At 46.5% G+C, this 144179-nt stretch overlaps 2 protein-coding genes across 6 annotated transcripts; one reads left to right on the forward strand and one right to left on the reverse strand.

Annotated features, from left to right (window-relative positions):
• Positions 1 to 58930: 58930 nt before the first annotated feature.
• LOC144143352 (transmembrane protein 45B-like) lies at positions 58931 to 64038 on the forward strand. Its single transcript, XM_077675120.1, has 3 exons — positions 58931 to 59122; positions 60935 to 61276; positions 63763 to 64038. Exons 1-3 carry the CDS (start codon positions 58931 to 58933, stop codon positions 64036 to 64038), a joined length of 810 nt encoding a protein of 269 aa, XP_077531246.1.
• Positions 64039 to 64791: 753 nt separating this feature from the next.
• On the reverse strand, positions 64792 to 109617 carry LOC144141246 (ATP-binding cassette sub-family G member 4-like). Of its 5 annotated transcripts, none has more exons than XM_077672805.1 (13): positions 109245 to 109617; positions 92539 to 92670; positions 89636 to 89756; positions 88714 to 88900; positions 84731 to 84876; positions 83952 to 84075; positions 83285 to 83399; positions 80173 to 80312; positions 77444 to 77545; positions 74643 to 74811; positions 70901 to 71001; positions 68683 to 68838; positions 64792 to 65153 (listed from the first exon to the last, which is right to left on the reverse strand). In XM_077672805.1, the coding sequence occupies exons 1-13, from the start codon at positions 109351 to 109353 to the stop codon at positions 64809 to 64811; spliced, it is 1947 nt and encodes a 648-aa protein (XP_077528931.1). In that variant the 5' UTR covers positions 109354 to 109617; the 3' UTR covers positions 64792 to 64808. The 5 variants fall into 5 exon arrangements, with proteins under 5 accessions (XP_077528931.1, XP_077528932.1, XP_077528935.1 ...); XM_077672806.1 differs by having other exon boundaries at positions 89636 to 89753; positions 109245 to 109616; XM_077672809.1 differs by having other exon boundaries at positions 88714 to 88812; positions 89636 to 89753; positions 109245 to 109363.
• Between the last annotated feature and the right edge of the window lie 34562 nt (positions 109618 to 144179).

The following is a 144179-nucleotide window of genomic DNA, read 5'->3' on the forward strand; positions in this document are numbered from 1 at the left end:
TCCCTCATAGTTGTGAACTTCTGAGATTTCTTGTGGTGGACCATATGCCGTTTTTTGTCCATCATTGGGTGCTTGTTTTGGCGCTTTTTGCCCCATCCTGACGGTCTCTCTGCTCCCCAGCGACACAAAACCTTAAGTGACCATGTTCACAGGCTGCTGTAGAAGTTGGCTGCTATCTATTATCGCCGTGAAAACTGCGCCTATCCAGTTTAAAAGACAAATGTCTTGTAAAAATGTGCCATAACGTTGTCCCTGATTTGGCGCTACCTGGATAGTTACCAGCTCGCGCCCTTTTTTCCATTATCTGGTAATAGAGCTCACAGGCTTTACCAATGTCCCTTGTTAGCTGTGGATAATGGTATATTTATTTATTTTTAACTTATCCAGATCGTCACTTCTGAGGTTGTGGTGGAGGAGTATATACATGAAAAACACAGTGCAATAAACTAAGGAGCCGAGGTTAACAATCAAAAATCTGCACTAACGCCGGGGCGCACATATTTTTCAAAAGCTTTCACAAACACTTTGTTATTGTCAACGTTCTTGCATGAGCCGGCTAGGTCGTGCAATTCACAAATACTCATGGAAAAAGAGACAACTCTAACAAATGTGTTCTGGCCCGTATTTCATTGTGAGCGAGTCACTGTGGTATGCAGTGTGCTGAATGTAAATTACGGTAAAAGTACATATGCATAAACACTATGCAATGGTAAATGTACAATACTTGTCGCGGGGTATCCTAACCTAACTGCAATAAATATTTTGAAATAACTTTAGCCGCAATGTTTTCTTGTTATTTCGGGCGATTCCCACACCCAGGACTGTTCTTTCCGGCATACTTAAGTCTCGTGCAATTTCCCAACGAATAACGACGCGCTAATGTCTGTAGTTATTTCAGTTTCGTGTTATTCCTTGATGTTGTTGGATCCCGCACATTGCATGCATATTTCATTACTGAATTCACCTACGTTTTATATATTGGCCTTCGTAAACTCTGTAGAAATTATGGGTTTTCCACAGAGGAACACCAAACTACGGCAGGGTTTCGAAGTTATAAATTCTACATGTAGATGCTGGCGCATTGTCGGTGTGCGGAGCACCCCTAGATAATTCAATTCACTAACAGTTTGGAACGTGTAAACACAATATTGTGAGCACTGTTCTAAGCATTATATTTCTTCGTAAAAGAAATTTGTACAGGTTTTTTTATTGATTCGATGACATGCCCGCTTTTCAAACCACAGCTCAAGGTTGTCCCATTCGTGTTGAACGTGCGGCTGTTGTAGAAAGCTTTCACTTCTCAATAAACTACAGAAACTTGTGTGAGAAAACGCATCCAGGGGCTAGTGTTTCCGTTATATATATATATATATATTTATATATATATATATATATATATATATATATATATATATATATATATATATATATATATATATATATATATATATATATATATATATATATATATATATATATATATATATATATATATATATATATATATATATATATATATATATATATATATATATATATATATATATATATATATATATATATATATATATATATATATATCGTCGCGAAGCGGAGATCTCTTGATGTTTTCTGGTTGTTTTTTAAGTTCTGCCCACAGCCAGGGCTCTTCCTCCAAAATGTTGTGTGCGAAAGCGCTTCGGACGCGGCTGGGCGGTGGCCCCCTATTTTTCTGAGAAGCGGCTCCGGCGCGTGTGTCTGCCCGTCGGCCGACCGAGAAACGACGGCTGTTGGGGGAAGCGAACCCTCGCCTCGGCTTGTATTACCGCGGCCGCGGCGTTCCATTCCCCCTGTGGCGTGTGCGCTGCTCGCCTTCGGGCTCCGTGTTCTTCAGACGACCTTCCCTTTTCCCCTGTTTACTTTAGTGTGTTTTGTCTAACTACTTGCTCTACGCCCGTAAATTCTCCAAGCGCGCGTTTTCGAGTCGAAACCTTGTGTCTGTGTTTTTGGTCCTTTTCACTTTGGCGGGGACATGTCTGATTGGAGCTTAGAAGCGTCTTCCTGATTGGCTGCGGGTGTGCCTTAGCCTTTTCCCACCCGGTCCGCACACGCTAGGATGCGCTTTTTCCCCCAATGCGTCCCCCCAAAGCAAATATAACGCGGCCCCTCTGGCGAGCGGAGAGGGCGAGCAACACCAGGAGAACCGCTTGCTGCCGATCGTCGGGGCCAGACCCCGGGAGCCCTTCGTCCGCCAGCTATGTCCCGCTAAGTACTCTGAATCTATTGACTGTCTTTTCATCTATGTAATAAGTGTAATTGTTTCAACTTTGTATGTGCTAAATGTTACCAATGTCATCCGTAAAATAAACAAGTTAACCTTAAAACTTCTTCGACGTCTCGACTTTTTCCTTCCGATCTTCATGCTACAGTAGCGGCAGTAGGTAACCAAAATACTACGTTACAAAAATGGTGATAGGTGCGGGGTATCGACCACCCCGCTCTGCCATCATGGGCTCCCCCTTCTCATCGCTCAGCTTCCTGCTGCTCATCTTCGAGTTCTCCTTCTTCTTGACCGGGCAAGAATCTTCAGTTTTCACATCATCCGTCCGCACTCCGTGGGCGGCAAGAAGCGACGACATGCGCGACAGTGGCAAAGACTTTCCTACTCCACGGCCATCACCGCGCTACCAGCCCGGCGCAGGCTGGGCCCGCCATCGCCTCCGGCGAAGAGGAGCCTCCCGCCCCGACGCGGACCGAACACCGCCGCGACTGCCTTCCTTCATCTCGGCCGCCTAATTTCAACGCACGCAGTAAGGTGAGAGATTTTTGCCTCTCGGCTCACCGCATGACTGTGGGCCTGTGGGCTTTTCTTCTCCGTGTATCCGGGGCGCCCACTGATTGGTTGTCTTTGGTTCGCTTGCTTTGCCAGCACCAGCCTGCTTATGTAACTAGCCGCTGTGGATGCTGAGGCAAAAATTTATGAGCGTGCAGCCGTTTTTTCGTGGGGTATGTGGGCTCTTCGCGCGGGAGTTGGACAGCTTTGTAGTCAGAATCTTAACGGCACAGGCGTTCGGCTCTCCCGGCGAAGGAGCCCCGAAGAATAAGCCCCCACGCGCCTATGCAAAGGCTGATTTTTACGCAGATCTCGCTATATTAGAGACTGCTGATATCCGTTTCCTCGGCTCCTTTCCACCGGAGTTAGGTTATGTCTTGAAGCAAATACGGCAGCCACTTCGGGGTTGGGGGCCTGAGCGAAGCGAGGAGTTCAGAAGAGATGTTTACGCTGCACGATGCTACTTGAAGTACAAACAAAGACACCAGCAGGGGTGCCCGGGATGCCGCGGACGGGGGGAGCCCGCGGGCGTGCAGTTCTGCGAATGCGTCGTGTGGGCGAAGGTTTCTCACCACTGCTGATATTCGGCAGTCTCTGTTCTTATTTTGTTAGCATGTAGGGTAGCCGATACGTATACTTTTAAAGTCTTGTGTGCAAATATTTCATCATGTGTTATCTTTATCATTTCTACCGCTCCTGTTCATGAAAAAGTGTGTATCAATGTTCTTTTTTTGTTTATTTTATTGTTTGTATCGGAGCATTGAGCGGTTAGGAGCGTCTGGAAGGTTTCGTCAGGCGCCAATGTTTATTTTGTATCATACTTCATACGCGCGACCATCAAGTTTTTGTGCCTCGTAGGTTTCATGTTTACAGAGTTGCAGTTTCGTTGTGTTAGTTTGTAGTGTTGGAACGACCGTGTGGTGCATTTTGTCATAGTTGACGAGTTCGGATGTTTGGAACGAGTTGGGTTGAATGCAGAAGTGTTGTGTCGAGTAAAGTGCCCAACAGTGGCTGAAGTGCGTGGTTTGCACTTGTGCGTGAGTTCAATACAGCGAGCCCTTGTACATAATTTTTTTCTGTTTTATAGTGCCTTTTTATGAAAGGTTTGTAATTCTATCCCGTAAGGCACTGTGTATTTCGTGGCGATCGCTGAGTGGCGACCGCTGAGACTGCGTTTCTGTTTTCTTATTCGCTGATTACTTTTAGTTGGCCAGCGAGTTACTTTGCGTCATGTCTATGCGATCTCTTATCAAGGACAGATTATTGCTTTCGCGCCATAATCCCCAGAACTCAGTACATGGGCTGGCTAGCGGAACTGCTTTTACGATGTCGATTTCTTGAAGATGTAACTTTTACCGTGTGTATGCTTATTCCTGTGTTATTCACAGCGCCCGTGTTGTTATTTTCTTGTTCTATAAGTAAATGAAACGTTTTCTCCTGTGTTGGATAAGAGACTGTGCGCGCGTGAAGTGAGAACGGGACTCCACCAAGTGACCGCGTGTGCATTGACTGATTCAGCGGAGATAGTTTGTCGACTCCTGTGTTTGAGTCTGTGTTTTGTCTTCTTGAGTCCGCATACCATGCCGTTTCGTTATCGCTGTCGGGTTGTGAAAATGTTTTCTTATGTTTTAAATTTTGTGCAAGAGTGAGGGCACTCTTTTTTCCGTCGGGGAAGGTGTCGCGAAGCGGAGATCTCTTGATGTTTTCTGGTTGTTTTTTAAGTTCTGCCCACAGCCAGGGCTCTTTCTCCAAAATGTTGTGTGCGAAAGCGCTTCGGACGCGGCTGGGCGGTGGCCCCCTATTTTTCTGAGAAGCGGCTCCGGCGCGTGTGTCTGCCCGTCGGCCGACCGGGAGACGACGGCTGTTGGGGGAAGCGAACCCTCGCCTCGGCTTGTATTACCGCGGCCGCGGCGTTCCATTCCCCCTGTGGCGTGTGCGCTGCTCGCCTTCGGGCTCCGTGTTCTTCAGACGACCTTCCCTTTTCCCCTGTTTACTTTAGTGTGTTTTGTCTAACTACTTGCTCTACGCCCGTAAATTCTCCAAGCGCGCGTTTTCGAGTCGAAACCTTGTGTCTGTGTTTTTGGTCCTTTTCACTTTGGCGGGGACATGTCTGATTGGAGCTTAGAAGCGTCTTCCTGATTGGCTGCGGGTGTGCCTTAGCCGTTTCCCACCCGGTCCGCACACGCTAGGATGCACTTTTTCCCCCAATGCGTCCCCCCAAAGCAAATATAACGCGGCCCCTCTGGCGAGCGGAGAGGGCGAGCAACACCAGGAGAACCGCTTGCTGCCGATCGTCGGGGCCAGACCCCGGGAGCCCTTCGTCCGCCAGCTATGTCCCGCTAAGTACTCTGAATCTATTGACTGTCTTTTCATCTATGTAGTAAGTGTAATTGTTTCAACTTTGTATGTGCTAAATGTTACCAATGTCATCCGTAAAGTAAACAAGTTAACCTTAAAACTTCTTCGACGTCTCGACTTTTTCCTTCCGATCTTCATGCTACAGTAGCGGCAGTAGGTAACCAAAATACTACGTTACAATATATATATATATATATATATATATATATATATATATATATATATATATATATATATATATATACATATATATATATATATATATATATTTATATATATATATACATATATTTATATAAATATTTATATATATTTATAGGAAATAAAACTTTGAACAAAGCAGCAAGGCATCACTCTTGATGCCTTTAGAAATTGTAAGGAACACGAATTGTGCAAGAAACAGAGCTAAATGTGAACGTGACTAGCTCCTTTTGCGTGGACACACATTGCACCATTGAATTTCATGTTCTAAATCATATGGCTTTCCCCGTAGACACATGAGGATCTGCAACGATGAAAATTTTCCCTTCCCTCTACTCATCAAAATGGAGAAGCCAGCTCCCACAGTAAGAGTAACAGAAAAATGACACCTATTTCCGAACAAAATGTACTATCCAGCTTTCCCGTCATGTGTGACAGCCACGTTATAGATATTTAAGAAACATTATGCACAACCAAAAAATTATCCTAGAACGACGCCTCACTTTCTGTCGTACCAACGCCCACGTGAATGCATACGAGGCACCCAAGCATCTCACGAAATTTTCCCGCAGGATGAGCCTAAAGAATTTTTTTCCAGTAAGCAGGACAATAGTTACATCAAAAACCCCGCACTCCATGCACCAAGCACTTCGACGGCAGATGCAAGGAATCTCCAGATCTAAATTTGTATATATAGTCAGTATCAAAAGAAATATAACGACAACGAAGAAATCAAATAAATGCAAAAACTTGACCCCCAAACAAGAAGTCACTTTAAATAAGCTATCAGCCAAAACGGACATAATCATTAAACCTGCAGACAAACGAAGTAGCATTGTCACTTTCCAATGTAAATATATCAAGATTAGTGTTTTAGACAGCCTAACCACCATGGCCACAACCAGCCTTTAGATCACGATCCCAGCAAAGAATACCGCCAAACGATTCTTCGCACTCTCGCAAATCAGCTGGCCAGAGAATTAATCACTACAACAGAACTAAACTTCATGAGACCGACGAACTAGCAAGCAGGATGTTTGTACCTCCTCCCCAATACCATAAAGTCCCCACAGAAGCATTCTTCTCAGCTGAAATTCCGAGCAGACCTGTAGTTTCTGACAACACCCCTATGGAAGCATTGTTCGTGTTTCTGAATCTCCATTTGGCAGACATCCCGACTTCTCTTCCTTCATTTGTTCAGGACACCCCAATTCCTCGGCATAATAGAAGCAATAAACGATGGTGGGCAAATACACAATGACACCCTTCTGGTCACACTCGAAGTCTCCGCCCTCTATATGAACATTCCCATAACCGAAGCAATAGAAGCTACGTCAAAGACCTTAGCGGAAAATCGGCACCAACTTGAGTTGGAAGTCTACATTAATTCACCAAAAATTGGTTCTACCTCTCAAATATTTCGAGTTCTACTCATCTTACTACTTGCGAGTTTTCGGAACCAGCCTGGGAACTCTTTTCGCGCCCAACTACGCCAACATTTGAATGAGACAACTTGAAGCTTCCCTCTTAAACTCTTTCCCCCACAAATCCAACGATTACCTTCGACACATAGATGACATCTTCGTATTTTACGAGCATGGCCGCACAGCCCTAGAGAGTATCATTTCGTATCTTAATTCTTTGCACCGACCATTAGACCTCATGCCAGTGGTCGGATAAACAAGTAAACTTCCTATACACTACGGTTGTTCTTGACAATAACAGTACCTAGACTACACTAGTCATCACTCACGATACTGCAAGCAAGGTGTATTCGAAGGACAGGGTACCAGACTACGGAGAGTATGCAGTGATAACACAGAGAATATAAACACCCTAATGAACTAAATTCCACCCTCACAAGCAGGAACGACCCGGTCAGCTAGCGTGATATGGGTTACGAAGGAGCATCCAAGCTAGAAAGGGACGAAGTGCTCAAGCAACAACGTCGAAGCGAAGTCGCCCGGCCACTGCACTTATTAACAGAATTCACAAACGCGCTCGCTAACATAAACAACATCCTGCAGAAATACTACCCCATTCGAGCTAGTAACAACCGACTTAAAAAGACGTTCCCGGAACCCCAAAAGTTACCTACAGAAGAAAAATGAACCTAAAATTTATTTCAGTGCATGCCAAAATTTGCGCTTCCACGAAACAAGTCACCAGCCTTTGCCTCCGTCCCAGATGCAAGACCTGCAAACATCTGCAGACGGATTGCATTTTCAATAGAACTGCCAGCAAATACGTTCACAAGAATAATTCAAGCTTCACTTGCAATTCTTCTAACATTGTGTATATGCTACGATGCTCGTTATGTCAAAAGCAGTGTTTTGGAGAAACGAGTCAACCTATGAACTTACGCCTGAATGGACACCGGGCCGACACTCACAACAGGGCCTACATAGTCGTCGCGCAACACTTCAACCAGCCGAAATATACTATCGAATATCTCAAGCTCTGTATTCTGCAGTAAAACTTTGTCTCCAAGCGACAGAAAATAGAGAGAATCGTACTTAATTCATAAATTCAATTCCCTTGAGCCATCTGGAATCAATACTTCGAAAGGCAGCTTAGAAACCTTACGGTATCTGAATCAAACAGAATAATATTGCTCTTACAAAAAGTGGGCATCTCGATTCGCTACAATTCCGCCTGCCCGTCCCCAAAGCTGTTCCTTGAATATAATTTATTTCGTTATTTTTCTTTTTCTCCTGTCTTGGTCCTAGCCCATTTCGCCATAGCACACGCACTCGGCTCTCCCGATCTTCGGCATTTCGTCTTACTATCTGCTTTACAAACACACGCAAAGAGGAAAAAGGAAAAAAAGAAGGAAAACAGAAAAGAAGTCTGAATGTACCGCAAAGATCCCAGTGGATTGTACCTGCAGATACCCCTTCTATTCCTCTACGAACACTGGCCTCCCACCAGAAATTCTTTGGGCAATACTGCCTGTTGTTGTTTACGAGTTCTCTCTCTTACACGCAGTTCAGTGACCTTGAAATCGCACCCAAAAGACGCCCCGCTTGGCCCAAAACTTCCTGGAAGCCTCCTTTGAGGTCACCCGTCACCACCGCAGCACTGCCTACACCATTCCTCCCTGTTTCCCAGACCCTCTTGTATTCTTCCCTTTTTCTCTCTTTTGCGGGGTGCTGTCACAATACCCACACTTCTGTTTCTCGCTCACTATTTCGCTCCTTTTAACCGACCGTTGACCCACTCTGCTTTCTTCCTTCCAGCCTGGCTCTAAACAAGCTCTCCGCTCTCTCTCCAACTCAACATCGATCTATAAAACAGTGTGCCAGAGATGCACCCTGGTGCCTTGAAAAAGACAAGTGCCCTTGTCGAAACGTTGGCAGAGGTCTGAGGGCGCTACCTTCTCCAAATTGTAAATTCTATAAACATATATATATATAGCGAATCAGAAAAGGAAAATTAGGGGCTCGGTGGATTAAGACAGAATAAGAGTTGGCAGTGAAGAAAACCTCGGAAACCAAAGGGGGGGAATGCGGAAGGTCATAAAAAGTTATTAACAATATTTTGAGTCGGAAAGAAAGTGGTGAAAAAATGCCCCCCAGGGTGGGATCCTAACCCACGACCTTTAGAATACCGGTCTGGTGCGATAACCACTACGCTACCAGTGGGGCTGTTTCCCTACCACTTTCTTGGGTATTTATGTTAAGGTATTTTTGTTTCCTGCCCTTGGTGGTGGTAGCCAGCGCCACTCACTGTACTGGGGGTGAAGGGGACCTTCTTTTTAACCACCGGGCCATGACTCCAGTGTCTACGACATGTAGAGAGTGGTCGGCCAGCGTTGAACCCTCTTAAGCTACCTTTGGCACCAACACTGCCAGAACAGAGGCCCTCGCTATGCATGTAGCGAATCAGAAAAGGGAAATGAGGGCTCGGTGGATTAAGACAGAATAATGGTTGGCAGTCAAGAAAACCTTGGAAACCAAAGGGGGGAATGCGGTAGGTCATAGAACGATAGAAGAATTTTTTGAGTCAGAAAGAAAGTGGTGAAAAAATGCCCGCCGGGTGGGATACAAACCCACGACTTCCAGAATACGGTCTGGTGCAATAACCACTACCACCACCACGCTGGCTACCAGGACAAATTTTTTCACCACTTTCTTTCTGACTCAAAAAATTCTTCATATCTTTCTATGACCTACCGCCTCCCCCCCTTTGGTTTCCGAGTTTTCCTTGACTGCCAACCCTTATTCTGTCTTAATCCATCGAGCCCCTCATTTCCTATTTCCGATTCTCTTCATGCATACCGAGAGCCTCTGTTCTGGCAGTCTTGGTGCCAAAGGTAGCTTAAGAGGGTTCAACACTGGTCGACTACTCTCGACAGGTCGTATGCACTCGAGTCACGCCCGGGGGTTAAAAAGAAGGTCCCCTTCACCCCAAGTAGTCTGAGTGGCGCTGGCTACCACCCCCAAGTGCAGGAAACAAAAAATATCTTAACATAAATACCTAAGAAAGTGGTGGGGAAACAGCCCCGCCGGTAGCGTAGTGGTTGTCGCACCAGACGGGTATTCTGGAGGTCGTGTGTTGGAATCCCACCCAGCGGGAATTTTTTCACCACTTTCTTTCTGACTCAAAAAAAGTCTTCATATCTTTCTATAACCTACCACATTCTTCTCTTTGGTTTCCGAGGTTATCTTGAATGTCAACCCTATAAATACATATATATATATATATATATATATATATATATATATATATATATATATATATATATATATATATATATATATTGTAACCAAGAGTATGAGCGGACGCCTCAGAGCAAGTAGAACTAACGCAGCACTATCTGCCTATGCGGGAATGCGGTGCATCGGTGTAAGAAGACGAAGAAGCAGAAGAACGCTCGGCGTCTGGCCTTGCGGAACCCTGCTCTCGGCTCTTGCGGGTGGCGTCTCGACTGTGAATAAACCCCTCTCTAAGCGACTACCCAGATATATATATATATATATATATATATATATATATATATATATATATATATATATATATTTATATATATATATTAGTTAAATCAAGAGCACCAGAGGCATTTTGCAACTGGCCTCGTCGCTACTTCTGTTATCATGTCCGAATCACCTAAGGACTCCAGCGTACATGCTGCTCTCACCTGTTTTCAAGTTGAAGACCAATGTGCCTACATTTACTGAGGTTCATTCGGTTAGATCACATAGCGGTGGGGGCCTTGTCACGCGCCCTCTACCCGATGCTTCCCCCCTGATTCATATCCTATCCGCTCCTAACTGTACCTTTATTTCTTTTCTAGTCACTCATCTGGCGTTGCTTTGAACAGCGTCGTTGAGTAGATTTGTGCTCATGCAAGCATCTTCAGCCCGTTTTTTTCTCTTGCGAATTCGCCCATTTTCGTTGACATATCTAACCCAGAAACGATGAATGCAAGATTTATACGTCAACGAGGGCTTTCCAGTACCTGAAAAATTTCAAAGCAGCATCTATTTTCTTTCCGCCTCCCAGTAGTTCAGATCCAACTGTCACAACTTTTTTGAGGCGAAGGATTTACGAAAATGTTAGAGGCTTATTTAGAAAGGAACAGTGTGGTCCCAACAGCTCCCTCTTATTTTGCAGATTCACAGTGGAACACCTTTTACCCTCACTACCTGCCTGGGTAGAGAAGATTGTAGCCGTGGACAGCCGGGACGAAACGCTGCGCTTTGCTCGGACGAGCAACGCCCATTCAAAGATCGAGTACAGGAGCCTGAGTATAGAAAGTGACGACGATGTTACTCGATTTGTCAAAGAGCATGGCCGGTTTCCTTTGGTGACCTCGATCGGCATGCTGCATTGGATAAAAGATCAGCATCACACTGTGCGCAATATTGGAAAACTGGTTGCTCCAAAAGGCGAATGCTTTATTGTGTTCGGTCGAACTCTTCTCGTGTTCGACATTTGTAACGATTTGAAGCAGTCACCACGCTGGCAGAAGTACTTTGAGGTAAGTCGTGAATCCTCAGCATCTAGGTTTTATGCGTGATTTCTCAGTACCACAGCACGTCCAAAACCAACGTCAATTTTGGATGCCGCTAAGCCCTGAAGTACCCTGAAGAATAGAAACGCTGTAGGTGAAACTAACATTTTTATATGCTTATCGATCTTCTGCTTTGGACATGCAGCAGAAGCATTGCTTTTTCCGCGGCATAACGGACCTGGATGAAGCCCGCCACGTGCTATTGGGAATTACATTTTTTCTGCTACTTGCGATTGAGATGCAGTCAGAAGCGGTTGTAGTAAAAAAAACTAAGCGCATTTTTGCAGGCCTTGAAGTCGGCTACGGAGATCACAAGAAGCTGCCTAAAATATGTGAGCTTTATGGTGCAAGTGAAAGCCAGCAGGCCGATAGAAAATATCGAAAAAAATAGGGAAAGGCGAAAGAAGTAACGATGTTTGCACGGTGGTCTTTTCTTGGATCTGTTATTGGCCTTGACTTGTCCTATTATCCAAAGATAGACATCTTTGCTTACTAAACATAGCTCCTATATCTTTGTCAATCTAAACAGTGTGGGTGTTAAGTTACGTCGCCAGGAAAACAGCGTTTGTGCTCTAATATGTTCAAAGCTACAGCGGCCGTTTCAGAGCAGTTCGGTGGTGAATAAATAAAAAAAATATGTTTTTCTGGGTCAAGTATGCATAAAAACAGCCCAGCTTCTGTGTCCGCGAAACACAACGAATCTGTAGTTTTCTGGAGACACGTCAAATTGTTTGGACGGAGCTTTCCAACAACATACGGAAATGTCGCGCTACACAACAAATCTAGTTTTTTGGAGACATGTCACATTGTTATAACGGAACTTTCCCATAATATATGGGATTGTGAATTTGATTGCTGAAACGGCATACACTCGAAATAAATAACTAACCAGGGTTAGCATGGGTAGCCTGTTTTTGTGCTGTACCAATTGTATATACTCACACGACCGTTACAGACTAGTATCTGATGACAATCGTTCTGATGGCGTGGTTATTTTGAAAGAAATCTACAAATAAATTAGTCCGTTGTTGCTGTTACGAGATGCGTGATAATTGATTTACGGTCAATAACTGAGGGAAAGGTTAGCTGCAGGCTTTGAACCAGATAAGTCGGGATATACATAAAGACCGCCTTTTCCTTGAAGGGTCTTCTTTATTTTTAAACAAATATCTTGATACAGACTATTGAAGTGTAACTGAAACCAATAAATTATAGTTACGCTGTTTTTTTCCTAATAGAAGCTCGAAAGTTTGATTCCTCCAACTCAAGAAATGGATTGTCTGGCCCTTCGCTCCTATGCCAGAAGCCTTGTACAGGAGGCGGATTTGAATGCTCTGGCTTGCGAAGTGTTCGATATGTCTGTGGACGTAGTACAGTCTACTGAAGACCTCACTGGTACGTACCGGTCTCACAATGTGCCAAGTATACATTACCAATTGAGGCCTTTACAGCGTCTATTAGAATATCTGCATCAACTGAAGCGGCTATTTATTTACAAAAGGCGTTACAAAGAACGACGGCTTAGAACCTGCACTTCTAACAAAACAAATTAGGAGTTGCACTACTTATCACAGATTTGCGAGTTAGCGCCCTGGCAATGGTGGTACTTAATAAATATAGCAAACAAGAAAAGCTGGAGCGTACAACAATTTAGCGCGTACTAAGCAGGTCGAGGAGTTCTCCAACGCATTGTATTCAACAATGGTCTTTCGGTAATTTCAAAGCAGTAGTTTCTTATTTCAAAGCAATAATTTGATTATTCCACAAAAACACATCCGGCAAAATGCACACTTTTTATTATAAGCCAATATTGCTTTAGATTTCAAGTGGTCTGTTTTATTTGCCTTCTCAGTGCTACTTTGAGATCTTCCTGTGCAGTCAAGAACTGCTCTCGTCGCCATGATTTTATAGGCCAATGAAAAAGCATGGTGCTCGTAGCTGCTCAAAACTGCTCTATCCAGGTAAATCAAACTACAGGTTTTTTCAGTACAGCACGCAAATGCTATAGCAAAAAAGTGTTTAGGGGTTATAAAAGTCGCGGTAGAAGCAGATATTGAAACTTCCTTCACTCATTTATTGCCGCTAGAGTAGCAATGATTTGCTTAGAACTATTTTGTACAGCAATGAGCTACTGAATTACTTTGGGCTTCTCGCATGCGTAAAAACACGTTCGATGTCATGTGAAATTAATGAGACAAACTCCTGGCTGTACACATTACCTATTCGTTATGGGAGCACTTGGGGTGTTGTCCCTGCTGAAACATTACTTCTAGAGCAGTGAGGTTGGAGCCGCTGATTAAACCATTCTTAAACCTCAAAAGGCCACTGGAACGGGGATCTAGTTTCTGGTGTAAGAGGGGCTAGACGAGTCTTGATGACACTCCCACCTATCCCCCATTTGTACGCTTTTGCGCTCTTTATGTAAATCTGATAGCTGCATCCCAGAGGGAGAACTGGCGCTGCTCTTTTTTTTAAGGGTATGTGGTCCTCATCTTCACAACATCTGTACGCTGTCTTTGCGAATCCTTCATCAAACCAGCAGTGTCGCCACGTCCCGGGTAGCTTTTTGAAATGCACGTTACGAAAGAGTTGTAACATTTTTTAGTAGAGGCGGCTTTTTTTTGTTACTTATTAGGTAAATATCTTTAACTATGCTGAATACGTAAGCGTAGAAATTCAATTTGGTTTTCAGAAAATTAGTAGTGCGGATCCAGATGGGATGTCCCCACTAGCAGGCTGGTGAATTTAAACAAGGCGCTGCAAGCTTTATCAAGAGGCAAGTTTATTCTCAAAGCAATTTTTGTAAATATTTAAAAATGCTATCGTAACATATTGTGCACCACTATGTACAACACATTATTACTAGCATTTGGTGCATTTTAACGAATTCCAACGAGATTCACCACATTACAAGGGTATTAGTAATTGCCAATTACCGCACCTCATCAGGAGCACGCTAAGCACAGAAGAATGTTTGTCGTGTAGTTTTTAAAAGGGTAGACCAAAATGTTGACAGGCTATTGTTTAAGGTCAAGATAAAACGTTCGCAAATACTCTAAGGCCATTTGTTACCATAAATTACCCTTGCGTTTTCTGGGAACCCTTGCTCTAAGATGCCGTCGGTGATATGCCCATTGCGAGCAATGTTCTATAAAGTGATTGCAAAATTATGTGCCTTGAGGATAAGTTGATCGTATTCCAACATACCGGAATGTATGTTTTTCTGAGTTTCGAGACTGGCCTTTGCGTGACCGTTTGTTGCACCGTGTTCTTCTTAGGAGGACGAACCAGCAGAAAATTCGAACTGCGATAATATATTACAACTAAATGCTTCCAAAATATAATACCGGTTTGTGGATTAATGTTTAGGAACCAAATAAGGTAAAGACGGAAACAGATTCGCTAATGGAAAAATATGAAGTTTAAAACTAAATGGAAGCGCCGTTTTTATTTTTACCCCTGTACAAAAGACATCCGTAAGAATAACGAGAGCTATACCTATGCGAAATCAAACAAAGACGAAGGATAGTTATTAGCAAGGACAAGCGATGTAGTGGGATGCAAAAAAAAACACAGTCATGCAGAAATAAAAAATACAAAACTAACCAAATTTTCAACTCAAAGATGAGCAAGATTACCAGTAATTCCAGCTGTCGCCGTATACAGTCTAAAGTGTGCAATCGGAAGCGATAATCCAGTCATGCCGGGAAACCGCGGCGCATGCAAGATCACGAGCACCTGAAAACGTGCTAAGTCCACAAGCCATGTTATTCATCACCAAAAACCGAAAGCGAAAAATTGTATATACAAGAAGATTTTTAGAAAATCCTGAAAGATTTAACAATTGGGTGCCAAATTGGCGAAGGATGCTTACAACGGGAACTACACGGGAACAACCAACAAAATATATCTGGAGAATATGGTGTGGCAGAACAAAATATATAGGCTATAGAGCGCACGGGGAACTAACTGCGTCTCATCAAAAAACCTTTGGAAAGATAATTTGTAAATATGGATAAGAGCAAATAAAGAAATCTCGCTTTACCCAAACTCAACCACAGCGTTCACCAAAAAAGGAAACTGGCTCACCCGCTCGCACTTTCAAATATAACACCCATCATTCATGTTCACTCTAGGGAGGGGGATGGTAAGAACACTTTTAATAAAAATTAGTTACAGCATCTCGAAGATCAAAGAATGGTAAAACCTTTATTGATAAGGTGCGGAAGCAAGGCCCTCCACTCATGACGCTTTACTTGGACTCTAATAATATAAACACAATCACCGCTATCTTGAGAGACTCAAAGTGATATTGATCAGTTGCCTGACAAATTGATTCCGCCGGCAATACCCTCACCGTACGCTAAGTGAACTATGCAACACAAACTGTAGTCGGGCAATGTATGTGAGAAACTTCCTCCAAGACAGGCAACACATTTCTGACGTTGAAGACCATTCAAAAGGTGCCTTCGCCTATCCACAAAAATGCCTACCCAAAAATTTTCTTCTTTCATCAACGCTATTCAGTATTGCCATGTTCCGGGCAATGAGATAAATATGCACAATTAGAGGAGCGAATTCTCTTAATACGCGAAATATGTAGGCTTTCACTTACAAAAGTGAAACCAAGGCTACATTCAAGGCACCCTGGACCTTTCATTGAAGGCTGTAGGAGGAGCAGCACAAAAAAATTCATCCAGTATACGTTTAGAAAAAAGAAACGGTTAGTAGAGTATTCTCCCTGGTGGAAACCTTTCTTACCTTTCTCATAACCTAAATAAATTGTCTTGGCCACAAGAATTCGGCATAAAGTACCCGATTCCCAAAACGATGTGACCACGGCGAACGGAGCCGTGCAAGAAATCATTCTCCGCTGCGCGGATGTCTTAAACTTATTAAGATTCCCCGCGAGAAAAAAAAGGTTCAATAAACAGATTAACTTCACTTGAGAGAAGTTCTGGTGGCCAAGCCATGCGCTATTACGAGTGTAGATAAACTTCACCAAATAACTATGAAGTAGAGTGGGCAATACCCCGCAAGAACAGTGACGCTTTCTTAGCATCAGCTAAGGAATAGCATCAGCTAATGATACTTCTAACCGGCAGGTGAACCCACACCACGAGAAAACGTTTGGCAGGCAAACACCAAAGCCAATTACTGGTGCTAACGGGCACAAACTCGTGACAAACAATTGTACCAGATCTCGGCTAGACAAATACACTCCGTCCTGCTCATGCAAAGATGCCATCCTTGAAAAGAGATCCTGAACCTCATACGTGGGGGAACGCTAGTACGCATGGCCAAAAAGAAATTCAGTTGAGCGACCACGTAGCGCACTTTGAAAGTGAATATAATAAAAAAAGATAACAACCAAACACTTTTTTAATGCAGCACAGAGCGACCCAATGTGCGCAATAACGCATACCAACCTAAAGATGTGAGTACTCCTTGCTCGGGAAAGAGCCAAAGCGTATTGCGAGTACTAGAAATATCACTTCCAATATGCTAAAAAGTAGGCACCACCTAGCTATTAGATATCAAGACCGGCTCTAAGAAGGCACCGAAACGTTTTTTAAGCGCACTCTCTTTGCTCCGGCTCAGCCAACACAAGCCACCCTCAATGGTGAGGCTGGAATTTATTCCGTTTCAGGGCATATGGAATTGGTTAAGAATAAAGGGGCAGAAAAATAAAGCCGGTTCTACGGCTGCGTAATGTACTTAAGCAGCGGAACTGGTTCCCCCGCAAGTCGCCGCGGTAATAGCGCACTGAAAGTTGACCCACGGATGTCCTGTATGTCATCGGTGAATACAGGTGGCGTGGTAGTATGCCACGTTGCTTGGTTCATGATCCCAAGCAGCGCTTTGGACGCCATTAGCATCGTCTAGGGCAACTATTTGGGGCGCGTTAAGCATCCCAAAAGGTGTGGCGGCGGTACGGGTGTACGGTCGATGCAGTACGATCCCTAACGATGGCATAGAAAAACTTTTTGTTTGACTGCGGTGTTCGTATTTGGTGACTCTCGCACGCTAGTGACCACATTCCACAGGGACCGAGTCGCTTAAAACGCCTCTGCTGTCAATATGTACGTCTTCGAGGCTTACCAACAGAGGTCTGACAGTGTATGGGTGCATATGTAGAAGGTGGGAGTCCACCACTCGCCGAGAACTCGCCCTGGACGGCTGTTGAGGCAGGGGCGCCATCTGTCGGTCCAGCGGAGCGCTTTTGCCTAGGCTGACTTACCAAATTTTGTCGATGTAAAGATGGAGAAAAACATGGAAGAATCACCGGTGGAACCCTTTGTCCAGGGCTCAAGTGGCATCTGCTCCCGTCTTCGCCTGGTTTATTCGGTTCATCTGGATGTGTATGTCGGGGCTGACGAGGGCGGCGTCCCATGATTCACGTGAAGTCTACGGCAGATCCTTGTGATGTTTGGCCTCTACACAATGATGTGGGCAGGGTAACGCGGCATCGAAGAGGGTAGCAGTCTCTGCACCTACACCGGAGTCTTCTGTTTATTCGTGGTGCCGTTGTTGAAAATTGTTCGCCCAGATTTAGTACAAAGGTATTCGTTTGAATATTACGTAGCATCTGACTTCAGTTGCCTTTCCGGGATTTGATAAGTAGCCCGCTCTTTTCTGGCAGTTTGTAGGTACTCACAGTACGCAGTGTGGCTAGGGTACCGTAAGCTGTCGGTCACAGGTGAGGTGTGAGTAAAGTCAAACGCTCGCCTGTTGGCTGCCTCATTACCCGGAAGTCCTCGTGTCCGGGGGTTAACGTAATGTGGTGAACTTTCGTAAGGGATTCCGGAAGTACGCTTCGAAATGTAAGTGATGTTCTTCACGCAGCTAGCATTCTCATGGCCTCTTGGGAATCGCTGATGATATTGTGGCCAAGGCATTTCTTTGCCCCCAGTGAATCACGAGGAGGGCTATGGTCTCCGCGTGTTTTTTGGTGGTGTTTCGCATGGTGGTGCAGTCGATGATGTCCTCTATACGGGTGGTCACCACTAATGCCGCCGTTTCTTCATCATACTTTCCTGCACCCACGTACACCATATTTTCGTGATGTTCGAATTTCGTTTCCAGGAAAATGACATTGGCCTTTCTTCTTTCTGCGCGGATGTGCGGATGTATGTTTTTGGGACGGGGCAGTACGTTGATGTAGGATCGTGGGGAAGGTTTAGGTCTGCTTACCATTCTTGGTGCCTGCATCAATCTGCTGATTTAGAAGGAGTGCAACACGGTCGAAGCTATATTCATGGACTTCCGGTGCTTTTAAAAAGCCAAAAGCCATGGTATCACGACTTCCGCACGGCTTCCGAATACCACGGCTACTTCAACCTGCCAAGCAGCATTTTTGGCGTTGCTACAACCCGGCCACGTGCAGCATGGATACGGGCCATCGAAAAATGCGGTGTCCAGGATTGTAAGCCGCGAACTTGAAGCCATGGTTCCCGCGCCCCTTCCAACACACACGACGGACACCAACATTCTAGCCATTTCCCTCATTCAAGCGGTTCTTCAGGAGAAATTTGCAAACATGGTCTTCCATCCAGTCTGTTCGGTGAGCCACCAACCGGTGCGACAATTGCCTCCACGAGCCGTTTTCCGCAGCCACTATGTTTCTTCCGGGTATCGCCATCCGGGACCTTGCCGGGACCTTGCACAGGAGTAAGCCCGTAATCTTCGTGGCCTGCTGGTTTCTTGCTCCGACATTTGTGACTTCCCCTATCGTCCTTTGGGACGAATGATGGCTTTAAAGCACCGTATCGACACTGGTGACTCTATTCCCAATCACCGACGACCGTTTGCGTGTCACATGCCGAGCACCCCATCATCCAAAGCGAAGTTGATAATATATTGAAAAGGACATCATTGACGATCCTGCAGTTCATAGGCCTCACCAGTGATGTTAGTGAAGAAAAAAAGGCGGCATTAGGCGTTTTTATGTCGACTACCGCCACCACAAAAAAATCACGAACAAGGATGTAAATACCCTGTCCCGAATCAATGATACTCTTGACTGTCTACATGGTGTCCAATACTTTTCTTTCATTGACCTCCGTTCCGGTTATTGGCAGACCTCTGTAGATGACCTGGACAAAGAAAAAAACGCTTTTGTCACCCCTTCATGAGCTGTACCAGTTCAAGGTAATGCCTTTTGGTTAATGCAAGGAACCTGCAACATTTCAAGGCACGATAGACTCTCTTCTTCGAGGATTGAAATGGTCCACACGTTTACACTACCTGGACTACGTTACAGTCTTTCCGCCCTCATTTTCTTCCCATCTTACCAACCTGACTCATATACTCACGATTTCCCACCAAGCCGGCCTTCAACTGAACTCCGCCATATGCCACTTCGGCCAGTGCCGCCTAAACATTCTCGGCCAACTTGATGACTTGCAATGAGTTCAGCCGGACCCAGATAAAATCAAAGCCGTTAAGCAGTTTCTTGTGCCTCGCTCTACGGCCGAAGTTCGCACCTTTGTCGGCCTTTGTTCCTACTTCCGAGGAATCATAAAATTCTTTGCTAACATCACCAAACCTCTCACTAATCTTCTGAAGAAGGACGCCATGTTTTTGTGGGCTTGTGAGCAGGCTGAGGCATTTGACCTCCCGGCTGACATCTGCCCCTGTGGTAGCTTAGTTGGACGTCACCCCTCGCACCGAGGTTCACACTGACGCCAGTGGTTATGACATTGGCGCCATTCTCAGCCAAGGACAAGTCGGATGCGACCGCGTCGTGGCATACGCGAGTCGCCTTCTTTCAGCATCTCAACGCAATTACTCCATCACTGAGAGAGAAAGCCTTGCAGCTTGGGCCGTGGCTAAGTTTCCACCATACTTGTATGGCCACAGCTTGTCGGTAATTGCTGACCACCACGCTCTCTGATACTTGTCGTAACTCGAAACCCACCGGGGCACCTGGTTAGCGTGCCTTTGCTGCTTCAGGAGTTCCCATATTCGGTCATCTTCATGTCTGACCGCCTGCATCAGGATGCTGACTCCTTGTCAGGGTACAGGGTACACCCACCTGACCAAGGTCCTTATGCTAAGCTGGGCATAATGTCTCTTTTGACCATCATCAACATCGGCGACGAACAACGACGTGATCGTCGTCGGTGCTCCATTATCGATTGCCTTATTTCTACACCTTCGGCGCCTTAAGCTGTCATATTCGAACTGAAAGATCGAATTCTATATCGTCGAAACCTTCGTCCTGACGGCCCGGAAATATTACTTGCTATCCCTGAGCTCCTTCGTGTGGACGATCTCCAACAACTTCACGGTCTCCCAACTGCTGGTCAACCCGGCAGTTTCAACACCTAGGATCGCATGAGACACCGCTTCTTCTAGCCTGGCCTTTACCGATCTCTCCGGCAGCATGTGAGCTCCTGTGACCTCTGCCAACGACAGAAAACACCCAATACACCTCCAGCTGGGCTTCTTCAACCATTGGAGATACCAAGCGAAACATTCTTCTTCGTTGGGTTAGACTTGCATCTTAGTCGGTGCATCTCCCCTGTCCACATCCGGCAATAAATGGACAGCCGTTGCCACCTACTATGCCACGCGTTTTGCAAAAACACAGGTTCTTCCTACGAGCGGCACTACTGACATTGCCGATTTCTTTCTTCGTGATGTTATACTTCTTCACAGGGCCCCTCGACAGCTCCTTCTATCGGAACTTATTGAAGACATTCTTCGCTCCTGTTCCACCCATCACAACCTCACCACTGCTTATCATCCTCAAACTAATGTTCTGACGCAAAAACGTAACTGAAAAATCACCGACATGCTGTCCATGTACGTCTCCACAGACTACCGCGACTGGGACGGGCTTTTGTCCTACATTAATTTTGCCTACAATTCCTCGCGCCACGACACTGCTCGCTACTCTCCCTTCTATCTATTCTGCGGCCGCGGACCAGCATTGCCACTGCACACGGTCTTGCAGTCTCATGTACACACTTCCGACTATGCCCGCACCACCATAGCTCGTGCTGATCAGGCCAGTCAAGTGTCCGTACCCGCCTCTGCTCATCCTAACCATCCCAAAAGGCACATTATTACAGCCGGTTCCAAGATCGCCACTTTACACCTTGTGCAAGTTTTACTTTGGTCGCCCTCATGCCGTGTGGGCCTTTGTCAAAAACTCTTTTCCCTGTATTCTGGGCCGGATCGTATACTCCGCGAAGTGACACCCGTAAAATGCGAAATAGCCATTGTTCAACCTGACACGTCACGCCACATTCTTACGGACGTTGTGCATGTCTCCCGCTTCAAGCCCTATCGCCAAACTTCCGGACCAGGCCAATGAGCACCGATGTGGTGCTTCTACTGGTGGGGGTTTTGTCACGGAATGAGTATGCACCCTCTTGAAGGCATATAGACACCGAGTGATTGGCTCCAGCACGAACAGCTCTTGTGGTGGACGGTTGAGTGACGAAGAAGATGAGGACGAACCATCTCGCGCTCCGGCTGCACCCATCGAGACTCTGTGGTGCTGTCTTCCTCACAGAGGGACATTTTTAATTACCTGCAATATACCGTTTTCCCCGTAACAATATAGCATGTTACCGTCGGAGGTTACTCACAATGGAGTCCTGCCCATAGGTTTTGTGCTTTCATTCAAGAAGTGCGCAAAATTGGTAAGACACGGAAGTACCTAAAAGGGAAGTACCTAAAACACATAATGACTAGACCCTGTTTACACTAGTCACATGAATAAAAATACATAAAACCACAGTCAAGTGTCTTGCTGCGCATACAATAAAGAACGACAACATTACGTTTAAGCGAGAGAACTATTTCAGGTTAGACACTCAAGCAAACATTAAAAGTGCGCATCAGAAAAAAGACATACATCGGACGGGATAAATATCTGCAACTCGAATAAAGCTGACAATGAGATTTGCCATCTAAGCCGAAGCTTTTGGTCATAATCGAGTGTCACATATCTTTAACGCTAGTACGGAGTTGTTTTGTTCGGCAGCTTCAGCTGTACTGCCGATATGCGCTTTTTTATTACCAAAACCCCCCATTCTCCTTTGACAAAAGCTGTTCTTTTCTATTGAACATATCATGCCGGTGTGAAAACAATTTTTATTTAGTCATGAAGTTAACAACAGATTTGCGTCGCTTTTTTCAGATTTCTACATGGTTCTAAACCCTTTCAGCCGGATGATTTCCGAGGACGAAAAGGCAGAGCTTCGCAAGTTTACTTACAATTTCATTGACGAGTTGAAGAAAACCAGCGATCCGCGCCTTAACAGACAACAAGTGGTGGTTATCCACGCCTGCAATGTAGAAAAATAAAATGAAGCCCTCTGTTTGTCTTGTATAAGGGTAAATTTATCCATATATTTCCATATACAGAGGCTTTCCGCGCCGCTTTATGGAGTCTTATAAATAATTGACGACCGTAAATTAAACTTCCCTTCCCGCAGGAGCAGCGTTATGGCTAGTTGGAACAGTTATATGTTCTAATTGCCACCCATATATTGTTAAAGGACACAGCGCAAGCTCTACTTTGGCTGAAAGGCTTTTTTAGATGATAAAATAAGCAAATCTTGCACGGAACTAATTTCTGAAGGTATTAATGTTACCGGCGATGCTTCATATTTTCTTTGCGTAAAAAGCTATTTAAATCGAATTTTATCTTTAAAATGAGCTGAAAAGGTTATTTTATGTAAAACTAGTGCAGCTTTAGTATTGCAGCCTTTAGCAAGCTAACACGCAACATTTAGCAGGGCACAATGCGGCCTTTAGTAGGGTATTTCGGTTTTTGAGCTTTCTGTACTCTCTCGTGAGCGAAAAACTAGTGTGGTTCCCACATAACTTAAGTCTCAGCTGTAATTAAAATTTTCGAGGTGCGTGTTGAATGATAGCGAACTTCTACAAAAGTAGCGGGCAAACATTGGAACAGACAAAAACAATTTGCCGTGAAAATTCCACTCACAGTAGCGGTGGCAGCCCTTTAATGAAAAAGACCAACGAAAGCACGGTTTTTCCAATAGCTATGATGCCACAATGCATCGGTGCACCCTTAGCTTATGCAAAAGCCAGCCTAATGTCCCCGGCGTCCCCGAATAATACAAAGACAAAAAGGGGCTCTAAGCTGTGGTTTCGAATGCTTTAATTACTTTTCCAAAATAGCACACGAAAATTGTGAAAATGATCTGTTCCTTTAGAGGACGTTTTCGGGTAGCTCGGAGTCGTACATTCGCCAGGACAGAAAGGTAAAGATCGGAGGTTACGTTTCAGTATACTGCTAGCCAGAATCGAGCACATACGCGAGTTCATTTACTCCTATTTGGCGATAGCCAAGGCATCCCCGCCACCATATTTATAATCACGTAGACGCTGACAGTGTAATTGAGGGTGACCAGAACCGACCACAACAACCTTGGTTCCCTACAAAAAAGAAACAATGAAACTGTACACGCTAAAAAACTGAAAAATATACACCATGCCGAATCGTCAGGCAGCAAAAAATTTCATTTTTTCGTCTCTTGCAAGTGATGCAATCGGTGTAGGCGAACATATACTCCTTGCTATAACAGGTAAAATTTTCAATCTGCCCAACCTAAGTAGCCTTCAGAAAATATCATGATGTGATTAGAAAAATCATGAAATCTGTGCAAAACGCCTCGTCGTATTTCGGACACCCGGGTAATAAGCACAGGAGTGTTCACACTCATGCCACAAAACATCGTACAACCGACGTACGATTTTCAAGCGTTAAGGCGAAAAGCGTTGCTCGCTAACCGGGTGCTGGTACGTGGAGCCTGCAGCTTTGCCCTGCAAGTATTTTTCAATATGCCTGCTTGGAACAAGGCCAGCTAGCACTGAATGAAATGTGAACTAAGGTACGGCACCCAGTGCTCCTCGATATAGTTCGCAATTCATTCTTACTGTCTATAACGATAGTTTCACACCCTTAGCGATGGTAAGGGGTGAGCTGCTGATATAAAAAACGTCCTTTTTTCATGCAAGCTTTACACACGGTGAACAAGTGCATCGCTTGATTGATAACATCAATCATAAAGCCGCCTTCACTGTCACGACCAACTATCCTCTTAACTGCGTCACCCTAGATGAAACGACTACTTTGTTGGACTAATCCAACCGCTTATCCGTGTTGTCAGCATCACAAATCATATTTTCTTGAGTCACATCCAAGGCGGGTCTGTACGTCTGGTCTTAAAATAATTTTCCTCTGGTTTTCTTTTTGGAATGTAGTTGCAGTTGCTGAAGCCTCCATATATATACCTGCTTTTCACGTTTTGTTAAATGGCTAATGGTCATCGTCAACAGGATATTAGGATCGGGAAAACTAAATCCAATATTGTCTTCCATCTTCTATTACCAGTAACAATCTCAAAGCCTCAGCAGAGAGTGAAGAATATGGGAGTGATATGTTAGTCATCGTATCACGACTATTTTAGGTCAAGAATAACAGTTACACCCGTCGTGTTGACATTAGCCACGTAAAAAAAACAGCCCGTACAGTTGTCTCCGTATATAAACAGGCTGAGTGAGACAATGATAACGCAATATTCAGAAGGGAGCAAAATACGCCGCTAACAACAGATTGCTTTGAACGGTGCAGCTTGTACCAGACTGATTCAGTTCCAACTAAAATAGGCAACACTGAAAACTTTAGTAAGATCGCAATAGAAAAACTATACCACCGCTTTTCTCACTGCAGCAATAAAACCTAAATGCTATCAATCCTTTCGGTGTGAATCCCAAAATATTATCTCGTAATGTAACCATGTCTTGGAAAGTGTTGTTACATATGAAGAATGTAAACAGACAAGGGAAAGATGGACAAGAAATTTATTACTGATGCTTCTACCGTTCACCAGAAGTACTGTGGGGTTTTTCCGGTAGTTTACATTTACGTATAGCAGACAACGATTGATTGGGCTTAACGGTTACAAACAGGGGTAGGGGGCGATTCAGTTGACCACAACTGCTTACGGGCACATTAAGGTTAGCGTCTCAATCATAACGGGTGTCGTCAATGTAAACGTGATCAAACCGCATTTGGACTTCAGAAACACTTCTACAATCACAAGAGGTTGCTTCTCCTATTTTTTTCGTAACGAATTTATCCCGGCAGAGTAATCGTTAACAACGCGGAAATCTGAAGATTTACGGGAGACGCACCACAGCTGCTTGGGCTGTCCGCGTCTAATGCGGTCACTGGTCTAAAACACTGCGACACTCGTTTTCCAACTCCTACACCAGAACGTAATACGTACTAAACGAACACACCGGGAGACCTGTTTTCTAACGCGCCGCGGTAGGACGTTTTACGTCCATGGGCAAAATCCTGTGCTAAAAAAACAAACCTGGACACGCATTTTACAATGCCTTGCGATAGAATAGTTTAAGCTTAAAAGAACCAGGACTTTTACAGCCAAGCTGTGTAGCTCCACCCCCAAACAATTTCACCTCCGTATTCGAAAAGGCCACAGCGTCAAGGCATAAGACGCCGAGTGCTCAGCATTGAAACCATGTTTACAAATCATGATAATTTCGAAACGGCACCATACATGGCAAATACATGATCGAAACTGCATTATACACTTCCTCATAACTTCGAAACGGCGTCATACAGCCGACCCACATCATCGAAATCACATCATACGCTTATGCACTGGATACTTCGCCCCTCCCCATGCTTCATGTTAGGGAAGACGCCGGGTTTTTTGTTTTGGAGTAATACTCAAGACAAATATTTTGTCTCTGAAGTTGAACAGTATACGTATGACGAGACGAGGCTGCCCGTTGCGTACTGTGCCGATTCCATGCTCTAACATCTTTCAGCATTGGCTGGTCATTGAAACCGGGCCGTAGATACCAGGCAAAAGCCCGCAGCCCTTCTTATGTACCGGAACTAAACGTGTATTACGCAAGTCATCTGGAATATCACCGCAGCGTAGCTATATAACTGCGTTAAAAACCAAGAAAGTTGCTCGGCGTATCGCCTCAAAAACTGGTTTGGGAGGCCGTCTGGCCCAGCGGCTTTCCGACTATCAATGCCTAAATTAATCGCCAAGGCACCTTCTCGCGTTATCAGAATGACTTGTGGGATATCTGATGCGCTGGCTCGGGGCTCATATTCTTCATGTTTCGAAAAAATACTGTGAAAGTACCGATTAAAGTTTTCCGCTATGCTAAAAGCATCAATCGAACCCATACCCTCAACATTCAATTTGGACATATCAGTTTTACTGATACCTAAGTAGCGCCAGAATTTCGATGGATCGTTTTTTTATAAACTCTGCAAGAGTGCCGTTGAAAATTTTATTTCTTGCTTCTCTAACCTTTGTTAGCAAAGCACCCTGAAGGATTCTAAGCTGCTCCGATTCCGTTTTACGTTTATTCCTTAACCTGTTAATTTTCCGTTTAGTTTGGATTATTTCTCTGGTAATCCACTCCTTTTGACTACGCGGCCGGAACGTGTTTGTTGGCACAAAGCTTTCAATGCAATGCTGAATAACATTATAAAAAGCTGCCATCCCTTCGTAACATCTACGGCTGGCAAATGTTAGCGAACAGGTAGTCTATTATTGCAACATCATCCGCTCGAGCATATTCTTTGATAAATTTTATTGCAGAAGTATTTTTAATTTCAACAGTACTGCTATTCAATAAGTAAAAAACAACTTATGATCTGAAATACCCTTCTAAACTAAAAGTTCCACTTCCAAAAAATTTACCTAGAATAAGAACATCTAGAGCCGATTTTTTCTTGGGTTTACTGTCACTACTTTTTCTAGGTTCAGAGAAAGCATTGTGTCCAGTATTGTATCTCCGTGGATGGAAAAGTCATACCTAAGTTTCGGCCAATAGATAAAGGGCAAAGTAAAGTCACCGGTTATATTAGATTCTTTTGCTGACATTTCAGTGCGTGATCGTACAATTGGTTCAAGTACGAGGAATCGGACTCGGGAGGGTGATAAACTGCGCCAAGAACGAACGTAATACAAAAAAGTGCAACTCTCAAGAACAAGCTTTCATGGTTATCAATTTGGTCAAGAAATTGTACGTCAACACCTTTTTCGTTCCACGACGGCTTTGCCACTGCCACGGGAGCCTCTGTCCCGTCTGTGCAACTAATATTCCGGCAAAACGATTTCTTCATCACCAAAAAACTTGTTCAGCAGAGCTTCTGCGAGGACGCAAACATATGGGTAATATAGCAGCAACACGGGCTCAAGCGCTCAACACCACCCTCTGTGGGTATCATGCAGTTATCTACACTGACGGTTCCCAATATGAGAGGGCAGCAGTACGCCATCATCGTGGCTACCTCGAAAACCAACCTCCTTGCTTCGGCCTCACTCAAGACCGAAGATATTGCGGCAGCAGTAAGGGAGCCATTACCTTGGCTCTCACTCAACCCAGAGTTCGGAAGGTAGTCACCAATTCCCAATAAGGCAAGAGAAATTACCAGTCGGGTTTGGTGTGCCGACCTGCTCAGCGTGTAATAAAAAACCAATGTCCACATGGTTCCGTTCAGCTCATTTGGCACCCGCTACCGCTTCCATGGAGGGCAACGAATACGCCCACCAAGCCTGCACTTTTACCCTCCGTGCTATGGAGCTGCACTAGGACAGTCACCCGCTCGTCTCGTTCATGGACATAACCCAGCATTATCACCTTCTGATACAGACCCTACCTTCGCCTTACCCTGACCTTTCCACAGAACAACAAACTACCGTACGGCTCATAAAAACCGGCTCTTACCGGCACGTGATGCGTCTTCACTTAATGCCCCCAAATCACTACGACGCTTAATGTAAATTTCGCTGGGAAGTAGGAACACTCAGCCACATAATCGGGGTGTGCGACTTTATCCCTGAGCACCGTCCTCTCTTTCCGTCAACTACCGACCAAGAGCAATTGGAGATGCTGCTGTTCAGCCCCTCTCTGTCTTCCCGGCTTCAGCTGGTGGACAGGACAGAGCACAAGCGGTGCGGACTGAATATGGGCTGCAGTGAGGAAGGAAACACTCCCCTGGGCCGCACTCTGGGCCGTTGAGAAATCTTAATAGAAGTACTTCGTCCTCCTTTCCATCTTGCTTAATCTCCTACTCCTCTATCGCTGCATCTCCCACCGATCTCGTCACCTCCGCCCGCAACGGCAGAGACGGAGAAGTGAAATAGTCTAAAACCGGGTTTGGGCTTCCTTTAATTTTATAAAAAAAGAGTTTCCACTCATGCGCTACACCAATACAACTCCACCAACCATAGTTCATGAATTATGCATTAATTTACTTAACAAGAATAACTCTTTGAAGTATTGGAGGGTGCGGTTAAGTGCATTTCGCTTCTCTGTGGCTTCACTATTTGTAGAGCGACGTGAGTGACTAATTGACGTCGCATGGGTACTGGTTGTGGGTGCCGTTTAGAGTTTTGCTTTCCAACCACATTCAAAGGGTGAATTGGCGGAATTTTTTATTGATCTTAGCTTTTTAAGGGGCGTCGCGAGAAGGCTACGTTGGCGGTGCATCAACTTCCATCAATCGTTGGCTTTTCACTGCACCATGACAAGTGACTGTCCTTGGCTCTCGGAATTTCTGGGAACGTAAAGCCGCCAGAAAGACAACTGCATATATTTGTGCTCAAATGCACTACCGAAGAATTAGGTTTGTGGCTGATGGTGGGTGACCAGTTTCGATGAGCAAACCAAAAGCCCTTAGCAACTGTTACGCTCCCGCAACGCGCTATCAAAATTAACAATGCATGTTAGCCAGCAGTCTCGTAAACGTTGCAGCAAGATTGAACATTTTCGGAGAAAAACAAGAGTATGTTAGGTGCAAGCTGCAAAATTATCTTGGTCCAATATCTTGATTAGTGAGGCTTCGCTTGATCCGAACTTCAAATATCGAAGCATTTTAGATGGAGAGCACCGTAACGCAGCATAGCTAACGCAATAAACCATTCATCGAGTCAAGTTCTTTTGTGCGGAGACGTTTATTGGGGATCCTTATTGGGGAGGTCTTTATTGGGGAGATCTTTATTGCGTGTTTTGGCGGCACCTGCTTTCAGAAGAGGTGTAATATTTGGTATACGTTGTCGTGAAGGGCTATTCGAGCGATTCCGGGATGGAAATGGCGACCTTCGGAAGCCTCTGTAGGGCCTCTTTAAAGCATGCACGGCCGGGTTCTTTTTATGTTGCCGCCTCTATATCCTTAGACAAGAATTATCTCGATAGAAGGCTCAAACATTTACTTTTTGTTTATTTTCATAATTGTTTAAAAAATTATTTTACTAGGAAAATTTTATATGCAAGCTATATAAACGTCTGCGCATCATACTAGGACTGCGAGTCATACACGTGGCAAGCTAATTACAATCGTATGTGTTTTCCCTTCATATTGCCGCAGTAATTACAGTTGATTCAAAAAACAGATTCGAACCCAAAGTTAATCTTCTTTAAATTGCCTGTTTATGTGAAATTTACTCACTCTTATAGCCCCTCTGATCAGCGAACAATCCAACTTGTCCACACATTGCACCATTGTTTGAAATGAACCACATGAATTGGGCTGTTTTATATTTCAGCTTCCCCATAGACGTTTCACATACCTCGACCGCCAAAGTAAGAGCAGCATCATATTCTAACACATATATAAAACAAATTGCATACCTTAAAGACCTAACCCAGGTGTTACCGGTCACGGTAAAAAATGGTCCCAGAACAAATGGTCCTAACTTCAAAGTAGGAAAAAATGGTGGCACCACAACTGAACCTTTGCATAAGCTCCTGTATGAGGGAAGGAGGGAGGCGGTTAGTGTATTTATATTTATACGTTTGTATTTGTGCACAGGGTGCTTTGCCTCTGTGTATATAAAATATATTTGCTAAGGCTGAATTTACGTGAGTTAAATGCCGCATACAAATTTTTCATCGTACGTCTATGTTGTACCGTGCTTACTTTGCTTGGGTTCTCTTGTATAGTAACGCTTGAGAAGCGAGTCCCACTTGAACCTGGGCGGTGTGCCTATTTACAGTGCCAGTATTATCTAGGTTATGTGAGTACCGAAAACGTTAAGGGGCCGGTACCGCTGTATGTCAGACAACATATAGCAGTAATAGTGCAGCACGCTCGTCGATTTATCGCTATTTCAAAAAATAACTTTACCCGATTAATGGTTTATTGCGTTAGCTATGCTGTGTTACGGTGCTCTCCATCCAAAATTCTTCAATATTTGCAGTCCGCTTCAAGCAAAGCGACCCTAATCAAGATATTGAACCGCGAAAATTTTACAGCTTGCAGCTAACATACTTTTGTTTTCCTCCGAAAATGTGCAATCTTGATGCAACATTTACGAGACTGCTGGCTAACATGCTTTGTTAATTTTGCCGGTGCGTTGCGGGAGCGTACCCAAGCACCACAGGACTGCTCGGCCTAACTCAAGCCGGTGTACTTTGGCCGGTGATTTGCTACCCGGCCTACAGCGAATAAAACTAAGTATTTCATTGGTAGAGCTTCAGTGCGTAAGGCTCTCAACCCTTCGGAGACGATCTTGCGGCCACGAAGGTATTTATTTTTTTATTAATTTATTTATTTATTTATTTTTTATACCTGCCTCACCTTTTCATGCATTACATCACGGAAATACATAACACTAAGCATCAAATTTGAGACCAAATAACAAAATAATTCTACAAAGCGCGGTGAAAATCGTCATTATAAACAGTGGATACCATCATACGTGGAAGATAATTACACTCTTGCATTTATCTAAGATAAAATTAATCGCGCAAGGCGTCACCTTTAAACGAAAGTTAATAATTTGCTTGAAGATTGCGGTCCCACTTTGGGATATGTACAATGGCGCGTGGGTATACTTCTCCCATTCGAATATGGTTTTTGAATGATAGATATTGGGGAAAAAATTCAACCTGAGGTTTCGTTTGTGATCTTTCACGTCTTACTTTTTAAGTTTACTTTTCCTTTCCCCCATGCTAAGTTGACAGTGCCAATTACCTAATACGAATAGCACTGCCCTACTTTCCGTATGTTTTCGAGCGTATGTGTTAGATCTTGGGAGTACGGATTCCAGCAAACACATGCGTACAACAACATTGAGCGCACATGTGTGAAATACGGTTGTTGTTTTTCAGTTCACGATGCCGCGGGTTCGATTCCCGTCCGCGGCGATAGCTTTCCTGGTGGATGCGAAAAGCAAAACCGCTCGTGTGTTCTAGATTTCGCCGCACGTTAAAGATCCCCAGGTGGTCAAAATTAATCCGGAGCCCTCCCCTACGGCGCATCTCGTCGCCTGCGTTGCGTCGGCGCGTTAAACCCTACAATCAATCAATCTGTTCTTTTATGTGAGACAAAGGTTCGCTGAAATTGTGTCTCACAAAACCAAAAACACGTACGCCGTAAATTTTATGTCGTAAACGTGCCTATTTAACATTTAACCAATCGTAAATAAACTCCTTGTTATTTATATTCCGCGGCCGTTCCTAAAGCAGCCTAATTTATGGTATACGTGTTCAATGGGAATGAAGGTTTTCTTGAAAAATGGCGTTAACAAATTTTTAACATTCAATGTCTTTGTTGAATCAGCACACCAGGGTGTAAATAAATTCGAATCATGTTACAGGTATTCGGAATCACGTTCACTTGCTACAGTCCTGTAAACTACACAGTCATTTGCGAACATTTTGAACAAATATTTGACGCCAATAGTAACATCATTTATATATAACATAAAAAAAGAGGTCCCGCAACTGAGCCTTGCGAAGATCCCGACGTCAGGGGAACATATCCGGAGGAAGAACCATCGACAGCGACCAACTGCTGTCTGATAGGGAGATACTAGGGTATTAATGCACTAACCGAAATTTTCAGTTTATAGCCCGCAATGTACCAACAAGAAGTTCATATGGAACACCGTCGAATGCTTTTTTGCAGCCCAAGGAAATACAGTCAACTACTTTAAGCTTATCTATTGCTAGAGCCAAATCCGGCGTGAACTCCACATAGCTGCGTTGGGCAAGAAAGACCTGATGAGGTGCGTGTTTGCTAGGATGCTGGCGATGTTTCACCAAATGAGTCGTATCCCAAACGTCCGCCTGGGGCCCCTTTAGGGTCCCTTTAAGTGCCCTGCTTGTGCCACTTGGCACGCAAACACCCGTAAGCCAATGCAAGTCTGTGGACGTCGCCACGATCATACATGCTCTCGCCAACGCCATGCAGCCGATGTTGCAGGTTGCGCGATCACCCGGTCACACGATACAGCAACGGGTGCCAACGTAAATCGGTTACGCCGATCAGACGACCGTTATCGCTTTTCTGTTGGCTCCGAGCCGTTACCAGCAGGCGACCGGCATTACCCAAAGCTAAGTGCGGCGCAGAGTCCTGGCTACGCCCTAAGCGACCATACCCCCCAGTGTTACTGAATGATAGCCACACAGCACGCACGATGGGCGACTTCCGAACGATTCACAGGGAGGAGAAATCCCTGCCGTTTTACTGTTAACTACGGAGGCGGCGGGAGTTGGACGTACGAACCGAATCCCCACGTGGAACGCTGCCAAGCACGTCCAAACAATGCAGGAGTTTTAGGAGTATGCCTACCAACATGGCCGGAGTGCGCAGAGGGTCGAACGCGTCGTCAGGGGATGCCGCACCACTTTTGCCTTGCTCTTCAGGAACTGCAGCAACACGGATCTCGACGCGATGGCGGCTGAAGCCCGCCGTGTGCAAGCATCAGCAATGTCTGCAGAGGCGTAGCGGCCACTGCCTCATCCCGTGGAAAGACTAGAAGAAACTTGTGCTTGACGCGGCGTTACAGACAGCTGAATCGCCGGGACGTGCTCTACGTTACTATCTATCCAGCGAGAAACACTTGATCTCAGGGATAGATCCCTAGGTCGTATTCTACCGGTTTCGCAATGCTATTGGCGATGAGATATTTGAGTTGCGCCCGCTGGCTCTGACGTCGGCTTAGAGACTCGCGCCGCTGTCGTCTGCTACACTCCGCTTGTAAGAGGCAGCAGTGCCAGTGCTAGAAATCACCCGCTTTTATGCTTTAGTGAATTGGAAAGCGTATTTCCAGTAATTCACGCTTCTGATACCTTTGATTAATTTCAAGCTGTATCCCGCACATGTTTGGAATGCACGAGGAGAGCAAAAAAATCTTTCTTCAGAGCATCGGTCATCGCTTCATCGTGTTTAACTCGTCTTTTCAAACCTATTTGCGAGATTCAGTGCTCAGAGCTCCTCGATGAGTATCAAAATGCATAGGCTTCCCTAAAGTATTTTTGAGATGCTCTTATGAAGATTCAACGGTCTAATGCTACACACCAAGCAGCGGTCCCTTACACGCACATCGCACAGAGGGAAATAAAACGGCTGTATTTTATTTCATTTGTTCTTGTTGACTTGCATCACATGAATGTTTTTTTTTGTGCCCGATGAATTAATTTTTCTGCACCGCCATAAACGTCTTATTTGGAAATTTGGGTGTGTTTCTGAGGATCACAGCGTTTGTGTGGATATTTTCTTCGTCTATAAGGCATACAAAATTTTCTTCATAAATTGGCTTTTGTTACGGCTGCCTGCAAGATGGTGCATATCTGAAGCGTGCGTTGTTTATTCACATGCAAATGCAATGAAAATGCTTCGGCTACGCCTCTGCGAAACGGCGCCGACAACGTTGTCCAGAGTACTCGAAGGTGGCTTTTGTGCCCCGAATCTCTATCGTAACCGTCGTTATCATTGTCATGATTGTTGGGCCGGACCGCGTGCAGAGCAATGAGCCGGACTACTATTTCTAAGCCAACACACGCGTTAAATTCACAAGGCAATCCACACGGGCAGGTAAGACAGGGGGAAGACAATAATTACAAGGTTGGCGGGGAACTGGACCACTACAGTACGCAGGGGCTGGCACGTGGATGGAGCGGGGACGAGCCCGTCACCTCGGTGGGTCGACGCGAGGTGGCAGTGTGTCCGCAGAGTGGACGAGACGTGTGTGCCGAGATGCCTCAACTGGGCGTTATTTTCAACGTTCAACCCGGCGAAGAACGTGGCGGTGTCCAGGGCTGTGGTCGGACCTACACAGCGACGGATGGAAACTTCAAAGGAAGCGCCGGCGACGGACCTCGGGCCTACAACGCGAGGGCGCCGCCCTGCTATCGTCTTGCCCGACCGCTTCCGAGCTCCTTCCGTTTCTTCTCCCCTGCTGGCCCGTTGCCTTCGGACAGCGCTACACCACTGGTTCGGCAGATTGGCCACCACACTGCACTGGCCCTTCACTACAATCAAAACGAACTGACTCTCAGCCCGCACAATAATGACGTGATTTCTGTGTTGAAGGTTTGATATACTCGTTAACGAACGCAATAAATATTATACCAGCATAGATTACACGAATCGAAACCAATGAGTATGTCCAAGCAGCTCTTTATTGTTTTCAAACCCTGCAAGGCGTAAAGAATAAATCCTCACCTATATATGGGGTGGTGTTCTATGAATTGAATAAAATTACTCTTACTCTTTTGTCCTGGGCTGAGGACACCACCCAGTAACCGGTTCTATTTCACTGTTAAAAGGAGTTTTCTCCTTCGCTTCCTCCTACTACTACTCCGTTCGTGTACAGCTCTACGGTAACGCATTTCTGAATATTGTGAAGATATGGCAGTGGGAAATGTACCGAAGAATGCCTCCAGGTGTGAACAAACTTTTTTAAGGTATTTTTCTGTACACGTCACTGATTTTGCTCACTAAGGCTCCGTACTAGTTGGAAGCCTGGTATTAAATCAGCACGCGCCTACACACAAGTACGTTATTTTAAACTCGACCTATATTATGTTTTGCCGCCCTTCGTGCATGTTGGCATACTTTCCCAATATAACAATGTTAAGTGATGTGATACAATACTTTCGAGCATTCGGCAAGGTTGCAAAAACTGTTTTACCTTACATACGATGACCGGGAATCGTGATGCCGTCTGCCAAACTGACAGTCCCGAATACCTGGGAATTTGTTGTGGTCTTGCATTCTTGCTGTGGTCGGTTATTAACACCTGACTGTTCCTTTTGTTCGAAATATTGCTGGATAGAGGAGCCGACGCCTAGCTCCGAGTCTTCGCGCTTCGCGCAGATCCGGCTTCGCAATAATGGGGTGACGCCGGCACTCTGTCTTCCGGAGAAGTATAAAAAAAAAAGTCAAGCATTTCCCAAGTAAGAGGGAAGATGGCAAAGTACGAATGCCCGAGTTTGCCCGAAGTTACCCGAAGTTACCCGATTTGATCCAGAGGGGCGCTATGTTAAAGTCTTTGGCATTCGCACGTTACGTACCTCTCACTTGGGAAATGCTTGGGAAAGCGCCCTCGAGCGTCGGAATGTGGAGCCGACGAGCGAGCGCCGTCACGCGGACGGAACGCGAAGCGAACCGGCACAGCGGCGCGCCGCCCGCAGCTAAGCCGAGCAGGAGACCGTTGCTACGCCGAGACCGTTGCTACGCACGCTCTCTCTCCTCCTCCGCGCCGTTGCTAGGGGAGAGGGGGAGCGCGGACGGCGGGAAAGACGCGCGCGAAGGCGCAGTACCGGCGAGGGGGAGATGTCACGCGAGGGGGAGAGGCACGCGCCGAGGATGAGTGCAAACCTAGCGGGGGGAGAGGCGCGCCAGCTGCAGAGCACGTGATGTTAGGGCGCGAGGGGGAGGGGGGAGCAGACGGCAAAGGCGCCAGCGCGCGGTCACGTGGAGTGTGACGTCACGGCGCGAGGAGCGGTGCGGAGCCGGTGCGGGGCGCGCTCAGCCACGGCGCGGGAGGGCGGAGCGCGCGCAGTCACGTGGGGTGTGACGTCGCTGCGCCGTTGCTACAGACGCTCCCCTCCGCTCCTCGCGCCGTTGCTAGGGGAGAAGAGGAGGCGTACTGCGGACGGCGGAAGGTTCGGGGTCGCTTATAAAGTACATTCGTACTTAAAAGTCGCCCGCCCGCATCTTCCCACGGGGGAACTCGAGTAAATGCGTCGCATAGGGGTGGTTGTATTGCGTGAAAGTTGCGTAAATTGGTAGTTTGTGGTTACCGTTTGGATGTGGGGAGGCTTTGGAATGCTTAATTTCAACGAGTAGAGTGACGCTGCTGTTGCATTGTGTCGCAGTACTTGTTGACGGTACTGTTGCTTCCATCGCTTATACTTCATCTGGAGCCAAACGAAAGGCAAGCAAAGACGCACTTTACTGAAGTTCGAACGCGCGCTCCGCCGCTTATATACACTGCGCGCGGTGTCGAGGGAGAGGAGAATGGGGGAGAGACGCGCATGCGCGCACTTCCGTACACAAGCACGCGACCTTTCCACGCCCCCCACCACGCTGTTATCATGAAGCTGTCACGCTGCTAGCACGCCGCTATCACGTGTACACCTGCCGCTGTTGCTGCTGAGCGCGACGGAGCGCACCGGGTAACTACTGCGCATGGGCGCGCAGACGCGTTTCCCCCGCACCGCCGCAGCTGTTGTTGAGAGCAACGAGGCGCACGGGGCAGCTACGGCACATGCGCGCGCAGACGCGCTCCTGAGGCACCGCCGCAGCTGTTGTTGAGAGCGAGAAGCGTACGGGGGAGAGGCACGCACCTGCGCCTCGACGTGACGTCATGAGCTGCGGACGCCTACGGACGGAAGAGTTGGCGAGCCTAAGAAATGCTCCGCATTTAAAACGGCACTTTAAATCACGCCCTGACCTAGTGTACGCGATTTTAAGTCTTTTATTATGATAAAAACTTACGCGCAAACACAATTTCGTGCGGACAACCATGAAAAGTCACCGCGCCGCGCGCAAAGAAATTACAAGGAGAGTGAGCCCGAGTGAAGCAGACGACAAATGCGAGAGACCCTAAGCCGATGTCACAGAGGCGCGCTTCGCAGCGCCTCTTGTTGTCGCGCTCACCGCCAATATACGCTGCGACCCCGCTGGCCCCGCTTGTAGTGAACAAAAAAACCGGTCGGGTGATAGGTCGGCCAACACTCGCCCGGACGGGTTTATCTGCACGGGATAGGTTTCCTGCCCCTTCTCACAAGACAATTTCGTAGCATCGTAGGCCGCCAGTTCAGTTGTAACCAATACCACCCTGTATTTACATCCGCGCTTGACAGACGCCGACGTGAGAAAGGTGTTAGTCCATGTATTTCTACAAGTCTCTTGCTTCATTCCTAATTCTTTAAATCGTGAGATGAGCGACCGTGGATATTTGCTTCGTTAAAGAGCTTCATTTCTGGTAAAAATACATATCAATAAAGGTACGGATAATGTAGCCCTACACTTCTATGCCACGAGCCGTGTGGGCGGAACAAACGTTACTCGATTGGGTTGGGAAGTCTTCAGTTCGGCAATGGATATGTCAATGACAGGAATTCGCTGGGACGGACGTAAAACCCCGTCTTTTGGTATCACATAATCAAACGCAGCTTGTGTCGCCGATCACTACAATCTGCGCAGGCAAACGGAACAGCCTGTTTTTCAGCGAAAGTTTTATTACTCCACGTAGGAACCCACAAAACGTCTCAGTTTTCGAAGCGTGCGTTGGACGTTAAAGCGAAGGCAAACTCGAGACTTGAGGCATTCCCCGGTTGCGGAGGCAACCCGCCTAATCGTTGATTCGCTCCATAGAGAGGGGTGAAGATAAGATGATCGGGGTAAAATTAAGGAAGTGTGGAATCAGAATTTATTTTAAGAAGCGCTGACGGCCCGCATGCCCCGTGCGGCTACGCGCCTACAGCGCTGACTTCGCCCAGCACCGTCTGTGTATTTGTTTGTCGGCAGTTGTGCGGCCATTCACTGCGTGCTCTCGCCGCGAACATCGAGCTATCGCTCGACAAAGTCCGTTCAACGGTGCTCAAACAACGGAATTCTTTTCGCAGCTGCATTTCGCAATGGTAAATGCTACAGGGTCGTTGCCCTATGCGAACGATCATTTCGGGTCACTAGATCTTTCCTTAATTGAAGTGGAACAGTATGAGTTGCTGTTATTGTTGTTTCTTCGCACACATTAATTTCTCAATGGATGCGTCCTACAGGCTAACCCGTGCAATTTAAAACACTATAAAATCAGGTTATTCTGTGCTGTAACAATCGTGAAGTGAAGCAGTCTGGTAGCACACGATACACTTTGAACAATCCCCTGCGTCCAGCGCCAGTCAACAAATTGTCTGCGTGTTGCCCGGAAGCATGTTTTCCAATTATAAGGGTTTTTTTACAAGTGAACACAAGTAAGAGGCTTCGCATTCTAGCAGCACGACGCTGACCACGACCACTATTTCCTCGTTTTCACCGCTGGAGTTGCACATGGCAGAAGACTAACTAGAGTGTACATGCACCAACTAGAGCCAGAGAGAATACTCCGCGTCCTTGTAGTTAACGGCTATGGCGTTGCGCTTGTACGCATGAAGTGTGGGAGTCATTTCATCGCCACGGCGACTGTTGTACTATTGATTCAAAAACAAAAAAAAATGCTTTGTGTACAACACATCACCACACCAAAAATGTCAATTTCGTAAATACTAAACTGTACATCCCCAAGAAGGCAAGAACATTGCTTTACCCTGAGTTTTTAAAACAAAAGATCAGAAAGGTCTTTACTTTTGCATACTTTTCTGCGCTTCCAGCTGAACAAGTGCAGGGTTGTTCAGCATATTCCGCGTGTAACGTCGGGTAGAAAACATCACAAAATTCGTTCAAGTATTCAGTATTTGGCAACGTTACTGCGGTTTAGAGCCTCTTGCTTCGGCAATGTGTTACGGAAAATGAGCTTTTCGTCGTCATCTCAGCCACTGCAATTATAAAGTCCTACCTAATTTTAAAAATGTGTTCCTGCCCCCACCCCCACCCCGATGATTGTATAATTTATAGGCAGATCACTACCACCGATGACGTAGCTATTTTACAAAGTGATTTAAATACCCTCGCAGAATGGTGCCACGTGTGGAAAATGGAAATTAATACCGAGAAAACTAAGGTAATGACATTTTCTTCGAAGCTAAATACTCCATTTCATCAATACACGTTATGCAGTTCAATAATTGAACGAACCCATTCTTTCAAGTATCTAGGTGTGATATTTACTCCTGATTTAAACTGGACCATGCATATTGAGCACATAACAAACAAGGCACTAAAAAAACTTGGCTTTCTAAAGCGCCGTTTATATCTTGCAAACCATGTCACCAGACTTCGAGCATACATTTCCCTCATCCGTACAACCCTGGACTATGCTTCTATTATATGGAACCCTCACACAGCTATTCTGTCCGACTGTATCGAGTCCATTCAAAATAAGGCTGCCCGGTTCATTCTGCGCTCGTACTCGCCATACCAAAGTGTATCGGCATTAAAACCGATTCTTAATCTTCCAGACCTTAGCACTCGTCGTAAATTCTTCCGTTTGACCTTTTTTCACTCTCTTTATCATGGTGTTACATCTTTTTCGTGTGCTCATATTTTTCCAGCCCATTATGTGTCCAATCGCACTGACCACGATCGTAAAGTCTCGCCCATATTCGCAAGAACCAAAAAGTACCAAAATTCCCCTTTTGTGCTATCCGTAAGCGAGTGGAACGAGCTACCCCGCGAGATTGTAGCGGTGGATGACCCGTCTAACTTCCAATCTGCTCTGCGCAAATTTCTGAATGTGGAAAGTTCCGAGTGATACTTCTTGTGTGCCCTGTTGTATCTTGTGTGCCAGTGCAGCGTTGATGTTCGGCTGCCATGTGTACTTCTTGGCATTGGAATGTACTGCGGGTATGAGATGCGCTGTGTGGTAACTCCGTGTCGCTTCTTGTTCTTCTTCTTTTTTTTCCTTCCTTTTTTTTACGAATGTTTCTTTCGCCCAGTTGTCTGTTCTCTCAGTGCGGTCTTTTTTATGCGTGTTGACGTATGCATTGTATGGATAGTATCCCCCCCTATGTAATGCCTCTCGGGGCCTTTAGGGTATTCAAATAAATAAAAAGCATCCGTTCCGCTGGTCATAAATATCGCTACGTTGCGGCAGAACAGATGAGACGATTCATGGTTAATCGTGAAGTGGTGTTCACAAAGAACCGCGATCGACATTTTTACGCTATGCACAGGGGCTCAAACATTCAAATGCAGCACGAGAGCGGTGGCAAAACCGGGCTAAACTACATGCCAGCGCAATCTGTGAGTAGATGCGGCGCTGGTAGCCACAGTGCGTGGGCGCATGGTCCCTAGAAATATTTTGCTAGCCTGCCGTCCCCGCTCCTTCTCTATGGGCAAGCCTGTCCGTGCCGCTGATGCACGCACAGCGCTGCGCAGAGGGCGCTGCGAGCAATCAGAGCGCTGGAGCGGTCGGAGAGAGAGCGGCCGCCGGCCGGCTAAGCCGGCCTGTGCCGCGCGCTACTGCCGCGGAGGGCCGGGACGCATCGGTGTTTGTCGGCCAGTTAGAGCGGTGAAATCCGACGGCTCGGTGTACGTCCGTTCATAATTGAAGTTGCGATAGAACTACTATTACTCCAGTTAATTTCGTGGCACGAATGTTTATGCGAATAGGGCTATGGAGCCTATTTGCGTCCTCTGACTTTCGCGAGTGAGACCGAAGGATGAAACCGCAGCAAAAAGAGTAGCTGTTCCGCCACCCCCACTGGATCCATTATTTCGCGCAATGTTGAGACCGTGAGATCATGTTCAAAAAGAGTAGAGTGGCGCCAGACTCAGTGTTCATTCTAATTATTGTGAAAACTACTGGGTTATCCTGCAACGTCATGTATTGACAGTGGTTGGCATGCGGCCAGGCTAGCTTGAGAAAAAGGGGGAAAAAGCTCTAGTGAACCCCTTTTCTAAAAAAACAAAAACATGTTCCTAAATACTTCGGGAGGCACGGGGGGGGGGGGGGATAAAGCAAGGCATATAAGCATCAAGAACTTTTCGTGGTAATTTCAAACAGCTGCAACAAAAATGATTTGCCATAACGCATATTCTCCCTTGTTGATTTCCCCGCGTGCATCTCACGATTCACTCCGAATATGCGAGCGATAAAAAAATAAAATAAAAGCCCTCTGCCGTGCAGAATGCAAGCGCATCTGTTTGGCAGCCTGATTTTATTTAAAATAAGTTTCCCGGGACCCTTAAATTAAGGAATTTTCCAAATCGTGGAATTCACAAAAAATACCAGCCCGCAAAATAAAAGGTTTAATGAACCACTCTAGTGAACCCCTTTTCTAAAAAAACAAAAACATGTTCCTAAATACTTCGGGAGGCACGGGGGGTGGGGGGTGGGGATAAAGCAAGGCATATAAGCATCAAGAACTTTTCGTGATAATTTCAAACAGCTGCAACAAAAATGATTTGCCATAACGCATATTCTCCCTTGTTGATTTCCCCGCGTGCATTTCACGATTCACTCCGAATATGCGAGCGATAAAAAAATAAAATAAAAGCCCTCTGCCGTGCAGAATGCAAGCGCATCTGTTTGGCAGCCTGATTTTATTTAAAATAAGTTTCCCGGGACTCTTAAATTAAGGAATTTTCCAAATCGTGGAATTCACAAAAAATACCAGCCCGCCAAATAAAAGGTTTCAGAGTACCCCAGTTTCTACCTGTTCAACAAAAGTTCCAAAAAACATCCTATGCATGCGTACACACGTAATATTTTTACTCGGCATTTATATTAAACAGATATTACCAACTGAGGATGAATGCGTGTGATGGGCCGAATTAATGAACGGCGTCAATTGGTCAGACAATGTGCAAGCATTTATTCGACTCGCAAGCAGAAAAAAGGCTGGATGGTCCAAGGGGCCACAAAAGAATAAGCGGAGCGCCCACACACCATACAACTATTTTTACGCGTTTACATATATCCATGGCAGTGTACGACGTCGGGGGGGTACACACAAAAACGCTTCTTTGTGAGATAAGAAGTCGAAATTCCGCGTAAAGTGCCCTAGTTAGCACAATATACCATGCCGACTGTGTTTCCAATGCCCCCGAGTATGTGTGGAAGCATTTTTCCCGAAAGAGGATACAGAGGATAGAACGCAGCGACACGATTCCGTCGTTTGGCTCGACCATCATAATACACGAAAACATACTCCCATCAATTCATGTTTTGGTAAACAAAAAGAAAGGAAAACTGTTTGTATTTGTAGGGACCAATCTGTTTTGTAGACAGAAATGAGGAGAGGACGACCACGCACACTTCTTCCTCCATGCTTAAAATCGGCTGAAACCACCCAGACCTACGAAGGCAGCACAGCGGAGCGCCGTCCATCGCACTGCTCCCCGCGCTGGCGTTGGCTGGCTCCGCTCCGACTGCCTGCAGTGCCGCGACTGCATGCATCACGGAAGAGCCCCCTAAGCGGTCGCCAGACGGCAGACGTAAATCTTTCTAGGGACCATAGTGGGCGGAACCCGTTGACCCATCTGTTAGAACTGTGCGCAGACCTTCCGTCCAGTCGTGGAGAGAGAGAACAGAGGGGCTACAGAACGGCCGGCCGTCAAAAAGAAAAAGCCATTAAGAGGCGCCTCTGGCCGTAACGGGACACCACGACTGGAGGGAGGGGGCCGCTCGCAGAATTCGGGGCAACGAGGGCGCGGCCCGGCTCTTGGTGACCGCGAAATCGGAAAGCAACCAGAACGACTCGGAGGGGCCCACGGACGAGCATCGTTTCGGCGACTGCTCGAATTGGCTCCAACGAGAAGTGCGAATAAACAGTTTAACGAATGAAATATTCAAGTGCTTCTTCTGGGTTAATTCAAAAACCTGCAACGACAGGAGAAGTATTCTTACACCATCTGGATGTTGTGACGCCCGTTTTATCGCACGCTCAAGCGGAACCGCGCTGCTACCATTCCTGCTCGCCTGAGGCGCTTCCAATGCTTTATGCATGAATCGGTCTGCGCTTCGGGAAGAAAACTAATTACGGCTACGGCAGCTGATATAGCCCTTGGTAAGCGAGAATTGCGTCAGTAGCACCAGTTTGTCCCCTGGTGCTTGTTAGGACAAACAGTCAAAACAAAAAAAAAACAAGAAATGACATCATCTTCCCGTAGGGGAACCCTGAATAGTATGCAAAGCAGCCACGGGGTCGATTCAAGTGCGCATTAGTTTCCAGTTTGTCGTTTCCGTTAGGTTGAGGTACGTAGCTACCGTTTTTTACAGTTTGGTTTCCATCGTAACTACCACACTTTTCACTTACCGGAACTACGAAATGGGAAATTACGTTGAGCCAATGGCAGTTTCGCATACTGCTCAGGGTTTCCCTACGGGAAGATAGTGTAATTTTATTAGATGCGACGCGGCATGTCCCTCCCTCGTCGTTGTTGCGCCGTCCACACCCCCACTGCGCATGCTCGAGTGTCTTACTCTTTAATGGCTCTTGGAGCGACAGTGCTACCGGTGTCTTCCTGGCCCTGACCGAGATGAGCCGAGAATGCTCAGTTGGGGTGTGGATGGCGCAACAACAAGGGAGGTACATAGACCCGACCATGAGATGCTGGAGCGACAGCGTTGCCGGTGTCTTCCTGGGCCGGTGGATGGACGGACGACGGGCGACGGACGACGGAGCCGAGAGCAAGAGATGCTTTGCATCTAAAACCATTGATGGTGCTATGGCAACGCTTTAGTTGATTCGCGAGGGTGAAATGCCATGCCGCTAGTCGTCTGCTATGGGCTCAACGAGCGCGATTGTCTTTGTGTGCCGCAAGCGGGAACCAACACCTCCTGCATTTTTCTTTCTAGAGTGTGTTGCTGCTTTACAACATGTTTTCGAGAGATTTCAGTGGCTAATTTTCTTAGACTCTCAGCTCGTGCACAAGGAAATTGTTTGGAAATCTTTCTCTATTTAAAGGGGCCCTGAAAGGCATTTTGAGCACACTAAATGAACTAGCGCAACCGTTAGATTGGGTTGTCAACGTCCGCTGTGTCAAGTATTACTCTTTTACGCGCAGCGGAAAGCTCACACTTTTGTTGCAAGGTTTGTCGTTTTTTTCTCACCCTTCCCTTCGTGTTTTTGGACGCCGCCATCTTCACAAGTCTACATCATCGATTCCCAGATGTTCGTCATGAGCTAGACATCCTGCTATTGGGCGGCTTTTTCACGCACTTCCGGCAAAGAGATGAGTCGTCTGCTCAGCGTCGGCTCGCCGGCTGATCTGCCAGCAGAGTGCCGGAGTGCTTGGGCATTTTACGACAAACGAAACAAGTGTAAAACAAACGCTTAACCATTTGTATTGAATGCAACACGGCCATAACAGCAAATCGATATTCTCTTACCTGAGTACGTTCCAAAAAAAAGGCGTTCAAGCCCCGTGGCACATCTTTCGTGCAATCGCAGAGAACGCCCTGAGCCGAATGCCCGGGTTTGACGCATACATTTTATTCAACTTCAAAACAATCCAGCGATGCGTTTCGAACGAACACAACGTCACAACATGCGTTGCAAGTCTGAACCGCGATTGACAGACGATGAGTTGCCTCCTCCTGCCCGTCGTAAATTCGGCACTCACCTCGCGTGCGGTATGCGGGGACGAACAGCAAGTCACTTAACTCTGGCGCACAAGCCGATGGCTTTTAGCCACGCACACTGCACATACCCCATGCGAGGTTGAGTCATACGTCGCTCGAGAAAGATAATCCAGACCATGGGAAGCACTATCCACCCGCAGAAGCACTACGTCGCATTTCATCGCGAAACAAAGGCGTCCACAACACACACACCATCGCCTCCTGTAATGCCAAACGCATCTCACACTTACTAATGAGAGTGAGTGGTACGCCTGCAGTGCCCACATGCCGCGAAGTGGGGCCCCAAGCTGAACCGGGATCACGCAACCGTAACTGACTTCTGGAGCGGTTTGTGCGTTGTTGCCAAGGCAACCGATGTTTGAGATTGTCAAAGAAATGGCGCTCGCTCCAGCGCTAGAAAGCTCAGAGCCGCGGCGGAGCATGTTTTGCCAACGTTACCACTCTCCACCACGCGTCGCCCCAAGCTGAACTGGTCACATGATTGAAGCGCTTTGTGCACGGGTTCTGTATCGGTTTAATATGACTTTTTCACATGCCGCCGGCAGGAATTACCACCGCCGCAAAATAAGGCCCGGCACCAGCGGGGCCACATCTGATACGGCGCTTTTTGGATAAACAGTGCGCGGTGCATCAAGGGAACGAGCGCACGACCCTCCCCGTGCGCCTGCGAGTTCGCCGCCGATAAAAATCATGTGCCGCCAGCAGGCTACAACCGCGAAAGGGCAAGGCCAGGCCGCCGCATACATGCGGCCAGATTTTTCGTTCGCTTTTCCAAGCCTTGAGCGGCGTGCGAGATTCATGGTGTCAAGAAAGCTTGCCCGTAGCAGACGACAGTCTGAGCAGCGCAATCGCGGAAGTACGTCACCGCTGCGGAGCGCAGCATCATGGGAGGCAAGGCTCGCGCGCCGTCAACAGCGGAGAGTAAGTCGAAAGGAGGAGGAAACGCGGAGCGACGATAATGCGCGGTTTTTTATTTACGATTTCTCAGCTAATACTCACCGCTTTAACAAAATTCTTGCGGGAGGAGATTGCAAATACATTGCTTTATTTGGGTACGTGTACATCTATGCATCGGCGGAAGGTATTTCAGGACCCCTTTAATACCAGCGAGCAAGCACACCCTAAGTGTGAGAATTTTGTTTGCGAGAAAAAAGAAGTAGGCGGGAATTTTATTTGATTCATTCACTTTATTAGCAAAGTAACCCAAACAAAGAAATTCAATACATGCCCCAATAGCATATGTTCGCATGCTGCGTTGGTTACACAAACATGAGACAACTTGGGACAATTCATCGTATACAGAAAGTTTCTGCAGAGGTCACCGTGTTCATTCGCTGTACACAAAACAATTCTTCAGAAACGATGTTTCATAAGAACATATGTTCGTGAGTAATAAAATTATTAGGAGGTCCACATGAGCAGCATATTTCGCACACCATTAGAAACCTCTACTTTTTCCTATTCTTGTAAACTTGCTAGCCCAAAAATATTCTATTGCAAGCGAATTTTCTGCGTAATTTAGTCATACGTCACACCTAGAAAAGGGGCGCAATAACGCTATGGGTATCCATAAACAACATGTAAAAGCGAAACAAATATTGAGAGTGCAAAGAAGGTGAAAGTGTGTCCCAGCACAGGTTGAAATCCGAAGCGCCGCTCGGCCGTCATGCAAGTTACTCCAACTTCTCGTAACACGGCATGCAAGCGATCACTTACTACGTAAATTATTTTGGGGTTTCTTTCGTGTTACTAAATATTCAAAGTAGTATTGTCACTATAAGAAACTGGTCGTAGGAACGCTCCAGAGCCAAACCAGTTCGCAATAGAAGCATTTAAGCACATTCGGCAAACACAATTTGCAAGCTTTCCTCTAGCGGAAAAAATATGAAGAGCAACCGTTCACCAAACCGATACCGAAGCGAAATTTCCGTCTGCGCGTACGCTGGCATCAGTCCGCTCATGAGAAACAGTTGACAACTAGCTTCACATGCTTGGAATATAACTGAAAAATGCGTATTACCAAACAAAGAAATCCACTGAAGAGCAACAGCGGATGATTCTTGGGTTTGCCCTGCAGCTTTTTTTTATAAAGATAGCGCTTGCTTCTTCATAACTGCGATTAAATAAGAAGTGTCCTCACATGCCATCCGCTGGGAAGCAGGAAAATTCCGGTGGGCTTTTTCTCCCCAAGTTGTGGCACCGCACAACAGCGCAGCACGCCCTGAGTCATTTTCTATGTTTTGCTGACATACTGAGCCACTTCGAACTCCGAGACACTAAAATTTTGAGGGTATGTGTATCTCGCAAAATAAAGTCGATTTATGTCACAGTAACTAGTCTCCCACACGCTGACCTCCTATTTTTTGGCCGTCCATTTGTATAATAAACGGAATGCAGTCAGTACGTAAAGAGTTTTTTTCGTTCATTTTTATGCATTTCCTCTGGCGAAGATTGATTCTGTTCGTAGCCGCTTGAAGCAAACTCAGAGGTGAGGAAATCGGGAACCACGGAAGGCACCCATTCTAAAATGGGTGGCATTCTGTACCAGGGAGCACACCACCTTAAAGACATAGGTATGTTCCGGACACGGACAAACATATTATTGCATAAATCATTGGAAGCGCCCAAGCAAGCAGGAATAGCAGCACCATGGCTTCCCTTGCGCCGGAAAGAACGCGAGTTTCAGAACATTGAGAAGGGCCAGCCGGATGTGCCAACCCACTCTCGCTACCTTCGGAGCAACTATTCCTAGACCGCTTGGGCCTGGAGTGGTCCTGGTCCTGGAACTCTTCTTTCATTGGCTCTGGCCAGTGCTCTCGTGCTCCGTTTACCATTCGAAGCCCCTGTACAAGATGGTAATCACGGACACCACGCTTGCTGCGATTTGTTGAAGTTTGCGTGTAAAAGTAATGCTCTATATGACACGACGAAAGCTGAATTTGGCGATTCTGTGTACGAAGAAAACTCAACGGGCGCGGCTCCATGTATATCCGCACAGAAACCGCGTTCGAGTGGTGTTACACATGGGGGCCAATTTTCGCCGGTTTTCTAGTTGACATAGCTACATTAGAGAACCTCAGACTTGACGAGGTATTAGGTTTCCCTATTTGTTTACCCCCCCCCCCTTCCAACTGTTTAGCCGCATATACCGAGAGACATATACCAACCAATGTGTAAGATGCAAGGTTGATAAAGTCACACTCACACATAATCTGGGCTTGCCCGAAGGCACAACCAACTCACATTAGAAGTCATCACGACTGGGAGGCAGCTGTGCACAGCAGAGGCCCGTAGATCCAACCGCGGCTGGTCCGTCTGGCGCTGGACTCGCCGGCACCGGTGGCCCGCACTCACGAGGGCGTCGGGGTGGTCGCGGCGTACGGGGCTGGCGGGACTTCGCTGTTCTTGCACGGGTCGCTGAGGTGAGGAAGCTTGGCAACATACGCATTGGTTGAGGCCCACTCCTAAGACTCCAACGCCTTCGCTGCCAGGCCTCCCGCGAGGGGCTTACAGAGTAAAAGTTCTCTCTCTCTCTCTCTCTCTCTCTCTCTCTCTCTCTCTATCTCTCTCTCTAGCTTTACCTCTTGTTACCAACAGACCATACCCCATCCCAACTATTCAAACAACGCCTTTAAAAATGGGCTCCAATCCACACTGTGAAGGTCATTGGAAAGCAAATCTTTACCCACAACTATTTCCTAGTTTACACCCACAGCTATCGCCCAAGTGACGTCACTTGAATTAACACACGTGGCTCTAAAAATAGTGAAAGCTGAGATTCACGCAGCCGTTACCTGGAATTCACGGGGCCGACGCAGCTGCGTCGGGAACAGCCAGGCTAGAGCGGCTGACGCCGCCGCTGCAACCCCGTCATGCTTCGGCAAAAAGAAAACACAGAGCAGCGTCTTTTGAAGTGTTATGCGGAACCTAGCCATTCTGATGTGCTAGCTCGGGGCTATACCACCGCGGAACACAAGCGCGCCCACCGAAACAATTTGGCATCTGAGCTTAGTTCATACGGATTATAGTTTATGCAATTTATACCCATTTAAACTAGTTCGTTTGCTAAGTTTGAGAATTGCGAGACATCTGAGAGAACTTTTATAATTGCTGTTTATCATATTTAGTTGCTCATTTCGCATTTTTTAATACATTTTAAAACACAACCGAATTGCTATTCACCAATTTAGAAAACGGAGCCCCATTCGCGGCAACAGTGCGCAATAGGTAACGTTTCTCTAGCGGCCAGATGTCTGTATGGGGTTTGTACATTTTGTTTACCGCCCTGCAACCCAGTCTTTAAGGTATGTTTGCCGTACGACCGTTTAATTTCGTCGAGTTATGGTTACCCTGGAGGTGCTTTCGAACAAGTTACTCAAGCCGTGCGAAGGCACCGCGCAATAGAGCGAAGCTTCACAGAAACGGGGCCGAAACAACTGTGGCTAAAACAGACGACAAAGCCGTTCCACCGACCCGCCCGCCGGTGGGAGCAGTGACCTGCGTGCGGGGAACGCTTTGTAATAGCGCTCTATTGCCGCGCCATATACGATGTGCTCCATGAGTAACAAGCGCCCTGCCCATCCCCAGCCGCGTTGGGAGCTTCTTGTCCCTCACGCTACGAAAGAACCGTTGGCATGTAGAGGTAGAAAGCTGGGCTTTAAAACGCAAGGTGATCAATTCATCCGCTCTGAATACGAAGAAAAGGCTTTGATGGGGTTGCTATTCCAAATTTTCCTCTATAAAAGAGAAGGTGACCTTAGATTCCGCCGTTCAAAATGGTTTTTCCGGACAGCTGGATACAGTGGCCAGCTACTCATTTCGGTGGCAGTCCTGCTGCGATCTCGGTTCCGTATTTAGGGAAGTCCTCATTGCGGGGCACATAAAAAAATATCAGATCTTGGGACTGTTTCAACTTGCCTATCAGGTAAGTCATAGTTTGGTTCATTAGGGTGGTGAGCAACGAAATCAATTGCGGTGACGTAACATAACAGGGAGGATGTTAGTGTAAAAATCCAATGTTTTAATCGTTCCACGTAAATCATTTTAGTAGCCCCAAGGGAAACAGAGAAGTGCCATTGAGAAAAAGGTCTTCGAGAATGCTCTGCCTACTTGGCATGATAAGCTAAGAGCAAAATACCCCATCATAGCGGCTCAAGGTAAGCTATTAAACTTATTTTGTTGAAAGAATTGTGTAGCCGAACGAAGAAGGGCTAGGCTCCAACGTGTACTGGCGTTCCTGGAGCGAATATCTTTACACTGAAGAAAGCTTGCGTGCCTAGTCACTTTCGTCTTAGGAGAAACAGCCAGATCAGTGATAATAAATGCATTTCCAAGAGTTTGAAAAGTTCGCCGTCATAATTTGCCCAAAGAAGTGTTTGTGTTTATCTTTGGAGCATAATACACACACGTGACCACATCAGGATCTAGATCACACATGAGCGAATAATGGAGCGTGATATCCCAAGACAAGATACCTTTTTTGCTTTTATATATGCGAATGGAGCAAGAGGTTTTGTGTTCGCGCTAGTTGCCCGAACCCCAAAAACCAAGAACCGACCAGGAGACACGAACCCTCACAAAATGTTTTTTTTGTATTTATATGAGACCTCTAAACATAAAAGCAGAACGGCTATGCCGCTCTGACCTTAAATTTGTAATCATGCAAACAACGCGTATTGCCCACGTGTTGTGTATATTTCTACATTTCCACAACCTTTCCACAACTATTAATTGAAAATTTTCATCGTTCTGGTGCGTTGTGCTAGCACATTATGTATCTTCAGGAGTTGCATGCAATTCGTTTTAGTGGAGTATTTGTTTTTTTATTCCTACATGTACCTCTTTTACTGTCTGTGCAAGTTTTGGTATCACTAAGGCGTACAATCTATGTTGCGAATGCACGTAACACTGTCTCTTGCGTGTGTCACCACCTAACTTTATGCATTTTCTGTCACGGGACTGCCCGGCGACGCGAATGTTGTTGCGTGCGAGATGCTGGACCCCAAATCTAGAAAAGCGATGCAACATCAAAATGTATCGGTTCGATCAGGGAGATAATTGCTACGACGAAGACAAACTACTCACTGTATCACTCAGTTAAGAAAATCTGGTGGCGGAGGACGGATCAGAAGATCGCACGGAGGGGACAGCATTTGAAGGCTAATGAAAATTGCTTCCGTCATTTAGTATTGGTGACCGGAACGATAATTATTTGAATAATGCACTCTTTGGTGATTCCCGGTATTCAAGTACCTTTGGGTATCAAAAGTGGAAGAGCTCTACGAAAATCACTGAGTTGGCTTAGCTGTACAGGGAAACGTTCGAAAAATTCATTCGTATTGTAGGCGGGCCCAGCTGCCCTCCATGTTTGCACAGCAGGCGCAGGAAAAGGGCTCATCCTCCGCATGACGACGCTATGAGTGATATTCGGCAGTCGCCCAAACACAAATGCCCTGGAACCCTTAAACGTGAAGACGAAACGTCACCTGTGGAGCCAAATATCAGGTACGAAGGCTCCTTTAAACCAGTGTTAAAATATTTTATTATCGATTCTTCTACGCCGTTAGTTGTAAACAGCTTGGGTCAGAAAGAAGTTGGCTCTTTTAATCATTTTAGCACCAGCACATAGTCGCCGTGCCTAGAATATTCAGCCACATATACGCTTCTGCGGATCGCGAATCTATCATAAAAGACATCTGTAAATCCGGAATACCACTTTATACTCTTGTTATCACATGGTGTATTCTTGTGTTCTCTTTTAGTGGTCAATTCTAGCTCGTACACAACCCTTCCCACCTCTGGACAGACAGTTTTACAAAATAATGTTTAAAAATTTAGGAAAATCACGTGATACTGAGAACACAATGAAGGAAAATTGGGTAGATTTTTTTAATGTGGTGGAAAATTTGCCGTATCAGAAATATTTTATGTACCGTATTAGATATTCGGTAGGCATGGTATGCAATCTAGAAATTATACGAGGTTTGGCTTGTCTTTGAAACACCGTAAGCTAACACCAGGAAGACAAAAACGTTACGAACATATTTTGTTCTACTGAAACAACTACCCTGGAGCGCCATCTTCTCCACGACAGATTCTCACAATCAACGTAATAATAATTCACAGTGTATTCTTCTGAAACAACAATGAAACAGATCTTTGTCATGACCTATACGTTTTCAGTAAGACCCTAATGAACGACAATAAATCGATTTGTGTGATTTATCATGACATTTTCTGGATACTTCTAAACTATAAACCCGAATTTGTCATGTCTGGTACCTAACTAGGGCCAATTATTATTTTTGCCATTTTTTGTCGAAGGAAACCGCATGTGCTGCTGTGCTCCTACTGATTATCATTTCAAACGTACAAATATTTCTCTCTTAGTCTAAGAAAATGCCTGAAACGTTCCACCACATTCCAATTGCATCAGGCGAGGTTTATTTCCCAACGGTGCTATAAAAGAGAACCAAGATGTAACATTTCTCTGACGGGATACTTTAGAAATGCCTGTGCACTTTTCGGCAAAGAAGTAATAAAATTCTGCTCTTCTATTTATTGCGGGGGAGGGAGAGAGAGATAATGAAACTTTATGATGACTGCAAGTGCTAATGTCAGGGCACTTTCTGGGTGCAGAGAATTCCTTTTGTGGGATACCCAGGCGGCGAGTTACCCTTCAGGCCCTCTTTACGAAGTCTGGTTTGTGTCCAAGTGCGGATCCGCCACACATGTCATTGAGTGCTCATAAGAGAGGGTTGGTATAGGAGGTAGGTTTGTAGTTTCTTGGCACTCCATACCTTTTGGTAGGGGTGTGGGGTGAGTGAGAGAATTTGCAAAGGCAGGGATATTGACTGGAGCAGATACCTTGGAAGAGGGTGTTTGGGGGATAAGTATTTATTTGAAATCGCACAAATGTGGTAGATTCTTGTCTGGGTAACCAAGTATGAGGTGGCGGTATTGTTCTTCTACTAATTCTATAATGTCCCAAGACGTCGGAATACCAGAGACGTGGGTCGATTTTTATGGCAGTGGTGATCGTTCCGCCTTGGGTATGTATGCAGTCGCGGGCAGCGCCGTGTGCCGTCTGATTACCGTGGACAGATTCATGGCCGGGAACCAATCTCATGTGTATTTACGAAGTCCTGCGATGGTTTGGAGAATTTTCAGCGCTGGTGCAGCGATGCGGCCTGCTGATAACTTCTGCATGGCACTTGCGAGTCAGTTAGTATTCAAACGAAGTCTTTTCTGAACGCGGATACCAGAGAAAGGCTATCGGACTACCTCTCCGATAGGTATGTGCACATGCCTACCGACATGGGCGACTTATCGCTACAGCCGGTGACCAGAGGTGTTCCCCAGGGTGGGGTGCTGAGCCCTACACTCTTCAACATTGCCATAGTTGGCCTGGAGAAATGCGTGCCAAAGTCAGTAGAAATCTCTCTGTAGATCTGGTAGCAATAGGCGAGTGGTACAGTCAAGACTGCAGCAAGCAATTGACTCTATTGTGGCATTTCTGGCAACTAGAGGATTAGTGATTTCAGGGAATAAGTGTGCTGCGATAGCCTTCACAAAGCGTGACCTTACGCGCTACGGCCTCACTGTTGGAGGGACCGCAATACCATACGTCCCGACCCACAAGTTCTAAGGAGTGACATTTGATAGTAATCTCACCTGGTCGCCACATGTTCGCCACCTCAAAGACAAGATTACTTCGTTCGCCCGCATATTCCGCATGCTCTCCACCAACACTGGCGGTTGTTAAGTCAAGTCTCTTCTACGGGTATACAAAGCGCTTTGCGTTGGCCTGATGAGTTACAGCATCCCTGCTTTGGTCACTCTATCAAAAGGAACTGTCAAAGCGCTAGGGTGCATGCAAGCATAAGTCCTGCGGGTCTGCATTGGCTTTCCAAAGACAACCTGTACCATCGGAACGCTGACAGAATACAAGCAGCTCTCACCACTCACTCTAAGCACGCAGGAGTTGCTTCGTGCGCGACTGCGGATTGTGGCAACACAGCGGGGCCATCCTGTAGTGACAAGCTGGGCCAGAGAAGTGCGTGAATTTCTGACGAACGTGCATCAAGAGCCTTCTCCTCCTGAGCACCCGCCCTGGATTTTGCTGCCCATACCAGTCACCACTACTGTGCCCGGTATTACGAGGAAGGAGTATATTTAGGCTCCCGCACTAAAGTTCCTCGCCCTGGACTACATTTCGCGGATATACAGAGACCACACTCATGTGTACACTGATGAGTCGGCGTCATCAACATCATCCGCTATCGGGGTGTGGATACCGTCATCCCGTACTACCATCAGTGCCATGCTCAGTCAGAGAACGTCAACTACGTCTACCGAACTTGCAGCTGTGAGGGCGGCTTTCACTCATATCTTTAAGCAACCCGCTCGAGAGTGGGCCATCTTCACAGACTCAAGGGCGGCCCTTAAATGTCTAGCATCTTTTCCAAAAGACCAGCTTGTGTGTGACATACACGCTTTACATCTCCAAGTTCTACAAGCGCATCATCACATTGCACTTCAGTGGATTCCAGCCCATTGTGGGATAACTGGCAATGTGAAGGTGGACATTGCTGCATCCGTTGCGCATAAGCATCGTGCATCGGCAATAGCTGTACCATTCTCCAGGAAAGATGCATCTATACTTGCATCCAGTGTTGCATGGAACATACAGCCTGGAGCCTGGATGACGTATCACGTCATAACGCGCCGTTATCTTTCATCGATCCCAACTGCAAATTTAAAGTGCCACCAGGACTCTCCAAGCCGGTAGACGAAATTCTACATCGGATGCGGTTGAATGTCGCATACACGCGCAACTTCCTCTTTAAGATAAACAAGGATACGTCACCACTCCGCCAACACTGCGATGTGCGAGAATCCCTGCAGCACCTGCTCTGTGAATGTGCTCGTTTCAGTGCTCAAAGAGTATCCCTCGAAGTGACTTTGGGACTGCCGCTTTCCGTGGACATGCAGCTAAAGGACGTTTCAGGACCATGGGCTTGTCCCAAACATGCTTTACGGGCAAGCGAAGGTCTGATACAAAACGTGCAACACACAGGTCTAGACCAGTCGCTGTGTATAACTCGCCGTATCATTACGCATCAACTTCTTGGGCATCATCGCCACCATCTTCATCACGTCATCAACTGGCGTAACAAGTTAGGCATTTTAGCCCAGCTAACATCGCCAGACTTCATTAAAGATCTCTATCTCTCTCTCTCTCTCTTGCTGCAACTTCCTCTCTACTTCTGCAGAGGTTGTGCATAGAGTCATAGCTGTCATTTCGTGACATGGCAGGTTAACAAAGCAGCACCATACGTGTGCCTGTTGATTTGGATATGCGGCTGTGTCGTTTCACCTTCTGGTTAAGTTATTTCCAAACTTTAAATTCGTTGCAGAGGCAATAGAAGAAACTGTTAGTAACAAACCGCCTGATTAGAAACTGCGCTTCCTAATCTCCATGCGTACATACGTTCGTTCTTGGTATATAATTTTGTTCAGGTCCTGTTCTTTTCCCCAAAACGAGAAAAACTGTGCTCCCCAAAGAATCTCCTGGCAAGCCAGTCCTCAATTGTTCTGAGCTTAAACTTTTCGAGGCACTGCAGTTCTGCTTTGTGGAAGTTTCTTTGCGTGCCGTGCATACGTAGTCGCTGTGGCAGTAAGGCAAGTCGCTTTCGAGCAATATTCTAAGCGACCACGTGTGTTCCCGTGCCTCCTGACGAATCGTCTTTTGCAACAACAGCAACTATGAAATAATGTGCTGTACCTGCGATTACCGGTAACCTCAGGACTTAAGGAGCCAAAGGCTTATACACGTACAGACAAACACGCTTCCGCCCAAGGCGTAGCTAGCCATAATTCATCCACAACAATAAAGTAACACTTCACTTACTGGGCAAAGCCTTCTAGCCTTTATAACGCTCCTTCGGGTTTCAATCAGATATCCCCATCTGCGGACGACATCAATCTGTGCTTTTGAGGGACCTCTCGTTGTCTCCACTCCAAGGATCTAGAGGTGCCTGCCTTTTAGTGCCGCCATGATAGCGAATAAGAGTGGAGCCTTAGACGAAGAGAAGCGCCCATAGTTACACATGAATCTCAGCTGACTCCTAAATAAATCTCTCTCTCTCTCTCTCTCTCTCTCTCTCTCTCTCTCTCTCTCTCTCTCTCTCTCTCTCTCTCTCTCTCTCTCTCCAAAAAAGCACCACTTCAAGCGGATTTTATAATTATAAGGAATGTGAACGGACTTTGACGGTCGAACAAGTCCTGACAGAATACTCCAAGGTAAAGCAAGTTTATCAGAAAGACTTTGGCTTTGGGTAGGGGATATACCAATCCAAGTTCCTTGCTCCGTCAGAGGGTGTAAGGAACAATGCAATGGGCAAGAGAGAGAGACAGAACAACGTTATTGAAACGCCTGCAGATCGGTTAGGCTACCTCAACAGTACAACGCAATTGAGAAAACAATCATTGTTCCCGTGTAGTGAGAAAGTGCGCTTTCATTACAAACGGCACTGGAGCGCATGTGGCTATATCTATTTTACAGCAACTTGCTGGTGCAAAGTTCGTATTTATTTAATTATCTGCAAGTTCATACAAAACTTGAAATGACTTTTGCAAGGGTAACTACCTTAGGTCTACAGTATTTTTTGCAATAATTGGTCCGAGATGCACTAACCAATCGTCGGATCACCTGTTATACTTCTGTGGGAGTTCAGAGACCAACGAAGACGTTGTGCCTGTCGCAATCGTCTCAGGGAGTACACGCCGCCCAAGTCTAAAAAATCTTGGCTGTGTTTTCTTAATTCCCCACCACGCTTTGCATTTCGCACCTGTTCCTTACTTGAACACATCATCATTTCTTATTACACACTACCCGATGTATAGCTGTGACAATGCTGCATCCTTTCCAGAAAAATTTATTCCTGCAGACTGCACAAGCACGTAGCAGTGATCAGCCTACCTGTAATGTTTCCGCCACAAAATCCAAGAGTCAGCTGCGTTGAATGTTTCCCGTAATATATTATGAGACAGAACACTCTTGCCTGCAACCATATTTCTTTTGAGCAAGTGATGTACTTCGAACACTCCTCACGCAAGCTTTCCCAACAACTGGCGTTCTGAAGGGCGGATAGCCTAAAAATTCCACTTAAATTCAGAAAATAATGGAAGTCATATTAAAGTGAACTGAACTCTGAACCGCGCGGGAAAGTTAAATGAATAAATTACTGCACAAGCCTTACGCCCTGTCAGTCTTCGCTTTCAAGGTACACTCAAGTTTGCCTAACTGTTTTCAACACGAATGCTGGCTTCCGCTGAGGATACTTTGCTGGCACTGCAGGCATGTTTCGAAAACTTGTCATGATACATGTTCGTACAATCTCAGTAGGGAGCTCAAAATGGTCTTCGCAAAGCTGGCATCAAGCAAAGCTGAAAAGCTGGCGTCAAGCAAAGCTGAAAAGCTGGCGTCAAACAAGCAGCAAAAATCGAAACCAGAGTTTTCCGGTTCCTATGGCATGACTTAACCCTTTTCTGTCGTCTACATCACACAGAACACGGCCTACAACGTAAACGTAAGTGTACTTACGTGCTTCAAATAAGACAGCAACGTGCGTTTCTTTGACCATACCTTAGAGTTACACCACGATTGCGTAATGCTGGTTGTACCAGGCTACAGGAATGCCGAATCAGAGCCTCCCAATAGGGAGTTCTGATTTGTCTTCAAACGAGTCATATGCCCAATCGGAGGATTCTCCAGTGGCAATAGCAGTTTTCGTCAAAGTTTGCTTGGCGCTTCTCCAGCTTCGGTATCTAACTGTCGTCTGATGACACTGTACACATTAAAATAGATACGTTCGGCTATTCGGCTATCATCTATTATTGCAATGACGCAAATCGGAGTCTACTGCGCTCTCTTTCCAAACTTTTAGATCTCCTATTAGGAGTTTGTGGACGCCACTTTGCGCACATGATAACATGGTGTTTCTCCCTTGGGTGAGCTACACAATCACATTCGACTGACAGCATTGGGGGCACATCTTTAGTTTCGCTTATTACGGCAAGTTCAACTAAGTTCGAATCAGTTCAAAAGAAGGCAATTAAGCTTATATTTCGTCACTACAGCCGCAACTTTGCCCTCACTTTCGACGCTGAGCAACTGTCACTTCGGCCCTGATCTCCCCCGCTTGAGTGTGACAGGATTGCTTTGATTCACAAGATTGTACAAGGCCCCACTTGTTTAGCTGCACCAATTTCTTTCGTACATTGATCGCGGCGCGCAAGATACCGCACTGATCCCTTAATTATACTGTCTTCTTTTGAGCGCACTTGGATTCATCCAAGTGCTGCTTTTTTTCAAACAATCGAACGATGGAACAATCGAGAGCCAGCCTTCTGACGTTTGCCCGCTGAACGGTTTCTGAAAGACTTGCCTGAACATGCTCCGTAACATTATGAATTTTATGTGTTTTTTTACGTGTATATGTTTGGTGTAACATTTTATTAGATGTGTACATTTTTTCACTCTTTATAACAGGTTTTTGTCGTGTATATGTATTTTATGTAATTCTTCCACTCGTGATATGTCTCTCGTTAAGACCACAGTATTTGTAAAAAATAATATTAACTATCCACGATACATCATTCTAGAATGTTCCATAGTCTAAGACAGTGGAGAGAACTCTTACTGCGTATTAGTTAATTTAACCTTAACCTGTTGATGTCACTTTTGAGAGGTATAGTTATGGTGCTACCTTTATTTTGCAGCTCGTGAATAAACGTATCACTTAAAAATTTCTAACAGCTTCTCTAGCATATTTGTTGTCTAAAAACTGTTTTTATAGGTAGAGCCTATAAAGATTTTCAATACTTCTATTAGAAAGCTCAGTGGACTACAATGGCCAGTCCGAAATATTGTTTGCTGGCTCAGTAACTTTCTAAGTAATCTTTTTATTTCATGTGCTTCGCCTTGCCTATTTTTATTCACAGGAAAGCATGGGAACGTTCTACGGTCACGTGCTTCCGGGTGTTATCTTGTTTACACTAGGAACATGGTGGACGTACTTGGTGTGGCGTCGCCACATCGTGTGCCAGAGAAGTGGAACGCCATTTACCACCAGGGCATCTTCAGGTGCCATTGAAGGCACAGCGAAGATTTTGGCAGCTGGAATGGGTTTTGGCTCCGAGGTGAATATGCCACGCCCTTTTTTAAGCACTGAAGGTGTTGTTTTCTCTGCTTAGCTTACAGTGCACTTTTGACATGTCCACAATAGCTGTGAAGCCGGAAGGATATTTTTTTTTCAATCTGATGCAGATCTTGTGCAGTGCAATGGTCCTCCCCTATAAAAAGTTGAATCAAGCTTCTAGAAAGACTTCATTTACAGTCATCGTTAGATACTCATAAGGATTTAAAAGAGAGCTCGCCATATATTTTACGACATATACAAATATTTTGAATAACTCATGCCTCAAGAGCAATGTTGTTATGCGTTCCTGGGCGAATCATGTCGGGCCAAAGCCAAGATACTGTTTCGGCACACTTTCTTGCAGAATACCCGTGGTGTTCCTTTTCCTGGATATTTAGTCGTTCTAAGATTGCCATAAAACTTTTATTCTCACTTTTATTTTGCGGAGATAGTAAAGTTGCAAAAATGACTTTCTAAGTAAGATTGGCCAAATACGGTATGCTCAGTACTTGGGCTTCCAAATTGTACAAAAAATAGCAACAAGAGACCACTCATACAATAAAATATTTCGCACAACATGAGGCACGAAGAAAAAAAAATCCCCCCACCTCCCCGAAGGGGATCGTGCGGAAAAGCGAATGCATTGGGTGCACCGAATTCTTCTTTGCGGTATCGTTGCCGCGAGGGATTCGACTTCACCGACTTCCATCGCTATCAAGGCGCCAGTCGGCAAGCAGTCACGGAGAGAGGCGCGCGCTCCCTGCATTTATATGCCTAGCGAGCGGAGAGGAGAGAGAGACCCGCGCCAGCCCGCGCGCGAGCTCTCTCTCCGCCCCGAGCTCCGCGATGCGAGCGCCCTCACACACCGAGCGCGCTCCTCCTCTCTCCTTGCCCTCCACTACTCCGCACGTGCTCCGGTTGCTAGGCGCGCGCCACAGCTGTTGCTAGGCGCACGCTGCTCAAGGACGCAAGACAACCCGCGGCTAAGAAATGCATTCGCATTTAAAAGGAGGCACTGAACAAATTACCAAACAGGTGATCCGTGTTATCCTCCCAAGAAAATCATGCTGTACAGGACTAAGATGATCAACACCTAATCAAATACCTTATAATAGTTACACAAAGGCCCACCTTCACACCAGTTTGTCAGTTATCTTTATTAATTGGTCGTTCGAAATCACAATTTACAATGACGCTCGACGCATACCGATGCACAGAGGCCGGCGGACTCAAGTCCACTCACTCTGACTTATTTCGGCTCAAAATCATGAGTGAGTTTGAGCGGACGCTCACGCTCGCTCACTCAAGAGTGAGTGAGCGTGGAACTAGTGGGACGTCGTGAGTCGGAGCCCCACTGAGCTTTGACCCTAGTGAGCCCGAAACACTTTCACACCGAGTGAGTTTGTGTACACCTCAGCCCGAGTGAGTTTGAGCCTGATTGATCCCGAGGTTAGTTTGAGCTTAACTGAGTTTAAGTGTGCCTGAGTCCGAGTGAGTTTTCAGCCCAAGTGACCCTGAATGCGCTTGAGTACTCCTGAACCCTACGGGGTTTGAGCCTAAGTGGTCCCAAGTACACTTGAGTGCGGTTGATCCTGGGTCCAGCAGGGACTGCATACGACCGTACGTCCGAGCGCGTATGTCGCTTCACTCGACTCGAATTACAATTAAAGTACCAATATTGAGGTTCGTTTTAGAGCAAACAAAATTTCTAAGATATGTTGCCAATAGCACTTCAAATTTCAAATAACGACAAATGCAACCCCACTGCGCACGTATTGCCCGTAACATTTTTTATGTTGAACGTGTTTTTCAGATTATTAAATGCATCTGGAAGGGTAGATGGGAACCCCATAATTGGCACCACATGTGCACATACATGTTCTGTGGGCTGAGCGGACCCGTGGACATCCTTCTCGCCACTGGAAGGGCGCCCCTGACGCCAAGAGACGCCGACTACGCCGCCCTGCTCATATCGTTCGTCGGGGAAGGCCTCGTGCTTCACGTGCACACGCAAGGTCGGCCGCGACTTGACGTGCTCGTCCACGAGCTACTGGTGTACGTCATCGTGGCGCAGGCAGCGTGCCTCTGTGCTGAGATGGTTCACCGGTCAAGCGTGGTGGCAGCCTTGACGCGTGGGTACTGCGCCATTCTGCAGGTACGGCGAAAAATATTCATTCATATTATTTACAGCGGACATGACGACAATATATAATTCTCTGGTTTTTTGTTGGTGTAGGAGTTCTGCTTACGTAAGTATTCATGTTCCTATATTGTGCAAATAGAGTGCCAACCGAAACACAATCCTGGTTTCGTGAGTTGAATCAAAGAAAGAGGTATACAATCACAACTTACATAACGACAATTCCCCGGTGCTGCTTTACAGTCACTGTGGTTGAATTTAGCAGCGTCGGGATGGGAAGCTGCTTGATAAGATGAGACATAAGCGCTCAAAGGCCAAGACAGATGCGCTGATTATTTCTATTAAACTTCGGTAATGCAGATACGAATTGTAGGTAACGTAAGTATAGAGTAAAAGTAATATGCGGATCTCTGGGCTGGAATTAGTAAGGAAAACTTTCTCTCTAAAATGAAACTTTTATAGGATCAGGGCAGGTGATAAAAGTTTCTATAAACTGGCCACCAACTTACGTCAATAATATTCACCTTTGGTGGAAATATGTGGTCTTCGAATGCTGCATGCAGTGCGGTGAGAACATAGCGGAGTATCCTTCAAAAAAAATTAGGAAAAGACCCAAAGGGACTGAGGAAGAGTTTTCAAAAATTACACCATCTTCCCGTGGGGAACCCTGATGAAGATGCGAAGCCTCATGGGGGTTCCGCGTGGTTCCATTGTGTGGCCGTTATGTTGAGTGATCTGGTGTTGAGTAACGCCAGAGGGAATTCCACGTCCGGGTCCACATCGGTGGCAAAGGCACGCAAGTACCGTTGTGTTATGGTGAGTAGGCTGTGGTTATCGAGGAGCCGAAACTCGTCCATCATATTCTTGTCAAACTTCTCGTCTCTATGGTAGAATCGGTAGTCTCCGTCAGCGTTGGTGAGGTAAAGGTTGTTGACGTTGGTGCACCGGCTGAGAGCGACGCACACGCCCTCCTCTTCCAATCTTTGTGTTCTTCTCCTTCTTGTTCTTCAGAGGTTTCCCTACGGGAAAATGGCGACGGTGATTGAACGCGAACCTATCTCGTGATGGATTCTTTAGTTGGCCAATCTCTAGGGGTATCCTGCCACAATCATCATCAGGGGCGCTGCGGACTGGGCACGGACCCAGGACATCCCCCCGAGCAAGAGATGCTTCGCATCTAAAAAAGGCAGCGGGGAAGACGCTGAAGCTACTTCATCCGAACCTGTAGGGTCTGACGAGCGTCGGCGGTGGTGATATTAAGCTACACCGGTATCTATGACTGTGCAAATGCACATAAAGCAGTCGTCAGTGCAAGTACGACGGACCCGAAGTCAAAGTTCTCAGTGTTTGTTTGGTTCTTTCTTCGTTCTGGTGTGAAAAAGTGAGTACGAAGAGCAACGGAACCAAACGCCCGTCGAAGCGCGCAGAAGGTATACGACGTTCATTAGGCATATTTTTAACCAGGAATCTCACATATTGAGAAAGAGCTAGATCAGGCATTTTGAACTGTAGATATGCTCTTTCTCTGCAACATCTTTTTGACGAACAATGTTTATGTCGCGATTTTCACAAGGACTTTGCTTTCAAAACCATCGTGTTGAATGAAAGTGCATTACGGAAATTGCATGCTCCTTTTTATGAAAGCGGATAAAAATATGACACAAACCACTTTTTTTATTTTTCATGTATCACCTGGAAATTTGACGTATACGCCCATCTGCGGAGACAAAAACGCAATTCTCGGCGGAACGTCGTATAGGCGGTTGAGTTTAACTCTAGGTATAAAATTTCTGATGGAAAACCCTCGACTGCTTGATGTGCTTACATACAACAGGAAAATGTTTAGGCAAGCAACCGGAAGCCTGAAAGTCTGAAGGTGCACCCGCACATAATCGGGTGGATTCGTTTCCAAACCACCAAATGCAGTGAACGAGGCGTATCTGGGCAGCGTAGGCCCTTTGTCGCATCCGCGTTTGATTGCTGAATGTGCGCCATAGTGTACCATCAGAAACTAGCGAATGTGAATTCACAAAGACAGTGAGACAGCCGTGTTTACAAGGGTGCCGCACTCGCTTAGCTTCCGCAGGGGAAGAACTTAAGGTAAGTACATGAACTATAAGTTTAAACTCATGCCCGTCGTCGCAAGCAGCTACAACGCTCAACTGAAGGTTTTATACGCCGATCGGGACTGTGACTCACGGAAATAATGTGCACAAAATATCTCCCATTTTCCTTTCATCCCGAGACGCTTGCTGCGCCAAAAATGTGCACAATTTATAGGAAATTGCAGATACCGCAATTACTCTTTGTAAATACAAAATGTGAAAGAATTCTTGAAAATTTTGGGTCTCAGAATAGACTCTCTTCTTAGTTTTAACAATACTGTTCAATATTTGAATTATTCCATCACAGCAATAATAAAAATATTTTTCTTCTGAATGGAAAATTCTTACACTTACGCAGGAACTCGAGCTCCGAAAAATTTCATCTTTGCTTTTCAGAGCACCTGGCTAACACAGATCGCCTTCATCTTGTTCGATCCGCGAGAGCACAAGCGCTGGGACCTGAACAGCCACCACGACTCAATGATGGCCGCCGCCCTGTTTCCCGTACACATGGTGGCTGCTCTGATGTACGTTGCTGTAATCGGAGCCTTGCTTTGTCGTCGAGGCGGTATCGCTTACTCACCGCTACCGCCGCCAGAGTTGGGTGAAAAGCCCCATCCACCTTCTCAACTTTCTGCACAATGTAGCCATCGAGTCGCACAACTTCAGTGACTTCGTTCTACAATAGGACTGCAAACAGCATCGTAAATAAATTGAAACAATTGAATCTGCCTTTTAAATTGAAGCTTCCTTTCCCAAGGCATGTCGACACAGTCGGGCGTCCAGGTACACTGACGTTACATCGACGTCGACAGGTCGGGCGTTGAGTACACTGACGGTACATGTTATTTCGGACCAATGCTGTTGTAGCTCTCCCGCTATAAACTGAAGAGTTAAGCCGCTCCACTTATCAGCATGACCTTATGAACGAACTATCAGACAGAAACCGCCACTGAAGCTAGTTCACATTTTGCCAAATTTTTACTCAATAGGGCATTCTGGGTGGCGGTGCCACGACATGGCGCTGCCTATACCGAAATTAGCCATTTTAGCAAATATATTGTTGTGTACAGTCCCGTACTTGTAATAACTATTAACTCATTTAGCGATTTTTTCTAGAAACTTTGCATGTTTGAATCTAGCGACCGGACACAAGAGTTTGCCATGAAAGATGTCATACACGCAACTACCCCACCATGCAATGTTGTAAGCGTTTTGAGGAAATCAGAATCAAATGCTAACATTAAACGAATAAATAGTTTAAATTTTCATCTTGTCAGTCTGCCATACAGAACTCACTTGGTTGTGTGCATTTTATATACATCTTAAACACATTTAGAAAGGCGAACAGGTATCCTTCCTTTATTTTCTTATGTTGGCTAAGCGCAGATTTGGTGGATAAAACCGAAAATTCAAAGACAGTGCGGTGAGATAGGTGTCTTTTATTCTTTTTTGGTGAGTCTATATTTGAGTAAGCCGTAGGCGAGCACGCGAAAGAAAAGTTCAAAGCCGAGAAGTGCCAGTGACAGCTCGTGAATCTTCCACCCAGCCGTGCCTGTGAACTCCAGGAACTCAGCCGGATCTTGGTACAGGCAGATGAACTCAGCACACCTGAGTGGCGCGCGGTCGTAGCCGTACACCGTCAACAGCAGGCCACTGTACCCGTAGAAGATGTAGGAGGTATCCGTGATCCATGCAACGTAGGGGCTTAGTAGATGGGCTGGCACGAAGTATCCACAGAAGTAAAAGAATGGCGACACAGCCGGTATTGCAGTGAAGACCGCTGTCTGATAGGAAACAAAAAAAACAACGTAAAATTAAATCCTAAACAAATAATCGCAAAATATATATATATACAGCCGAAACTAGTCTTGCTGTGTCAACAGATAGCTTTTTAAGTTAAAGCAAATGTAAGAGCACCACACCAAAAAAAGGATGAACGAAACTTCACAGACTGATGTTTATTGGTATGAGCCGTCATATTTTTGGTAGCGTAATAGCGCGGGCAAGTCACATAAAAACGCCACCATCGGAAATTCTGAGTTACCAAACCCACCAATACCGTGGAACAATTTCCATTTCATTTCTTGCGAGCATAATACTAAATACTAATATTGCCCAGAACGGAAGCTAAGCTCCACAAGAGACCGTAGGTTACAGTAGTAAATCCACAGTACAAACTTTAGTGTGTTTTTATAAGATGTGTCTTAAACCGTTTTGGACTATGTGTTTTTCTTTTGCCTTTCGTCTGCTGTATTGCTTCTCTACTGTGTCATATTTGTGGGAATTTATATTACACGAAAAATAAGAATGGCAGCGACGTTTTAACCATGTTGTAAAACATTTGGTAGCTTAGTAGGGTATCTTTTTCAGTAGTAAGGAGATACGCCACTCAACATAACACGAAATAAGCACTTCCCGGAACTTTGCGGACAACATATTCTACCATACCCATGATTTTTTTAACTAGCAATCTGATTTTTTTAATTGCCGTTTTTAAAATTCTTATCAGAGGTACAATTTTTACACGTCTCATTTCATATCACACATAATCACCACCCAGCCCTTAAAACCGACTATTGCTAGCATTATCATCCGACTTTTATTTATCGCGTCCATTTTGTTCTGGAGACAAGTAGCCTTTGCTATAATTATCTGTGGCCCTCTTTGTCCTCAAATGGCCATGCGCCATTAAACACAAACCATCATCCGCGTCATCACGGCTTTAAAAGATCTTAAAAACTTTCTTCCGCCTACCGGAATGGCATGCAATAGCTGGCCTGTAATAGCAAATGGTTTTCCATTGAAGAAAACAAGAAAGCAAGAAAGCAGTTGCAGATAAACTAGCCTGCTCTAAAACAGTTCCGATGCCATTTTTATGCACACATCAAGTTCCAGCATTCAATTGAGCTAATCGCGCATAGAATTACCGACAAAAAGAAAACGCGAAACGGAAGAGGAAAACAGAAAACGCCAGCCGCTTAGGGCTGTAGAATAAATTGTGCCGCTAAGGCATGGAGGAAACAAAACTCCGGAGAGGCCCTGGCCTCATTCTGTGGAGTAGCTCTATTTGTGTAAGCGCGTCAGCGGCAGCTTCTACTATTTCCCATTTTTCTCTGTCTTCCTCAGTCGTTCAAATTCTTCTGTTCAAATAGCAGATGATCGGGCATGCCATCGCACGCTAACACTAAACAAATCTTTGGATGGCGCAAGATCTGATCTAAATCACCCACGCGTGAAATCTCGGCGGCTACTTTTGTTGAACCACTTATACTTCCGGCAGAATATGGCCATATTTAACCGTCCCAGCAGTAAAAATGTAGCAACACTGAAAATGGGCCTTCTTGAACTGACGTCACCATCGCCACAAGATGTGCAGTGTGTTTAGAATGCCTGGGTCATCCCCTGAGTGAGCTTTCCTGAATGTGGTAGGGTCTTTCTCTCGCTACGTTATAACTGGCATCTCGCATGGCGAATGTCTTTTAGATGGCTTTATATTCTACTGCTCGTGCATCAAATTGACTGTATCGCCTGTAGCGGAAGGGCCAACTGGTCCGCCCATACCAATGTTGAACAGTGCACTCACTAATTTCGTGTACAGCCTATGTGACGTCGGTCAAAAGGGGCGTTTGTTCACATTTCAATGTCGTATAAAAGTAAGTACGGGAAAAACCGGTGGGATGAAAAAATGGCTGAGCTTGCACTTGTGGTGCAAGGCTAAAGAAACAAAACAGCTGGTGGTCCCTAGCCACCACCAGGTGTTTTGTTTTTACAGCCTTGTCTCTCTTTCTCGGATTCTTGTTTCTCTCTCTCTTGTTTCTCTCTCTCCGTCAAAGAGAGAGCTCTCTCTTTGTCGGAGACCCGGCTGTTGCATCGCACATTTATTTCCGTACTTTCCACTAAACGTTCTCCACTAATGGCGGGCACGGATCGCTTCGTATGCCCGCTTGAACGTGTCGCCCAAAATGGACCGCGTTAGAATATGCTAGAACCCGCAACCAAGTCCAACCAAGGCCAACGCCCGCCCTACGAACACAACGGATATGTGTGGAGCGGAAATGCTATCATATCTCAATTGGAGAGGCGCCATTTTCGCCACGCCAGGGTCCCACGTTCAATTCCGACAACAGGAAGTGTTGTTTGTTTTGGTTTTCATTTGGCTGCACATGTTACTGTTCCCCGCCGCTGCCAAGCGCGTACCTCTCGCGTCTTTAGGGTGTTCCAGTGGTTACGTTTCCACTTCGATTCCCGAGAGGTCCCGGGTTCGATTGCCGGTACCTCTCAAACTACTTTTTCGAGGCGGTCACTCCAAACATCTATTTTATGTCCTCCCATAAAAACTTCACAGGTTCCCCTTAGCTTCCAAGATAGGGGCTATATAGGACGCGTGGTGTTCTGTACCACGCGCTTTAACTTCGAATAGCTTTTTTTCTTGAGAACTTCTGAAGCTTCACATGTTTTCCAAGAAAGAGATAATATAGAACGGGATGCGTTCCGCAGCACGTGTTTTAAATTCCAATAGCTTATTTCAAGCCATTCAAAAGTGTAAGGCCGAAGTAGTTCGCTAAGCGAAGTGTATCAAACGGGCCGAGAATGAAGCCCTTCGAGAACGCGGGGCGGAACAAGAGAGCTTGAAATGATGAACTCTGCATTAAGGTTTTCGCATGTAGGTTTATAATGAAGTGCTTCACTGTCCTCGGCCTTCCCTAGTAACGTGGGTTGCTTGCGATGAAACCACCTCGGTGGTTGTAGCCGGTTATTTTATGTTGATGCGCCTCAACCGACGAATGAGTCATTTACGCGTTTGCGACGCCACCTCAATTCTGACCAACATAGCCCTCAGCAAAGGTTGGGCATCCATTTGACATTTAGTAGAATACGCATGCATTGTTACGTAACGCCAGCAGTGGAAATCAGAGCGGCAGCAAAGCTTTTGTGACCATCAACAATAATTACGCGGCAATGACTTTACGTTTTCCGTGATCATCTACATTCGCAGGCAAAACAGTATTAGAGTTTTTTTTGGGATATTAATTACCCTTACGTAGACGCCTATTGCGCCAACCTTTTATAAATTCCGAAAATCTTCTTTGACGTCGATTTTTACAAAAACAACAATGTAATGTTTGCTCGTGCATTTGCACTTGCCAATAAACTGCCTACAGCAACTGGTCGCCAACATATGATTTCTCCTTCAGCTTGCTATAGCGGAAGACACACCGTGGCGCCAATGGTTTTCCGGAGCAACAAATAGCGCTCCACGGCAAAAATAACCTCTTGACTTTGTTCCAACTTCCTCAAGCTTAGGTTACTCACCTGCACGGTTGTGACTGCCGACACGACAAGACCAATGGACTGAGACACCGAGCACAGCTGGACGGCAAAGAGAACCACAGCAGCGACTCGCCACAGTTCGAGAGGTTGGCCAGTCGGGTAGTATGTGATGCCCATGTACAGCAGTATAGGCACCACCTGCAAACAGAAGTACGAGAGTGTTCCTATGTCTTCAACTTTGTGTCGATGTTTACTTCTTTCCTGTAGAATCCCGAAAGTATGACCTGTGTAGCATTTTCGCAGCTCTATATTCAGTATCAACGTACTAGGTTATTTTGATAAGGCAGCGCTCATGCAGAAGTCCCAGAGCAGAATGCCTGAAAAGTACTGTGAGCACTTTGCGTACCCAGTAGTGCGTTCTACGTGATCAATAGCAAAAGAGGAGAATATCGTTTAATATTAACGCACGAATACCAAAAGGAACGACAGGCGGCGATGCATCCAACACAAAATAAGTGAAGCGTAAAACGTCATGCGATAAAAAAGCAAGAACAGATATATTACATCAACCATAAACGACATGAATACGATTAACAAAAACTGCCAAAGAAAGAATAAAAATGCATATTTAAAGTACCTACAAAGAACTTACCAGGGGTACGTGGGTACTCTCTGAACGAGCTTTGGCGGAATTTAAACCAATTTATGGGTGATGCAGAAGCATCTGCCACAGTTTCTCCGCTTGGAAACACGTCCAGAGCCAGAGCCTGTCCCGGTCTAAGACAGTTATCGAACTTCACGACTTGTTCCTTCTTTGTATGTTTATTATTTTATTCAGAGCAGCCTTTGTTTGGCGTTAAAAGTGAAATAAACGTGTTCGTGCTCACCATTCGTGGTGGCGATCAGATAAACACTTCAAGTTTAACCTCTACGTTCGCCGACTACAATGTTGGGCGGGTAGTGGGCCGATGGAAATTCACGTTGGCATTTCTGCAATGCTCGATATCACTAAGCTGTAAAACTGAAGTGTTAACCACATTTAATAATATATTCTAAAACGCTTTGGCGGAAACGAAGAAAGAGAGGAACATTGATAGATCGATCACGATTATTACGTTAAGGAAAACTGGGGATACTACCTAAGCTTTTTTTTAAGTTTCGAGCAAAGAGTACACAAATGAATCGCACATAGCTGCTTCATCCCATGCTCAGACAAGACTAGGTGGAGGTGCCTATCTGGCCATTGTTATGATCTATAACACAAAATTTTCATCGCCCCAGGAATGCGTGCACCGCCCTGACCAGTCTCTAGATGTCGCTCTCACCCAAAAGCTCTTAGCAAACGCCTTTTGTCTGCTAGAGAAGACAGACGCATGCCCTACATTATACTTACCCACGAATATAATAGATGGCCCCGCCATCAGTTTCAAAATTACGATAATAAATGTATGCAGAGCGCGGTTTTTCACTTGTCAGCCCAATCTTTCAGAACTCAAACACCAGGAGCATCGCCACTACCCCCTGGCTTTTCCTGTCTAGCCTGGCTAAATATATTTATTTTACACTTTACATTTTGGCACTCCACCTAAAACTGACTTAAAGAAAGTTAGTTTCCATTCATTCTCTATCGTCGCTTTATACATTTTGTTCCTAATTGAGAGCACTGAAGGCCAAGAGAATATGTTTCAAAAAAGATTTGTAGGTATAAAGCCGTCGGCAAGATCGGAAACAGAGAGAGGGAAAAAGTATTTTATTAAGCATTTGCTTGGGTCTGAGGGTACCCGCGGCCCCATGCTTGAGCCCGGCGTCAACGTCCCGAGCTCGGGGGACCAGGGTGGTGTGCACGCCAGAATATGGGCTACGCAGTGCATCCTCCCACTGCTCCTCGGATGTGAGTAGGGGAAGTTATTTTGAAGGCACGAGCATACGATGTGAAGTAGATTGGCTACGGCTCTGCATACAAGCATTCTAATGACAGTAGGGCGAATGTGTGTTAGTCTTTCGAGGTTTTGAAAGCGGTTTGTTTTCAGGACGCACGAAATGTTGTGCTTCCTCGTTGGTCATTGTTGTCTGTCCCTTGCACATGAGGCTCTGTGGTTTGGAGGCGACCAATAGCGGAAATATACTTGTAGATTGGAGTTTTGAGGACCAAAAGGCAGAAATTATGTTAGTTCATAAGGACAACCTATGTTGTAAGGACAAAGTATTTTGTCTTTAAGGCACCCGTTGGTGAGTCCTCCCGAGAGCAATGCGTACTTACTAGGAAAGGTATTTCAGCCACGTAGTTTGCCAGGTAGTAGATATTGAGGCTGTACCAGCAGTTCCTTTGTTCTCGCATCAGCACTGCCAACTGAACTGGGACTGGAACGCAGAATATGGGAAGGTGCATTTATTTACCCTGAAAACAAAAATGTGCCTTCTTTACTCAACTAAAGTGACACGAAGTATGCTTCAAACACTGCTTGCATGAATGTTTTGACAGTGAATATTTGTGTCTATTCTTTTTCGAAAGAAACAATGACACTGTTACTGAGCATTATTGAGCGATCGAAAAATGACTTCGAAGTTTCTGTTTACCAGAGCCAACGAAATGGAGAAAGGGAGATGGTAGAAATATTAGCAACGTAGTGCCACGTGTACAGGTTGCAAAACACGCTGCCTGCAAAGCCGGAGTTTGGACTATCTTACAACAAAGTTCCGGAAAATAGTGCTGCGTTCTACATTGGTGAGAACGCGGCAGTGCTGTTTTTCCTTCGTTTTATTATGACTGCAATTTGACATCAGCGTGCAAGTCTTACAACGGAGTAGAGCTGCATTCAAGACGGAGAGTATAGTTTACTAGGGGCTTTTACGTTATCGTTCCGTTGCTGCTTCAGTCACTTAACAACGACGCTACACTTTTTCTTGTGGGTTTTGTCTCATTTAAATAGTTTTAGTTTCCTGTGGTGGGCGCAGTAAGTACTTGTTGAAATTGTGTAACCTCAACACAACTCAAGGTCTCATTTAACCCAGACACTAGAAAATTACTCCGGTCTTCTAATCTATAATGCATACACAAGGCGAATTACTGCCATCAAAACGGTTAAATCAGTTAATCACGACCCCCAGCATAGGTTTTGGCCCAGAAATTGCGTTATCTGCTGTGACGTCACGCAACACAGACACGACAATTTTCATTGAGCCATGTCACAACTCGGATAGGATTGTCGAGCCAAATCATGTGTCGACCCTAACTCTTTGGCAGATTTTTCATTCACAATCTTTTACCTGCAATCTAATATTCGGGTACGCTTTAGCAAAGACGATGGAGAAAATTTCAAATACAATAGTTTTTGTTATGAGTGAAACTTAAGCGCAAACAGGCCCAGGGACGAGAAAGGGACAGTCAAAGATGCGTACGGTGGTACATGAGGACATCCTCCTCCTTTGCTTCCCTTCTTTTTATTTACTTCATTCTCCACCCCTCTCCTTATAAAGAAGTTGCACTTCTTTATCTAGAATACTCAGTGACGGGTGAATAATCCGAACCCCTAATCCGGATATAGAAGGCTTCAACAATTTCCCTGGTAGCACGGTCTCTGTGTTTAAAAAGCACTTTCGTGTCTCTGAAGCATGGCTTACAACCGTAGTCTGGCCAGTGCAGCGCCAGGTGTATATAGGGCCTTCCTTTCAACAAGGAATGATGCTCGCTCGAGCGTACATTGAGACAGTGGCCGGTCTGGCCGGCGTTCACCCGGCCACAGGAGATAGAAATGCAGTACACAACATTGGTTATAGTACACCGAAAAAACTGCAGTCTGTGTTTACCCAAACAACCACGTGTGGAAACTCTGTATCCGAATCAAGAGCTGTTGCTCACCGCGCTGCATAATCTACCTAACTTAATCCTGGTCGAGAAAACCACCTTAACCCGGAATCTGTCCGCCGTCTTCTTAAGGCGATGCGACAGCGCATGTACGCTGTCGCATAGCTGGTAAGCGCTGGTGTCGTTTCCCTTTCTCGTCCCTGTGTTTGTTTGCGCTTAAGTTTTACTCGTGGATGTTCACCAACTAGCTCGTCTCTCCATTTTGCTGCAGTCATTGTTAGGCTACTTAAAGGCAAACATTTCATTCTGCTTTTCTGGGTGTATCTCTGTCTCTCCGTTCATCCAGCCTCCCTAAAAAAGTGATAGTGAATTTTTTATCAAAAATTTTAAATTGGCCAAACTTTCCAAACAACTAAATTTGGAAGCACACTTCATAGTGGGCAACATTGTTAAGCAAGAAGAACACATTAAGCTGATTTGACGCAAAACATCAATACAAAAGTGGTATTTGCAACTGTAATTTCTTTGAAAACATCTGATGGCTTGAGTTTTGCGATAGCCAATTAAGATTAGGCTAAGAGAACAATGTTTGAATAATCAATACACAGACCACTTACACCCGACGCTAGACCTCGTGGCGGATTTCAAAAAAATTCAAAAGTAACGAATAGTTTATCTATACGCAGCGCAAGAAGTGGAACGCAGAAAACTGAATAGACTTCAGCAAACCTCCCCCGTGTTTATCGTCGAAGGAGCCAGATGAAAAGGGAAGAGTGTGTGGAGTGGGCGGAGAGGCATATATGCGGAAGGGGTGGCAGAACCTCATTATCTTTCTACGACATCTGTATTGAAGTGAGCAGACCGCGCCCGCTTTTACGTAGTGCACTTAGCAAAAATTTCCTACGTAAATTTGGGTACCCTTAGAAAAGCTAGGCTGAGCGTCGTATATGGCAAGGCAATCACAATCATCAAACTAGTACGATATTTTTGACTGTACTGCTGTTTTCATTATGCAATGTTTGTGCTGAGGCACGAGTTTGTTTTGCAAGCAAACATTCAGTTCCTCAATTCTTATTGTTTTTAATTAGGCTAGCTTGCCACGAAAGCTTCTGCCGTGAACGTTATAAACATATTTGATACGGTTGTGTGCACCACAGTTTTTCAATATCCGTAAATGGCGTATTTTCGCCTGCATATTCTGCACCAAAAATGCGAAAATTTTAGTGGTAAAGTACCGGTGCGGATAATACCCGGGGTTTTTTCCCCCGTAAGTGCAGCTTCACGGCAATGCGCGTTGGTCCTTGAAGCTCCTACGCACTAAGACACTAGCCTCCTATGGCAGCGCTGCGAAGAGATAGCTCTAGGGAGGGAAGTGACAATGCGTGAATTGTGATTTTCGCCTTGCAATACTTGTATTCTACTAGCTAAATATCCGTTTTTTTTTGCCTGTATAGTGTGTGATGTGTTGATTGAGCAGTAGCACTGGTGCAGCCCTTTCTGAATGAATTGTGCGGGTAATACGCCAGGAGTCTGTTTTCTTTTCCGGTGGGCTGATTGTGGGGTAGCGGATTATATGTAGGCGCGGGTTATACGCGCAAAAACACGGTATTATTGCGACTCCCTATCAGTTCTCGCAAGCAATTGGTTTCTTTATTAGTCGGACAAAGTGAAAATTTAATAAGAGCAAACGGTGATATCATATTCTTTATTTTTGATAGGCTGTCGCATAAAATTATAGACAGAATAAAAAGCACATAGCCTCAGGGAAACGCGAATGCGTGTTGGATTTGCATAAAATTTAAATTCACGGTACGTTTATTCCAGCAAGGTTTATAGCGGCTTTCTTTAACGATACTGTTCAATAGCTGCCCACGTATTGAGAGAATATGGAAATTCCGTAACCTTTACATCTTACCTTTGAGCTAAGGAAATTCTAACGAGTAAATAAATCTCCGAATAATAATATGGTCGTGTTAGTGGCGAATGTTTGGGTAACTCTTTTTGGAAAAAGTTCCCCAGAGATAAAATACGAGGGATAGCCATTGTTAGAAAGAATTCAGGATAAAGTTTGCTTTAATGCAATGCTCTTGCTTTGAGGGTAAAAAAAACCCTCGCCACAACAGTCGTTAAAATCTTTACGTAAAAATCTGACAATTTCACTTTTTGCTGAAAATGTTCGGGCGGGAGGTGCACTCACACACGATCACTGCCGGAAGGATAGACTGGAAGACGCAGACGCAGCACATGGAAAAAAACAAGGTAACGTTGTTGGTCACCGTGCTGGCGTCGGTTCCGATGTCGTAGAAGAGCAGCACCATGGTCAGAGAAAACACGACGTATGCGAGCAACCGAAGTGGCGTGGCAATCTACAAGGAGAGCGTGTACACAAAATATTGAATCTTTCAAATCTGAGGTTTGACGAAATGTCGTCTGGTCGGGTGAAACATACATAGTTGAAGAAACTGGTTATCGCCGACCAAAGGTTCAGTAAAAATGGTAAAAAGACGTTTCGGCTTCACATGCGGAAGCCCCGTTCACTGCGCGGAAAGGCGCGAAGCTCGAAGAAGTGCGTCGAAGTAATCACCCCAGGCATCTTGCATACGTAGGCGGGAGATTGCGGGAGATTGTAGGCAATCTCCCACCTACGTATCCAAGATTCCTGGGGCCATTGCTTCGACGCACTTCTTAAAAGCTTCGAGCTTCGCGCCTATCCGCGCAGTGAACAAGGCTTCCGTATGGAAGCCAAAACGTCTTTTTAGCCTTTTAAATGCGAATGCATTTCTTAGTCGAGCCATGTCAGGCGCCGTGCGGCGTCCACGCGCCCGCAGGTGTTATCTCTCCGCTCTCACCCCCTCTCCCATAGCAACAGCTGCGAGCGCGCGCGCTCCTTCTCTCCCCTAGCAATCGGAGCAGGTGGTGCGGGCGGATCAGCGGCGAGCGAGTGGAGAGGACGAGCGCGCTCTGGCGTGTAAGGGCGCTTGCATCGCGAGAGCTCGCCGGAGCTCCCGCATGTGTGGGAGAGTGTAGGCGAGGGTACGCGCGGTGCTTCCGTGCTTCTCCTCTCAACGCTCGCCCCACTCTCCCACGCCCGCATGCTTCTCAAAGACCCTTTGCCTGTGCACTTTACCGACCACAAGGCAGTGATCGTGGCCGTCAAGTACAACGACAACACAAACAGGTGTTAAATAAATGGTTACGCTACTAATAACCGTCTCCTCAATAATTATAAATTCCGCGCACTCTCGCGCAAAAGAAATGCATTCGCCTTTCCCCACGATTCCCTTCGGGGAAGTGGGGTGAATTTTTTAACTAAACCTTTGGTCGCCGATAACCAGTTTTTTCAACAATGAATATTGAATCTTTGTAGTAGCGAAGCACCACCTTCATTATTTTGAGTTTAAAACTAGAAGGTTAATTATGTTTACCACGTCGTTTCAATACTCGTTTTAATGGGAATGACAAAGTCGCCCTCCTACTGGCTTGTTTCGCTACAAAGGATGGATTTTCGCCACCATTGGTCATTTAATTGTTGTTGCATGCCCTACCATGCACAGCCGCGTTCGAGTCATCCTCATCGTCGATTTGATGCAAGTGATGACTGTCACATGCAGACCAGTTGCTAAGGCGCCAAAAAATCATTCATGGCGCTTTGCGTTATGTACCATTGCGCTCACCTGGCTATCAACGACTCCCTAAATTCCTTGCCATACGGCCTCAGCATTTTTGTTCTACGTCTTAAGCTTTGAAACTTTTTTACAGGCGGTGTGCCTGCCATACTAATACCAGAACACAATTTGATGCAGGCAAACAACTGTTCCAAATATAATGAATGCCTCATTGTACTCAATGTTCACCTTTACCATATTTACTCGCATGATAATCGCACTCGCGTAATGATCGCACCCTCGATGTTTGTCCTCAAAATCCGATTTTTTTTCCCGCGCAATGAACGCCCCCTGAAATTGCCGCAGAAGTATGTCGCATGTGAGCCAAGTCTAGATGATGATGATCGTGCTTACCTCTGTTTCCTTCTCTTTCAAACGAAACGTGGCTACGGTATTGCCGCAGACTTGCTGATATTAGCGATATCGGCAAGCATGCGTTCGATATTGATGAGAAAGAAACTCTCACTAAATGCACACAATGTACTCACAAGAGAAATAAAAATGAGCTCTGTTTGCTGCGTCGGTCCCCGTGTCTGTTTTTATGTCCCGCACTGTGACAGCGGCAGCCACTTATTGGTTTCCCCGTTTTCACCTCGCAGCAAACGCCTTCCGGCGCATTGCGTAACTCACGCAAACACTGCAGTTTGCGTCACTTCGCAAGGCGGCTGGCGGCAGTTTCCGGAGTTTTTATGTTTTTATTATTTTTATTATGTTCATGCGACCTATCGTAAAAACTGAGACCAGCAACTTGCTGGCATTTTGTGTGCTCAAAAGTTTTTCGCGAAAAATTTACCCGGCCTAACGAACGTGCACCTAAATTTGCAGCAATTTTTTTCAAAAAAAAAGGCGGGAATAAAGACGCGTGTAAATACAGTAAATTATTGGTTTCTATTCTACAATGCACCCTCAAATTATTTTTGTGCGATCCTGTTCGGCTCATTAAATGAGTTATATTACTTAAATATGGGTTAAAAACAAGGCTCGTCTGCATGAGGGTATAATTTCATGAAAAGGCCTTTGTGGTTGCGAGAAAGCCGACTCTATTTTTCTTTCACTTTCACATGTCTTCTGTTTCTACCCGGCATTCGGTTAAAACTAATTGATATGTATTCTCCAATAGTCCTCCAGTTTTTTCCGCCTGCTAGGAAATAGGATGTCCTGACATTCCCTGTTACAGATTTTTGCCTAAATCCCCAGTTCCAAACCACCAAACGAACGTAAAAATGTCACCGCGCTAAAACGAATGTAAGTTTGCATTTTATGCATGCGAGTGAGCGAGTTCTTGTTTTTACTAGAGACCGCATAAAAGCCCAAAAGTGGTTTCGCTACTTACCATGTTTCGTATATTCGAGAGCCAACACCTCTTTAAAAGAATTAGAAACTGGTGCCACTGGTTGACTTTGAAGTTGTAGTTTTTGTTGGCATTCACTTTTTCCTAAAACAAGAAAAGCTCCGTTAAATAAATCTTTCAGATATTTCTTTATCTGTTTATTGTTTATTACAAGGTAATTCAACACTATGCACAGGCCTCTTTAGTAGCAGGTTTAAAATGCTCTTGATAGACACTTGAAAGAGGCAACTGAAGTAACTTTGGCACAAAAAGGTCAACTGCTCTTTTTTTAACCACAGAGAGATTTCATGGGGCAATCTCACGAAGCACGCCATCAGATAAAAGTGCTGTGGATATACGGTAAACAATCTAATGTCGAAATATCGGCAATCAGGGCTGGTATAGATTTGTGTAACCGATTATTTTATTTCTAAATTATCCACGCACACTTGCACTCCCGCGCAAGACTTCAATGCTGAAGCTTTGGTAGGTGATAATTCAGGAACACAAGGCTGAGTTTATCGACCAGATTTAGGGGAAAATCCCCAAGGTGGAGTAAGTTTCTGTGAAGGAAAGTTTGACATCCACCTAAATGCAGCCATACGGCTGCATTTAGGTGGTATTTTGTATTTGGTATTTCGTATTTTGGTATTTGTATTTGGTATATATTTTGGTATTTTTAACTGCGGACAGCATGCACAAATGATTTGTTTACCAGACACGCGTACTTGTAGCACACGGAAACTTGAGTATAAATGGTACGTAGCCATCCGTTCCTTTCCCGTGCTTTTAGGAAGTTGCAATGCACCGCGAGGCATACACTACCCATGCAAGACTAGCACTAACATGGCGACGACAACCACAAACACTAAAAGCTCATTATTTCGAACCGCTAGGGGACGCCACCTCAGTTCGAATTAGTGAAAGTTCGAACAAAATAAAGTGAACAATAACGACATTACATTTCCCTATAGACGCAATGAACATATCAACAATTTACTCTTTGAAATGCCTGTGATGACGGACGGCGTTTTGTCCCTAAAGGTTACAGTTAGAACGTTCTGCTTTAACAAACGAATTAAGCGGAAAACCTTAACTTCGCCCTCTTAAAAACTCAAGAAGATAGAAGCAGCATTCCTTTCTACCATGTCTTCGGCGTGGACGGCGGCAGTATGCCTCCCCCTTGTGCCCGTTTTCTTTATTGGGAAAGGAAGGTTCTGCGTTTCTGGCTTAAGGTGTGATATCCCCATCTGTCAGCGCACTACAACCACACACCACTAAGTCCTCATCGACGTAGTTTGCAACGCATGCGTGTTCTATAGCGTCCTGTATGTAAGATCAATTTGGCTCTACCCCGTTTTGCCTTTCCCGTTCTACACAGCATTGTGTATAGGCACAGGGTGGGTTTTCTTGGCCGTCCACAAATCCCAAAAGGGCCCGCGCGGTGGCCCAGAGTTTAAATTATCAGTGGCGGAACCTACTCGAGTTCGACTTAACGGGCTTCTTTATACACAGGTTTCTATGAAGACTTGGCCAAACCAAATTGTACTGTTCAAATTATAAAGTAATTGGAAATAATCAAATTTGAATTCAGGAACCTTCACTGTACAAGTTAGATTTTTACTAAAATACTGCTTTGTCCCACATAATATTACCATTTTTATGGCGAGCTTTTAACATATAGTGGAGGTAATACTCAATACACACGGAGCAGTGGTGACTCTAAGGCCACTTTCCGGACATTTCTCCATGACGCAGCAGACGTTTGCTGGTACGATTGGAGGCAGACTACGTACTAGGAAAAGAAGCAAAAGAAGGGCCAAATAGAACCAACAAATCGCTTGGAACCCTGGCTTGTCTTCTTTTAGTCGACTGCTGTACGAGTTGCGCTGTTCGGCCTTAGTAGGTCAACGGTATTTCACCAGCTATGATGCGAACGGCCTGGGTTGAATTCCCACCAGTGGTTTTTTGTTCAAACACAAGTAATTTCTTCACTTATACTGTTCACTTAGCTGAATTCTACGCAATATTCCTGTAAATACGGGTAGTTCGGTATCTGTTAGTTAGGTTTGGGGAAAGGGCGCGGCATATTAACGTGTTTTCAAGGCGTTTTGCACGCCGCCGGAAGTGGCCGGCTCATACCTATTTCGGAAGAAAATATCGCCTTCTCTTCCGCTATTCAACCCCCCGACCCATGGGTATCTGCCGGCGTGCTCGGACGCCCATTCTGAGAGCGCCTTGGTCGACAGGGATCGGGCGCACAGGACTGCCTTTCGGCTGCTCAACCATGCCTAGGCGTAGCAAGAATAAAAAGTTTTTCACCATCTCTTTCTATATTACCGTTTGATGGCCAGTCAGCGCCAAGTCCCAACCTCCCTAACAAGTGACATAACCCTAACTCTATATTTAAGGGGGCTTCAAAAAACTTGGATTTACTAATTTTGGAGTAGAACACCTTACACAGATGTCGCTCGAAACGTTATCATTAACTTCATGTAACCCGTATTTTTAAGCATTCCTTCAACCCCAGGGACTGTAAATTTTGTTTTGGAATTCAACATTACCAACGAGCATTTGTTAATTGATAAACGTAACAGAAGCATATTCTAAAATTATTCTCCTCAGATCTTATCTCAACTACTTAAAACAGACCTTGCCGCAAAAAAGCACACTATTGTTACAAAGAAAACCAGCTAAAGAATGTATTATTAAGAAACTGGAAGCCAACTTACCTGACTAGTCATAATTTTCCCCCCATATATCGTGACCTCAAGGTTCTTTGAGGATTCTATGTGCTCAGGAACCGGTACGGTGAATTCCTCTGAAAGCGCACTCCAGCACTCGCCGTGTTCCCCCGAGGCAATTTCTGATACTGTAATTAAAAAGGCACGTTGACGGTTGTTTTATTTTTGGCATTATCTCGATGTGCTTCTTTGTAAGTTTTAAGAGGGTACTTGAAAAGAAACGTGGGAAAACAACTATTGTAGGATTGTTCTCGCTCGTAATGTCTTTCCGCCAGGCATCTCATTTATTTACTGTTAATTCTTAGTGGAAACCTAAGCGCCGACTGCTCTGTGCTATGACGTTCCTGTTTAAAACTTTTTCAGGACGACAATGTTTTACGTAGAACAGTAGACATTGGGAATCCACAAAATTATATTTACATCGTTTGCAAACGCCTTACAAACTGTCTTCTTACTTCCTGAGGAATTAGGTTTTGAACAAACCAAACGCGCTTGTACACCTACAGCAAATCTGCATTGCATTGTCGCAAACTTTACGGCTCTTTTGAGGTGATTGCTTCACAAGCAAAAAAAAACAAAAACAGGCACGAATGGTGGAAACCAATGTTTTCGAGCAAACGTTTCAACAGCCTATTTTGAAAGAAGTGTGGTTTTGCCACGCACAATGACACAGTACTAACAAGGCGTGTAAATGTAAGGAATACTAATTTATATGTAGAAATATATCAGATAGTGAGGAAACATTGCTTCTAGTACTGTTTCTGACTGAATACTGAGATATACTGCTCCGAAAAGTACTCCTCTGCCGGTAATACTGAGGCGGATACTTGGTTTGTGTCCTTAAGTGTAAATATTCACTGCAACACCAGTAACATAAAAGCCAAGGGCATCGGTATAAGGGCACTAAGCTTTGACTAAAAACTAGACAATTTTGTTAGATATTTTTTTGAGCACTATCGATGTCTTGTTATACAACGACTAAATAATCTGGTATGTGTGGCGCGACTCTCCTGAAATACGTTTTCTAGGTTGAAAATTTGTCTACCAACCGATGAAGCTGTTTGACTAACTTTTACATATTCTCTTGTCAAAAAAGCCACTAAAATTTTGGCAAAGCTTCCAAAGAGTATCGTATCATTCGCATCAGCTAAAAGTGTTATTGGTTACTGTGAGGTAAGTTATCATTTCCTCGAACAACGGCCTAGTATGAGCAGTCGTCAACAAACATTTACAGACAGAGAGGTTAATTTAGGTAAGCGTGGTAAGCGCATTGTAAGCGTGGCAATTCAAATACGAGTTTGAGGGCTATTACGTGCGTCGTGAACGCGTATGTAGACATAGATGCTTTATACGTATTTTGTGAATATTTGCCAGTGAACTGCCAAATGAGTTCAAAATATCCCCAGTCTACATCTTTTCCACTTCTATTTCAGTAAATCCCTCAGTCACTCTCCCAGAATACTTTGCATGATAGAGTATGAAGTTATGCCTAAACAACGACACATTAAGTAGTTCCTTACGAGTTGGTACAATTTTCCTTCAGCCGTTTATTGCTAGATCTGTTCACGGGTGCGAAATAGCATGTGCTATGAGACAAGACAGTCGCACCTTAAAATATAATTTGCTGTACCATAGCGGCGTGTAGCTAATATAAAACAATGTCAAAAGATGCCACGGTGCTTTTGCAAACCTAGTCTATCATGCCAATGGTGTTTCCCACATCGTGTTTATTGATGTAAAAACTTATTTTTGCCCATTCCCTTCGTTATCTTTTCGTATTTGGACAACTGCCAACTGCACTGTACCCTCGTTGACCTCCCTATCTTTCATGTGCATGCTTTTTCCTTCCTTTCTTTCAACAGACAAGTTCGTTTGCATTCTTGGTCAGATTCTGGTCCCGTGTCATTCATTTCTTGAAGCGCGTGTTGCTAAGCGCAGCTACCGAATGCACATTTTTAGAATAAAAAAGCTGAGCTAAGTTTTTCTTATATGTACATGTCGCAACGTAAAAAATTCCCCCGCATTTCCCCGAGGGGGAGAATGTGAAAGTGCGAATGCACGGTTGTCGGCCCGCTTGCGGCGCTTGCGCTCGGCCCCCGCAGCCCACCGCCTCGCCGCCTTCTCTTCCATCTCTTCCATCGGGTTTGTAGTATCACGTGTACACCACGCAGTTATCAAGCCGCTATAACGCCGCTAAGTCGCCAACGCACGCCGCTGACGACGTAGTTTGAATGCGTTAAAGATTTAAGGCGCGTCACTAACACTGATATCAGCGTCGCGACCGTGGCTTGGTCGGTAGAGCGTCGCGCTGCGGCCGCAAAGTCCTCGGATCGAAACCTGGCGCCGGATGCTGTTACTTTTTTAAATATAGAGGAGCACTGTGGACGCCGCCGCCGCCGCCGGCGGTGGATGGTTTGGGGTCGCTTATAAAGTGCATTCGCACTTAAAACTCGTACACCAATACAGTTGCAACTCAGTGGTTCCGCTATTCTTCATTTGGTCATTTATAGTTTACTATAGCTCTGTACTTTTTTTATAAATATTAACATAAGGTGCCGCTTTATCACGTTCATTTTTTTACCCTCCATAACCTGGTAGGAGCTACAAACACCAGGAGTTGGTCGGTAGCCATTTTTCTCCTAGCGAATACCAACTAGAGCACATGTTTTACGGGACCAGTTTGTGTGGCTCCTTCGTAAATACGTAGAAAGGCAACCTCAAAAAGAGGTATCCGAAAGAAGATATGTTGATTTTTTGTTTTAATGTCTTATCGTGACCCAGATTTTGCTCGTCTGCTTGTTTTGTAGTTCTGTTTCGAGGGCAGTAGTTTTATGTATTGCGCCTAACAGACGTTTTTCCCACTTAGTTTTTTTTCATCTCAAACTAGCATTTACTTTCATTACGTACATAAATGATAAAAAGGAGAAAACTGTTGGTTATTAAGATGGCCTACCGAATAATATTTAAAGGAAAACCATTACGTTTTTGTTAAATCGGATTGTCGCGCAACAATACCCATTTCTTCAAATACAGGCATGCAGTGCTGACTTCTGCTTTTAAAAAGTGATTGTGAGGTTCTCAAAGCAAAACGGCGACTTACTGTAGTCGGCAGGGTTTTGAAACTTTGGACAGTGCAAGTCACGCTGGGAGAGAAAATGTAGGAGACCTTCTACTTGGCCGTTGTATATACAGCGCCCTTGGGACAACATGTAAAGCTGTAGCGAGAAACATAACAAAAATTATAAGGCAGCGAGAAATTTTGTTGCATTTTTCATCTAGTGTGCTGGGGAAATAAGCAATTAACATATGTAACAACCAGCTAAAGTATTTGATCTTTATTGTATACATTAAAATTTACTATTTTTATTGGGTTACTATTTCTTCTCTGTTCAGTATTTTCCACCACTGACAGACACTAAAACACACTTTGTATAATGAATTCTCGCTACGCGTTCAATGAAGAAAACTGTAGTATCGTCGTAATTATTTAACAATACCCAAAACTGTGAACAGTGCTCGCAAGGCTCACCTCGGTATTGCAACAGAATGAGTTAGTAGACTGCACTGCCATACAAAAAGCTCAAATAAGAACTGGGTGCTGGTACATGATAGCAGTGATCGATGTAAACGTTTTTTGTTTGTTCAGTAAAAATAAGCATTCGGCTTGATGTTTGATGTGTCATTACGTACCTTGGTACTATCACAAAATAAACGAGCTAACAAGAATACGCAAATGTCTGACTTCAAAGGTAATATTCCGCACGTACCGTATCAAAGTAGGAAAATATAGTGGCACTTGGTACATGAACCGAGCATATAACTGTGTGTCCACGGGCCGCCAGCCTCTTGAGAACTCCAACGCACATTCGTGAGGTTGATGTATCTAGGCCACTGTTGGAGACAGGGACACGAACAAAATATCGTCAATTGATTTTCGTACACTGGAAAGAGTGGCCACGCCTAAAGGATCTAAGTATACTGGCTGAATTACAGAAAAGCACAAACTCCAACGAGGTTACTTTGCACTGGTAAGACAGCATAACGCACAAGTAGGATTTTCACTGTAGCTGTGCCCATGAGCACATAACATGTGAAACACATTCAAGCGGCGAATCGACAAAAAATCGCACGGGAACTAAGTTTCGCGAAAAAAATATTGATAACGGGCAAATTTGTTTGTGCCCACTTAAGCCAAATACATGTCACTCCTGGACTGTTGTTGAGGTCCCTGCCCTTAAACCAGACAGTACATGAACACGAAAATCCACAGGCCATAACCAAACATCATACGCCCTTCAGAGGCACCCTGTGTCATAAGGCTGTGAGATTAGGATGACAGCGGAAGTTAAATGTTTCCTGAAACGTCGTAATATAGTAATCATAAAGCGCGAGAACAACTTCTAAGCGAGAGTATCATACATGTGTGCATTTCGCGCGTCGGTCATGGAACATGGCCATCATATCCTTCCAATTATTGCTTTTGCATGGTAGAGTTTATAACGGAAACTTTCACATCGGCAACAAAACAAATGGCAGCATTTCTAACCTAGTTGGTTCATCCAAAAAGAGAACCGGTGGATTGTTGACAAGTTCTTGTGCGATGGCGAGCCGGCGACGTTCGCCGCCCGACAGAGCCTCCGTGCGGGTTTTGCGGCAGTCGGTTAGTCCCCACTCCTGGATCGATTCTTCGACCTTCAAATAAGGGGCGCAGGGAAAAAATGACAGATTCATGCACATCAGAGCAAGAGAAATGAATCGAGCACAATGGTTCACAAGCTTTAAAAAGTGTGTGAAAACTGATTCAGTAGAGAACTCCCCACTTGAACTTCGCATATTGAGTGTAATGGTTCATTAAGGCGAAAACGTTAGGCATCCCTTTCTGCGAAACAACGCTTTTGTTTTTTTAGCACGCGTTGCAGTTGCCCTGTCAAATAAACGGTCGTTGCAGTAACGACTAAAAACATATTTGTGTGACCAATGTATTTGCACCGGGATCTCCGCTGTAACAGCCCCGTGCTCTGCGGACTGTGCTGTCTACTCTCGTTGCCAGCGTAGCAAAAAAGTTGTCATTGTTGGTCCTTTATGAGCGGAACATCCACACTTGGAGCATTCGCCAAGAATCACAAGCAGTGAAGGCTGATGTGCTCGCTTCAAACACATTCCCGAAGCATTGAGTTTCAATTGTAAGGGTTGCGTAACATGCCGTGCCGGGGTCACATACAGGCGATAGCACGTAATCAAAGAAGATACGCAACATGCGCGGAAACGGTGATTGTAGGGAGGCTGTGGCGTGTGCCAGTCTGTTAGGTTACGTAATGCCCCGCCGCAAGTTCATGGAAGGAAAGCGAAGAAAGATACGCGTACATGGCATAGCACAGAAAAGGGCGTTTGAAGTAATTCGCGTCAAAAGCAAAGACACTCAAGCGAAGAAAACGATGCAAGGGTGACGTTACAGCCAAGAAGTTGTCAATAAGTATTGTCATGCTTGTGCCTTCCATTACGTTAGGAGGCTTATATCTTCCGAGGAATTCTATTTACTTATAAGGAGCGTCAGCATTATTCTTCGTGGACTCTTTATTTGCTGCGCTGCATGAGTCGACGTACAAAGTCCGAAAAATAACGCCACTACGGACAGACACTCCGACGCTGGCTATTTCGGTAGATACACAATTTAATGTTTTACAAGTAAAATATTTGTAGGTAAATTATGTGTGGCGGGCAAAACGTTTTGTAGAGCTACCCTATTTGAGCATTTTAACTTGCTGGTGTCACCTGAGGTTACAAAGTATGCGAGTGCTTCCATAACAGATGCCGCAACCATTACTTTAGTTATTCGTGTATTCACTAAAGCATGTCTGAATAGTGATCGGTATGAATTGTTCCTTCATTTGCAGGTTTCATAAACGATAGTCTTTCGAAGGCTACCCAAAGGAAACGTTTTCGTATGTCTTCCTATTGGTCCCTCGATGCAGAGTTACGGTGAGAAGCACAAACAAGACGTCAAAAAGGCACAACCTTTACAGACTGCTCATTCAGCTGCCTTAAGCAATACATGTCCCCATGATTTAGCGCAAAGGAATTGTATGTAACCTCAGCCACATTTGATCCAAAAAAGTAAACCACATAACCGGGCATTCTCGCCCCATACACATTTGGTTGGCTTTTACGATAGCATGTAAAAACGAATGCCTTAACAACGGCGCTGAAAGGCTACAGATCCTGCGATATAACAGCAAGAACAAAACAAACAAAACTCCCCGCTCGTGGTGTTCTGTTCAGAAAAAGAAACAAAAGTGAAGAGAAATATCAACGAAACAGTGTGATTGCGGGGAAAATTCAATCGCATTAAAAAAATCCCTAATTTGATCAAGAGAGGATCCGAAGGGAAGGCGAAGAGCGTGGGGCTCGGAGCGGTGAGCGGAGGAGTAACGCGGACGTGGCAGACGAACACTGTCATTTTTCTGTGACATTTGCATCCGCTTTATAATGCAGGCTCCTGAAAAGCAATTTTTCTACCCACGTAAGCCAAAATTTAGCCTTTTCGAGCAGAAGAGATTTGTGAAAAACCGATCAATGGCAATGGGTATTGTTATTCTGATGTGCCTAAATCACTGAACCCTCTTTGTTCGTTTTAGCCGAATTCCATTTAATAATAACTGAATGATACAGAGGGTAGGTTTTATGTTGGATGCGTTGCTTTTGAAAGCATTTCTCGCTTTTTGTGACAATATTATGATTAATGAAGATATTTCCCACAGACGCGGTTGCAAGATCTATGGCATATTTATCGCTCAGATACCGCATAAGGCCTGCACCGTGAGCGTGAGTGCATGTACCGAAATTATTTTGATAAAAACAGAAAGAAACGATGTGAGGAGTTCAAAAACTTTTCCTTGCGTACTAGGTACAATGAGTGAGTTCGCTTCCTTCTACAGGCCCTTTTTTTGAAAGCGAAGACATAGTTCGAAATGAATCTGCTTTGGGACTGGATTCAGATCGCGCAAAAGCAGGCCTCACCACTACTATCTTACCACTACTATCTTACCACTACTATCTTACCACCTGTGTCCAAATATTCAATAATGGACGGAGAGAGGACAGCATGACGATGGTTAGAATTCACACTTCCCATTCTGGAAGACCTGCCCAGGTCACGACCGGAGCTACTCATGTGTCTTGCCTTGGTAATATGAAATATTTAGCAAGAGAAGCAGCTATTTTTATTGAAACAAAACACCCCTTACCGTTTTTAAAATCACTATAGAGTGGGTCTTCACGAATAGTAAATGTCCTCAGATTTTACAGAGGATTGTAAACAAATCGCACAACCTCAAAGAAATCAGGCTAGTGTTGGCTCTATGAACGTCGGTTACTAGGGAGTCATGCCAACATTGCTTAGAAGGGTCATTGCGCAGAAAACGTCGTCCTTTCTATTAGTACTGCCTGCATCCGCATTCTATCACTAAGACCGAACCGCAACAGCCAGCCAATTTTTTGAGGAACTCTAAAAGTAATCATGAATATTCCCTATCCACTACCACATCGCGATTTAGAAACACGTGGCACAGAAGAAATGTCGTCACAGGACAGGTTGACAATGACCCATTGCGCTATGGCCCGCCATCTACGACAACGAGAGATTGGCTGGCGTGTAGCCTTCACGGACTCGGTCATGGCTGCCTAGTATATTTGTAACTAGATTGATTACATCAGTTATAATTCGTCTCATTCGTTCTGCCGCCCCGTAACATATTTGGTGTGCTTCGAGTCATCCCCATCCAGTCTCCAGCTTCACACTGCATCGGCGTCGACGAAGTCGTCGAGAATACGGCTGCAGCTTGGGGTAGCCCCAGCCCAGCCTCAACCGGTACTCAATTATCGAGGACCATGGTGAGTCGATTGTGGACCACGCCGCTATCAGGCATTGCCCACTCGCTTCGTGACAGTGCGTTACAAACACCCCTAACTCGTTTGAGATCGCAGCTCGCTGTTCAGTTCGGATCCTGAGGACCAGCAACAGTTGGTGGACCGGGCACGCAGGAGCGCACCCGCCGCAGGGGCCCTGGACTGGGGGCTTCTCCCGCTTCAAGCGCGAATCTCTTTCGCTTGAATAAATGTTTCTCCACCACCATCGCAGCTGTCTAGCGGCTCGCAATGTACGTCCATGCTGCCCGTCACGCCCAGCGTCGATACACCGCCGTCCAGTGGACGATCGTGGCTCGCTCACAAGGAGGTGGTAGAGGAGTAGGGGAGGAAAAGGGTATGTAAGACAGCGCGCTGCCATCAGACTGCCTTTCCTGTCATAGGCGCCCCACGGTTGGAAGGTCCCAGGGGCTCGCCAGTGAACGCCAGCCCGTAGGCGCTACGGAAACAGCGGTCGGAGAAAGAGTAAAACGTCAGCGCGCTCGGATGTGAACGCCAACAATAGCTCCGCGGTTACATTACATTTCACGAGCGTGAAACTGACTTTAGTTTTCTATGCTTTCTGCCACGCTCTGCTTTCCACATAGTTTCAAGATTGGCAGTCACCTTTTTTGTTTTGTCCTGCGCCTGTACGCAGGGCATTCTCAGCTCCACACTCATGGCAATGGCCTCGTGGACTGTGAGGGCTGGCAGTAGTCGGTCCTCCTGCATGACGTAGCAGCTCTGCTTGTTCAACAGCGCCTGGTCGCGAACGAAGCCGTTGACCTGAACCTCGCCCTCGTAACCTTTGTCACTGGGTATGCAAAATTTGGGCGTAGATTTCAGGCGGGTACAATGTAGTACCACAAATGTAAAAATTGAGACAACTGCAACGCAAGAGTTAGGCGTAAAAAGGTCCGCGTCGAAACTGCGCAATAAGGATATCGCCTTCGGAACCTCTATGTTTCGGCGACAGAAAACATTCGCCTCCCTTTCAAGTAAACCCCGACAGTATATTGGACGCATGGATGAATATGATTACTTCTTTAGTATACATCACTCTAAAAGGGTATCAAAATGCAGAACACAGTTCATCTGAGTGAAATGACAAGATAGGGACAAACGCCTCCACATAGAAAGGTTCCCGAAAGAGCGCACGTTACCCCTGCGTAATTTTCTTTCCCAAATGAAGGAGCTTCAAATGCAAGTCCGAGAAGAGTGGCTTTATTGAGTGGGCGATAATGCACCTTTATACTCAGACATATATCGGTAGCTCGCATAATTTGCTTCCCATTGCTGTAATAATTATAGTCGGACATTGTATGGTTTATTTAAAGGACGTCTCACAGGTTTAAAAAAAACACAATAAAAACTATTTTAAGGCATCAAATCTAGTCATGCTGATTGAATCAAAGCCAGCCAGTTTTCCTCGGTATGAGCAGCATAGCTACCACAGCTCGACATGTTCGGGTTGCCATATAGGCTCCCAGTGTAAAAAGAGAAAAAAGTATTCGAAATAGGCCCGATATTGAAACACTCTCATACTCACTAGAATCCCGTCAACAAGTTCAGGAGAGTCGTCTTTCCCGCCCCGGATGGTCCCATGATGGCCATAAACCTTCCGGAGCCAGCTTCGCCACTCACGTTCTGCAGGAGTGTCCTGGAACCTGCTGTCAGAGAGGCATCCATGAATCATATTTGAGGGGACTCCGAAAACAAAATACCACTTCACTTGTTTTGAAACAAGAATACTTTAGTAAATTACACAGCTAGACTACAGCCTCCAAATTCGTTTTTTGTTTCAGAAACAATTAGGGTATATTTTTTTTTTAATTTCCCGCGGTAGACACGTACAACGGATAGTCGTAACGTTTATAGGACAGGACAAAGGTGTAGTTACTAGTTGGTCAAGCGAGCGTTAGCGTTCAAGTGACACAATGTAAACGAACCAGGGGCCCTACTAGAATAATCCAGTCTTGTTTTTTGCACTGGATTACGTGGGAGGCTACTAATCGCACATACAAGATTTTGTGACCTAATTGGAAAATAGATTTATGTTTTTTTTTCCCGAGATCTCCAACAGTTTTTCACCGTTAGCGATAAAGTTCGTGTAGTTGTTACCAGACTAAGGCCCTCTTTCTAATGAACCAATCTTGCATGTGTTTTCATTGAACAATTAAATGGCATAATAGTCGTGAAGAAGCGGAGTGCCGTAAAGTACAAATATTGCACGAGACATCGCCGCTATCTATTTCCTGGCAACTTTTCAACTATTGATTTCGACAGAACGTTGTTAACTTTTCAACAGAACGTTATTATGTAGCGATGTGGCCGTCTGGTTATTTCATCCAGTGGTTGTGCGCAAGCATGTCAACCGGAATTATTTCCTCTCCGAACGAATAGGTAAATCGATATCTCGAGGATGCATCTCGACCCTCGCTATGGCTCCGCCACCTGCCGCTGCTTCTCAGCGGCGATTACGTAATGAGCGCTGCGTGGCTGATAGGCACTCATGCGCTGTTTGGTTCTCTTTCGCTTCTTTTTGCCTTTTCGCGCACTACAAATCTTGTTGTAGTGACCTCTCTAAGCAAATAGTACGTTTAGGGCGCTGCAAAAGAACATGGTTCTTGCCAGAGTGTTGGAACGCCATCAACTGATATGAGGGGACGCGGTTCTGCACGCTTTTTGGATGTTCTTTCGAATCGGCGAAGGCAGCAGCATATCGCCTTGCCACCACTGTCACCCCGAATACATCGCGCACAAGTGAATTGTATTGTCGCCTCGTTTAGACACGATACTGGCACAGAGAGAGGTTGGTTCTGTTTTGCGGCGCGGACGACGAATGCGGCTTCGTCTCGAATATATACGTCGTAGAAAAATATGTTTCGTGGATTTAAATTCAGCACCTGACGATAACGTGTGCCTTCTATGAAAATATAAGCCACGCGATAATGTTAAGTATATTCCAATGCACTGCGTCGTTAAATATGCGCCCAGTGACACCTTATAGCAAGAACCAAAGAAATTGAACGAAACCACGCAAAAATAAATTGTCTGAAATTCTGGAAGAAACAATACCTTGTACAGGAAGGAAAAAAACCCAGTACAGCTTAGAAATCCTAAGACGTTCGTCTAAACTTAATCCAGATGGTGCTCACCAGTCCAACTAGTCTGAAATTCTGGAAGAAACAATACCTTGTACAGGAAGGAAGAAAACCCAGTACAGCTTAGAAATCCTAAGACGTTCGTCTAAACTTAATCCAGGTGGTGGTCACCAGTCCAACTAGATGTGCAATGCGCTGCACTTTCACAGGACATGAAGATAGGGAGGGGGACATGAACCTAGCAATAGGTGTGTCCCAATGCGGTACGAAATGAACGAATGAAGGTTTTAGCAATCGCACGCAGAAGCTGCACGTTGACGTTTCTTTATGTTTCTCAACTTCAATGAACAGCTGCTTTCTCGGCAGACGCACTTTTTGAAGCATACATGGTAGGTTCACAAGCGATAAAAAGGGTTGTTGGATGACTGTGGTATCTGGTACGGCCCTCTGATTTCAGTTGGTGCTAGATAATGCAGTCTCCCTGGGTAATATTATGATGTTTCGAGGAAGCATTTCGTAGCGGCCACGCATCACTCTATATGTCCGTCGCCCCGCTGGTCGCGGATGAAATATGTATCAGATAAAATTTTGCGTGCACTCACCTCACGACAAGGCTAGCAAACATTAAAGTTTTTGTCGTGTGCTGATCACCAAGTACAATTTTGCATCATCCGCCATACTTGTTTTGTATATTGTTCGTGAAATTTACGCCACATTGGCTTGCTTATGGTAATGATTAATATTGTAGGTATGACATTTGCAAGCGTAACTGGCATGCTTTCAGGTGAGGCCACAAAACCGATTTACATCATAGTGTATAGCCGCAGTATGACCATCTTAGGAAATACTACTTAAGGAGGCCCTGTTAGTACATTTTACAGCAATGGAATGACAATCAGCTCCATGTGTATGCCGGTGTCACGTGCCGGCCCGTGACCCACGCCTTGCGCTTATACAGACGAAATTTACCACACTAAGACCGCTTCAGAAACACTTACACTCTTGTAAACACACAACATTTGCGAGCAGAGCGACTGCTGCACATAAATAAGTATTTCCAACGCATAGCAACGGCAAATCTCAGTGATGAACGTGCCGAGGAGGCAGCTGAGATAATGGGGAACAGGCCGGAGCGTGCCGTGGCTGCGTTGAAAACAGGGCGCTAGGGGGATTCCTGAAGCTCCCCTACCAGCCGCGCTCGCGGCGTATACGACGCTCTCAACAATAGCGTACGTAGAACCGTTACTGGCAAAATTATCGACGCATAGTCATTCAAGATTTCAATTTAATGACGGCTAAATCTTTCGCCTCACTAAAATAATAAACACTCCAAGCTGGCGTTACTCACGCTTCCCGTTCTTGACGCAGTAGGTGAGGTTCTTCCATGTAATCTTGACGCTTTCGAAATTGCGAAGACCATTTTGGACCCTGTGGTTGGTCGCCAAGTCTGGCGTTTTGGGATCACTTCCCCGCATTCGAGCTGGAAAGAGATAACAGATTTCTGTAAGAAGCAGCATTTCTGGTAGGGTCCACAATGTGTAATTACAATTTAGGAAAATATGTCGAAGTTTAGGATTCTCCTTATTGATCTGCCACCACGTAACAATGTATAGCGAAGCTACCAGGGTTTGCACTTAAGCCAAACCGTTTTTCGGACAAAAAGATCATAGCGCTCTGGGAACGCGACTGGGTATAGACGTTTTACTAGGTTGTATATGTATCTGTATCACATCAATGCGGCTGGAACTGTTTCTGAGTCTTTGCGATAACAAAACAGCGGCGTGCTTGGTTGACGCTAGCAACAACGTTTCATTTTAAACATGAGGGGAAAATGGCGCCTGCCGGTCCCCAATAACATAATGTCGAGTATTACAAAGTTGGGCAGACTCCAATATTTATTCGGTTTGTTTTCATAATGCGTGAAGAATTAGAAATACTGGTCATGCAAATTGGAGCTTACTATGATAACTGTACTATAGGGAAAATGGTTGTGGCATATCGGAAAGTTCTTTGTATTTGCGGAAGTACCGATGCTTTTCCCTCTTGGAGTTACATGCGTAAGATACAGGCTCCATCGATCGTCGTGTAGAGCCATGCAGCAAGTGAGACCTCTTATCATGCCTCGTTTCAGTTCTGGTTTCCCACCTGTCTGCCCGATTTTGAACTCGTTTGTATCAATATTGACCGTTAGTAATATGGGCGACTTTAACGGACCTGGCTCTGGCACACCGACAAGCGGTCACGCTGTCGATCTGCCACCGACATCCCGGCCCTCTTGTGCTCGCCCGCACCTGAAAACCGTTTCCTGAGCGCGCAAGCTTCTTTCTGTCATATCTGCTCCTATCACGGCAAACAGCTTACCATATAGCTACTGATTGCAGTAAAGTGTCTGGTGACTTGCATTTGTCAGAAATCAACGCCACCAGAACACAATCCCTTAGCCCCCCACAGAAAGGTAGTTCCTGAAGCGTTGGGCTGTGTTGAACCTAGCGTCGCTAAATAAAGGTTTTTAGAGTATCGGCACTCTTTTCTCTCATTGTTATGTGCCGCCGAGAGTTCCATTGGTCTGTCGGCACCACGTGATGATTGTTTACATATGGGCGCAGCCATTTTGTTTTTGGGCGCCTCTCCTCTCTCTCTCCTCGGCTGCGCGGGCGCTAGAGCGGCCGGTCGCACTCTGCCCGTCACAACCGGCGGCGGTTTCGTTTGGAGAGATGGCAACACTGCAAGCTAGAAACAAAATGGCCCCCAGACGCCTCCGGGTTGCGAAGTGGTGGTACTCTTAAGCGTAGCTTATTTAGTGACGCTAGTTGAACCACGTCATTTTTAGATGCGAAGCATCTCATGCTCGGGTCTGTGTCCCTCCCTCCCTCGTTGTCGTTGTCGTTGTCCGCCGTGCGCACTCTACTGCGCATGCGCGTCTCTTCAGTCCCGTCAGCGTTCGGGCTGACGTCAGCGATGTCCACTATAAAAAGAAATAGTTAGGCGGCGCCCGGTTTCGGTCCCACGACTCTCTGGCCGCAGCGGAAGTTATGCGGCGCTCTTCCCACTGCGCTACAAACCGAGACGGGAGCATGTGCTACGAACGCATCTTATGTCCTTCACTCATTCAAACTACGTGGAGAAGCTACTGATACAACGAAGGCACACGAAGCTGAACGTCAACGGAAACGACGAAGTGAAAACTAATGGAAACTTCAGTCGACCCCATGGCGGCTTCGCATACTACTCGGGGTTCCCCTGGGAAAGATGGTGTAATTTGTTTTTGGTTGTTATGTTGCCCAGCGTGGTATCTATCATCATCATCATCATCATCACCAGCCTATCTACGCCCATTGCAGGGCAAAGGCCTCTCCCATTATTCTCCAATTACCTAGGTCCTGTGCCAACTGTGACCAATTTATCCCCGTAAACTTCTTGATCTCATCTGCCCATCTTGGTATGGTGATAGATACCATCTCATCGGCTGGTATCTATCACCATCCGATAAATAGTAGGAGAGGCAAAACCGCCTCAGAAGCGAATGAGTACCATATTTTCGGGTAATGACAACATCCCAAGAAAAGAGCCTCCCTTAGAACTCGCCGGTGAGAAGGAGAGGTAGATGTTGTTGGTGTTTACATAAATAATGCCAGACCTTACAATACTAACGAAATCAGGCGTACAAGTTTCATCGCTATAAACGCAAAGCTTAGTTATATCTGTAATAAATTGTATATTTACGATAAATTATATATGATTCATAAGGAACGACATCCCAAGGACTTCAAGAATTACAGCCTTTTAAACCTACTCTTCGTTGTTTACATGCTGTTTACCAAAGTTATAGTTAGCCGCATACTTGACAGCCTGGATTCCGATCAACCCTGAGAGGCGGCTGGGTTTAGGAAAGGGTACTCAACCTTGGATCACATTCATGAACTAAGTGAGAGAAAAATCGGCAGGAATACGCTAAGCCAAATTACATAGCACTCATAGACTATTAGAAAGCGTTTTATTCCGTAGTCACCACAGCAATGCAAGAAGCAGTAAAAGACAAGGAAATAGACGAAACCTACATGAGACTTCTAGAAGAAATATATAATAAATGCACTGACACAAAAACCCTTCGCAAGCAAAGCGATAAATTCTCGATCCGAAAGGGAGCGGGACCGGGAAACACTCTTTATACGTAATTATTCACAGTATGTCTGGAGGGGATATTTAAAAAGCTTGACTGGGAAAACATGCGATTAAGGATAAACGGGAATTGTGAGCCATTTGAGGTTTGCGGAGGACAAAGTCTTGCTGATTGAGACTGCAGAACACAAGCTGTTGTGCCAGAGTGCCCACCCCAAATTCGCTGCACTGGGCGAGGAGACGACAGCGGGGCCGCTTCGCGCGTCGGCCTAATCGCCCGCTCACGATGTGCCCGAACTTGCGGCGCCGCAGAGTCCCCTTTCCGTTTCCCTTCTCAACGGCTAAGCCGAATCATGCCTCGGACGAACGGCCCGCGGCAGACACGCAGCTACATGCCTAGAGGCGGCAGCTTCGGCTGACGCAATCGCTTCGCCTCCATTCGTCGGATTTAAATTTCCGGCAGCGAGAGTCATGATTGGAGCGATATAAAGTGGTCGCGGCTGCAACGGACTCCCGAGGGTGATAACACCCGCCCGGAAGCATAAAGAGAGCGGCACCTTCTGATGCAACGAGTTCAGACGAGCTGTCGCCTTTGTGCGAGCCATGTAACGCTTTTGTTACCCTTGTACATACAGTATATAAATGTTGATTCAACTGTTCGTCGGCGCGAGAACTTCATCGCTCTGCTCTCAGCCGCGTCGATAGCGGACGGAGCAAGGCCAGGTCGCTACACCGGTGACTGGGTTCCGATGGCAAGTCGCAACAGGGGTGGCTACGGTAAGATGGCCGAGTCCTAAGAGTGCAAACAATTCGTCAGGAACTACAAACAGAACGCTCGGCCGTTGGGCTAAAACTAAATATGGATAAATTGAAAGTAATCATAAATCACTATGCTGAAAATGTCTTCTGCAGCTAAGGAAACGAAACTCTAGAAGAAGTAACAGTATATAATAACCTCGGATAGATGGTTAGTGTTGACCCCAACCAGGAGATGGAAATCCGGCGCAGAATAGCGGTAGGATGGGGAGCCCTCGGCAAGCAGCCCCAAATAGTGAAAAGCTACATCTGTCACTCAAACGAAAAATCTTCAACCAGTGCATACTGCCACTTATGACATACGGAGCTGAAATTTGGTGCTGTACTAAAAAACTAGAAAGCAAACCTAGGTCAGATCAACGGGCTATGAAACGAATAACTTTCGGAGTAACACTCAGCTACAGGAAACGAGGAACCTGGGTCAGAGAACAAACTAGGGTTAACGATATCGTAGTTCAAATAATCAAAGAAAAAGAAATGAACTTTGACTGGCAATGTAGTGAGACGGGCCGACAACTCGTGGACAATTAGAGTAACAGAGTGGATACCAAGAGATGAGAATAGAAGAAGGGAAAGCCATTAATACCATTAATGGAGGAAACAAGTAAATTCGGGGGTAAACTTTGGACTCGGGAAGCGCAGGACAGGAGCGGTAGGCATTTAAAAGAAGAGGCCTACGTCCTGCAGTGGAACTGAGTAGGCTGATGATGGTGATAGTGATGATGCAGAGTACCGCACGAGGATTAACTTTTTCCCACGCCATGCCAGCTGTTTTGAGGTGCATCAGCTAAGAAGTGAAAATCAAATGACCTGTGTGTTCATTACCACAAAGCGGCAATTTTCGCGTAAATCAAAAATGTCATTAAATCGCAAAAGCCGAATGGCATTTGGAGTGACTATAGCGTGCATTCAGATCAAGATCTTCTGGTAGCACGTGCTCTGTAAGCGTAAGTACTTTACCTCTCCTTAAGAAAATACTGAAACAATGTTTTAGAGCATAATGATTCACTCTGTTTTTTTTTCTGTTAATAAAGGAACACTAAAGGATGAGTGATATTTTGAATTTATCTGAAGGCTCATACGTTTCATAGCTCTCTCGGTTTTTGTTCGACCACAAATCATGCGTTATTTGCTAGGGAATAGGCCAATACCACTGTAATTTCTCTCCGCACTTTCCATTTCCTTTTCTCGTGACTCGCTGTAAACAGAAGAGCACAAGGTCGGATCGGTCAGCTAACCACCCGCTGTATGTACCTTTCGCGGGCGATAATCTTCGAACCGGGCGCGGGCACACTTTACCAACGGCATATGCAAGCGGAGGACGGGATATTAGGAGCTTATGGCTGGTCGCGTAGGCATCTGTACTGCATCATTTTCTTTTTCCAGCTCCTAATGAAGGGACTTTAGCCGCTTGCTTTCGGAGATATTGCTTTCATAAACTTGGGTGTTCACAGTAATATGTGTTTGGTTCCGCAAATTGCGCACCAGCTTTAACAAAACAAGACTGAAAACTTGATGGCTGACTGAATAACGAGGTTTGCAGCCTGCCTCACTATGTATACAAGCAGTAGTCTGCGTTTTTTAAACCAGATAAGATCACGGAAAGTTTTGACTTACGTTTATTTCACGCTGCAGGCACTTAGGAATTGTTCATTTTAGGAAAATATCCATACATGTTTTTCCAATTCGCTCTCGCCAGTCAACACTTTTGTGACGTCACAAACCACAGTACACAAAAGAGTACTGAACTTCGACACCTGTTTTTACGTTTTTGGCACTTTCTGTTTAATTAAACAACAGCTAGTTGCGCGAATAGTTTGTTTAAATTCTCTACGCCATAATCTACGAATACACGCTAACTTCTTTCCACCCTCTAAAGTTTCTTTAAAGACATACGTGCTATCTATACCTTAATAAGTGCAAATTAAATAGCTATGAAACGAACCCAACAAACCATCAAGGTGAAGCCGCGTCATCTTCCTCATAGGACACATTTGAAATACTGCGTTATTCTAACAAACATAGAGAGTAATGTAGACTGGCTCCTTTGAATATCAATAAGCCGTTCTTTGCTTCAAAGCAACGCTTCAGTTCGGCGTTAACGGCGAGTAGGGGAGATGCCTTGAAGGATATCTAGCGCAAACGTATATTAGCTCAAACTGTCCTGCGAAGAGGGATGGCGGGAAACACGCGTCATAGACTTGGAAACATTCCTGTAGACGGTATCTTGACTAGTGATACGAGAAAGGAGAACAGCGAAAATGGACATGCGAAACTGAAAAGGTGAACCCAAAAAGTAACGTAAAGGCCACAAAAAAATTCATGAGAATTGTAGACAGGCAGTGCACCCAGTCGCATTTTATGATCACGAAAAATCTCTGCAAACTTGAACTCTGGCGAAAATGAATAGGAAGTGCTCGAACACAATGGCCATGACAACCTTCCTGCAATTGAGGGTATTAAGTGATGGTATTGACGACACGCATAATACAATTGTGGTGATGCTAATGGTGAATATTATGTGACTAACAGAAGCAAATTGATTAGCAGTAATACAACTAGCTCATGCGCAGGCAATATATCTGTTGACATACCATTTGAAGAACAACTCTGCCCAGCATCCGCCTGGCCTCAACTTCGATCTTCATGAAGGTACCAATGCGTCCTCAAAAAATAACCCTACATTCAGCCGACTAGTACGCATCTAACAGAAGTGTTAGTCTTGGCACTTAGCTATGCGTAAACACAAGGGACTGAAATCTGGTAACTTGTAAATTTCGGCGGAATTCGCTCAAACAGGTCAATATCCGCCTCTACCTAAACAACCAACAAGTGAGTTTTGACAACTACCAACGGCAACCTGTCCCAAGTTTCCCGATCCAGCTCACCAACGTAGCTGAGGACACTACGAGAGGGCGGCAGTTCTTTTCCCAAATACCCTTCAGTTCTACTGAATGCACGCATCTACGCGGGTTAGACAACCCTATAGTAGTTACTAGTGGTGCTCCAGAGGACAGCAAAAGCAAGCGCCTCCAAACACGAACAAAGCTTTTGGCCTGTCCATCCACCTGTCTGTCGGTCTGTCTGTCTGTCTGTCTATCTGTCTGTCCATCTGTCTGTCTATGCATCCGTCCGTCCGTCCGTCCGTCCATCCGTCCGTCTGTCTGTCTGTCTGTCTGTCTGTCTGTCTGTCTGTCTGTCTGTCGGTCTGTCTGTCTCTCTGTTTGTCTGTCTGTCTGTCTGTCTGTCTGTTTGTCTGTGCGTCCGTCCGTCCGTCCATCCGTCCGTCCGCTCGTCCGTCCGTCCGTCTGTCCGTCTGTCTGTCTGTCTGTCTGTCTGTATGTATCTGTCTGTGCATCCGTCCATCCGTCCGTTCGTCCGTCTGTCTGTCTGTCTGTCTCTCTGTCTGTCTGTCTGTCTGTCTGTGCGCCCGTCCATCCGTCCGTCCGTCCGTCCGTCCGTCCGTCCGTCAGTCTGTCTATCTATCTGTCTGTCGGTCTGTCTGTCTGTCTGTCTGTAACGTGATTTTTGCAATTTTGCGAGCTCTGCCGAGATGTCCGGAAGACGGGTCATCGTGGCACGCTTTCAAAATTTGGTAAGGAAGATCTGCCGGGATGGCAACAAGGTAATTCTTCTCGTCCTTGGCGTGGAATTCTTCTTCACGAGGACGGTGCTTTTCAGGCTGAATGCCCCGAACCATGCATTGGGTTTGTTTTTTTTTATTATTTTTTTTACTGCCCAGCCGCGCCCGGTATTATTATCAGTGTCCCAAGCTCAGTGCGTGTTTCATTCTTTATTTTGATGACGCACGGATTATCTCATTCTGATACGGAGAGCGTTTCGCCCTAACATCACTGTTCGAGAATAATCTTCTTTGACCTACAATGTTCTGTATGTAAATCGAAGGTTCGAGAAACGCCCGCGCCGAAAGATAAAAGCCCGTAGAGCAGATGGCGTGGTATGCGACTCGCCGGCGCTCTCTTGCACAAGTCGCTTTGCTAACTGCAGCTTCGCCGCCTGTGTGATCTTTGAGTTGTTACGAGAGCACAAGTTCACTCCAATAAACATGTTTTCCTTGAAGACAACTGCGTCGTCTTTAGCTTCATGAGCTGGTTAGCTCGAAATCGCATATCTCTAATAATCTGTAGGGTGAAAAATGTTTCTCGGCGTGCTCGAAACGGTTCTTTGGAAGACCATGAATAGTGAGGATACAAATCAACGACCGCCAGAGGCAGCTGATTGAAACTGATTTCACAAGCTGGTTCAGTTGGAGCGGAACTGCCTCCTTCCCGTGGAAGCATTTTGTCCCTTTATATACACTTAATGGCTCAGGTACGTTGGGGCACTGAACCCGAGGACGCCATTCGATCCCGCGTGCGGTCGCGGCGTTTTAGGAGCGATGATGTTTAGCAGTTTGTTGATCCCGGCGTGTCACAAAACACAGTACAGAAAAGAAATCACCGCCACCGGCAGAATACGATCCTGTGTCTGTTAGATCAACGGAATTACCGCCAGTCGTCTTACTTACTCAGATACTACAGTGAGTCAGTACCCTAAAGTCAAACGGCTAACTTACTAGGCTCTGACGGTGGGGAGAGGAATCACGCCACATGCTCGACGCAGAATACGTGATAGGGTACACGTTGCACCTTCGGGCGTCTATTTCAAGTCTGCGCGAACGTTCATGTGTTTTGCTTCTTCGATTTGCTTCTTCTTCCCCGTTATAGTAACAAAGATAGAGTACAGGATGTTAAGGGAGCAAAAAAGAAGCAAACGGGCGGTAATGATGGATTTAAACCGACAGGATGGTCGTAAAGATTGCGTACCGTTTCGCTACCTTCAAGTCCTAGGCGTTGTATGGAGTTTCCTTCATTTTTATTTGAAGCAGGTGAAAAGCTAGAACGCCAGTTGCTTATGGTATCCGCCTGCGGTAAATATTCCCAGGGGCTCAAACTAATTCCTGAGCCCTGCACTACGGCGCGCCTCATAACGCAGGTGTAGCTTCCGCGCGTTAAACCTGACAATCAATCTATTCCATCTATACAAACATCCTCAAGTAGAAGGCGGTAACCCATAAAAACATGAGACCATATATATTCTACGGTTATCTAGGCCCCGGAGGAAAATTGCACGAAGACATCAACAAGCCAGATCTATCGTTTTTCCAAAGACGTAGACGAAGGTTACTGGAAGTACATGAGCAGGCGTGAGAGTTTTCTTAAGTAAGGTAGGTTGCCACAGACGTTAACACTTTGCCGCTAACTTCAGCTGCAAGAAACGACGCACAGCGCCTTGACAATCCTGTCAGCGGTCTTTAGGCTGGTATCAAAGAAGCCTTTGTTGTCAAGCGAGTTGAGGGAAATCCCACACGAAGTGTTCAGTGATAATTTCGCAGTAAATTTCAAACAGGAGTTGACGAAAGCAAAGCTTCTCGAAAGTGGCGACGGGGTGTTTACAGCGGCATTCGTAATATGTAGTGTAACAATTTCAACCCCTACCTTATGAGGACTCTCCACCCGTTTACGCTCGGATAGTGTGTTATAATTGCAAACAGTGGCGGGTACAAGCCACAATGTTTTTAAGGGGATGGCAAAGGAGGGCAGCCTGACCACTGGCCACTGATAAAACCACTGACAGGTAGAACTGGTTGTTTTTCGTGGTGCCCCAGTTCCTTTTAATGTGCTGTGACATTGCCGTAATAGAACCAACGATGCCCCGCCAACAAAATAGGGAGCATTTCGCAAATTTGTGATGTATTCTGACAACAGGAGCTTGCACTGGGGTGGGGACAGTTATAAGAACACGACACTGATACAGAAGATATGTTTTCCCGCAGCCCCACTCAAAATAAATATGAGGTAAGCGTGCGATTCTGTCGCACAATTGTTGTGATAAAATCAAGGGGAGCGTCCGTTTCCAGTCTGCCCTAGGCTCAGTGTGGACACTGATGGCTCCGACCACCTTGGAAACTTTCTGACCGGTGCATATATCCTCACACTGTTTTCGGCCACTTTAGCATATTAAACGCAAAAACTAGAATACAATGATAGAGCTGAAGAGAAACATGACCAGGTAGTGTTGGACGCAGGCGCTCTTCTGTTGCCTTTATCGGCTGCGTAAACCTCCCCAAAACATAATGAATGATGGCTGTGCAACACGTTTTCTAACCGCTAACTGCTAAGAAAATCAAGGATGTTTTTGGTGAATACTTGCGTACAAGCGCGTCACAGACTTCTTGTTCTATTCTGTTGCACAGTTCTTTCAATTTGAAAAAACAATATTAGGGCTGGCAACTTCATCGTCGATGTCTTGAAAAAAAATTACTGTAACCGGCCTAATGACAATAAGGCGTTCAGCAAAGTATTTGCCTTGTTGTGCGGGGGTTATGGGGGCCGAAGTAGGTTTGGCTTTTGTGTACATGAGACAGAAGGAATTAGGTTTATCTTCTCTCGGTGCTGGCCGACATTTCTATATTAGTCGAGATAGCAAAGTCTGTGGCCGACGCGCAATCGTTTTCAGCGCAGATATGGCCGTAAATAAGAATTTCTTACGAATCTGTCTTTGGCACTGTAAACGCGTCTTTGGCTCTGTAAACGCTCACCGAACTCTTTTAAAGAGAGCAGGTTTTTACGGCTGAAAACATAATTTCTTAATAAATGCGTACCCCATCAACAGGCTTATTTAAACGCCGATAAGAAGCCAAGACGCCAAATATTGGCCATTGAACCATGCAATTCACAACAAGATGTCCTCATATCTGAATCGAAACGGAATCCAACGCTGTGTCTCATGCGACTGTTACAGGTACAACGTACAAATGCTGTTTTATTCAGGTACCGCAAAACTTCGACGCAGGACAGATAAAATGGATAGATTGATTTTGATTGATTGATTGTGGGGTTTAACGCGCCGACGTAACGCAGGCAATGAGGCGAGCCGTAGTGCAGGGCTCCGGATTAATTTTGACCACCTGGAGATCTTTAACGTGCGCCCAAATCTCGTACACACGGGCGTTTTTGCTTTTCGCCTCCATCAGAAAAGCGGCCGCCACGGCCGGGAGTCGAACCTCGTGCTCAGCAGCGCAACGCCTTAGCCACTGAGCCACCGCGGCGGGTATAAAATGGATAGGACGACCGCTAGTTCACAAGCGTGTCTATTTTCAGAAAAAGCCAATATATATAATAAATATGCTACTTCCACATTCTACTTTTCATCTGTGCTCGGTTTCTTCTTTGCGCTCTTTTTTTAAGAGATCCCCAAACCAAATGGCCCCAAAGGAACTTTTATTGCGTGCCAAACGATGCAACGGCAACATAAATGAGACGACGCACAACGCTGACTGTTCTGCATATTCTAGTGGGTTTGAGGATTTGACAGTTTGGGATCCGCCGCGGATGGTACCTGGGTAAAGCGAGGATTGTGCATGACATAGTAAGGTCGGTGAAATATGAACATCCCATGGCTTTTCATGAAGTCGCAGTACGCCCGGGACTGGCAGCCGAATGGCCCCTGCTTAGCAAACGTTTAACCAAATAGCTGGCACCCGGCCCTTACATAGATGACATCCTTTTGTGTTATTCAAAAGCGGTCGTTCATTGAAACCGGTCCATTGATTGGAATCTGCACATTTAAGTTACGGAAGTGGGTGTATTACCCGCAAACGGCGCTTTAGAACGTTGCCTTATTTTGCCTACACTGTCTCGTGATTGCTTGAACGGGCTGGCTTTATAGTGACTGGCATTTACGCCTCCGAGAGTAGCTTTGCCAGCTGTGGTAGCGTGCGCAATACCACGCAGGCAGTGCGTGGTACTGCCTGCGGTTAGCGGGTGGAAAGACTCTGATTTGATATCAGTGCCTTTGGACTCTCTTGTTTCTAATTTTATTTCCTTGTGCATTTTTGATCTTATGCATGTCTTCTTTCCTTCAGACACTCAGTACTCAGGAAAAAGGTCTTCAACTTCATTCTTTTTCGGCCTTGCATCTAGAGTTTCATTGATCATGTGAGACTTGCCACTATGCATTGAAATGGGTGGGGTTAGGTTGTAATAGGTTAGGTTAGGTTAGAGTAGGTTGGGTTATTTTATGTTAGGTTACGTTAGATATTTGCTCCAGATAACTTCAGATAAAACATGCACGAAATTAATGCAGCAGCGCAGATGATCTAAAAATACCTAATGCCCGCAAAATAGCCCTATGGACCTAAGCGCCAGCACACGGCACCGTTTCTATACGCGGATTTGGGGGGGGGGGGGGGGGTGACGGGAGCTATGATATTATAATTGGGCGTGAGCAACGTGAAACCACGTGAACGACGAGCGAAAAAATGCCGTTTCCGGCAACGCGCTCAGAAAGACAATGCCGGCACGATGGTCACGCGAATCGTCCAAAGAATGGTGGCGTAGTGCCGTCAACGTTTCAACCAGCCTACTGCGCTTGCTACCGGCACAATACTCCGTTTATTTTTTTTTAGGTCGAATGATTCAACTGGACCATAAAGCACGTTGTATTTGATGGTTTTAAATAAACCGGCCGCATATTTGTAACGTTCACCTTTAATGCTTTTTGTTTTCTTTCGACAATAAGAGTTGCTTCTGGTGTGTTTGGATAGAGCTGTCGGCACAAACTTCGGCGAAATCACGCGGAATAACCCTGCCTTTGGCGGCACAATAGTGGCCGCGAGTCCCAGTTCATCTTTCCCAACGCACATACCCTGTCCGTTGTCGACCGTCTTGTACCAACAGCGCAGCGCAATCGAAGGCCGGGGAACGGCACAAAAACGAGCTGGAGGAGGCCAATGCTTGTTGCGGGACAAGCATCGATAGCAGCTTGGGCACTACGCGCCAAAAGCAATAACACCTACTTTATTGAACTTCAGTTCCACATTTATACAATGTTTACCAAAACTTGGCTAGGACCCAGGATTTGTTAGCATTCGTGAGGTATCTTCAGCCATGAAAAACAAATCAGCCTCTCAATAGCCGCAGAGCATACTGGCATAAAGATAATAAAATGCTGTAAGAGAAGGAGGAAGACGGAGGCGAAAATAATGTTCGTCGGTCATTCGGTTAGAAGGCATGCTGGGTCATAACATTAACCGATGGCGTGCTGCCAGCCCGTCGCTGGTATTCCCTGCTGCACGTTTTACGCAAGTAAAGTAGCTAGGTGCGCGATTCAACACGCGTGCGCTGAAGAAGTGTCAAAGACCTCAACCATGGGCGCCTTGAAACACTCATGAGGACGGAGTTGTCTGTCGTAAAGAGATCAACCTCACGCCTACATCTAAATACAGCCGCCCACGCGCAGCAAGGCGTCGTATAGTGGCTGTTCGGTTGAGCGCGTGAGGACGAACAGCGATTTCACAGTTTTTGACGCCAATCTATCACGTCCGAGAAAAAGAGGAACGTATTTAGGAGCACCACAGAAAGTTTTAATATTTATATGGGATGCAGGTGCAGGTAACCCCTTCTACGTTGCATAGCTATCGTGGCGCGACAAAGTATAAGTAAAATTAATAGGCGTATAAGCGGCGTGCCGGAGCGTTTCCGTATACGCATTGTTTGGGCCAACTTCTGTGTTTTTTTATCTTCGCTGCGTTAACCAGGAGCTCATGTTTATTTATTTATTTATTTATTTATTTATTTATTTATTTATTTATTTATTTATTTATTTATTTATTTATTTATTTATTTAGTTTTATTTATTTGTTTGTTTGTTTGTTTGTTTACAGTAATCCCTCGCTATAACGAAATCGCTTTACTAAATCGACTTATTCGAAATTTTTTGCATGCGACCACCCGAGGTCTTACAGTCCGGGCGACCGCCGCCAACGCCGCCGCTGCTGATGTCCAGTCATTGGCCTCAGCCTTGCATGCCGAACCTCCCTCCCAAATGACGGCGAACGAAGGGCCAAGTGACTACAGTGAAATCACGCAATAATATAGACTGGAGAGGAAAATACTACCTCCTGCGGATCCGCAGCTAAGTAGAAAAGAGGAGATTTACTGGAGACGTTTACAGACAGGAGTTTTCCAGAACCCAGTCCTATATAGTAAGTGGCATCTCAAAGTCGTCTATCCAAGATGTAAGAAATGTAAGGGTCGAGCGGACCTCGTCCACATGGTGTGGACGTGTCCTTCGTACAATAAACCGCACCGAAACGTAGCATCCTGGGAGGCACTACTCCTCAGCCGAACCTCCGAAACCCAGCGCAAGATCATCGGTCTCGCCCTAGAAGCCGCCAAGTCCCAAGGGATACCGGCCGACTGATGGGCGGAGGGAGCACCTAACGCTCCCTTTTTGACTGGTGTGTAATAAAGTTTTCACTGACTGACTGACTGGTCCCATCCCAAACGCATGCATTTCAGTCCGCACTACTCGAAGCGCACGCGGAGCTCACCCCCTTAGAGGGGAAGCGACCAGCGGAGGAGGCGCCGAGCGGCGGCGAGTGGCGGCAACCCAGCGGCGAGTCAGGCTGTCAACTTGGCGGGTCAACGCAAGCTGCCGTTTCCCCGATGATTTACTGGAGCTGGTCATGCTCGATTCGCGCCATCTCGCTTCAGACAAACGCTCCAACTGCGTGGCAGGGTGATTGCATTTTGTCCCTAGGCATTGGACAATGGCGTGGGCGCGGCGGTGCGCGAACATGGACATTCGAACAGCAGAATTCGCCGTGTCGTCGACAACGGCACGCCGAAAAACTATTGTGTTGCAAACTTCACGGCTGCACGCCTCGGGAGAAAGTGGCCCACTGATCATGCAAACCCCTAGTGCAAAACAGGTCGCTCTTCATGATTGCGCTCTGTACCCGAATGAGCGGTTAACCGCTTTTTTAACTCAACAAATACAACCTCAGACTGGAGGGATGGCGTTTGCAGCGCTTTCCAACGCAAAACTCTCAAAGCGTCCGTAACGCCCACACCACCCCCAATAAAACGGCAACTGCTTTCCCTTCATCATTCGCTCGGAATACATTGTATAAGCTTTGAATATACTGAATGCACTGTGTTGTGATTCCCCGCAGTTGTAGCGCAATTAAAACTCAACTGCTTTAGCTTTCCTCCAGGGGTTGCTTATATCGAAGTACTGCTTATATCAAAATTTTTAGCCATCCCGCTTACTTCAATAAAACGAGGGTATTTATTTATTTATTTATTTATTTCAAAATACTACATTCCAGCATACTACATGCCAGGGCAAGTGAAAATTACAAAGATCACAAGTCGGTATCCCCACCATCAACAACAACAACAAAAAACGCAACACTACCTGGAAAACAACATAAGGCCATGAGCTGATGGAGATTATAAGTCAGGAAGCCGAACAGAATGCAATATCAATCCTACCAACACACTTATATGGCACAAGATATCATCACTGTATTACGTTAATACCATCGGTTCAACAAGACAAGTGCTGCTCCAATGCTCTAGCAAAATTGCCAACTGCTAGAATTGACTCAGGAAGTAAATTCCAGTTCTCTATGGTACGCGGAAAACAGCTATTTTTAAATGAACTAGTCCTTGCGAAAATAGGCTCTAAAGCATGCTCTCGTGCGTGACGCGTTCTTCTCGTAGTTAGTGGCTTAAGGAATGTTGGTATAGGCAACAAAACCTTTTTGGTCAGTGTATAGTGAAGAAGCTATGGACGGTTTAGTTTCCTTCTTGCTTCTAGGGTGGGAATATAATTGTTGGTCATGAGCTGCGAGGGGCAGTCTTGTCGTCTGTATTTGCCATAAATGAAACGAACGCATTTTCATTGGAGCATCTAAAGTTGGTTGGCATCTTTTTAGGGGCGAAGCTCCTAAAGCCATGGGTCTGTCCATCCCTTGTGTCTCATGGTACGTGACCGCCGCATGCTTCCGGAGATGTCGCAAAGTGGGCCGCGTTGCACGCGCAAGAACCGGCTGCAACCGGCAGCGCAAACTCGGCACCGGGAGCGCGAGCTTGTCTGTGTTCGCGAACGGAGGCGCGAGCGCACGTGCACTGCGAGGGGGAGATCACGCAAGAGATCACGCCACGAACGCAGGCAGTCGTTCTCGGAGATCGAACGAGACGCGAGGACCTTTGCTCGTTTCCTCTCGTCTTGTTCGGGCACAAGTTCGCCATAAATAAAAGTTCTTTCTTTACCGTTGTGTCCCATCCAACGTGACAAATTGTGGTAGAGGTGCGGGGTAGTCCTCGATGGCGCGGGGTCTTTCACCAGGTCTGGGCCTGGGAGCATTGACTCCGAAAATAAAAGTTGATTTGTACAATGTACGGTCGTACGTCTTTCTTAATGATGTATTGGGCGAACTTTCACGGGAGAGTTACCATTACCGATGATCTCCCCCTCTCGAGCTTCGCCCCACTTATCATCATTCATTCCGTGGATATGGCATGATTTTTTTAGCTTGAGGTTCCCACGCAACAGACGCATATTCAAGTTTTTACCTTATGAAAGTCTGATAGGCTAAGAGGTTAACATTACTAGGAGCATGCCTAAGCTTTCGCCTTAACAAACATAGCTTTTTAAAGGCTGATGCGCTGGGACGTTCATCCCAGACCCAAGTACAAATGTGAAAGCTACAGTTTATATTATGCAATTAGCGTTGGCGTGACAGAAACTCCCTTAGAAAATGAAATCAGATGTACACTTCTACACGCCGCCTCTCCCGGCACACGCCTTCGTTAAAGTGGAGAACTGCAGTAGTTGGTATACATTTATTATGATTGCACAGCACAAATTTGACGGGACGAGTGAAGCTCTCGCGTAGGGCCCTTCTCTCGTCCTGTTAGGTTTGCACTGTTCCACCACAGCCAATCTCTGCGTTACGTAGCTTAGCCAGCTCGGCCAAGGCAGTTTGTACATGTTGAAAAGAAGTATTTCGGGCGGTCGGAGATGTTTAACCTGAAAACGCTACACCTTGGACATGAGCTACGCCGTAGTGGAGAGCCCCAGGTTGATTTTGTGCATCTTGGCATCTTTAGAGTGCCCCGAAATCTATTTACAAGAGCATTTTTACTTTCCGCCTCTATCTGAAAAGCTGCCACCACGGCGAAATCGAAATCGCGTTTCAGGGCTAAACATTAGCACAACGACGTAGCCACAGAGCCACCACGGCGGGTCGTATGCAGTTCTCACCTTGCACGTCTCTGCGAAGTTCGCACACGTTAACCACGGCGCTCTCGGAGAAGCCATTGCCTTCAGTAGTCGCTTTAAGAGTACTCCCATACACAGCCGCCGAACACATCACTGCAAAATACACACGCGGCACCAACGGGAGCGTACCATACACTCCGGCATCGACGCGTTTCCAATTACGATAGAAACACTGTTTCGGGGCACTGTCTGCTTCGGCCGCCAGCTGGTCACGAAAAAGATCCCAGGGCCGCCGACGCACGTGCTCCTCAAAACGTATGCGCGAAGCCGAACGAGAAAGTAAAGAAACGAACTTTTCCGCGCCGTGTGAGAGAAGAAGTGGCGCCCGGAGGCCTCTCTGCGGTGAAAAGTTTCATTATAAACAAGGCTGCTTTCACGGTCAGTGGCTGCCGTGGGACGATGAAATAATCGATAAAGAAAATGAAAGGCGAATAAGTAGACACATAACACACAGGGGCGGCCGGGGATTCTCCTCTCGGAACCGGTTTGAAGGCGCGCGCGGAAAGTGCGCGCCTCGTTAACATCTGGATTACGTACGATGCCTGTAGGCTATACGGGAAGGGTAGAAGGCCGCCTCGGATAGCTTGATACATTCTGCGAACGAAAGCGTTCGCCCTGCCAGCAGGCAAGCAGTAAAGAAGGCTTTACGCCTGTCTGTTTTTGGAATGTTTGCGACTTGCCGGGTGAGTAGAGTTCCCGGCGGCCGGTAGCAGCCTCCGTTCGCCCACTTTTTTGACTCCCTGACTTCTTTTCGTCTGGTTCTTCGAACAGGATTGGCAAAGCTGTACCTGGCAACCACGAACTCCGGAAAAGTTGCGTCTTCTCCGGGCCGCCCGGCATGTTCCGCCGCTTCGTGAACCGAAGCCGTCTAATGTTATCGGCCCCACAACGAGCTGGCTAAATAAAAAAAAAATTGCCGGCGAGGTTCAACGCGTTAGCAATGGGTGACGTAAATGCGACGTCATGCGTAGGGCGGTGGCTTGCTTTGGAGAATCGGAAACCGTGGTCTGATTTCTTCCTTCCACTTGCACGGAATATGGACGTCGCCTTCGTACACCCTAGTCTTTTTGAAGTAAGTTTAGAAGGAAAGTCCCTTATTTCGCAAAGGGCATACACTTCTTAGGGGTCATGGGAGAATGTGTAGTGATAAAAAATGAAAATTGGGTGTGCGGATGCCAAGGTTAACTGCAGGAAGGTAAATGGTGCAAGTTCAAGGCGGGACATATAAATAAGCTTTTGAAAGGCAGTGCCGATATTTTATCAATTGTGATGACCGATGATTTAAGTGAGTAGTTGTTAATTTTGTGCGACAGTTGTGAGTGATAGTTTAAGATTAGACTAAAGAGACGTCAAAATTAGTGAGATATTTCAAACTAGACGTGAATTCGCATTGGGAAAGTATTGAGACTGGAAAACACAGATGGACCACGGATAAACTATAACTAGAAACATAAACAGTAATCAGACTAGGTAGAGCGGTAGAAGGAGAACATGAAGGGGAAGTATTGATTTCAGGCGCAGAAAACGGGTCGTTTGGTTAGGAGATTTTAAGCAGTCTTTGCGCAGCAGACGCAAAATCATTATACTGGTAATTCAACCAACGTTTATGTATTTTAAAGGAAATATTTCACCATGTTATGGAAAGCGGCGCCTTGTGGCCCCGTGGTGGATAATGAATGTGACTTGTAAGAAATATTGTTTAAATAGTGCATCTAGTAGATAACGTTTTCAATAAAATGACTGCCGGTGCCAATTTCTGTGCACCAAAGACGCGTTTAACAATTGCGGATGTACACCCGGCGTCCAATGTTCCTGGGCCGCGATTGCAACAATAAACGTTGATTTTTTCGCTGTCTGTAATCTAAATAACCTCCAGCCAATCGTATGCAGATGGTGCTTTGGAGCGTTATGTTTTGCTCAGAAATATAAATCAACCGCTGAACCATCAGGCATTAGGAAAATTAATTCTGATTCCCGAAATCGCGTCCCGGAAAGTCTTTACGCCTGGTGTACATGTGATTACGGTTGAAATACCCACCTAGGTGCAATACGTGGGTGTTGAGGTTAATTCTTGATTGACCGCTGCTAGGGTTCTTTTTTTTTTACCGGCTACTGATTTGTTTACTCCCGATACGCCATATCCCTTTTGTGCTTATTGAAGCTGTTATGAAGGAAGTCAGGAAGAAAGAAATAGTACAGAAAAGACAGGGAGTTGAAGTTGTTCTGTCTTGTTCAAATGCGAAAAACAGTTTTTGGACAAGGAGTCATCAATAGCTGAAGAATGCCTCGCATTAAAACCAGCTCAGTGTGGTTCACACTTGGGTTGATAACAGCGCTAGAACAGGACACAGAGAAGGCGACACAAGAATGGGCACTGACTAACAACCTGCTTGCTAGTCAGCGCCCAGTCTCGTGTCGCCTTCTCTGTGTCCTGTCCTAGCGCTGTTATCAAACTAAGTGTGAACCAACACGCCCGCATTAACAGCGTTTTTCAGTGGTTCACATTACAGCACTGTTTAGACTTCGGAATGCACCGTCCCTTAATTAAACATGTCGTCTTAGCAGCGAAGTTGCATAAATTGTGCTTGCAGTTGGTTTCTATTCGCAAAGCCTCAGTATTTTTTCTTTGGCTTTCTTGTTGCTCGGAAACTCAGCTATCTGGCCTGCGGTTTCGAAGGTTTCATGCACCGAAGGTGCCACTGTAGAGGCCGTCAATAAGCACCTTGCTACAGTTGTCTATTCCTACACTGTTGTAGGACTTAAAATTTTGAATCTCGTTTAGCACAACGGAACCTATGTTGAAGAATACTAACAGTAATTGTTTTCATAAGAGTAGTTTAATTGTACTTTTATAATACATACCTGACAAAGCGGCGTATGGAGTTGGTCTTGGTGTTGGTGTTGGTCTTTTTTAGCCACTTTGCGTGTCGTGTATGCTCAATAAGTGCTAGGTCTCCGTTGACACGAGACAAAGTCGGATACATATGGCGGGCGAGATTGCAGATACGACTAAATAGTGCATTTGGATGTCAACATGGTCTCAACGACAGCAATGTTTAACAGGGGACGAGGATCTCAAGCTGGATTTGAGGTGTTTTCCGTCCAGTGCACGCGCTTTCAAGATCCGAAAGAAAGCACGTGCTTTCAGTGCGCGTGCTTTCATGATAATTTAGAAATAGCGACGCTGTAGTGGCCAGAATATTACCTGGCTTATGACAGCGTGAGCCGTTAGGTACTGTTAACATTGCCCCTGAACTTTAGAACCTGCGCTTAGCGTGCGGTGCGCCTTTGGAATCGTGATATATCAACTGTAACTCTTACCGATATATACAGATCGCACCGATCGGTCACCGGAACGTACCAACCAATTTCAATCTGCATCTCGACGTAAATTAATAAACCACACTGCTAATACACTCAAGTGCTACCGAGAAATACATTAAAGTAAAACTTAAGACTTTTATTACAGCACAGAGGCACAACGTAAAAGACGATGGAGAGAACGAACACAAACCGGCCGATGTTAGCAATGGCGATAAGCTTCAAAAGATGAAACGGAGCAGTAAGGAAACAAGTAAACGAGTCCGATGTACTAGAACTATAACTTGCAAGGGTGGAAGCTTGTTCAGCGTGCTGGTGATTCACAGTCGACACATATGTGCAGCAACCGTCCTGCGTTCTTTCTGATCTTCGTCTTTGGCGCTGTACATCTGTGTCGAATATGGATCCCCAGCATGCCCCAGCTTGCACTTTTGGAATTTATATTACAGAATTTCGTAAAGTTAACATCCCCAAAATGGCTCGCTTCGCTGCAAAGTCAACGACAAAGGGCGGTTTTCCGTCGCCACAACGACGTAACGCAGTCATCATCTCCCTTGTGAGGCCTGTTGTGCCAGAGCGCCCGGCCGAAATTCGTTGCACGTGGCGACGCGCCGACAGCGGGGCCGATTCACGCCTCGTCCAAACAAGCCCAAACCACCCGCGGCCGACAGGCTCAAACATCCCCGCAGCAGATTCGCGTCATCCTTCTGCGTCGCGGCGGCTCGGCCGATTCATGCATCGGGTGAACGACCGGACACCGACAAGCCGCCACACGCCTGTACGCGGCTTCGTGGAGATGGCGTGGGCGTCGCACTCCCTTTCCCCATTGTGGCGGCTCGGCTGACGCAACCGATTCGTTTCCATTCGTCGGAAGTCAAACTTCGGCTAGCGCGAGTCGTGATTAGTGACCGGTAAAAAGCGCAAAGGCTCATGGGCACATTGTCTGCTCCCGCAGAGTTACGCCACTTCCGGTTTTAGAGCTCTCCTGGCCTCCCGTACGCCGACGGCTTTCACGCGCTCGTGTGCTTGTTGTTTATCTGTTTCCACCGACAAAAATAGCACCCGTGCATCACACATTTATTCTGCAACAACGATAAATCATACTAGGGGCTTCTCTGAACAGTAAGAACTCTGTGACAATAAACAACCCCCCCACTCGCGCGTGAAAGTCACCGGCGTACGCAAGGCCAGGCTAGATCACGAGACGGAAGTGGCTGGAGCAGACGACATACCCATGAGCCTATGCACTTTTTACCTGTCACCTATTGGAGCGATGCTGTCGCCTTTGTTTGAGCCATGCACCACTTTGCTACCTCTGTACATACTGTATATAAATGTTGCTTCAACTTTTCCTCGGCTCGAGAACTTCATCGCACTTCTCTGCGCCGCGTCGATAGCGGGAAGGACCAAGGCAACGCCGCTACACCGGTGATTGCGCTCGGATGGCCAGTCTCAACTGGGGTGACAGCGTCAGGAAACATTCTCAACATAGGTGACTGCTGGGAAAACCGTTGCCAACATCGGAAGCCACGGTGGGATGCCCAGTCCCAACATTGGTGGCAGCAGTGGGATCGACCGGCAACGACTACTGCGAAGGGTGGTAAGCGCTCAACGTTTTCTCTCAGTTCAACAGACTCCTCTAGCACAGGTTATGGTACTTCAGAGAAGGTCTGTGTGAAGCACTGTGAAAGCTTTGGTTCTTTCAAGCCTATAGAATGTGTGTTGAAACCAGAGCTATTGCCGATGGTGGAAACAAAGGAGCGTAGGGAATTACTTGCGCCTGCCTTACTAGTTGCTCGATAGCATAGAAACGGCAAGGGGATTCTAACGTGGGCAAGCAGTAAGAGGCTCGTGCAAATGATGGAGGACCTTAAAGTGAAGGAACTCATCGAAATTTGCGTCGATCTGGGCCTTGACTTAGGCCGTGCGAAACGGAAGCATGCGATCCTTGAGGTCATGCGGAAGGAGAACGTAACGGCTGAGGAAGTCAATAAGACCAGGGCAGAAATCAAAGAGAACCGTGAGCGCGAGGCCGAACAAAAAAATGGCAGCAACCCTACTCCGTGGATTATGGTGAGGGTGCGGAGTACGGGGGCTCCAAATGACATCCGAGTTGCGCCTCCAGTGACATCCAATTTGCGTGCCGACCGTCATTCGATTTGAGCCGTGAGTTGCACCTTGATTATTCCCTAAATCGCTTCATGGTATTGTGCGCACGGATGGACGCGAACGGACATTGGGAGGTCCTAAGGTACTCCGCACAGTCACACGCGAGGGAGTAAGCCGTTGGACGCACGGGTACTAACTTACAGTCGTAGCCCAGTGGGTAAGGCGGCTCACACTAACTCTGTCTGGTCTACCAGACATAGGCTCGAATCCTGCCGATGCCTGTGTGATTTTTTTGACATTGTAAATGCTATGTGCACGGACGCGGACGGAAATTGTGCAGTCCTAAGGAACTCCGAACCTAAAAGAGCGCCGTGGGCGCGAAAAGGCCGACAAAGAGCACTCCGTGACGGGGAAGAGGTGGAATGGCAGAAGTGGAGGCAGGAAGCCTAAAGGCGGAAACCGAGGGAGGAAGCCGAAAGGCACGAACGGAGAGAGCTAGTCTAAATGGCGCTCGAGTTGATGAGGCTCCGGCGGTGCTCGGCGGAGTCTAGCGTGACTTCTCCTATGGTTCAGGCGAGCGGTCCGAGAAATGCGGATCAACGGCTGCCGTTCGTTGTTGAGAGGTCAGGGCCAGAAGGCAGACGCGAAGCGACCGCCTCGTGTTCTACGAGCGTGAAACGTGACAGGAAAAAGAGAGGGTGCAGAGGCAGAGAAGCCGCGCCGAAAAAAAGATTTCGAAATGCTGAAGCAGTCCGGGAGTTCGCAACCGGGGAAGCTCTTGCAGAAACTTGATTCTTCGCCAGCGAGCGAGATACGAAAGGATGCCGAGAAGCGCAGCCCGAACTACGAGACGACGGAAAACTCTCGTGGTAGCCTAGTGACGGCTGCAGCGGCTGAAGCGGGTTGCGTGAAACCCTTCTGTGGAGAAACGCAGCGTACGCAGCCGGGCGACACAAAGAGTACGTTGGCCCCAGTCTCCAATCGGCTGTTGCGCGAAAACGAGTTCAAGGTCGAAGCGCTGCCGAGAGAGAACTCCAGTGATCTCGTAGCAAACGACGCTAACAGGGAGAGTACCGCCTTCTTGGAGAGCAAAGGGGTACCTAAATGAGATAACGCACTTGCGGAGACGTCCCATAGAGGTCCGTACGAGTCCGCTGATCGCGTTCATGTGTCGACCAGCGGTTAAACGATCTCGGCAGAATGCTCAGAATCGGAAGAGGCCTTGGAGACTTTACCCGACCGGAGCGTGCACAGTGCGCGAGATCACGAGGTTTCGCAAAACAGTGTAAATTGTGAGGCTCGCCAGACGAAGCCGCGCGAGCACCCGGAAACAGAAAGCGTTCCTTGGGGTGCGAGCTCTAACTCTGGTGATGTGGCAAAGCCTGTGAGCGGGACACGAAGAAGTATCGAGCAACGACGCCCCAGCGGCAAGTGGATCGAAAGCTCTGACCGCCTTTGACGAGCCGCCAACTGCCGAAGCTGGTGACGTCATCCCCATCGGCGGGGAAACCCAGATGAACGCGCCGTGCGAGGCGAAGTCGAATTCGTCCCCAGTCCTTGATAGCTGGCATGCAATCAAGGGTAGTGCACAGTTCTGACTTTCATCCGCATTCCGACCCAGTTGGAGAGAACGCACTCAGTTCTAAAGCGAAAGTTGAGAGCTCTCTGCTTTGAGGGAAAACGCGATTGGGAGGCATGCGTACCGGACGCAATGTTGGCCTTGAAGTGAGCTCCGCGCGATATTACGGGCGTCAACTCTGCGAGGCTGGTATATGACCGGAGAAAGAAACCGCGTTACGAATGACGAGACGAGCCGGGGCGAAGAGCTCGTTCTAAACCTGCGTTCGTTTCCCCGTTCGGACTTTTCGTCCTGTCATGTTGAGCTTCCGTCTCAAAAACGAGTCGTATTGCCTCTTGAGACTAACGGTTCGCGTGTTTCGTGGCCTGTCGAAGTACGCGCTCCTTTACCTCGACGATGTCGCCAGCTTTCTGGCACATATGAAAGGAGCATGTAGAGCACTTAGAGTCAAGCTTAGCAGGATCAAAGAAGCAGGCCTATAAGTCAGTCAAAAGTGACACGTAGGTTGCGCCACAGTGAAGCAACTAAGGCAGGTGGCGGTGGTAGCGCGGCCGACGCAGACGGTCGGAAATCAAAGTAGTCGCAGTCGTGAGCTATCGCCGACCAACCACTAAGTTCGAGATAAAGACGTTTTTGGAGTTTGGCAAGATATTACAAGCATTATGTGAGTGATTACTCCACAATGGCTATACCTTTAACTGACGCTCTCAGAAAGACTGAGCAGGTAAAGGTGGAATGGGACACAAAAACAGAGGACGCGTTTCGAACGCTGAAACGAGCCCTCAGCGAGGAGCCAGTTCTAATGGGTTCCGACTTTTCAAAAGGTTCGTTATTCACTGCGATGCGAGCGATCATGGCATGGAAGCTGTACTATGTCGAGAGGATGCGAACGGCCGGTAACGATCAGTTTTGTACTTAAGCCGCAAGCTAACTTGCAGAAAAAAATGCGTACAGTACACCCGAAAAGAAATGTGGCTGCGTCGTGTGGGCAGTGCAGAAGATGGGGTGCTATTCAGCCGGTTCCCAGTTTTTTTTTAGAAACTGATCAATGCCCGCTAACCTGGCTAAATAATACGTCTACTAAAAGCGGTCGTTTGCTAAGGTGGAGTATCATACTCCAGCAGCAAAACTTCTTCACTAGAAGAAAGTTGAACGCTAACGCAGGTGCACTAAGCCGTACGTTTTAAGTAATGCTGCCTTCGTCCTCCCCGTGTCTTTAGTTTCGTTTCTCCGTGAACAGCGTTTAGCTTATCAGGTAGATGGGGAAAATTATTCCCCTCACTTGGTTTCTCAGGTGATTATTTCCGCACCACGTGATTTCAAGTAATCAACCTTAGATATGATCATTTAATGTGGTGTGTTATCTTTGACACATAGTTGGGAGTTCTTATTTAAAAGGAGCCATGAAGAGAAAACAAAACTTTGCTTTATTCGAAATATTAGGTGTTTCATAGTACCCCAAGCGCTTTCCCGGAAGCAAATGATGCTTTATTCACTGAGAAATAAGGCAATTTAAGCCAAAATTTTAAATCTCCCGCTAAAATTGCACATTCCGTGACGTGAACCATGGCGTCATACGAGCCGGTCCATAAAAGAGATACTTAGTATGTCGACTCCATATAGCACCCACACGCGGGAGTCGACCGAGACCGCGGCCATTTTAAAAATACTAGTAAAACCTAGTGCACCCGCAGCCCTAGTCATGGAATCGCCTGATCCGGAGAACAAAACTCTCGCCGAGGAGCTCGGGCTTGCATTTAACAACCTCACACAACTTAAACGCTCAATGCTTCTAAGTGCACGAGCGGCAAGAGTTGTGGGATACGCGGTGTACGGGAAAGCGACCATTCCGCGATAGCCACAACACACAAACGCCCTGCCGTCGGCACCGCTGCCTCGTCAGCCCCGTCGCGGCGGACGAATACAGACTGGTACGTATGGGCCGTATTTTTATTACGTTAATAGTTCAATTTCAGTAGCAGTATCGCTTATGCCAGTTGGCCGGTGTCGTGTATGGAAAGCCGTTCGCGAGCTCTCTGCTTCGACCAGAAAGATACAAGCGTCAATGCGCGGTGTTTACGGCATTTTTTCCCCCAAGGTCAGAGCGCTTTTACGGCGATTTGACGAAGTCAGCGACGAGCGCCAGCATGTCCCAGGAGTGAGCTAACGTAAGCGTCCCTGCCGTAATCACTTCCTCGGAAATGAAGCGAGCACACTCGTACTTCCTTTAGCTCTCTTTTTCCTCCGTTTGGAAAGTTCACAAAACGTAGCCACTTGCTTCGCCGAGGTTCGTCGTTGGGCAGCACATGAAAGGAGATCTCCTCACCGGCGGGGATGTCGCACTCCCTCGACGATTTGCCCGTTCTACATGGGCATTTCAAAACGCAGCAACGAAATTTCATTGTAAAGTACTCGAACAAACTGAAGTTTTCAGTGGTTGTAAACTGTAAACGAGCTCGTAACGACAGCAGCAAGCCAACACCATTCCGAAACTGCGACGACTGTCACTTTCTCGTCGCTGCTTGCTGTTCCTTACTCCCCTCGTTTCTATTTTTACCTTTGCTGGTTGGCGATATGACGCCAACCTCCTGTGAAGGGATTACGATACCAAGCAAGGTCGCGGCTGTGCGTGCTGGGAGGGTTCGTTGGCCCCTTAGAGCCTCGAACCCGAAAATTCGTCTGCGCGACGGTGGCGACGGCGAGATGTTGAGTTCGGCCGGCGGTAGTTTCGTACGCATTGGCGCACACGCTTGCGTGTTCGTTCGGAACTTCAACCGTTTACTCCACCGTTCTTTGTCATAAAAAGAATGTGCAGTATGTTTCACGGGCATTTAGCTCGCTATGCAAACTGTAAGCCCTGCCTAACATGCGTTTGCTTTTGCCGGCCTCCGCCAATCGCAGAGCATACTCGAGTGACATCATAGGTTCTGTTGCGGAAAATGAGCTGGTGGGTCGCATGGTCATTTCCTTTTTTCCTAATTATGGAGCTTATTTGAGCGAAATTTGCGTTATAAGTGGTGTCGTTATGGTTCTAACGAGGCAATCTTTCGAATGAACCAAACTTGTTTTTTCTCTTCATGGCTCCTTTAAGAGTCTTGCGTCCCGCATGGATCTCTTGGTGTAGAGTTTCCAAATCGGGGATACACACTTAGCTAGGAGAGTTTCGCGTTTTTTGGAGTGTGGTTTCCTGACGAAGTACAGAGGGTGCTTGCTTTTCTGGGTGTTGCCAGTTCTCGGTCGGTTCTTTGCAAGCTGCAGAAAGATGAGCGACCGGTGCGGAAAAACGAGACCAGAAGAGCCTGGTGAAGCTGTTCGAGACACCTCGGGGCACAGCAATGTACCTGTGATCCGGACTTGGCAGGTGGTACCTGCTCGTAGGAAGGAGCGTGGCGGGACCGCCCTTTTCCTGGAGCACTGGAGGTGAACCTGGATGAGCCTGGCGAACGAGGGCGCCCGTCATCCGAGCCACATGGAGGCAGCTCGTCTTTCTGGCGCATTGTCTGGCGGCGGGAGTGCTGTTGTGCCAGAGCTCCGGGCCCAAATTCTTTGCATGGGACGAAACGCCAGCAACGGGGCCGATTCATGCCTCGTCCGCACCAGACCAAACCGCCCGTGGCCGACGGGCTCAAATATGCACCGCCGCAGTCTCCTCATCCTTCTGCGTCACGGCGGCTCGGCCGAATAATGCATCGGGCGAACGACCAGAAACCGACACGCCGACACACGCCTGGAGACGGCTTCGCGGAGACGGTGTGGGCGTAGCCGTTCCTTTCCCAACCGGGCGGCTCGACTGACGCAACCGCTTCCCTTTCATTCGTCGGATTGCAAACATCAGACAGCGAGCGTCGTGATTGGAGCCATTCAAAGGTCTCGGGGCCACAACGGACTTCTGGGGGTATAAAAACCGCCCGGAGGCACTTATCGGCGGCACTTTTCGGAGGCAACGAGTGGAGATGTGCTGGCGCCTTTGCGCGAGCCATGTAACGTGTTGTTACCTAGGTCAATGTTGCCAAGTGCAACTGCACTCAAGCGGTACAGTTTGTGTTATTGTGGCGCACGGTTGCTGAAGCAATGGGAGCGCTACTGTGGGGCCGGGGGAGTGGCGAGTCCCAGTAACCGCAGCTAGGAAGGCGCCTATAAACACGAACCGTTCTGCTCGCCGAGGGAGGTGACGAGCCGTTGTAACCAAGTCATTGGGGTATATGCGGTACAGTTCGTTTTATCGTGCCATGCTGAAGCTTGGGTACACACAATGAGGCCGGGGGTGTAGCGAACCTCTGTAACCGTAGCATGGAAGGGGCCTTTATTGCGAGCTAGTCTGCTGACCGAGGGAACTTCATGAGCCCTTGTAACCTTCAGTCTTGGGGGCGAGAGTGCGGAGCTACTGGGAGTTCCTCAGAGGATCCCGTGTATTTCGAAAGATGATATTTGTGGAGCAACTATGATTCTCTTGGCAAGGGGAAGTGGCGAGCCCCTGTAATCTAGTGTGGGAGGAGTCCAACGGCGGGGGTGGTAACGCGCCCCTGTAATCCAGCGTGAGAGGAAGCCAGCGGGTCAATGTTGCGAAGTAATCACTGCGCTCAAGAGGTGCAGTTCACACGTAGTGTTGGCGTACCATTGCTGATCCCATGGGTAAACCAGTACCGAGCCGGGGGCGTGCACACCCCTGTAACCATAGTTTGGGGTTCGTTCGGTTGAACTTGCGAGCTGGTCTGCAGGAGGGGGGTTGTGACAAACACTTATAACCTAATGTCGTAGGGGCCAGAGTGTGGAAGTACTGTAATTCCACAGGACCTCGTCGAGGAATCAGGGAGGCCGCACAACCCCTGCCCGGGGAGCGTGCAAAACGGCCGCCACTGCGGAGGTTCCTGGTAACTGGAATGAGGTCCTACGCGGAGGTTGGGCGGTCGGGTGTCGACCCTGCACTTGGCATTGCGGTTGAAGTAAGAAGGCGTGTCGAGATCGATCAACTATGACTTTCTTTGGCCGGGGGAAGTAACGCACCCCTGTAATCCAGCTTAAGAGGTCGCCGGCGAGCCAAGTTGCAAAGTAGTGAGTGATGCCCGCGTACAGTAGTTTGTAGTTGGCAGTACCGATCTCAATGGTCGGGAAACCACTACAGTCCGGGGGACTGGTGACCCTTGTAACCGCAAGCTTGGCTGGGCCAGCGACCTGATCGCAAAGTGGTCGGGGGGAGTGACATACCCTTGTAACCAAATGTCATGGGGCTAGATGTTGTACAGTCCGTATGAGGCCGGGGGGGGGGTCGCGCCCCCCCCTGTAACCTTACTGCAAGGGGCCTATAGACTGATCTTCTCTATGCCTCAGGGACCAGCTACCATAAGCTACTTGGTGTCTCGTACGGGGAAAACGAGGAAAGGTAAGGTGAGTACACCGAGCGGGGAAACTCTCCTGGCTTAGTAACGGCTAGTAGGCCCGGACCGATCTTCTCTGCCATATGCAAGGCAATGCCCGAAGACTCTTGTTCCTATGAGGGACAGAGTAGGCAAAGAAAAGGATATAAGAATAGGCTCTTATCCTGACGAAGGGACCTTGCGAACGGGCCGTTGAGGTACCGTGCGCATGCAAACTTCCGGTGTCCGGAGACCGTGAAAAGCAGGTGTTGCAAGTACCCGTGTATAGTGGAAAGCTTCACTGGTGATTCGTTAGTACCTGGTGCGGGGCCGTCGATCGAGGACGTTAGTACGCATCGGCCGCCGAGCTAGGGGTCGGGGTGGGGCCCGGCCGTCGCCACCAAATGGGGTACTTCCTGTCTCTGACGGTTGGGGCCCAGTTATCGGACCATATGGGTGAGCGGTTACCCGTGGCAGGGACCGCATATTTGGCAATTGGCACTGTCTGATGCCATCGCTGAGCAATGAATCACTCTTGAAAAAGAGTCAAACAACTGGATCGGAGTAAAATTGCTCCCCCATTCCCTTCCTTTCTCCCAAAACCCGTCCCGATGCCCAACTTCCCGTTCCCAACAACCCACCCCATCCGGCTTCTTCCTAGGGGGACACGGGGTGTCCCCCCGTGCCCGTCCCCCTGGCGGTGGGTAGCAAGAAAGCTTTCCCCGTTAATTTCTCTCCACCTTCGGGTGGAAAAAATTCTCTTTGCCGGTTGGCCTGTTTTTGTATTGTTGCAATTGCGTATAACCGGTTATACTACTGTGGTACCGGGGATCTATGAAAGCTCCATTTACTTGATGCACATACTGTATATAAATGTTGCTTCAACTTTTCGTTGGCTCGAGAACTTCATCGCTCTGCTCTGCACCGCGTCGATAGCGGACGGAGCAAGGCAACGCCGCGACAGCGATGACTGCGCTCGTATGGCCGGTCTCAACTTTGGTGACAGCAGTGAGATACCGAGTCCCAACGTTGGAGGCGATGGTGGAATGCCCAGGCGGAACAGGCCTCACTCTCTTCCCCTGCCCACACCCTCCAATGCTAGGGAGGTCTACACGTCCAACATTATTTAACTACCTTGTGTTCGCACTACTCGCGTGCTATTCGCCGAGAAATTTTGTTTCTGCTGTGTTTGTAGACCGGAGCATACTCACTTGAGATTTAAGGGATACTAAAAATAAACAGCAAGTTGTCTTCAAAGGCATGTGTAACCTTCCCTTAGCCGGTTTACTCGTGAGTTTGTGCCAAAAAATGCCGTAAATTTTAAGAAATCGCCAATCAAACAAAGTATTGCCACCCCTAACTTCATTCGCAGCGAGTCCATGAAAGAAACAGCGGCTGCTGCAGCGGCTGTTTGCGTCACGGTAAGCTGGAAGCAATAACGCTTTCTTTAGGAAAACTTTCTTTTCCTTTTTAGGCCGTGTTAAGGTTGACGTCGAACCAACCACTCCTCGCATAGCGGGTATCGCCACAAATGCCGAAAAGCAGCGCCTTCTAGCGCCAGACATGGAAGACGACGTTATGTATACTACAGAAAGCTACGTTTACCCAAAATAAGCATTCCCCTGTTTGCGTAGTGCAGCAAAAACGACAAAGGGGCTTAATAAAAGGGCATTTGCCCGCTGTACTGCACCAGGGTCGCACATATATCTGGAAGAGCATTGCACCAGGTATTTCCCCGGAACGAATGCGAAATTTGTGGGTTTGGGTCAGCTGTGTGATCTATCGGCTGGCTCCATATCACATGGTTTCTAGATTTAGTTTTGTTCCTTGATTTGAAACATGACACTACAAAAACTTCCAGTTGAGTTTTATGAATTTTTGCAGGCGTATTGCGAAAATATTTCTCATGCATTTCATCCACTTCGCGTGTGTGTTGCGCACTCATAGGCGCCGGACAGCGCCCAGACGGCGACACGGAGCCCGCGACACCCAGTGCCCCCTTCCGGCGATATGCGCAACACTGGGTCGGTCTGCGCAAGCCGTTACGTTCCTGGCTGGGGAGCGCTCCTCTTTTTGCAGCGCGGATGAAGCTTGCTAGTCGCCCCTTTTGTGTTTAAAACGAAGTAAGAGATTGTACAGTAAACCTGCCACATAATGCAGGTGAATGGAGTATTTATCCGGTTGAATTCGCGTATGGGAAGGCATACAAAGGCCGCATAGGCGTGATGCCCAGAAGAGAAACGCTTCTACAGTCTGCCTGCGGGCAAAACTTTTTCGAGACCACCATGTTTTCCTTGAAAAGAAAAAGTAATTTATATTGTTCAATAAGCGAAATAGGAGGCTTCGTCTGCAAATATATCAGACGTTGCGCGATGTTTCTGCGTTAGGTATTCTATTGATGGGAGTGCGTTCGCGACAGAAGAACTACTAACTGGACCACATTGGTGTTCATTATGGGTCTTTGATCCGAATGTGATGCTCTATACACGTAACACTATTAAATTCACATTTGTTTGTGTATAGCAAAAATTCTGCCGTTATTAAGTGCCCGCTCCGAAAAGAAACTTTCGGGCTTGATATGTAGCCGAGTACGCCTGCTGTATAAAAACACCCCTCAAAAAAGAAACTCTTCACGAGAAGGATATCACTAGAAATTCCATTAGGCGGGGAGGGCGTGGGGAGAAGGGAAGGCAGAACATACAAGAGGCATATCGGAATAGATTACGGAATATTCATATCCGGGTTTTTTTTTCTCCACGCAAACGGGTGCGGCGTGAGACCTCGTAGAAAGAAATAGTAGCGATTTTATTACCGTCAACATCTTTGCAGCAAAAGTCGTCACAAAATTGTAGTTCCTTGAGGACACCCGTCAGTGGTCCGGAGTGACCGCAATCACAACGGGTGGGATAAATAAAGTTTTGTCCTCCTTCTCCTGCCCTTCCCCGAGCGGGAAAAGTTTGTCCTGCGTTCATATATTCTCAACGTTTATTTCCAACGTCTTATCTCTATTTTTTGTTTCTTTTCAGTGCCTTAGACGACAATTTCATTGTTTCTTTTGCAAGAAGTGCCGGTGATTTTATGTTATTCAATAGGTTGCGAAACATTTGAGAAGTTTAGCGCCTTTAAGTGTCCGCCCATTATGTGTTACATGTATTGATTGCGGCGATATAAGCACGTGAAATATTAGATGAAGCAGAGTTTAACCGCTGGGTGATAAGCTACGCTGCTATAACTGTGTTTGGGGGCCCTCTTTGTTACCAAATTTAATGCGCACTTATGTGTAGTATTACCCCCTGCTACCCAATCTACTATCAAGCTGCTCTTACACGAACAAGCTGCTCTTACACCACGTAACCCGCTCGCTCAGTGTGGGCTTTTCAAGAGTCAGTAACCACACTTCGTACCTGCGACAAAAGAAAGAAGAAGAATCCACGGGAGAATGCAAAACCTTGAACACACGCCTCCCAATTGCGTCAAGCTATGGGTCGGCAGCAAGGCGACCGCATTTTGTCGGCGCCCCGTTTTATTTGGAGGCTTCCCCGACTGTAATAAGTTTCTGCACGACTTTGTTGCAGTATGCAGTAGATATAAACGCAAAAAATTACGCCCACCTCCCCTCGCGAGAACCCTGGTTTGATGCGACGCTGAGGGGGGTTCTAGCGCAACGGAGCGCAACTGTCGACCGAAAGGCCGCCGGAGAGCGACACACCGGTTATATGCGCAGCGCGCCCGAAGGAGAGGAGACCGCGGAGAGAGAGAGTACTGCACATGAGCAGCACCGCGCGCAGCGCCGCCCACCGGCGGAGTGAGAGCGTGCTGGGCCGCACACCCGCAGATGTTGAGAGTGTTCGCTCTCTCCTGGGCCCGCGCCGGCGCCAGTGCGTCTGCAACACAATCCAACACAATGACGCAACACAATCCAACACAATCCACTTTAATCCAAATCCAATCGAAGCCAAGCCAAGCCAAGTCAATCGAATCCAATCCAATGCCCCTCGCGATAGTGTTCGCTATCGGAGAGGAGAGGGGGTGAGTAGAGGAGAGTGCGGACGCCGACGACGACGGACGCACGCAGGAAGGACAGGGTCGCCGACAAGAGATGCTGTCAGCGTCGCATCTAATAACGCTATGACACACGTTTTTGCAAAGTTGCGTTCACGGGTGCTGAAGGCGGTGTGCGGGGCAGGACAGACCCAGAGTTGCGCGAGTCTGCCGCGACTGGCGCTGCGCTCGCCGGCAAACGTCGCTGTCCGGAGCCTATACACAATCGGCGACACCGATATTCACGTTTTCGCCATTTTCTACCTTATTTTTGAAAAGCTAGACCTGAGAGTGTTGCTTTTCTCGGGGAGCTGATCTGCTGATGTTGAGCGACTTGTATTTATCCTCAGTGTTCCTTTGATGCTCAAAGTTATCTAGACGTTCACTAGTACCATTTTCAATACTGTGTTTCTTGATATACTGTAGCAAAAAATGCAAGGTGTATTTTTAGCTAAGAGAACGCGGGTACATTCGGGTATGTCGTGATGTTTTTCCTCATCTATGCGTGAATTTTCCTTTGCATTGAATCATGTCAACATACACGAGCTATGGAGGCTGTTGTAGTGTATTCGATTGGTGTTGCCTAGTACCACTAGATAAGATACATAGTACCGTCACTCAGGCAAGCAAGGCGGCCATTTTGGGGTTTATCAGTGTTGACAGATTGGCGCTTTTGCGGCCTCACCGCTAACTTTGCCGTGCTCATTTATAAACAACGTTGCACAAAACGCAGTAACAAGGACCTTCAGTCACTCTTCTGCACCTGAAATGCTGGGAAGCCCTTTATCTTCGATTCGCGTTCGGAACGGCGCCACTCGCGCGCAGCCGCAGAGCAGGGAGGACAAGCTGAGACTACCACAGGTGACAGACAGAAAGCGTATAAAAAACACAATGGCGGTGCCCATGAACAGTCGCAGTGTAATCAAATGTCACGTGATGCAAACTGACCGATGATCACTGCCGCAGCCCGGAACAATGTGAGAAAAGGGTGCCGATACTTTGTAACCTTATGTATGACACTAGTGTTTCCTATGTTTACTTTGTGATGGAACCTTTCTTTCTACTGTTTTCTGGCCATATGATTCTATCAAGCTGCATTCCGACCAAGAACAGCCCAATAATTTAGTGTTTCGGTGTTCAAAGAAGGATATCATCTGTAAAAAAATGGGTCGCCTGAAGCCTCAAAAGAGGTTGGCTTAAACACCATGCAATGTAGCACGGTCTATTGAAGGCTTCCAACTGAGAGCGCCAGTCTAACCCTGAAATGCACCGCGAAGCAATTGAAGTGAAGCCGTAGTAATAATTTCTGGTTTGAAGTCTTGGGAAGGAACGCACCCCAACCAATCAGCAGTCGGTGGCGCTGACGAAGATGAGTTGTTGAGGGCGGAAAGGAAACGGTGAAAAACGGCATTTATCTTCCGCCGTTTCTAAAAACTGGCAAAGCTTGCACTAGGGGTCCAAGGCTGGCAAATCCGCAGAGCTGGTAGTCCCCCTCCCTTCGTCGTAGACGCGGCTCTTGCACCTCACATAGATATCCGAACTTAATGCTGAAAGTTCTTCGTGACTTGCAGGCCCGTATCGTTTTGTCCGCGGGCTTCCGCATCCCTTCCCAAAGTGAACCGTTTTGGCACTCGCTACGACCCGCAGCAACCGGCTTCATGAACTCGGCGTCTGCGCTCCCCACTTCTGGAGCGAACGTTTGTGAACTGGCCAGTACAGGAGAGGAGAGATTACGCCACGAGCGCTGGGCAGAGTGTTATTGAAGGTCGAGATGACCAACGCCGGGAGCTCTTCGTAAGGGTCACGCTGTTGTGCAGTCGGTATTTTTTTCCGTACGGGATATTAAGAAACTTCTGACGTAGTTATATGTGCGTTGGCCGGGAGCTATGGATTTCAAGCCATTCAGTATGGCCGTATGGGACACTCTATCGAATGCCTTGGTAAGGTCTAGTGTGAGAATGGCTGCCGCGTCCACCTTTGAGGGTGCCGTAATAACATCATGAAATAACTGCAGGTGCACATCTTGAGCAGGACCAAGCCTTGTCCCCTTACATGGAGCCCGATCAGCCCGAGACAGTTTACTAAGCTATCAAGAAATCACCGCACACTACCGCCTCTCCCGCTGAATGTATGCGCCCGCACATCGGGATCTTACTAATGCCGAAGAACGTCTGTGGCGCCTACTACATACGAACACGCTGCCATGTCGCTACATACTGCATCACATTCATCCGAATTTATATCTGTCACCTAACTGCCCTGCCTGTGGTGCGAAGGACACAGTCGCCCATCTCATTTGGGCATGCTCTGAAGACCCCTTTCCCTTGATCCCCTCAGAAGAGCTCTGGGAGAAGGCGCTGGGCAGCTCGGACTTGCAGACCCAGAAGTGTCTCGCGGAAAGAGCTGCCGTGGTCACCGGCAGGCTGCGGCTGTCGGTCACCGAACGCACTTAACCGGGCTTTTGAATAAAGTGTTTTCTCTCTCTCTCTCTCTCCCAGCTCCTAACGTGGCGCAGGCCTACGGGCAAGCCTGGATGACTTCTCACGACGAGTACGCGCCTGTGCAGTGCACTGGATGGAGTTTTCTACAAACGTTCGCCGGCTGAATTAGAAGCTTTTACAGTTCTGCTGTTAACAACTACTGCGCATGTTCATGCAGTTTTCAAATAATGAGAAGCGTAATCCCTTCTATTATTTGATTGGGTACTGATTAACGTGATGCTCGGACGCTGCTCCCATGCCTTTCGCCACTTAACCAAACTAGGGCGCTTGGATACATGAGCTGTAGTGCATAGAATATGTTGGTTAGTGCATGGGCGTAGCAAGGGTTTTGTCTTGAGGGGGGAAAATCCATTGTTCCGCGAAGGAAGGTTGACAGCGCATGGAAAACTGTGCAAGTTCTGGGGTAGCTTGGAAGGATGGAGGGGGGGGGGGAAAGGTGCAAGTGCTCTTTTTGCACTCCCCTGCCAACGCCCACGGGGAGGTGTACCGAAGGCACCCGCTTGCGTCGTCTCCGCCATTATGCCTTCCCCTAGCCACCATACGGCGGCTCTGCCATTCGCAACGGTGCCACCCTGCCACTCCTACTACGTCGATGCGGCGACATATCCGAACCGCCAATGCACGTACGCTGTGGCCGTGATAGCGGCGACCTCAGGGGAGCTGTACACGGCGGGCAGCGTGCGGGCCCAGGACCCGAGGCAAGCGGAGGAGCTGGCCATAGCGCTGGCCCTAACCAACCCCAAGTGTGCGACGGTGTTGTGTGATTCGTGCAGTGCTGTCATGAACTACGCCACAAACAGAATGTCCTCGTGCGCGTCTAGGGTGTGCGGGGCCCTACCACAACGAACAATGCCGGTGACCATCAAGTGGTTCCCGGCGAACATGGGCCCGGTGGGAACGGGTGCCAACTGCAACGAGGGGGCAGACCGAGCGGCGCGCGTGCTTACCAGACACAGCGCTGCCCCGAGCTCCCCCCCTCGTCCTGCGGAAGGCGAGGAAGAAGTTGAAGAAGACCACGTCGAGGCAACTCCAATCGACACATACAAGGAGGTGCTGGCCTGGTATCGGGAGGGCAGAAGAGCCTACCCGCCGCCGCACCGGAATCTTACCCGAAGAGAGGCGGTGCTAGTGCGCCAACTACAGGTGCGCGCGATATGGACGTCTGTGTTCGCCAAACACGTGTGCCGCGAATTATTCCAGACAGATAAGTGTGTGATGTGTGGTGACGGTCGCGCTACCATGCAGCACATGCTCTGGGAATGCCAGCAAACGGATTCAACCACTGCGGATCCGCTGCCGCCGCGCTTGGAGAGTGCGGTGACCAGTGCGGAATATGAACTACAGAAGATGGCTGCGCAGCTCGCGCTAGCGGCCATCGATCGCCAGCGGCCGAACCTGTCACCTCCCCACCAGGGAGGCCGGCGATAGTAGGCACCCCCCGAGGTTTCCGCAGGCCAAATAAAGACGTTGTTTCTCTCTCTCTGCCACTCCCGGCAGCGCACGCTTAGGTTTCGCTGCTGCGGCCTGTCTGTTGGAAAGTCTGCCTTTTCATTGTTTTAAATGTGAACGAATATTTCTGTCGCCAGTTTCTTCGTTGGAAGGAAATGTATCACTGTAGCATTTTTCGCAACAACTCTCAACCTAAATAAATGCACAAGACAGAAGGAACTGTTGTCTGGTAAGCCTGACCCAGTCTGTAATTTTTATTTAATCATGGCCTTGAACTACCGAATAAATGCACCAGGAAATATATTCAGTGTGTCGTTGATGCTAGATTGGTCTTGTTGATGCTAAATTTGACTTTCAATTACAATTTTAATTGATATGGATTCACTCGCCTGTGGCTCACCCTTCGCGATTTTGGGCTCCCGTGCACACCATTATGCTAAATTTCTTCACCGAGATATAAGGAACAAGCTGTCATTATAACACTTCCTTTCACAGATACCATGGGATTGAACTACGACTCCATTACGCACTCTTCCATTCCTTAGTCCAGCAACAGAATTAGCACTAACACGGCACACCCTATTGGAAACAGAACTTTAGTAAAACGAAGGGATAACAAAGAGCCATTCCTACGGCCGAATGTCTAAAACACAACTGCCAAACGAGTGTAAATTCACGAAGGGCCAGCATGCTTAGAAAATGCAGGCATTCATCATCCGTAAAAGTTTCTCAAAAGTTTCCACTGTCAAGCTTCCCTTTAAGGGCATGATATTTACCCGCATTAACATGTACAAAACAAAAACACATGCTTTATCAAAAAAAAACCTTTGAAAAGCGGTTCTGTTAGACGAAATAAATAGGCGGCATAGAACCTGCTGTACATTTGTACCTGACTGACCGCTTAGAAAACGCGCAAGAAAAATCATTACCCATACCTCTGTGAGGGTGAACGACGGGTGTAGTAGCAGTACACAAATATTCTGAACAGCTGTACGAACACATATATGTTGCGAACTAATTGCGACAAGTAAATAAACTTTGCCAATGGCATATTCTGGATGACTGCCAATTACCATATAATTTATTCGGAAAAGTTTTGATAACTTAAAACCCACAGTCGTTTTCTGCATGCGCCTCAAGTAGATGCAAAGAGATGTAAATTCTACAGGCTGTATTTGCTGACATGCTGGGCATGCCGGCCACCATGTGTTTCCACCTCCAAGACGGTGCCTGCGCGCACCCATGCTAAGGCGACGTCGTATATGCTCGGCCACGTGCCGATAGACGTCGCTAGTCTCCCGGCTATAGAACGGGTGAAAGAGGACGAGAGAGTGCAGATTTGCGTGTTCCCGGGGTAGACGGTCAAGGTAGTGTTGGAAAATGCGAAGAATAAGATGTGGGAAAACATGCAGGGGCAGAACCTCGTCCTTATAGCAGGAGGAACCAATGACGTTCTGCAGGGAAGGGGCGATGGAGTGCACAAGCAACTATAAAAAGGGGCGAAGGAGCTTCGGGCGCTGTGCCACATGTGCACGTCATGGTGAGCATAGTTTCGGAGATCACTGGGAGAGGGGTGCATGTGGGAAGGAAAGTTGTAGCGGAGAACCGAGACATACGGGAGCTAAGCAAGGAGCTGCTGTCGTAGACATCAATAGTGACGTCCGATGGGTGGGCCAGAAGAGGGCGTTCCAGCGTGACGGAGAATATTTCAGCTGGCAGGTGGGAGCAGCCATTGGACGACGACACACGGCGCGAACTATGGCTTTTTAGGCGCGCCACAGGCCTTTGCGAAGATGGCGTAGTCGATTGCAAGGAGCAAAGGAAGATAGCTGGGTCGGTGCAGAGCGGTGAAGGCAGACGGGATGATGACGGCGTGCAAAGAAGGCAGGGTGAAACTGAAGATCCCATACCTAAACATGCAGAGTGGAAGGAAAAGAGAGAAGTGGATGGAGATTAGTAAGCATCTAGAAGAGGAATATATCCTGGTGTACGCTGTGACCGAGACGCACCTACGGGACTTGGAAGAACCTCCACTAATGGGAGAATATGTATGTGGAGGTTGTAACAGGACGGCTGGATTGAGAAAAGGCGGAGGAGTACGTATGCTGATTCGGTGGGGGGGCTAATTTGGAAGAGAGTAAAAGAAGACTGTAAAGAACATGTGTGGGTGAAAGGGATAGTCGAGGGTCGGGGAGGTGGCTTTAGCGTGTCGTACCTGTGGAGGGGTAAAGATAGCAAAGAACAAAAAGGAAAACTGGTGGCATGTCACAAAAAAAGTACATCGAGGATTTGAAACGTTCCGGGGAAGCACTTTTGGTACGGGGCATGAACGCCAACATTGAAGAACTAGACGGGTACACAGACTTAAACGGGAATCTAATTCTAGATAGGTGTGAGTACCAGAAGCTGATCATATTAAATAGGCAACGAAAAGGCGAGGGTCAAATCAAGTGGGAGTATGGTAAGAGGGCCAATCGAAGGAGAGGAAAGAAAACACTCAGAAGCTGGTGGAACAACGAATTTAAGCATGCTATAGAGAAACGTAAAGAGGCGTCTAGAGAGCACAAGTAGGCCAAGAGGGCGCGGATACATCAGTAGGAGGGGGAACAAAAATGGGAGCGATATAAGCAAATGACACAGAAAGTGCAGCAATCATTGCAGGCCAAAATAAAGGGGAACAGCGAGCGATGGGTAACGCAAATACAAAGGAGGGGTAGAGACGTGGCGAAAAAGTTTTGGAACCATGTGCAGGCATTAGGGAAACGCATGAGTCCCACAGAAGGAGGTATTAGAGAAAACGAGCAGGTGCGGATGCTCAAGGGAGAGGAAGAATTGGTATACCTACATGAAATAATCACGGAGAAGTTCAGTAAGGTGGATTAAGAGGACCCGCAGCGACGCAGAGATGTCGCGACAGGTACGCCGGGATGTCTGGAGACGGATGGAGACAAGCTTAAATAGAAAACAGCGGATGAAAAGATCCCTAAAAATACGGCGGTAGGCACGGATGGGATACCGATTGAGGTGGTTACCCAATTGGAACCAAAGAGCAAGGGAAAGGCACATTTTTCGCTCGCGTTGTTGCTGTAAATACTATATATAATAAGTGCTTTCTGTACTTTGAAAACTCTTCTTACTATGATTGCACCTTCTAGGTGGCCCTCACGTATCCGCAATGATATTTCCTACCTGGCCATTCGGTATTCAACAACTGAGTAAGTTGAAAGGGAGAAATGAAAAAATGCATAACGACCCTCTTCAAAACCTTACTGATCGGGCGGGCTTATTGTGAAACATTGATTTTTTTGTTCTAATACAAAAAAAACGACGCGTTTGGTGGTGAGAGCGGATTGAGGTAGCATTTTGAGGAACAGTGTCAACAGATGTTCAGGTCAGCTGGTTGCTGTTTCTGGTAAATGAATACACCAAATATAACTTACCTGTGAAGAACGGCGTAAATGCCAAGTCGAGCAGTGCGGAGGAAGAAGAAAATGCAGTGGCGCTGGAATCCAATCCAACCAGAGACTGACTGAATGTCTAGGCAGCAGCCTTTAAGCTTAAAGGTTACGCTGCTGCGGCCCTTTCACGAACATGACTACGTGCCTCGCCTAATGAGTTGCCCGACTGCGGCTGCGGAAGAAAAAAAGAACACAGAGAATAATATAAATGCGACACACACATTATTCGACTGCACAAAAAACTCGGACCTTCCGCCTCTGAACCCGTCCCCTTCCCCTGAGCAGTGGGAGATACTGGTGTCCAGCTGTCGACCTGAGGACCAGCTCTTGCTTGTGACTAGGGCTACGGCAGCCTGGGCAGCACATGGGCTCCCTGACTGAGGAACCACTCTCGCATTATTGAGTCATAAAGTTCTCTTTCTCTCTCTCCTTGACGAACATGACTACGTGCCTCGCTTAATGAGTTGTCCGACTGCGGCTGCAGAAGAAAAAAAGAACACAGAAAATATTATAATTGCGTACAAGGCTGGGTTCACACTGCCGTCGCAATTATTGTACTATTTATAATTAGTGACCTCATTTGACGTCTCAGCCAACCGAACTGCGTGAAACGCCGTTTCTGACGCCCATAGCGCACGATAAGGCTGTTACGGCGGTAGTCTGAACATAGCCTATAGCGTGCTTGTGAGGTATGAAGACGTTAAGGAGAGCGGAGCAGCGAAGATATAATCAACCTTACTGCAGACTAACAGTAGAAGCAGAAAAGTAACCATCTTTTATCTAAACTGCTAAGCCCCGAGTCTGAATACGTGCCTTGTAGGAGAAGTGGCCCCAGTTCCGGCAGCGCGGGAAAGAAGAAAAACGTAAATTAGTACTCCTGATTACAAGGGGGATAAAGCAACGTAATCCACCGGGGGAAGTGGAAAGCGCAGCGATGTTTGAAACCGCTCTTAAAACAGACTGACCCGGATACCATCTCAAACTAACCGTTTCAATTTTTTTCCTTTTGGTCGGTTTAATGCATATCTGCCAAGTGCAGCGAGCTCTCTCTTGCCATGGCAAGCCCTTACTGGCCTGCAGGCTTACCATTGAATAATGTCGATCGTTCTAGTTACGTTTCGCACAAGGCTGTTTGAATGCAAGGTGAAAAAAATGATTACAATAACGTGCAGCGTATTCAACAGAAATGTTGTTGACAACGCTAGGATATACGCCCTTCCGCAATCGTTATTTGAAGACATGATCACACCGTCATTAAAATAAATGCGGATAGAACCATAGATAAACGGACGGCCATGCTTAAAAACCAATAATAAAGAGTATAACGCGCAAATAACAATCAAACAAACACATCGAGAGGAAAACATTGGAGTCCCCTTGGGCTTAGCTCTTTTTTGAGACACAATGCCACGGTAGGCTTGGATCACCAAAGGGTCACACGGTGGGCACTCTACCTTTCATTTGCCTAGGGGCGAGTATCATCTGTGTAGCTACTCCCCCCAACATTAGGGTACCATATAAGCAACTTCCTATACCGAGGCAGCTGACTCGGCCTTTCTATCCCATGCGTCACAAAGTTTTCATCCCTCCATGTGCCTGTCCATTCTTCCATCGAATCGTTTGTCCATCCGTGCGTCCTCCCGACCAAGCATCAATCCATCCATGCATCCATCCATTCACCCACGTACCCTCTAAGCTTATTAATACTAGGTGCCCCGGTGGAATACGAAATTTGATCTTGTTTATAGCTGCTTCGTATCCGGGAAGGGCAAAAAATGAATTTAGAAAAAGCAAAACATTTATCTTAACTTGATTTCTGATGGCTAATTGGGACTTTCGTTCACCTTTTGTTGACTAGTAGTTTTAACTGTCCTCTCAGCGTTCAAAGGTGCTATAGCGCGTTTCGAAAAAGGAAGGTGTTGTCTTGAGAGAGTCATTATCCTCACCCCAGTGATATTGAGAATAAAGGGGTACGGAATGCTTTTTTCAACGGCAAGGGTTGGGCGAATTTTTATATTTATCCGTAAAGATGCAGCCCACATTTGTGGCTGAGAAAAAAATGCCGCATTGGCCCACTGCTTGATTACTATTCGGCGTAATGTTTGGCCGGTGTACTTACTACTCCTTTTTTTCTCTTTGAAGTATCGCAAACGTAGTCTTTAAGCTAAGAATGTGTAGAAAAACATTCATCACGGCTAAAGCGAGAGCCAGATAAAATATTTACTGTTCACGTGTATAACCCGTAAGTATTACCCTCAAGCGTGATATAGAGAACCGGCCGTTGCTGCTGGATACTTTACTAATAAAAATGGGGGTTGGGGGGGGGGGGGGCTGAACATTGGAGGATACTGCAGGCAGAATATTAGGCGCAAGGGTCCAGAAGCGTGAGCTGCGTGCTCGCTCTCTCGGTCAGAGTAATCGTATCAGAGAGGTCGGAGCTGGTGCAAGGCGCCTCCATGACTTAGTGGTAGTGGAGCAAGTGGGGAAGTGTTACAGGGGCCCCATTATGACTGGGGAGACTCATGGCGCATGAGAGAAAGCAGAGAGTTTGTAACAGTTCCTGTATTAACCCTTCTGTGCAGCACAGTTTATAATACGGTGGCCTGCGTTAATTTTGTATACAATTATTCTTTGGGAGCGCAGCCCTTTAGCGGCCTGTTATGTCGCTCTTCTAATGTTGTTGGGCATCTCGCAAGTTAATTGACCCCTGCTTTTAAGGGTGATTGGCCAAAAAGGAATTGTTTAGTGGTGACAAGCAATTAGGAAAACAAAATAGTGGAGTAGAAGCAATGAATTAGTCAACAGGTTTGAGAGAGAGAGAAAAAGTAAGAGGAGTGCGAATACAAAATAAGCGTTAACCTTATCCAAATAGTCAACAACGGCAGAGGAGACGTCTCTGAAACAAACCAGTGCACGGCGTAATACACATCCCTCAGCATTTCGACAGCTTCGTTGTGCCTCCTAAAAACAGAAAGCATTGGAAGATACCATGATAGTCTTAGGAGTCGCCGGCGACTTCAATACGCCTTCTCCGATTACTGCGGTTGTTATTCGCTTCGCGACGCCCACCAATGTGGCAGCCTGACCCGAAATCGCGATGTTAGTGGCAAAGCTCCTTAGGGGCTGGGGATGGGGGCGTCTCCTGCTGTCGTCGTCGTAATCGCCATCTCATGTAGTCACGGTAGTAAAACACCCGGAAACGGGTGGTTTAATAACCGAGTCTCAGACGAAAGGGCACGGGCCGCCAGCTGTGCTGTTTGTATAGGCTTGCACCACGAGGGCGAGCTGTGCCATTTTTTAAAGCAAAGGTTTAGTAATCTCGTCCAGCGGTTTCTCATTTTCGCCTCACGCTAGAGCGTAACGCGTGTTAAAAACACCGGGACAGTCATTTCCGCCTAGCACTAGAGAGCTTCGGGCTTCAAAAAAATAGACATTTATAGCAAAGCTGCATGCCTCTACCTCGCAACGGTTCCGTCTCCGTTGGGTAAAACACCATAGCGCCAAGAATACAGTTATACACTGCATGCTTCGCCCCTCCCCAGGTGTCACGTTAGTGGAGATGGCCGGGGGTTTTTTGGACGGGTTATTGCGCCAGAGTAAATTACAACAAAAAATAAAAAAAAAACACAAAATTTAAACCAGGTAAACAAAAAAAACACACACACGGACAGAAATTCAAAACAGGAAAAAAACAAAGGCACAACAGAACGACGCCGAAACATAAATGTACAGAACACCTATACAAGTTACTGCTTAGAACGATAACACAAGTAAAAACTGGCGAATGACTCCTCCGCACTTAAGACAGCTTTCAAGTTGAATGGGACTGCATCGATTCTTTATATTTTCCTAAGGTATCATGGCTTGGGCACCGGACTGCTCTGTGAGGGTTCAGAATTTTACGGATAGTGTGAAATCGCTCGCCATAAGAGGTCGGCAGTACCACGTCACAGCGGTGGACACAGGTGGAACGGAAAGTGAGCGCAGTTGCCATCTGAACAGCCATGCCATCGCCGTCAGCCCGTGATGTGCCTGGTACTGATTAATAGTTCGGGTGTTTTGCGGGCTCAAAGGGAAGCGGCCATGCACACTTTTGGAATTCGGCCTGCTACGAGCACACGTAGTGCCCTTTGAGTGTCGCTGATAATGATGCGTCCTGTGATATGGTGTTCCCGCCGTTAAATGGCTACAACAATAGTTTCTATCTCTGCTGCTTGTCGCCACATATGAGTTGGTGTAGGAGCATCAAAAGTCGAACCGCACAAGTCAACAGCTACCCACTCATGCACGTGCGCCTGTGGCTTCATTGCGTGGAACGGTCCGTTCAAAGAAATTTACGCGACCCTCCCCGGTGAACCTTATTTGGAATAGAGGGAATAGGAATGGGAATAGAGAGGATTTCGTTCAGTTGGTCTGGATTCATAGACACGTTTGTTATTGAGTCGGAATATTTGTGTTTTATTTGCTATCTATTTACCCTAAGATTGCCCGTGCTGTGGCAGTATGCTCGAGGACTAGAACTAACAGTCCTTAACTCATCTCTCGACAAGGCATAGAAGTTGTCACCTGCAAAGAACAGGATAGTCGCGTAACAGGTGTCAGTTATAATCATTATCAAATGTTTCCTTATCTTGTCACATATTTTCGTTCGGAAGCTCTGAGAGTTCCGAAATACGGAAGCTCAAAAAGGTCCGGCATGCGTTTAAAAGATAAGCTAACTATACTCGGGGACAACTTTCTGTGCAATGCAGTCAAGGCTACGGAGCCGGCCCACGCCTTTTCACTGCGCACCTGGAAGTAGTTCAACAAAAATAATTGGCTGGCGGTAACCTAGCAAACTAAGAATATTTAGTTCTTATGTCTTAGACTTGCAGTGGTAATGCTACTAAATTGGTAGCTAGAATATATCAAACAGACAGCATTTTTTTTACATTTCCGGATATTTTCGGTTGCGGCTGTCGCCGCTGGCGTCGCAATGGTTCCTTCCCGAAAAAAAAAAAACATGGCGTTCTTGTCGACGGCTTTCGGCAGCTCGCCACTTCATTCTCCGCATAGGATTTGTAAAGCTTCGCTGTCTTAACAAACGAAGCGAGTGGTTTGCAAAGCGTGCGCCCAAGTGAGTCTGATGCAACCGGGACTCTCCGCTGTTTTCGCAATCCGTTCGGGTAGCCAGTTTCCCGGCGTAAGCGAGCGTGTGCGTAAGTATGTGTGCACGCTGTTCTTTCGGTATACCGCGACCGCGCTAGGTAAGTACGGCGCACATGCAGGTGGTTCTACCCAGTGGAAGAGTTTACAGATGGGTGCATTCCGTCAAAACTGCAGCGCTTACAAAAATAACTGCTTTTCTTAACGATACGGAGTCCACAGTCGGTCTTAGTTCTCCAGTTCACGGCCGCTCGGGCCGTGTCCATTCGAAGCGTTGGCCTGTGTTTACAAAGAAATGAGCGTGTGGAAGGAGACGCCAATATGCCTGCATGCTCGGTGATCGTGGTTCAGCGCACTCTACTACGGAGCTTATGCGAAGAAATGAACTGTATCGAATTCGTATCGGTCACGCCGAAACTGAAACCGAAACCAGTTTATTGGAAACTACTTCGCGCAGTAACACAGAGCAGTTAGCTTCCTGCTCGTCCTCCCTCCGTAGCTTTCGCTCCATTGCCACAGAAAGTTGTTCCCGAGTGTAGCGTTAAAGTATTTCCGCTAGGGCCCTTTGCCACAGTTTTGTCCTCTGTGATTGCGCCCGTTCTTTCTTTCAGCCTCTTTTAAGTTCATCCTTGGAAACCCTTTATCGGTGAATCTTCCTTCGTGGGTATGTGCAGCAACCTCGGCATCTCCAAGCCGGTGCCTGCGCGCTCCCGTTGCTAAGACGACGTCGTATATGCTCAGCCATGAGCCGATAGACGTTGCAAGACTCCCGACTATACTCGGATACAAGTCAAGAAAAAAGAGGCGTAGCCCAATCCCCCACTTCCACTACCCCCCGTCCAGCCACTGGTGTCGATCTATCCATGTGACGTCGCGGCCGACCGCATTGCACCTGCATTCACCGCTCGAAGCCAAGCTTTTCTGAGTGAGTCCACGCCGAAAAGTAGTTCTTCAGGCCGCCTTCATTTTGAGCCGAGATAAGACCCTTAGCTAAAAATTCTTTATTTTCCAATATGATGCAACGCCTTAAAGAACTTATTCGTCAGCGGGAGTAGTGAGCTTCAATTTTATTGCTGATGGTAAATTTCTGCTCTTCCGGGTTTTCCCCCAACCGCTTGCCTCTGGTTTTATGCATTGCCTGTTCCCTTTTCCGGTTTGGAGCCCGAAGAAGCCGCGTGTGAGTCTGCGTTATCGTTCTCGACTCAGGATTCGGAGTTGAATGATGATGGTTGGTTGAGTTTTGTTGTTCTGTGATGTGGCACTTTGGTGCCAATCCCTCCACCATCTGACAGCGGTAGGATTGCGGCGCGTTCCCATCCACGCCACGCCGATGGTACAAGAAAAACAAAAGATCCGTGTCATCTGCAGCTTCGGGTGGGAGATGATCCGGAACGCGTACGTTCGCTTGCGGCATCTACACCCGGAGCACAGCTTTGAAGAAACGGTCGCGACAATGAACGATCTTCTTGGAATCAGCGTGCGTTTGGTGATGAACGTGAAGAAGGAGATGAAAAATAACTATGGCAATCTTGCGACGCCCTCCCGGAAGTGCCCGCGAAGCGTTGGAAAGAGACGACGCAATGAAATGTACGACGACTTCATGAAGTGCGCGGTGCGGTCTTCCGTGCATCGCCTTTTTCGCCGCAATGGGACCCCGACAGTGAAGGCAATTGCTGCGGACGTCAACGCTAGCGGTGATGTTAATCCTTTCAAGCCATGGACTGTGCGCCGGCTGCTGAATGACATCGGGTTCACGTATGAGAACAGGGGCCGGAACTCTAGGGGTCGGAACTCTGCCAAACTCCATACAACACCGGCCGTTGCATCATCTGCAAGACTGCCCCCGCTACGAGAGCGCACATCCCCAACGATTGCACTCACCTACAAACACACTCTGAAGCACAAGAATTGCCACCAAGTGTGCGAAAAGCCATCACCTCCTCAGACTACAACACACAACTCCAGGCCGTCCGGCAGGTGGAGGAAGCCCTGACCCGACAGCGGGAGGGACCTGCGGTGGCGCAAGCCATTACTGGCTCGACCCGCCCGAGATCGGGGCTGACCCCCACGGCCTAAATCACTCTGCTGGACACGCAATAAAGTATCTCTCTCTCTGTCTGTCTCTCTCTCTCTCTTTCTATCTCTCTAGAAGTAAAACCACGCTTACACTGTGCGACTGTTTTCGCTGCACGAGGAGGGTGACTATTCGCAAATATAGCATGATGTGTGTGCAAGCCGAGTCCAGCGAGTTCACGAATTCACTTCCAGCAGATTCACTTCTGCGGTGTGTAGCATGGGGGCTCCTTGTGCACACTGTAAATGGTGATAAAGGCAAGTGTCGCCTGCAGGACAAGGCACTTGAGTTTTCACTGCAAGTTTTTTACATTATTTGGACACTTCTACACGTACGGGATACAGAAACAATTGCAAATAAAATGCCTACATGAAAGCATGTAACTGAACATTGTCTGCTTGTGTGGCTGGCTGAGCCAAGTTGTCTTCTGATAGAGCGCTAAGAACTAATAAATCTGCTTCAGTATGGTATTGCTCGTTTCATTTGCTCTGCATAATTCAGCAATGTTTCTGTTTAGCTGTCTGGGCCAAATCTGGCAGGATAACAGCAGTGAGGACCAGAAAAGTTGCTTCGGTGTTTTATTTCTACTTTAATTCTGTTTAGCTGATATCTGGTTATCTGCTGAATTACCCAGGAAATAGGATAAATGGGTATTATCTGTTGTCTAAGCCACTCGATAAAATGCAGATGCACAACGTTAATAAAGACAATTCCCAAAGCTTTGGGAAGAGGAAACAATGTTGTCTTGAATCAATCCTCTTATGTATGGGAATAATTTCATGTAGTGCATTTTTGGCAAAATTATAAATTTCTTCCTGAGCATATGATCCGATTCTGGCTCTTGCGTAACAAGAAAATTATGATATCCATTGACCATGTTCAGCGGAGCGATATGTACCATATGTATGTTACCATGCGTCCACTCAACCGACATGTCATACATCAACCAGTGCAGATAGCTTTTTATGGTACAGATCACTACGTAACCCTTCAAACATACTTCTTTGCCCGTATTATGAATTTGGCATCAATTGATGTGCTGTCATTGTAATTTACACTCCTAATATATGCGTAGACATTACACGTGTTGCGTTGTCAACAGCGCTGCAGCAAGCAGCAGCTTACTGTTCGACTTGGCATCCTTGATGTTGAGCACTGCTGGAGCAGCGTGCTTCTCGCTCCAGCAGCCACTTATGATGCAACAGGGAGAATGAGTGAAATGCTCACGTTTTCCACCCGGAATGCTCTATGTCGAATTTAGAGCACATGCATGCAGATTACCATTACAGCAGCAGCTTCTTACTTAAGTGACATTAACACAAACCGAGCAGTGCCTATATATCTTTAATAATGCAAATCTATGATCAGAGAATTCAATTTAGTGAAGAATATGCATGCGCATGTGTAGGAAAAGCTAAAAGGTGGGTTATTTGATTTCAGTGCGGTTTCACGTCTTCACATGCATTGTTGCAACTAATCATACCAGTGAAATCTAGCTCCTGAAATTTCACTATCGCGAAGCACAGCTCATTTGCGAAGCCTAAGAAAGACAATGAAATTGAACTTACAGTGGGAATCCTCATGTATAATCTTTATTATCACAGACAATGCAAACTTAACGCAGATCTCTATTCGCACTTAATTCACAAAGGTTTTTGTCTAAAACAACAACTCAAAGCTCTCCAATATAAGACAGGCGAAGAAAACATACCAGCTGAAATAACACATTTAAGAATGGAATATCAGCGTAACCGAGAATCAAAATAGAAAAGGTGGCATAATAAATCACATCGCGAAGCTAGGCTACAGCTCGTACGCATTCACGTTCAAAAAACGCGATAATTGAGCCTCTTGTCTTTGGCGAATTGACCACAATTTGGGCGAATACGCTTGCGCCCGGCATGGACTTGGGACACACGGCTCGACATATGCTCTAACGAAATGAAGCGCGCGACGTCGCGCTGTTTGCGTTTCGCCCCGTGCGTAACTCTCCGTGGCGTTAACGTTGTGCGCTATGCACAACAGTAATATTTGCGACTGGCGTAATCTACGAGAAATAAACAGAGTTATCGCCCCCTGTCGCAGTCACTGGTGTGATAACGTGGGCAGCACAGAGACAGGAGAGACTAAACGGCAGAACGAGAAGCACTTCACGCTCAAGACGAAACGCCCGCCCAGGATGACGACGACCGCTTTGTGTCACACAGCGTACACAGAATACAGTACCTGCAGCGGCGGCTATTTCCCGGCAACGCCGGTCGCGCACAAAGCAGAAGAAAAAACACCATAGCGGTTGCCGTCACCGAGCATGTTAAGAACACTGCACACAAGGCGCAAACAAGGAATACGACTGAGCAGCACTACAAATCATTCTCAGAGCCGGACGACGCCGATGGATTGACGCGAGCAGCGGAGGTAACCATTTTTGTAGAAGTCCGTAAGCGCGGAAGAACATGCTCTGTGATTTCTTTCGTGAACGCGGCGTAGAGGCGGTCTGCCATGACGTCACGTTGATACGGTGAGACCTTTGGCTGGAGGGGGGTCCTTTTATAAGGAAAAACCACATTTTTCCTCAGTTTTACCCGAGTATAACAATGCACTCACTGCAGTGGAGGAACGACACAAGCGTAACCGTGACCACGGCTGCCCCTAGCGGGGACGCCATTTAATGACAGCGGTGCTTTCATGACGATGGTGATGACTGGCTCATACCCATTGGGAGGTTTGGCATACTTCTGCCCAGTGTTGTGCGGAACGGAGTTCCAAGGAACGGCGTTCCTGGAACTAGTTCCTTTTTAGAGGAACGGAGGAACGCCACCGTTGCATTAATGGTCGCTGGAACTGTAACGGTGACTCGTTAGGTTTTTGAAGGAACGATAGGATCGGCGTTCCTTTTACAAACGTCACATAGCTAGGTAGTGGTTGTTTTTGATGTCAAAGCTCGAGCGCAAAAATACACAAGTCGCTACTGTGTTTCTCTTTCCATAAGGGGTCAAATCTGTCCGCCCTTCAGCAGAACGTCCCTTCTCGAAGTTCAACGGCAGAAGAATAACCACGCAGCGGGCAGCAGCTTGTGCTTACTTTCATACCGGTTGAGCTTACGAGGCGTTCGACGGGTGAATAGCGCAGCCACGAGAATGCGTTTCACTTTTCATCATTTGTCTCTGGAGGCCATGTCACGGGTATGTACCACATTAGTGCGCGCGAGCCGCGGGTGCGTTGTTGAGGGATTTGCTCTCGCTGTGGGGTCATTCGAAGGGTCACCGGGATTGCAGGGTCACCGGGAATTGTTCGGGATGGCAGGTTTGGACCCATAAAAGGAAAGCGCGAGCTCGTTGTCGCTAGTTGCTTAATCCCAAGGTTTAATCTATCATGGATCCTATACAGTTCTATGAGAGCAAGACCGTTCAAAGCGCAAAACGTAAACGAGGGACGACGAGAGGGAACAGGGACACGCGCTACTTCCAACTAAGATTTATTAGGAAAAGAAGGCATATATATACACAGAAATCGTGCACACACCGGTACATTCTTGAGGTCACGCCACGCACACCTAAGACACGCATGATAAAATCAGAATACGATAAAACAACGATAAAACAAAATAACGAAAACCGAAAAAAGGTTAAAAAATATTTGTTCGACTGCAGCTTGTGCGACACGTACATTCAGATTCAGTCGAACAAATATTTTTTATCGTTTTTTCGGTTTTCGTTATTTTGTTTTATCGTTGTTTTATCGTATTCCGATTTTATCATGCGTGTCTCGGGTGTGCGTGGCGTGACCTCAAGAATGTACCGGTGTGCGCACGATTTCTGTATATATATGTGCCTTCTTTTCCTAATAAATCTTAGTTGGAAGTAGCGCGTTTTCCAGTGCCCTCTCG

The sequence above is a fragment of the Haemaphysalis longicornis genome, unplaced genomic scaffold (genome assembly GCF_048455015.1).
Source record: "Haemaphysalis longicornis isolate Haplotype H1 unplaced genomic scaffold, Haemaphysalis longicornis Haplotype H1 scaffold_6, whole genome shotgun sequence".
Lineage (NCBI taxonomy): Eukaryota > Metazoa > Arthropoda > Arachnida > Ixodida > Ixodidae > Haemaphysalis > Haemaphysalis longicornis.

Coding starts and splice junctions, on each gene's coding strand:
- LOC144141246 (XM_077672805.1), bottom strand. CDS start 109,353: ATGTGTTCGGCGGCTGTGTATGGGAGTACTCTTAAAGCGACTACTGAA. Junction 89,757..92,538: donor CTGCGTCAAGAACGGGAAGC/GTGAGTAACGCC, acceptor CCTCTCTGACAG/CAGGTTCCAGGACACTCCTG. Junction 84,076..84,730: donor TTTTTGGATGAACCAACTAG/GTTAGAAATGCT, acceptor TGTCTCCAACAG/TGGCCTAGATACATCAACCT.
- LOC144143352 (XM_077675120.1), top strand. CDS start 58,931: ATGGGAACGTTCTACGGTCACGTGCTTCCGGGTGTTATCTTGTTTACA. Junction 59,123..60,934: donor GAATGGGTTTTGGCTCCGAG/GTGAATATGCCA, acceptor CGTGTTTTTCAG/ATTATTAAATGCATCTGGAA. Junction 61,277..63,762: donor GGTACTGCGCCATTCTGCAG/GTACGGCGAAAA, acceptor TTTGCTTTTCAG/AGCACCTGGCTAACACAGAT.